Source organism: Pseudophryne corroboree, chromosome 1, assembly GCF_028390025.1.
Source record: "Pseudophryne corroboree isolate aPseCor3 chromosome 1, aPseCor3.hap2, whole genome shotgun sequence".
In the NCBI taxonomy this organism is placed as follows: domain Eukaryota; kingdom Metazoa; phylum Chordata; class Amphibia; order Anura; family Myobatrachidae; genus Pseudophryne; species Pseudophryne corroboree.
The window spans coordinates 375193160-375337338 of NC_086444.1; the positions used below are offsets into that span (position 1 = coordinate 375193160).

The 144179-nt window shown below is 46.8% G+C and overlaps 1 long non-coding RNA gene across 1 annotated transcript; it reads left to right on the top strand.

Annotated features, from left to right (window-relative positions):
• Positions 1-19498: 19498 nt before the first annotated feature.
• Positions 19499-119178, top strand: LOC134885989 (uncharacterized). Its single transcript, XR_010170094.1, has 3 exons — positions 19499-19710; positions 34651-34738; positions 117333-119178. It is a non-coding gene; the product is annotated as an uncharacterized LOC134885989 (long non-coding RNA).
• The last annotated feature ends 25001 nt before the right edge of the window (positions 119179-144179 follow it).

The window sequence follows — 144179 nt, forward strand, 5'->3', positions numbered from 1 at the left end:
ATCTTTCCAACACCCAGGGCCAAGGGTGCATATATTGTGTCCCTGTTGTCTGGCTCCGCCTTGAACTGGGTCTCCCTGCTGTGGGAGCGAGCAGAAGCTCTCCTGAATAATTATACTGATTTTGTTGCAGCATTCCGACGCATCTTTGATGAACCATGGCGTACAACCTCCGCTTCCTCAGACCTTCTTCAGAACCGCCAGGGAACACGTACTATGGGACAATATGTTATCCAGTTCCAGATATTGGCATCAGAGGTAAAGTTGAATAATCAGGCGTTGGTTGCCGCCTTTTGGCATGGTCTATCCGACTGTATGAAGGATGAGTTAGTTACCCGAGATCTCCCGGAGCAACTGGAAGCCCTAATTTCCTTATGTATCAAATTGGATTTACGTTTACGCGAGCGGACCAGTGTACATTCTCGAGGTGATCTTCGCAAGCATCGAGTTATGCCTCCAGTACAGCCTTTACCCGTTATTCCTGATGAACCCATGCAGGTGAATAGATCATGTTTAACGCCTGAAGAGCGGTCAAGAAGGTTAAGGGAAAGACTGTGTTTCTATTGTGCTGCTGCTGGTCATCTGATTGATTCCTGTCCTGCCTGTAATGGAGGAGTCAAGTTAGGGATCTCAATTAAAGCTCCTTCTTCTCAAGATCTCACTCTGCTTGTTACCTTGGAAACATAGAATGGTCTTCAGTCTTTATCTGCCTTAGTGGATTGCGGTGCTGCTGGGAACTTTATCACACAAGCCGCAGTGGACAGAATCCATCTTCCTGTCTCAAAGCTGTCTCGTCCTGTCTACCTCACTGCCGTGGACGGAAGTCGAATTGCTGGGGGTTCCATCTTTCAGCAAACCAAGCCAGTGGTCCTGAGAGTGGGCTTTCTTCATTCTGAGCTCATTGAATTCCTGGTCATTCCAAAAGCCACCTATGAGATTGTACTAGGTATGCCCTGGCTTCAATTACACAATCCACAATTTGACTGGTCCACATTACAGCTTTCTGCATGGATTCCTTCCTGCTTCCATTCGTGTTTAGCTCAAGTGCATCTACTGAGATCATCAGGTGTAAAACTTCAGTCTGATCTTCTAGATGCCTATCAAGAATTTGCTGACATCTTCAGCGAAAAGGCCGCTGATGTTTGCCTCCCCACCGAGAATGGGATTGCCCCATTGATTTGGTTCCGGGGAGTAAGCCACCAAGAGGGCGCACCTACCCTCTCTCTGTTCCTGAGACTCAAGCTATGAGTGAGTACATAAAGGAGAATCTTCAAAATCCGTCAATCTTCATCTCCAGCTGGTGCGGGGTTCTTCTTCGTCAAGAAAAAAGATGGAGGATTACGCCCCTGCATCGATTATCGAGGTTTGAATGACATTACTATTAAAAACAGCTATCCTTTGCCACTTATTACTATACTGTTTGACAGAGTCAGGGGTGCTCGTATTTTCACTAAGCTAGATCTTTGCAGGACTTACAATCTCATCAGGATCCGAAGTGGCGACGAGTGGAAAACTGCCTTCAATATCCGCGATGGCCACTACGAATATCTAGTGATGCCCTTTGGGTTGAGCAATGCCCTGGCAGTATTTCAGAACTTTGTCAACGAGGTGTTCAGAGATCGTTTGTATAAATGTGTGGTGGTTTACCTCGATGACATCTTGATTTTCTCCCGTGACTTAGTTTCCCATCGCCAGTAAGGGAAAGAGGTTCTTCGACGTCTTCGCTAGAGATGAGCGCCTGAAATTTTTCGGGTTTTGTGTTTTGGTTTTGGGTTCGGTTCCGCGGCCGTGTTTTGGGTTCGAACGCGTTTTGGCAAAACCTCACCGAATTATTTTTGTCGGATTCGGGTGTGTTTTGGATTCGGGTGTTTTTTTCCAAAAACACTAAAAAACAGCTTAAATCATAGAATTTGGGGGTCATTTTGATCCCAAAGTATTATTAACCTCAAAAACCATAATTTACACTCATTTTCAGTCTATTCTGAATACCTCACACCTCACAATATTATTTTTAGTCCTAAAATTTGCACCGAGGTCGCTGTGTGAGTAAGATAAGCGACCCTAGTGGCCGACACAAACACCGGGCCCATCTAGGAGTGGCACTGCAGTGTCACGCAGGATGTCCCTTCCAAAAAACCCTCCCCAAACAGCACATGACGCAAAGAAAAAAAGAGGCGCAATGAGGTAGCTGTGTGAGTAAGATTAGCGACCCTAGTGGCCGACACAAACACCGGGCCCATCTAGGAGTGGCACTGCAGTGTCACGCAGGATGGCCCTTCCAAAAAACCCTCCCCAAACAGCACATGACGCAAAGAAAAAAAGAGGCGCAATGAGGTAGCTGACTGTGTGAGTAAGATTAGCGACCCTAGTGGCCGACACAAACACCGGGCCCATCTAGGAGTGGCACTGCAGTATGTATGTATAAAGAAAGAAAAAAAAACCACGGTTAGGTGGTATATACAATTATGGACGGGCTGCCGAGTGCCGACACAGAGGTAGCCACAGCCGTGAACTACCGCACTGTACTGTGTCTGCTGCTAATATATAGACTGGTTGATAAAGAGATAGTATACTCGTAACTAGTATGTATGTATAAAGAAAGAAAAAAAAACCACGGTTAGGTCACTGGTATATACAATTATGGACGGGCTGCCGAGTGCCGACACAGAGGTAGCCACAGCCGTGAACTACCGCACTGTACACTGGTTGATAAAGAGATAGTAGTATACTCGTAACAACTAGTATGACGACGGTATAAAGAATGAAAAAAAAACCACGGTTAGGTGGTATATAATACAATTATGGTTGGACGGACTGCCTGCCGAGTGCCGACACAGAGGTAGCCACAGCCGTGAACTACCGCACTGTACACTGGTTGATAAAGAGATAGTAGTATACTCGTAACAACTAGTATGACGACGGTATAAAGAATGAAAAAAAAACCACGGTTAGGTGGTATATAATACAATTATGGTTGGACGGACTGCCTGCCGAGTGCCGACACAGAGGTAGCCACAGCCGTGAACTACCACACTGTACACTGGTTGATAAAGAGATAGTAGTATACTCGTAACAACTAGTATGACGACGGTATAAAGAACGAAAAAAAAACCACGGTTAGGTGGTATATATTATAATACAATTATGGATGGACGGACTGCCTGCCGAGTTCCGACACAGAGGTAGCCACAGCCGTGAACTACCGCACTGTACACTGGTTGATAAAGAGATAGTAGTATACTCGTAACAACTAGTATGACGACGGTATAAAGAACGAAAAAAAAACCACGGTTAGGTGGTATATATTATAATACAATTATGGATGGACGGACTGCCTGCCGAGTTCCGACACAGAGGTAGCCACAGCCGTGAACTACCGCACTGTACACTGGTTGATAAAGAGATAGTAGTATACTCGTAACAACTAGTATGACTGACTATGACGGTATAAAGAATGAAAAAAAAACCACGGTTAGGTGGTATATATTATAATAATACAATTATGGATGGACGGACTGCCTGCCGAGTTCCGACACAGAGGTAGCCACAGCCGTGAACTACCGCACTGTACACTGGTTGATAAAGAGATAGTAGTATACTCGTAACAACTAGTATGACTGACTATGACGGTATAAAGAATGAAAAAAAAACCACGGTTAGGTGGTATATATTATAATACAATTATGGATGGACGGACTGCCTGCCGACTGCCGACACAGAGGTAGCCACAGCCGTGAACTACCGCACTGTACACTGGTTGATAAAGAGATAGTAGTATACTCGTAACAACTAGTATGACACTATGACGGTATAAAGAATGAAAAAAAAACCACGGTTAGGTGGTATATATTATAATACAATTATGGATGGACGGACTGCCTGCCGACTGCCGACACAGAGGTAGCCACAGCCGTGAACTACCGCACTGTACACTGGTTGATAAAGAGATAGTAGTATACTCGTAACAACTAGTATGACTGACTATGACGGTATAAAGAATGAAAAAAAAACCACGGTTAGGTGGTATATATTATAATAATACAATTATGGATGGACGGACTGCCTGCCGAGTTCCGACACAGAGGTAGCCACAGCCGTGAACTACCGCACTGTACACTGGTTGATAAAGAGATAGTAGTATACTCGTAACAACTAGTATGACTATGACGACGGTATAAAGAAAGAAAAAAAAATACCACGGTTAGGTGGTATATAATTATACAATTATGGATGGACGGACTGCCTGCCGAGTGCCGACTGCCGACACAGAGGTAGCCACAGCCGTGAACTACCGCACTGTACTGTGTCTGCTGCTAATATAGACTGGTTGATAAAGAGATAGTATACAACAATATACTACTATACTGGTGGTCAGGCACTGGTCACCACTAGTCACACTGGCAGTGGCACTCCTGCAGCAAAAGTGTGCACTGTTTAATTTTAAATTAATATAATATTATGTACTCCTGGCTCCTGCTATAACAACCTGCAGTGCTCCCCAGTCTCCCCCACAATTATTATAAGCTTTTATACATTGATGTGCAGCACACTGGGCTGAGCTGAGTGCACACAGACTGAGTCACACTGTGTGACTGCTGTGTATCGTTTTTTTCAGGCAGAGAACGGATATAGCAGAGAACGGATATATTAAATAAAAGTTAACTTAACAACAACTGCACTGGTCACTGTGGTAAACTCTGTCTGCACAATCTCTCTCTCTCTCTCTCTCTTCTAATCTATTCTAATGGAGAGGACGCCAGCCACGTCCTCTCCCTATCAATCTCAATGCACGTGTGAAAATGGCGGCGACGCGCGGCTCCTTATATAGAATCCGAGTCTCGCGAGAATCCGACAGCGTCATGATGACGTTCGGGCGCGCTCGGGTTAACCGAGCAAGGCGGGAAGATCCGAGTCGCTCGGACCCGTGAAAAAAAAAGTGAAGTTCGTGCGGGTTCGGATTCAAAGAAACCGAACCCACTCTTCGCCAGAATCATCTTTATGGAAAATGATCTAAGTGCACGTTTGAAGCTTCTTCAATGCCTTTTTTGGGATACATTATCTCTGGTACCGACCTTCAAATGGATTCAACTAAATTAGAGGCTATAGAGAACTGGTCTCTTCCTACGACACTCAAGTCAGTTCAATGTTTCATTGGCTTCGCCAATTACTACAGAAAGTTCAGTAAAGGGTTCTCTGCGTTGATAGCTCCTATTACTTGCCTCACACGGAAGGGGGCAAATCCTTCCCAATGGTCTGAAGAAGCACTATCTGCCTTTAATAAAATTAAACAAGCTTTTATTTCAGCTCCTGTGATACAACAGCCAGATGTCAACAAGGCCTTCATTCTAGAAGTGGACACCTCAACAGTTGGTGTGGGCGCAGCCTTGTCCCAAGTCGGCACTGATGGTAAGACGAACCCTTGTGGGTTTTTCTCTCGTAGATTCTTGCCCGCAGAGATGAACTACGCCATCGGTGATCAGGAACTTCTAGCAATTAAACTGGCCCTTGAGGAATGGAGGTATCTGTTGGAGGGTGCAAGATTTCCCATTACCATCTACACGGATCATAAGAATCTTCTTTATTTGAAGGCAGTGCAGTGTTTAAACCCTCGACAAGCAAGGTGGGCTTTATTTTTCTTTTGTTTTGACTTTAAGTTGCTGTTTAGACCTGGCTCTCAAAATGACAAAGCAGATTCATTATCTCGCTCTATGAGCTCCAATGAGGAATCTTCTGAACAAGTTTCTCGGCCAGTACTGAATCCTCTTGTGTTTGCTGCTACTAATGTATCCTTAGTTCCACCTCCGGGTAAGATGTTTGTTTCTCCTGATCTTCATCCCAATCTTCTGTCTTGGGCTCATACGTCCAAGTTTACAGGTCACCCTGGAATTCTAAAGACTTTTACGTTTTTGTCTCAAACCTATTGGTGGCCTCACATGAAAGCAGATATTCAAAAATGTATAGCTTCATGTCCCAAGTGTGCTCAACACAAAGTTCCTTGTCAGGCCCCTGCCGGGCCAACTGTTGCCAAATTCTATTCCAAGTCGTCCCTGTCTCATCTGTCGATGGATTTTATTTCTGACCTTCCTCCTTCAAAAGGGTATGATACCATCTGGGTAGTGGTCGACAGATTCTCAAAAAGGGCTCATTTCGTTCCACTCATGGGCTTGCCCTCTGCTCCAAAATTAGCGCAGTTATTCCTTCATTAAATTTTTAGGTTGCATGGACTTCCAAATGAAATAATATCTGATCGGGGAGTACAGTTTGCGGCAAAATTCTGGAGGTCTCTGTGTTCTGCGCTACAAATCAAACTTAAATTCTCCACTGCCTATCGACCTCAAACAAATGGTCAGACAGAGAGGGTAAACCAAGGGCTTGAGACCTTCCTGAGACTTTATATTTCTTCTTCGCAGGGTGACTGGGTAGATTTATTGCCTTGGGTGGAGTTTTCTCATAATTTCCGTTACCATACATCCACAGATACCACTCCGTTCTTTGCAGTTTATGGTCAACATCCCAGAGTTCCGGATTTTCTAGATTTACCCATCATAGATGTGCCCGCAGCTTCTTCAGTTCTTCAACAGTTTTCACAGATCTGGAAAAAGATTCATTTATCTCTCAAAAAAGTATCTCTTCAATGCAAAGTTTTTTGCTGACCGAAAAAGACGAGCAGTTCCTAGTTTAAAGCCAGGAGACAAAGTCTGGCTGTCTACCCGAAATTTCCGTCTTAGAGTTCCTTCATTGAAGTTCGCTCCACGATTCATTGGTCCATTTCCAATAGAACGTGTCATCAATCCAGTGGCTTATAAATTGAAATTACCTTCTTTTCTGAAAGTTCCCAACTCATTTCATGTTTCTCTCCTTAGACCATTATTTCTTAACCATTTCCAGAGAGTTCTTCCGGCGGCTCCAAAAGTCCAGACTCATCGGGGTGTGGAATATGAGGTGGAGAAGATCCTGGACTCTCGACATCGCTATGGTCATCTACAATATCTGATTGACTGGTCCGGATATGGTCCTGAGGAGAGGAGTTGGATTAATGCCACTGACGTTCATGCTCCACGGTTAGTCCAAGCTTTCCATAGACTGTTTCCTCTCAAGCCACGGGGGTGTTCGGTGCCCACCCATAAAGGAGGGGGTACTGTCAGGAATCAGCAATCTGCAGCATCTCACTTACCAGCGCGCTGGTGTGCAGGCCTCCGGAGGTCATGGCCCCAGTCGCGGCTGCATGAGTGCACTGCCCGCAAGCACCATAACTGATGTCGCTGAGTACCCCTGAACTGCATCCAGTGTGTGCCCCGCTGTGTGCCAGTGTCTGTCCGGTATGGGCGCCGCCATGACACCTGCGTTCAGCTGATCCGGACACCCAATCCAGCGGGTTGTGTTCCCACAGAGATTCAACATCCAATCATCACAGAGCAAGGGGTATAAACTCCAGTTCCTGGCTCATTCTCATTGCCTTGGACGAGTCACACTCGGTGTACTAGTGCTCCTGGTTCCCGTGTTCCTGTCTCCAAGTGGATCCCCTGTTGTACCTTTCATTGTTCAAGTCTTAAGTTCTCATTCTTCCAGCCTGCTTCAAACTCCAGCCACAGATCACTACTTCCATCTGCAGTAAGAGACTTTCCTCAGGTGTTACTCTTTGCAAAACTTGTGCACCTAATTAACAGCATTCCATCCTGTGCATTGTGTCCAGCATTTAACACTCTTGCTGAGTAGGACTGTCTCCTGTATGGGCCGTGCTAGGCCAAAGAACTTTCATGCTATAGAGACTGTGTGCTTTTTACAAACCACCGGAGTTCTGTTTTCTTCAGCTATAATTACAGTATCGTTTTGCATCCAGTTTTTCAAGTTATCATTATTACCTATTTCTGTTGTCAGTGACTTTTGCGTTTCTGTTATTATTGGCTTCCAAGTTATCATTCATTGCATTTCATCTCATCCGTTATTCAATTACTCTGTGACCTCTGTGACATAATAAACATCAGCGCATATGCGCAGGACTTTTTTCAGCCTCCTCGTTTTATATACCATACCAGCACTGACCCACTAGTGCCCCCTCCGGGGACAGACAAAACCAGAGACCTGACAGTATGTATACTCAGAGAGGGGTGGTTAGTGGACCCAGGTCAAACCAGCAAGCCAGGGTCCGGGTAATTAGGAGCCGCCACCCCTCTTGGCACCAGTGTATATACTTGATGCACAATCTCATTTAATATGGAGTTGGTCCCTATGGTCCCTCTATTCTATTGGAAAGGTTTTCCACTAGATTCTGGAATATGGCTGCGAGGATTTACATCCATTCAGCACACATTAGCAATAGTGAGGTTGGGCACTGGTGTTGGGTGGTAATGCTTGGCTTGCAGTTAGCTTTCCAATTCATCCCAAAGGTGTTCTATGCAGTTGAGGTCAGGGATTTGTGTAGGCCAGTCAAGTTTTTTCACACCACAGGCAGAAAACTATTTTATGATTGTCTTGCTTTGTGTATGGGGCTTTGTGTTGTTGAAACAGGATAGGCCCAAACATTGGCATTCATGCTGTAGTGTAAAGAATTCCCTTCCCTGGAACTAAGAGGTCCAGGCCAAGCCATAAAAATACAATCCCTAGACCATTACACCTCTTTCACCAAACTTGGCAGTTGGCAGTAAACATTCAGGCAGGAAGCATTCTCATGGCAGCTACAAAATCCATATTAATACTTTAGACTACCAGTTGGTGACATTTCGGCATAATTCAGACTGGATCGCTGCACTGGCAGTGATTGCAGTTTGAAGCCCTTTGCGGAGTGCTAACAGCATCTCATAGCTGCAATCGCCTCTACCTGATTGACAGGCAGAGGCGGTCGCGGGGCGGGAGGGGACGTGCCAATGGCATTAGAATGCTGCTGGCGAGGTGCAGTCCAGACAATGCAGCCATGTCCAGGCCATTGCGGGGGCAGGCCGCGGCGGCTGCGTGACGTCACATGCAGCCACTGTGACCCAGGACGGGGCAGGTAGCCGCCTGCCAGCGCACAGGAGCTGCGCAGGCAGTGAGCTACTCGCCAGGTGCAAAAGCATGAATTACTCCATTGATTCATTACTCCAGTGATCATGTTTACACTGTTCTAGAGTTCAGTGATAGTGTTGAACTTCACACCACTCCAGACAATGTCTCCTTTTAAATTTAGTATTTTTCATTAATATTTCCAAAAACAAAACATATATACTGCTCAAAAAATTAAAGGGAACACTTAAACAACACAATGTAACTCCAAGTCAACCACACTTCTGTGAAATCAAACTGTCCACTTAGGAAGCAACACTGATTGACAATCAATTTCACATGCTGTTGTGCAAATGGAATAGACAACAGGTGGAAATTATAGGCAATTAGCAAGACACCCCCAATAAAGGAGTTGTTCTGCAGGTGGTAACCAAAGACCACTTCTCAGCTCCTATGCTTTCTGGCTGATGTTTTGGTCACTTTTGAAAGCTGGCGGTGCTTTCACTCTACTGGTAGCATGAGACGGAGTCTACAACCCACACAAGTGGCTCAGGTAGTGCAGCTCATCCAGGATGGCACATCAATGCGAGCTGTGGCAAGAAGGTTTGCTGTGTCTGTCAGCGTAGTGTCCAGAGCATGGAGGCGCTACCAGGAGACAGGCCGGTACATCAGGAGACGTGGAGGAGGCCGTAGGAGGGCAACAACCCAGCAGCAGGACCGCTACCTCCGCCTTTGTGCACAGAGGAACAGGAGGAGCACTGCCAGAGCCCTGCAAAATGACCTCCAGCAAGCCACAAATGTGCATGTGTCTACTCAAACGATCAGAAACAGACTCCAGGAGGGTGGTATGATGGCCCGATGTCCACTGGTGGGGGTTGTGCTTACAGCCCAACACCGTGCAGGACGTTTGGCATTTGCCAGAGAACACCAAGATTGGCAAATTCGCCACTGGCGCCCTGTGCTCTTCACAGATGAAAGCAGGTTCTCACTGAGCACATGTGACAGACGTGACAGAGTCTGGAGACGCCAAGGAGAACGTTCTGCTGCCTGTAACATCCTCCAGCATGACCGGTTTGGCAGTGGGTCAATAATGGTGTGGGGTGGCATTTCTTTGGGGGTCTGCACAGCCCTCCATGTGCTCGCCAGAGGTAGCCTGACTGCCATTAGGTACCGAGATGTTATCCTCAGACCCCTTGTGAGACCATATGCTGGTGCGGTTGGCCCTGGGTTCCTCCTAATGCAAGACAATGCTAGACCTCATGTGGCTGGAGTGTGTCAGCAGTTCCTGCAAGACGAAGGCATTGATGCTATGGACTGGCCCGCCCGTTCCCCAGACCTGAATCCAATTGAGCACATCTGGGACATCATGTCTCGCTCCATCCACCAACGCCACGTTGCACCACAGACTGTCCAGGAGTTGGTGGATGCTTTAGTCCAGGTCTGGGAGGAGATCCCTCAGGAGACCATCCGCCACCTCATCAGGAGCATGCCCAGGCGTTGAAGGGAGGTCATACAGGCACGTGGAGGCCATACACACTACTGAGCCTCATTTTGACTTGTTTTAAGGACATTACATCAAAGTTGGATCAGCCTGTAGTGTGTTTTTCCACTTTAATTTTGAGTGTGACTCCAAATCCAGACCTCCATGCGTTCATAAATTTGATTTCCATTGATAATTTTTGTGTGATTTTGTTGTCAGCACATTCAACTATGTAAAGAACAAAGTATCTAATAAGAATATTTCATTCATTCAGATCTAGGATGTGTTATTTTAGTGTTCCTTTTATTTTTTTTGAGCAGTGTATATTAAAATAAAACACAATTCCCAAGTGCACTATATTCGTTTAATGTTTATTCATAAATTCTTCCAAGATGGACCCAATAGGTATAGACTGCAAATTGGAGAATTCTTAAAGATAATGTTTCCCGGGTCCTGAAACAGATATCCCTTCACCAGAGAATCACCCAAACAAGAGGCCCAAGGCCAATTAGTACCAATTAATGGTTTATTTACACAGGTTTTAAACATACACTTTAAAAAAGTTGTACAAAGATAAAATTTGTGTATCAGTGAGAAATGTCCAGAATATGATGATGGCAAGTTAGATCCTCCCTCTCCCTAGCAAGGTATGAGCTCAAAAGGGAGAACCTTCACAAACTGGACCAATAACTCATGGTTGAAACACCCTACGCATTTCGTCTTATTGACTTCAACAGGGGTAATTCAATAATACAGGCAGGACCAAAATTGAAATTGGAGTTGAAATTGTATATACCAATGGTCATGCAGCAATCTTAATATGTCTTTTTAAAAAAACAATTAAGGTTTTTAATCCCAATAGCTTTGGTGCAGCTCATCTATTACTCGGTGATGTACATATATAGGTGTCCTTGAAAGCACCTGAATATGCTAAAAAGTTTTACATCCAAATCGCTTTGGTGGAACTTGCAAAAATTAATGTATAAAAATTCATCATAATAGTACAACAGGAGCTAAAAAAAAAAAATTGGCAATGGAAACCTCCACAGTAAGATTTACAAATGGATCAGAATTGCTTGTGCAGCAAACAAATGTGTGAAGTTTTCATATCCGCTTCCTAGATATGGAGCTACATCAGTGGCCATCTTTGAAAAGGTGCAATGCCTCATGGGATTTGTAGTTTATCTTTTACTGATCAGAGTCTGAGCAGCAAAAAATGAACTACAAATTCCATGCAACTCCTCTTCTTTATCTGGCTGGCCGAAGATGTATGTGTCCAGCGTGGCAAGGTCCTGTCTCCCTCCCTAATCTGGCACCTAGTTACGTGCCTTCTTAGTCTCCACCTAGTTGCGGCCCTGTTGGAAGCCACAAGCACTGGTTTTGCCTTTTACACTGATCATGAATAATTTGAATTGTACCTGGACCACCAATTCAAGGAACCCCTGCAAGTGCATTGAGGCTCCCCAGGGTTTGACAACAGCTGACATAGGGGTAAATGTATTGACAATTGTGTTTGACTTCTATTTGAAATCAGTATATATAGCTTGCGACATGGGCGTAACTATAGTGGGTGCAAGGGGTGCCATTGCTATGGTGCCCAGAGGCTTAGGGGGGCCTGGATCCAGGTTATAAAGTTGCATACCAATTTCTCAGATTTGCCTGCTAAGCAATTGGGTCTGATCCATTGCCCAGCCTAAATTGTGTGACATTACATTTTCAGTGAGAGGAGTGTGCAGTGGATGCAGGGACAATAAATAATATGAATTGGGGCACTGTAACTTGTGCAAAATGTAAACTGAAGGGCACTCTAATGTGGCACAGTATGAACAAGAACCCTGTCATGGGCATAATATGAACTGGGGACACTGTATGTGTGACTTGGGGATACTTCATGTATAGTGACAGCCCTACAATGTGACATCATGTAAACAAAGGAACTATGATGGTTCATAAAATAAACTAGGGCATTAATATGGGGCATAGGGGGTCATTTCGAGTTGTTCGCTCGTTGCCGATTTTCGCAACGGAGCGATTAAGGCAAAAATGCGCATGCGCATGGTACGCAGTGCGCATGCGCTAAGTATTCTAGCTCAAAACTTAGTAGATTTACTCACGTCCGAACAAAGAATTTTCATCGTTGAAGTGATAGGAGTGTTATTGACAGGAAGTAGGTGTTTCTGGGCGGAAACTGACCGTTTTCAGGGAGTGTGCGGAAAAACGCAGGCGTGCCAGGATAAAACGCGGGAGTGTCTGGAGAAACGGGGGAGTGGCTGGCCGAACGCAGGGCGTGTTTGTGACGTCAAACCAGGAACGAAACGGGCTGAGCTGATCGCAGTGTAGGAGTAAGTCTCGAGCTACTCAGAAACTGCTAAGAAATTTCTATTCGCAATTCTGCTACTCTTTCGTTCGCAATTCTGCTAAGCTGAGATACACTCCCAGAGGGCGGCGGCCTAGCGTGTGCAATGCTGCTAAAATCTGCTAGCGAGCGAACAACTCAGAATGACCCCCCATAGTACTAACTAGGACACTACTATGATTCAGAAAATTAACTAGAGCACTATTATGGGGCATAAAATTAATAACAGTTGAGGAGAGGTTTATCTCAAGAAGCATTGGGACAGGGGCACTTTTAATATGTTGCTATAGGGCCCACAAAGTTCTGGTTACGCCCCTGGCTTGTGATTTGCAGTTTATAAATATAGGATTTACCAATCATCGGATTTGAGCTTCAGTAGAACTCCAATGGTGAGATCCAGCATATTTTTTTTATGACTAACCCCTTAGTGTAGAACTCCTTTCTGATAGCATCCACCCTCAGTCATCAGCTTGAAAGTACTGCCCAAATCACTGTGACCTGTTCAGGCTTTGTTATCTTTAAAAGTGAATAAAAGGTTACTTAAATGATTACCCACAACCACCACCACCTTCACCACCACCGTAATTAATAACTAACTCTGAACCTCTCAGTCTGGGCTGGCATTGGAAACAGGGGGGGAAAAACAGCATAGAGTACCCCCACAATGTTTTTCCCCCTTTGGATGTTCCCAACTTTCAGCTCCTTCCTGATCCCAGTGGCCCCGACACTCTCTGTGACGTCATGATGTCACATGTTTTGGTGTAGGCTCCCATACCTCTGCGACTAATTGTCGCAATTATCAAATCCTCTGATGCCAGGTCAGGGAATCAAAGATATTCAACATGTTGAAAAATCTCGATTCCTTGATCCTTACCAGAAAATGGAATGGATAAGCAAATTGGAGATTTTTAACATAAAGAATTTCCCTGCTTCTCCGACAGATTGGTTATCATCTATGGCCACCAATCATCGTTTCTGTTCAGCAGGTCAGAGTTTCCGGACACATCAAGGAAACATCTGCCTGCTGTATAGGGCCCTTAAGTCTTATAAGTAAATATTTTTGTTTCTAATGCATTTAATATCGGGGAGATTTTAATTAATCTCTCTGGTGGCTTATTTACTTAAAAAATAACACAATGTATTCTTGCCTTTTGCGCTATACAGCTGGTTAGTCAGTAGCTTCCCAATGGATGTCCAAGTGCCTCCTTCTACAGTTCAGTAAAAATTTTTTTACAAATTTTAATAAGCTTTGGTATTGCTATCAGGCAACAAAATGTAATTAAGATATGTTGAACATTATTTTACAGTTATATTATCAGTGTAACTAATTTCCTGTAGGATATAAGATGGACATATTTTCCATACTAGTAGTCTAAGGTCCTAATGCTTCAATTTCTATATTCAAGGCTACAGAGAGTAGCAGTGGGTCCAACCAGGGCCAGATTAACAATGGGGCAGAGGGAGCGCCAGCTCCAGGCCTCCACATAAAAATAGGCCCATCATCATGGCAGCATGATCACTAGCCACCTGCTGGTCACATGGCCAGTCATAAATCATAACAGTTAAGATTGCTTTTCTATTCTTCTCAAAAAATTATGCAATTTTTTATATAATTTTTTCATATTTAGGGAGACATTGGAGCTGATAGTGTAGGGTTGTAGACGTCCACATGGCTCTGGCCACACCCATATTCCACTAATCACACCTCCCCCATTTCTCACAATAGGCCCTTGAATATTTTCAGCTCCAGGCCCATGTGGCCCTTAATCCGGCCCTGGGTCCAACCTTCTTACTATGGGGATGCCCGGGCTTCATTTGCAGAGAAACGGCGGCGGCTAGGGCTGCATCTGCTCCAGCCCTTAGCAGGCAAAAAAAACTTGCAGTAATAAATGCACAAGTGACTTCTCATTCGAAGAGTCCCCTTTTGTTGTCTTTATTTACCCATGATTGCATTCCCCAGGGTAATACAAATTCTATCATCAAGTTTGCTGATGACACCACTGTTGTGGAGCTCATCTCGGACGGTGTTGAGGCCTTAGTCAAGTGAAGCAACAGCAATGACTTGGTTTTGAATTTGAAAAAAACTAAAGAGATTATGGATTTCAGACGCCAGGGGAGATCTGAGCTGATTCCTTTAACTATCGAGAACTTAACGGTTGAGTGACTTAGAGATTTTAAGCTCTTGGGCACTGTTATTTCAGATGATTTGTCATGGGCTACTAATATTGCATGTTTTGGAAAGAAATCCCAGCAGCGCCCATTTTTCCTTAGGAAATTGCGCGCTTTAAACCTATCCAGGGCAAATTTAGTTAGGTTTTATCGCTGTGTACCTGAAAGCATGTTGACGTACTGTATTATGTGCAGAGGGAGCATTTCTGAGGTCACAACCGATGGGCTGATGGGTCCTAGTGTCCAGCGGCTATTACCAGACAGTAATCTATCAGAGGATGCTGGCGGGTGTGTGTCTTTTCTTATACTGAACACCCTATAGCAGGAGTTCTCAATTTAAGTCCTCAAATACCACCAACAAGTCATGTTTTGTGTATTTATTTAAAATAAGGTGAGTTAACTTGTTTTGCTGCGTATGTAATTGTCCCACCTGCTTCCTCAGAGAGAAATCCTCAAAGCATAACCTGTTGGGAAACTTGAGGGTTGAGGTTGCTCTATAAGAATTTGACTTAATACTCTGGCACTGAATGCAAAGAGTGGTATCTAAATAGCAAAATGATTCTAATCTAAAATGACATCAGAATTCAGCAGATTATCACTTTACGGTATCCAGACTCCAGGTCGACACCAAAAAGGTCGACACACATTATGTCAACACCATTTTGTCAATACACCTTAGGTCGACATGAACAAGGTCGACATGGAAAAAGGTCAACATGAGGTTTTCACATTTTTTTATTTTTACTTTTTCATACTTTACGTTCCACGTGGACTACAATTGGGAACGGTAACCTGTGCCGAGCGCAGCAGTAGCGGAGCAAGGCACCTTGCCTGAAGCATGGCGAGTGAAGCGAGCCATCCAAGAGGACGCGGTGCACTAATTGGGGTTCACAGTCACTCTATGAAGAAAACGACACCAAAAAAACTTTAAAAAACTCAAGTCGACCTTTTTCCATGTCAACCTTGTCCATGTCGACCTTTTGTCCATGTCGACCTAAGGTGTGTTGATCAATTGGCGTCGACCTAAGGTGTGTCAACCTTTTTGGTGTCGACCTGGAGTCCCAGACCCGTACTTTACGTGTATACTTTACATGTACATATTACAATTTGTGTGCAACTCAGAATCAGGCCCTGTATCACATTATATTATTGCAAGAGTGTTTATATTATAATTGCCTGCACTATAAGACAGTCGCCAGTCTATATATAGCCAGACCTAAGATTGTGGAACTAATGTTAAATGCTTAATAATGTGATTGTGGAGAGATCTTGAAGATGGATAATGTCCTTTTTATAGGTCTCATATTATATGAGTGAGCCATCACCCCAGTCTTTGATTTAAAAAACAAAACAAAACATTTACAGGGTTTATTGTTCAAATATAATGAAAAGAAAATGAAGTTGTACAAAAGAACAATATTAAAATATGATTCATAATTAATCCATTAATAGTTGGCAGTTGACAATAGATTTGCACAGACATTGGATTGCTTGACAGCCAACTGTGCAGACTAAGGGCGTAATTCAGTAAGGATAGCAAATTTTGCTAATTAGCAGAATTAGCTATCCTTTGGAGTGCGTGCTGGGGGCCGCCCATCGCTGGGCAAGGCCACCCAGCATGCTGATCTCCCCCCCTTCAACAAGCAGAAATTGTGATTACAGGGGAGAGCCGCGCTACAGCACAGCGCTGCAGGAGGATGTGGCACAGCCGCTGCTCACAGCAGCGTCCACCCGGCTCCAGCTAGTGAGGTCACGCTTGCTGGAGCCGGGTAGACGCTGTTGTGAGGTCTGGCGGCTGTGCCACATCCTCCTGCAGCGCTGCTGTCCCCCGTCTGCTCACGGCTGTCCCCCGTCTCCCCGCTGGTCTCCCCCCTCTCCTCACTCATCTCAATTCGACTTTTTTAAAGTCGAATTGAGATGGGCATTGAATAGTCCTTGTCGGTTCCATTCCGACAAATGCATGTCGGAATGGATCCGACCTCAGTTGTATATACCCCTAAATCTTTACTGCGGCTATGAGGATAGGATTGCTTGGAAATTGCCAGTTTATGTCTACTAGAAGTGCTGGTAAGTCCTGAGCTGTGTTATCAGTGTGCATGCAGAACCACAGACAGTTGCCATGAGATAATGGCTTTCAACCCCCCCCCCCCCCCCATTCTTTCCCCAAAAATGGAAAAGAGTTTCCCTGTTTACATAATGGCCATATGTAGTCTGGGATCCAAAACATAATATGATGAACAATTGGCTGACGTGTCATGTCGCTTTTATCTTGCAGGTCTTGGCTTTCATCCCAGGTACCTTTTATATAATGTGTACACCAAAGAATGGTTGCAAGAGTATGTAAGCTATAACCTTGTATACTTACCTTCCTTTGTACTGTAGTTTGCCCATTTAAGTGTTTGAGGTATACTTTTCAGATAAGCTTTACCACTGTACTTTCTCTATTTGCACTGATTTAATGTAAATATTGGCGAATTGCTTTTGACATATCGCCTATGTGTATGTTATGACTTTGTGACTAGGGCCTTTTGTACAGCTATGCTTATGTTCCTTTGTATTGGTATATTTTATTGGAAATTCAAATAAAGACATTTGACAATATATATATATATATATATATATATATATATATATATAAAGGCTTCCAATCAGGTAGCTAGACATGTCCTGGAATCCGAAGTGTGTCGGGGACACCGGTATACTGCACAGATTGAGCGGCGACGCGCTTGCTACCAGCAGAGGACGCATCCTGGCAGTTGCACCTGTTGGTACATTTCCAGAGGACCCAGTGGCATCATACCAGAGGACCCTCGGGAGAGTTCTTCAGCATAACTGCCATCAGTATTCCACTAGTGATCATTGCAGCCTGGTGATCCAGGTAAATTACTGACTGTGGAAGTCTTCCCCCAGTTAGGTCACCGCACAGGACATATATTTAAACTGTGCATAGGATTCTGGAAGTCTGCTCCCAGTTAGTTCACCGCACAGGACATATATTTAAATTTTGCACAGGCTCAATTAACGGCCACTTGGAATTATCATTTATTTCTGGATATACGCCTTAACCAAGGCAATTACTTAACTAAAGTCTACTGATATTTGGAGGTCGCTATTTCCAGGACAGGGGCAAATGTATTTATAACAATTATTCTACCCAAAGGTACAATCGGGCTTTGATTCATTTGTTTCTCTATAGATCGGAGGCTCAATGGATACTATGTAGAACAATGTAGCTAATCAGAAAATAACAATTGATACTGTGTTGTTTAAGGGCACAAAACTGTTGTAAATAATTGTTTTAATATGTTTGTTAATAAGACCAAAATATTTTTCTTTTAATAACCATCAGAGTATTTTTATATAATCCTACAATTTTATTGTTTTTTTCTCCTATATATTCTAGCTAGACAGTGGTGTATCTATAATGGGTGCAGTGTCTGTGTGATACACACAGGCTTCTGGGTCCAGGGGGGGCAGGGGGGGGGCACTAACCATTTTATTTAATACTTACCTGTCCAGAGTCTTAGAAAAAGTAGCTTCCCCCTTGTACTCTGAATCTCTGACTGTGAGGTCATGAGTAAGGAAAAAGAGACATGCCCAGAGACAAGAGAGATGAAAGAAACCTGAGGACATGAAAATCATGGAGAGTTGAAGTCAGTCTAGGGGTTACAGCTCCTGCTCGACTGCTAAGGACTATCTTTAGAAGCATTGAGTGCCCTCCAAAAGCTAGAGGACACTTGAGCAGAGCCACTGCCTTGACATCAGTAGGAGGAAAGTCTTGTTCCATAGGATTGTGGCCAAGTTTAAGGAGACTGAAGAATGTAATGTATCATTTCCCTTTATATTATATTCCACTGTGATTGTTAACCCTGATTGTTTTAAGTGTGATCGCTGTCAGTGAATGTGTTGATAATACACATATATATATATTCCTTATTCAGTTCTTTGCCCAGGTGGTAAAAATACTTCTCCACAGCCACAGCACAGGAGTTGTCCCAATAATGGGTCAATGCAATTACCCGTGTAGAGTGCGAGTTGCCATTGACATGATGTTGTAGCGCCAGCAATGGCACCCGAACTTGCAACAATCGCGGACTCCTATGGAGCTGCGAACAAAAATCTGTTAGTCGGCAATACCATAAGTGCAAAGTGCAGCATACAGCTGCCCGTCTTCCAGGGTAATTGGATTGACCCCTAAGTGTTAACATGGGGTAAATGTAATAGACGCTGCTGGTTAACTCCAGATACACCCCTGCAGTTGCTGACAGTAGAAAGCCTGTTGGTTTTCCTATTATTAATTTAAGCCATAAATAAGAGTAAAATGAGCAGCATATTAAGAGATAAATATATATATATTTTAATGAGAAGGGGTGATTTAAAAGAAACAGGAAGCTGGATGTTACATTTTTGCACAGCTTGTCAAAGTCAGAAAAATATCACGATGCACACTACCATATTTGCACCTCATACAGGTCCGCGCTGCGCATGCGTGCGCTCTCCCGTGCGTGCGCATACTCGCTGTTGCGTGCACCTGCAGGCAGGGCCGGCGCCACCATTAGGCAGCTTTAGGCAGCTGCCTATGGGCGCCGGCCACTAGAGGGCGGCAACTCATGCTGGTGATACAAGAATGCTTACTTTATTATTATTATAGCTGAGCTCCTTAAGAGATGAGGAGCAGGGACGGCAGGCCAACTGTTATCAGCCAGCCGGAAGCACAGCCACAGACAGTGTAAGTGTGTGTAACCTATCGGCTCTTATGTGCGCTGTCTGCTCCCTCCCTCCTCCGCAATCATCCTCCTCACCTCTCCTCTCCCCTTCTGCGCGCCCATAGCATCCGGCATACACCCTCGTATATGCAGACAGAGTGCAGTCTCCCACATGGTACCCCGTGCTGTCAGCCGCCGCCGCCCGCCCGCCCCCCCCCCGCGATCGCTTACCCGCATATATTCTTCCTCCCTACCCTTCATGCATGGGGTCTCAGGAGTCTAGCACAGGGAGGGATTAAAAAAAGGGGGAGGGGGAGGGGGGGAGCAGCAGCGGGGCTCTGGGGGTATGTAACAGATAGGGTACCCCTTTGTTACCAATGAAATTTGAATTTTTGCCTATATACATATATATATATATATATATATATATGTGTATGTATGGCTATATATATATATATATATATATATATACTAGTCTCAAGTGTTAATCATTGGAGTGCCGCACCATCTCTGCTGCTTATATATATATATATAGATATATATATATATAGATATATAGATATATATTGGAAGTAGTTGGCGGCACTCTCAGGCAATAATGGAATCCAAAACTGTATGACTTGAAGTCATACTGTTTTGGATTCCATTATTGCCTGTGCGCCACAAACTACTTCCAATATATACAAACAGTGGTAGTCCTGTATGTATACGTATCAGTGTGGTCAGTCCTGTATGTATACGTATCAGTGTGGTCAGTCCTGTATGTATACGTATCATTGTGGTCAGTCCTGTATGTATACTTATCAGTGTGGTCAGTCCTGTATGTATACGTATCAGTGTGGTCAGTCCTGTATGTATACGTATCAGTGTGGCCGGTCCTCTCTGTATGTGTATCAGTGTTCCCGGTCCTGTGTGTACTGTATATGTGTCAGTGTGGCCGGTCTTGTGTGTATGTGTGTCAGTGTGGCTAGTCCTTTCTAAATGTGTATCAGTGTTCCTGGTCCTGTGTGTATATGTGTCAGTGTGGCCGTTCCTGTCTGTATATGTGTCAGTGTGGCTGGTCCTTTCTGTGTGCATTTCAGTGTGCCTGGTCCTGTGTGTATATGTGTCAGTGTGGCCGGTCCTGTGTGTATATGTGTCAGAGTGCCCGGTCCTGTGTGTATGTGTGTCAGTGTGGCCGGTCCTTTGTGTATAGGTGTCAGTGTGGCCGGTCCTTTGTGTATATGTGTCAGTGTGCCCAGTCCTGTGTGTATGTGTGTTAGTGTGACTGGTCCTGTGTGTATATGTGTTAGTGTGCCAAGTCCTGTGTATATATGTTAGTGTGGCTGGTCCTGTCTCTGTATATGTGTCAGTGTGACTGGTCCTGTGTGTATATGTGTAAGTGTGGCCATCCTGTCTCTGTATATCTGTCAGTGTGGCCGTCCCACTTCTGTATATCTGTCTGTGTGGCCAGTCCCACTTCTGTAAATCTGTCTGTATGGCCAGTCCCGTCTCTGTATATGTGTCAGTGTGGCCGGTTCCATGTCTGTAAATCTTCTGTGTGGCCAGTCCTGTGTCTGTAAGCCCGATCCTGTATTTAAATCTGAAAAGCCAGGGCCACTTGGTTGCATTTGTTGAAAGTTGCCACCCTGCCCCTGGTCATCACCATGTTATATATTTTCACTAATGGCATAAAGGGCATTACCCCTCCTGTCACAATCCAGGGATGTTTTTTAGATTACATCTCACTCTGGGAATGGAAAAATGTGATAAAACCCTGTTTTTTCAGGGTTTTACAGCATTTACCGTATGTACTAAGACCTGGCCTCCAGGCTTCCGATAGCGAGGTTAAAGCCAGCAAAACCTGACATCACCCTATAGAAGCCTATGGGATTCTTTCCTCATTGGTGCTCTCAGAGGGATCCATCAAAGAAGTGCAGTCCCAATAGATAGTGGTATTATATTGCTGGATTATTGGCAGGAATAATACAGGTTGAGTATCCCATATCCAAATATTCCGAGATACGGAATTTTTTGAGTGAGAGTGAGATAGTGAAACCTTTGTTTTCTGATGGCTCAATGTACATAAACTTTGTTTAATACACAAAGTTATTAAAAATGTTGTATAAAATGACCTTCAGGCTGTGTGTATAAGGTGTATATGTAACATAAATGCATTCTGTGCTTAGACTTGGGTCCCATCGCCATGATATCTCATTATGTTATGCAATTATTCCAAAATACGGACAAATCCAATATCCAAAATACCTCTGGTCCCAAGCATTTTGGATAAGGGAGACTCAAACTGTATTTGTTATATTTTTCTCTTAGTCTTCAAAGTGTTGGTGTAATCTTGATGTTATGCATTTTTTTTTACGGTAGTTGGTATCCAAATTAATATTTTATGAGCTGTCCTATAGTGGTTCTTGTTGTGCAGTGGTGTGAACATGTATGATACCAAAAAGCAGTGTTGCTATTATGAATGTATATTGGACTTTTCTGGACCCTGAATGCTGTGTGGAGAGGTTAGGAGCAGTCCCGGTGCGCACTCTGGGAGCTGTTTACCCTTGTGCCACCCATCAGTGGTGCTCCACCCCTGTGACGTCACACATCGATGCGCAGGGAAGGCTTGTGTTTAAGAAGAATTCTCTGCACATCGGCCCGCGATTGAGGCAGGGGCGGGCCGCCATCTCTGTCCAGGTCTCCACTCCCAGCAGTCCCCACCTGATGGCGGCCTTGTGCGTGTGTGTGTGTGTGTGTGTGTGTGTGTGTGTGTGTGTATGTATATATAAAAATAGAGAGAGTGTTAATCAGCTAAGCAATTTTTTGGTGAGAGTAACAACTCCTGCATGACAACCCTGATTTTGATGGTTTGTGTGTTGTTTGATAGTGTGTTATGTAGATTTGCAATAAGTCCAGTGAATGTTAACAAATGGTCAGGTTGTTGAGAAATAATGCATGCTCAATTATGAGCAACTGTTGACTAGTGAGTCTATCTATCTATCTATCTATCGCTATCTACAGTGTATATACACACACACACACACACACACACACACACACAGTCAAGTCACAGTATTATGACTTTTAGCCAGAGTAACCGCTGTGCGCAGCATCATGGACAGCAGCTAGATGGAGCTGAGCTGTTGTTTTAGCCCCATATTCATTATGACGGTGAGCTGCTCCACTGTAGCGTGTCGGTCGTCCCTCACGCATCTTCGTAGCCAACATTCACCTCTCACACCAGTGGCACGTGGTGCTCCGCAGTTTCCACGTCAATTATTTGCAATGTTGCCATTTGTCCAGTCACAGTACACCTGCAGCAGCACACGGACAGTTCACGCACTCCGCTGTTTCAGAAATACTGCCGCCCTTGGCCCAAAAGCTGATAATCATCCCTTTTTGCAACTCTGATGAATCGCCTCTTTTACCCATGACAGCGAGGAGTGATATGTGTGCAAACGGCCTATCACACACCTTATACCCACCAAGCCAGCACACGACATGTGGCGTACTTCATGGTCTACGCGCTGCCAACATCACATGTAGGAGGTGGTCATAATCATGTGACTCCGACGTGTATAATTATTCCAAAGGCAAGTGCAAGCTTGCCTTTGGGGTAATTCAAGCCGTTTTACTGACATATGCAGAAGGGTTTTTTTACTTGGAAAAAATATATAAATTGTGCCAAGGTTATTGCTGTTACTGATACGGTGTTATTTATTGTGGCTATAATTTATGTTGTCAATCTAAAAATAAATCTAATACTAATTTAAAAAGTCAAGTGTGTACAGCTGCGGGGAGGGTATAGGTGAAGGCAGGGGCACTATTGTGCAGCTTTGCCTAGGGCACCTAGAAACCTTGCACCGGCCCTGCCCGCAGGCGCACGGTATGCGCATTTACGGTAGAGTTTCTGTGTGCCCAGCGTGCGACTCAATCGTTACATATTTTAACTATATAATGTATTTTGTAGATCATGGTCCCTTTGATAGAATCTGAAAGTTTAGTTAATGTAGCATGTTCACAGACAGAGAGATCCCTCTTTGTTTGATACGAAGGGTCAGACAAGGGTTATACAGTGGTGTTTAGTATCCATCGGAAGAGTATTTAATTAGCAATATTCCGGTGTTGGTTTGAAGCAGATTAATCGCTCGTGCGAATAGTTATGGACATAAGAAGTTTATGTCCATTTACTATTATTTGCACTCACTTATCCATGCGGCGGGAAACCTAGTTTCCCACCCACCTGAGCAGTTGGAAATGGTCTCAGCCCACCTGTATGAATCAACCTATGACCTTTTGTTATAATGCGAAGACGAAATCCTGGATCCAATGAACAATGAGATTGTAGGGACCATTGAATTGTATTGTGTGTGGGGCATAAATAGACAAGCCGATCTGACCCAGCTCACTCTCTTCAACGGTTCTCATCACTGATAATCGGGAGCTGGATATTCAGAAAGGCGCATGCGATCGTTCCCTTTGTGCGTAAGTTTTCTCCGCAATCATATTGTCTTTGTTGTTATTGTGAGCCATATCTCTCTCTCTCCCTCCTCTCCTCTTTCTCTCTCATTTTTCCCTTAAACGTAATTGTATTGTATTGTATTTCATGTGTAGTTATCTGGTTAGTTAGTCTATGTTATATTGGTAGTGTATGACTTGTACTGTATTATTCTTTTGCAAGTATAACATTCATATAAGGCGTTAGACCCTAAGCCCGGTATCTGTGTATTTCTTATATTTCTAAGTATTCTCAGAGCGCCGGAGAAGCTCGAACAGCTTTTAAGTTAATAAGTTTACACTGTGTTACATTTACACTCTATCACTACACCAAGGTTTACTGCATAATACACTGTTTTATGGTATAGTTATAAAGGTTTAACATTGTGAGCGTCAGCACCGCTGGTGATCTCCTCGTGGTCCCGAGCGTCCGCTGCGCTAATAGCGTATCATTACTTTAGTCGGCAGCCAATAGCGTGCCTGCCTGTGATCTCTTGGCCGTGAGCGAACGTGACGCTTGAGCGTCTCGACTACGGCTAAGCGATCGCTACGCAACGTGCGTACCCTTACGGTACTCCATACGTCAATAGCGTACAGTGTTCTTAGACCTCTTAAAGGGTTTTAAGTAAGATAAATATTTAGCTTTATCAATTGGCGGCTCGTCCGTCCTTCACATATCTGCACTAGCTAATTTCAGCAGACATTATCCATCAGCAAAGGGCGGGAGATCATATTCCTCGTGGTGCTGCCTGGATAAGCGTCTGCTTCGCTTAGCAAAGGGTGCTGAAGGAATCCGGAACCGGAGGTAAGAACAAAACGCTAGTGTCTTTTAAAAACTGTTTATTTCTGTCTTGCGTACACACACACGCATATATCTGCATTTCTTTTTCATTCGTGTATTTTCATATCACTCTCCTGTTTGCCATTTTATAATTGATAAACGTGCTAAAAGAGATTTGTCGCTATTTAATAGTTAAAGAGTAAAAGTAATACATTAAGGAATAAATTGCAAAGCACGCACACAGCTCTGCCTAAGGATACAAGGAGAGACCGGTGTGGTGCTCGGTAGATGATCGAGGATCATCTACATTGATAAACGTGTAAATTGTGTTACGGTGGATATTTGCTTTGCGTACACATGTCTCTAACAAAGGGCTGAGACTCGCGTACGCAACCCAAAGGCCGACGCACGCAGCGTATATGACGCAACGGAGCGTCTGGGTACGCCCACGTAACTCAAATCACACGATAGTGTTATTTTTAACAGGCGAAAAGGTGGCAACGCGATAAATAGCGCAAATCAATTTTAGTGTCCGAAATTTAGACTAATAGATCCTTCTCCAAATTTACAACACATCTGGTCTAAAGGAAAGAAATTTCTGTGCAGAAATAGAAATAGAAACAAAAGTGTACATGTGGTGAGTGAGTGTTTTGCATATATAAGTTTATACAACTTTGAGGTTGAACCACAAGAAGTCGAGTTCTCGCAGGGTACATGCATGTAAGTGACGTACATGGTGGCTAGGGAGGCATCCCTTGTTAAACATAAATCTGAGCATTACAGTATAGCAGACCAGGAGGTCATACTGTAGTACAGACCAGGAGGTCCAGAACAGACCAGGAGGTCCAGGTACAGCAGACTAAGAAGTCCGCTATAGAGACAAGTAGCACAACACCAGGAAGGGTTGGTGCGGAACCCATATAGGCCATAAAGCTCATGCTGAAGGAATTCGCAGCCGTAATTTTTGATTCCGCTGGTCGCTCCGTACATAAGATTAGTTGCTTATGTACTGAACGATTGTACCGCACGTAATTGTGTGCATTAGTTAGTAATCTGACCCAGTGCCATTTGTGTACAAAAGGGGTCATAAACGCTATTTGTACATTCTAACGTGATTTGTGTAATTTTTTTTTATTTTAAGGGAGGTTCGCCAGTCACTTGGGAACTATCCAGCAACCAATAGTTACTGGAAAGAGTAAGTGCTCTGCGGATCACCCTCACATGTTCCAGTAAATAGCGGTTCAGGTCGCAGGGGCCCTGGGTCGAGTACGCCAGCACTAGGGCAGTGTGTAGGTCGTATTGGTCGGCGTGGGCGAGTGAGTGGGGTACTCGGTAAACCGCCACCGTCAGCCTATCTTGAACATTTTGGTTTTTGCAAGGGTTCGCTGAAGGCCCTGATTAAGGTCAGAGGTAGTGAAAGCAACACCTGCAGGTATGGGGGCCAATTGTTCAGGTAGGGGGCGATCAACCTCGGTTCGGGTTGATTCAGTAAACCGACCAATCGGGTCGGCAAGGTGTGTAATGTGTGAAAAATACGGTTCACACACAGAGGTTTTATGTGATGAATGGGAGAGAATGATGGTACATGACGGGGAGAAGTTCCCAAGAGTAGGCAGCTTTAGCCCAGAAGTGTTACAGAATCTAAGGAGGAGGATATGTCTCATCAAGTCAGCAAAGAGACGGATCAAACATTATGATTATTTGCAGTTATGGCAACAGGAGGGTGAAATACAGAGAGGATTGGCTCAGGCGGCGGGATCTAACCCTATCAGGAAACTGATAGCCACGGCACCGCCGCCACCATATATATCAGGAGAGAAATTGGTTGCGGAGAATGACGCACTAGGGTGTAACAAACAAACACTTAGCAACTGTATAAATGTTAAAGATAATGTTAATAAGTTAACCAATGCAAGTATTAACCCGTGCAAGTTGTACCCCGTTTTAAACTTTCCCCAGGAGTGTGATCAAGAGGACGAAGCATCAACAATATCAGCGCTCTCTCTAGCAGCCACCATATCAGAGACAACAGTAGGCACGGCCCAACCCTTAAGATTAGTATCAAAGGCCCCTAGCGGAGGGACAGGTGAGGTCGTATCAACGGGTAAGTATGGCACCTTACACTATGCTGAAACCATTTCACCACAGGCTGTAGAATCTAATCAGAATGATGTTATTAGACTTAATCCCGTTAGGGTAATAGCTGTGCCAAATGGGAAAACTGACACTACAGGAGTCACTCCTATCAGAAACATTGCCATGTACAGCCCATTTTCCCGAATGGAATTAAGAACCATAGTGTCTGAATTCCCTGATCCTAGAAAAGATCTAGCTGCTAGCCAGAAATACATCAGAGACCTAGGAAACACTGTAGAGCCAAATAACAAGGACTGGCAGATATTGCTGAGGGCATGTTTACCCTCCAATGTCGACTCAGCTCAATTTTTAGCTGACTGTGGATTGAATCAGGATGTACCCCTTACAGATGTGTACAACCACAACAGGCAGACAACTTTGTGGACAGGCACAAAGGGTGGAGGATGAGAGTGGTGGGGAAGGAGGATTTAATACAAAGGAGGACACACATGATTGTATGGAATATTTGACCGAAAATTTCACGGCAAGGCCTGACATCAGTGACAACCCACTGGAAGAGGTAGATCTTACTTTCTACACGGACGGTAGTTGTCACAGACAGTCAGACTCGGGAGACTTGTGTACTGGATACGCAGTCTTAGATGACCAAGGCACCATAGAAGCAGAACCGCTAGGCCCACCTCACTCAGCCCAGGTTGCTGAACTGGTCGCCCTAACCAGAGCATGTGAATTGGCTAAGGGCAAGTCAGCCAATATCTACACCGACTCTAGATACGCCTTCGGGGTAGTCCATGATTTCGGAGCCCTATGGCGCCTCAGAAATTTCATGACGGCAGCTGGTACACCGGTAGCGCATGCAGCCCACATCAAAAGGCTTCTAACAGCGATACAGGAACCCGACAGAGTGGCTGTTATCAAGTGTAAAGCACACACATATAGCCAAGACCCAGTATCACTTGGTAACAGCCGAGCAGACGAAGCTGCTAAGTTAGCAGCTGGTACCCCCAGACAGACAGACACCACACAACTGATGGTATTTAATACCATCAACACACAGAAGTTGTGTGAAATGCAAAATTTGTGTTCCACACAGGAAAAGGCAGTCTGGAAGGCAAAAGGATATGGCCAGGAGTCCTCAGGACTCTGGACGGATGGACAAGGTAAACCAGTGGCCCCCAGAGCATACCTTCCATGTTTAGCAGAGGCAGCACACGGGCTGACTCATCTGGGCAAGGAGGGAATGTGTAAGTTGGTAAGAGCATATTGGTGCGCCCCAGAATTTTCATCTCATGCAGGTAAAAGAGCAATGTCATGCCTTACCTGCTTGAGAAAGAATATCGGAAAGGCAATACCAACAGAACCATCTCATATCCCACCTACAGGTGGCCCTTTTCAGGTAATACAGATTGACTTTATACAATTACCCCCTTGTCGAAATTTGAAATATGTACTTGTTTGTATAGATGTATTCTCAAATTGGGTCGAAGCATTTCCTGCGGCCACAAATACCGCTATGTTTACTGCTAAGAAAATTGTGCAGGAATTTGTATGTAGATACGGTATCCCTAGAATAATTGAAAGTGATAGAGGTACCCATTTTACAGGTGATGTCTTTCAAGGAATGTGTAAGTTGATGGGAATTGATAGCAAGCTGCACACTCCGTACCGCCCCCAGGCGAGTGCAAAGGTGGAAAGAGTGAACAGCACTATTAAAAATAAATTGAGCAAAGTTATGGCAGAGACAGGATTGACATGGCCAGAAGCTTTACCCATTGTACTATACAGCATCAGAACCACTCCCAGGTCCCCTCTTAATCTGTCTCCTTTTGAAATCTTGTTTGGTCGACAACCGCATGTTATGATTAACCCTCAGGATGATTTGAAGTGTAACAATGAAGTGACTGTAAAATACTTGGTTAACATGAGTAAACAGCTAAGGAATCAAAATGATAATTTGAAGTTGGTGATTCCTGATTTACCAGACAGTAATTGTCATGACATTGAACCTGGGGATTATGTAATGATACGGAATTTTCTACGCTCAGGTTGCCTTATTGACAGATGGGAAGGACCATACCAAGTCTTATTGACTAGCACTACAGCATTGAAGGTTGCCGAGAGAGAGACTTGGGTTCATTCGTCCCACTGTAAGAAGGTTGCTGATCCAGAGAGGTCCCGTGATAAGGAACAGACGGTAGAGGAAGTTGTATCACTGGAGTGTCTGTTCCAGGAGGACTGAGGCGGCACCTGAGCATTGAAGATCATAAGATCAAAAGCAGTTGTCGATTCCCTGTTCCCTTTTATTGTTTTTCTCCACTTCCCATCCCCTCTCCCTCAACTATTTTTTTCCCCTTCTCATTCTTCTCCGTTTCCTCCTATAAGATGGACTTGCCCCAAGAGACTGTGATCCGGATTTTCCTGTTGACCATGATGTTGACCAGAGCAGTCTGTTCCGGCGAGAGTACCATGGAGGTCGAGAGAGGTTCTGGAATGGGTTCTGATGACAAAGATGGAGGCGTAGTTTTCCAAGAACAACTTAACCAACAAGTAAAGGCGAGTATCAGAAAACGATCCGATAGCATTGACAATAGAAGGAACTGTGAAGGATTGTTAGCTGAAGAAAACTGTATCTGTAGGCTCTGTGACAATGTAGTTGAGGATGGGTGCATCAAGAAATGCCAATCCAGTTTTAATATCCACATGGACCGGCATCCATTGAGTGACTATCACTCCTTAGTGGGTAGTGTGTTAAATCAAACAGATTGTTGGGTATGCTCTCAACTACCTCAAGGTCACAGCAAATCAGGGCTAGTACCATTTCCTTTAACGGTAGGGGAGGTACTTGAGCTAAAGGGTGGAAGACCGGTGGACAGGAGGTTTAATATCTCCAGCCCTCCTAGTTTGAAGCTCCACCAATATCATGTGGATAAGTCCCTAATATGTTTTAACATTTCCAATCCCCGAAAGCCGGGAAATTGGGAAGTGTCATGGAGTAACCAAACCATGACCTTTTCATATAGAGCAGATAGAATGCCTACAGATACAGAGCTTATACGCCACATAGCCAGTAGAGAAAAATCTTTCCGATATAGGTATACCCTAGGAAGTAGGATTACGAGAGTTGGAGAGGTATCACCAGGATACTGTGCACATATCGTACAAACTGATACGTGTACTAGACAGATGGGAGAATTAGGGTTAGGAGATTTCACATGGAAGATGTGTAATATGGTTATGTCCTACTCCGTCCCATATGTTCTCCCCGATGATGCATATTTCATATGCGGGAGGAAGGCGTATAAGTGGCTTGCCCCTAACTCTGAAGGATTGTGTTATATTGGAAAAGTACTGCCTGAAGTAATGACTGTATCACATGCCAAAATGAAAGATATACACCGTGGTGCCCAAGCTCCTTATACTCACACCCATTACGAGCACATAGTTAAAAGGCAACTGACAGAAAGGACAGAGCATTCGGCCTCTGACATGATCCATGAATCCACCGGGATTCAGGTTCTACTTGCGTTAGATTTCACTCGCACCGCTAGAGGAGTGCTGAACTATAGATACATATCTGCGCTTGCAAATTTATTAGACAATATCACAGAAATGTATGACGACACTTTTAGGTATACTGGAAGGGAGCTTCAAGCTTATAAAACAGAACTGGTTCAGCATAGGATGGTTCTTAATTATCTCACAGCAGTGACAGGTGGATATTGTGTCACCCTGGCAACGCAGTACGGCGTGAAATGCTGCACATATATTACGAATAGTACCGAGGACCCGGTCGAGGTCATAGACCAAAAGATGGATGACATTCTCCAATTAAAGTGGGAATTTCGCAGGAGACACAATCTCACCCTTGCTGCTGTGGGTAATGAGCTGACTGGTTGGGTGTCATGGTTGAACCCGCGAAATTGGTTCTCTGGTTTAGGAGAATGGGCTCAAGGAGTCATAATGAATGTAGGGAAGTTTCTTCTATGTATCTTGGGTGTTGTCATATCGATTGGCTTGATATTTAGATGCGGTCAGGCTTTAATGAAGTGCAAACGTAGTACCAGGGTAATGAGTCTAAGGAGTGAGGAAACTGTAATTCCAATGGATTTGATTTATGACCCAACGATAGAAACAATCATGTGATGAAAATGCGATTATAGGGTCCGTTTCTTTCACCTGTTTTTCCGTTTTCTCTAAGGTAAAAAAAGACCCACTTGGACGAGGAATTTGACAAGCCTGTATACAGACAACTGATGGATTAAAGAAGAAGTTTTGACAACCTTATACACAGATATTTGATGAACTATGCCATAGACCCCCAGTTTCCCTAGAAATTTTAAATTTACGCTAGCCCAACACTTTTGTAAGTCTATGGACATTGACAAAGCTTTTTGCCCACACTTTTTGGCAAAAGCCCAAAGAAGACTGCATTCAACAGACACCGAACAAGACTTCAACCGACAAATGTTCATTAACCTGACATAGAATACCACTGCATTTACCATAATTGTGTCTTATCTTCATCTCTACAACCTTCAGGTAATAACACACATAGTCGATAGGGAATACAGGCACAGATATCAGCAATCACATATTCCCCCATTCATGTATCATCAACTAAAATGTGCTCCCCCATTTTGTTGCAACCAAAAGCCGAAAAGAGCTCGGTAAAGTTTGACAGCCCATCCACAGACCCGCACCACGGGATAAGAAGGAATTCAAATGTATACTTCGCAATACCTCGAAGCTTGATTTACAACACGTACGGCACGATGATACATGACCCCCCAAACATGGATTCATACACACATGCTTCTGCTATCTCACTAGGTCATACCCTTTTCACACCTTCTTCTCTCCTCCCCTACCCAACCATGGAAATGTATTTACACTTGACATATATTTTTCTCTTTTTGAAATGTTTTAGGAAGTGGCAGTTATTGGTGACTGCCAAAGGGTGGACTGTCAACGTCAGAAAAATATCACGATGCACACTACCATATTTGCACCTCATACAGGTCCGCGCTGCGCATGCGTGCGCTCTCCCGTGCGTGCGCATACTCGCTGTTGCGTGCACCCGCAGGCGCACGGTATGCGCATTTACGGTAGAGTTTCTGTGTGCCCAGCGTGCGACTCAATCGTTACATATTTTAACTATATAATGTATTTTGTAGATCATGGTCCCTTTGATAGAATCTGAAAGTTTAGTTAATGTAGCATGTTCACAGACAGAGAGATCCCTCTTTGTTTGATACGAAGGGTCAGACAAGGGTTATACAGTGGTGTTTAGTATCCATCGGAAGAGTATTTAATTAGCAATATTCCGGTGTTGGTTTGAAGCAGATTAATCGCTCGTGCGAATAGTTATGGACATAAGAAGTTTATGTCCATTTACTATTATTTGCACTCACTTATACATGCGGCGGAAAACCTAGTTTCCCACCCACCTGAGCAGTTGGAAATGGTCTCAGCCCACCTGTATGAATCAACCTATGACCTTTTGTTATAATGCGAAGACGAAATCCTGTGTCCAATGAACAATGAGATTGTAGGGACCATTGAATTGTATTGTGTGTGGGGCATAAATAGACAAGCCGATCTGACCCAGCTCACTCTCTTCAACGGTTCTCATCACTGATAATCGGGAGCTGGATATTCAGAAAGGCGCATGCGATCGTTCCCTTTGTGCGTAAGTTGTCTCCGCAATCATATTGTCTTTGTTGTTATTGTGAGCCATATCTCTCTCTCTCCCTCCTCTCCTCTTTCTCTCTCATTTTTCCCTTAAACGTAATTGTATTGTATTGTATTTCATGTGTAGTTATCTGGTTAGTTAGTCTATGTTATATTGGTAGTGTATGACTTGTACTGTATTATTCTTTTGCAAGTATAACATTCATATAAGGCGTTAGACCCTAAGCCCGGTATCTGTGTATTTCTTATATTTCTAAGTATTCTCAGAGCGCCGGAGAAGCTCGAACAGCTTTTAAGTTAATAAGTTTACACTGTGTTACATTTACACTCTATCACTACACCAAGGTTTACTGCATAATACACTGTTTTATGGTATAGTTATTAGTGATGAGAAAGGTTTAACATTGTGAGCGTCAGCACCGCTGGTGATCTCCTCGTGGTCCCGAGCGTCCGCTGCGCTAATAGCGTATCATTACTTTAGTCGGCAGCCAATAGCGTGCCTGCCTGTGATCTCTTGGCCGTGAGCGAACGTGACGCTTGAGCGTCTCGACTACGGCTAAGCGATCGCTACGCAACGTGCGTACCCTTACGGTACTCCATACGTCAATAGCGTACAGTGTTCTTAGACCTCTTAAAGGGTTTTAAGTAAGATAAATATTTAGCTTTATCAAGCTCTTCAGATTTTTTTAACCTCCCTGTTTGGGGCGATTTTTGTTTGCAGAAAGAAGCATGTTCCGAGAGCAGAGAGTATACTACACCAGTGGTTCCCAAGCTGGGTGCCGTGGCACCCCAGGATGCCATGGGGCACTTCCAGGGGTACTCTGAGTTTTTGGTCTTGTTCCAATTTAAATTATTTATGAACAATGTAATAGGCAAAACCAGTCCTTGTGGCTTCAATTATAAAATATGTGGACAAACAGAAGTGAATCCTGCCCCTCGCCACATAAATGAACCTAAGGATGACATACAGTATAAACTTAACTTATTCAATTTACATTTTTTTTTCAGAATTTCTCTGTAACAAAACATTGCTGCAATAAAAAAAAAAATTCTGATAGGGGTGTAGTGATTCAAAAAAGTTTGGGAACCACTGTGCTACCCCTTTAACTGCACTGGGTAGAACATCTAGGAAAACTGATGCAAAGCCAAGTGGTACATCCCGTACACTTTGTAAATGAGGTCACTGACTGTCACTAAGAACTTCAGCAAGCAGACAGGGTCATTTTGCACATGCTAGATGGAACCAACAAATAATCCCTTTCGTACCTCCAAGAACTCTTATCTTATAACGACAGTTGTGCACATTGTAGGCTAGATGCATCATCGCTTGGAAAGTGATAAAATGGAGAGTGAAAAAGCACCAGCCAATCAGCTCCTAACTACCATGTCACAGGCGGTGTTTGAAAAATGTCAGTTAGGAGCTGATTGGCTGGTGCTTTTTCACTCTCCATTTTATCACTTTCCAAGCGATGATGCATCTGGCCCTGTGACTGATACTGCTTCACTGAGGGCTTTGAAAATCAATGAAAGCCTTAAGATCTAGATGAGCTCTGCATTGTGCTCCTGGACACATGTTTAAAAACGTGAAAATATGGGGCAGATGTATTAACCTGGAGAAGGCATAAGGAAGTGATAAACCAGTGATATGTGCAAGGTGATAAAGGCACCAGCCAATCAGCTCCAATATGTAAATTAACAGTTAAGATCTGATTGGCTGGTGCCTTATCACCTTGCACATATCACTGGTTTATCACTTCCTTATGCCTTCTCCAGGTTAAACATCTGCCCCAATTGTTTGAAATGACACAGAACATTTTTTTATTAGTAGCGCCCAGCTAGCAGAACTGTGGGTCCTTTGTAGTTTTGGAGCAGTCGTCATCTGCTCACACTGTATGTTTTTTTTTTACAAATGCAGGTGTCAGCTGGACAGAGCAAAATATAATTAACATTGGAACTTGCCATCATCTGCTGTCGACACAGAAGGAAGACCCAGTATAGCACAGGTATGGGGTGAGCACTCCCAATTGCGGCATACTTGGCATGGGAACTCCATAATGATGATAGTTTTTATTTACAAAAGGTGAACATTGTAGATGAACTTATCCTTCATAGGTCCACATAAACACTGTTTCATCAGTTTGCACTAGCTTTTTCAGGATTAAAGGTCCATCTGGAAATGCACATGGTAGCAACAGTAAAAACATCATTAAAGGTACACAGGACCACCCCCTGTAGTTTTCATCTGCTTAATATTGTCTCTCCCAACATCATTTATATTAGAAATCAATTCTTAGCATATGGTGACATGAGGATGGACACTTTTGTATAAGTTGTTTTATTACATTGGTATTTTATACTAGAGATGAGCGCCGGAAATTTTTCGGGTTTTGTGTTTTGGTTTTGGGTTCGGTTCCGCGGCCGTGTTTTGGGTTCGACCGCGTTTTGGCAAAACCTAACCGAATTTTTTTTGTCGGATTCGGGTGTGTTTTGGATTCGGGTGTTTTTTTCCAAAAAACCTAAAAAACAGCTTAAATCATAGAATTTGGGGGTCATTTTGATCCCAAAGTATTATTAACCTTTAAAAACCATAATTTCCACTCATTTTCAGTCTATTCTGAATACCTCACACCTCACAATATTATTTTTAGTCCTAAAATTTGCACCGAGGTCGCTGGATGACTAAGCTAAGCGACCCTAGTGGCCGACACAAACACCTGGCCCATCTAGGAGTGGCACTGCAGTGTCACGCAGGATGTCCCTTCCAAAAAACCCTCCCCAAACAGCACATGACGCAAAGAAAAAAAGAGGCGCAATGAGGTAGCTGTGTGAGTAAGATAAGCGACCCTAGTGGCCGACACAAACACCGGGCCCATCTAGGAGTGGCACTGCAGTGTCACGCAGGATGTCCCTTCCAAAAAACCCTCCCCAAACAGCACATGACGCAAAGAAAAAAAGAGGCGCAATGAGGTAGCTGTGTGAGTAAGATAAGCGACCCTAGTAGCCGACACAAACACCGGGCCCATCTAGGAGTGTCACTGCAGTGTCACGCAGGATGTCCCTTCCAAAAAACCCTCCCCAAACAGCACATGACGCAAAGAAAAAAAGAGGCGCAATGAGGTAGCTGTGTGAGTAAGATAAGCGACCCTAGTGGCCGACACAAACACCGGGCCCATCTAGGAGTGGCACTGCAGTGTCACGCAGGATGTCCCTTCCAAAAAACCCTCCCCAAACAGCACATGACGCAAAGAAAAAAAGAGGCGCAATGAGGTAGCTGTGTGAGTAAGATAAGCGACCCTAGTGGCCGACACAAACACCGGGCCCATCTAGGAGTGTCACTGCAGTGTCACGCAGGATGTCCCTTCCAAAAAACCCTCCCCAAACAGCACATGACGCAAAGAAAAAAAGAGGCGCAATGAGGTAGCTGTGTGAGTAAGATAAGCGACCCTAGTGGCCGACACAAACACCGGGCCCATCTAGGAGTGTCACTGCAGTGTCACGCAGGATGTCCCTTCCAAAAAACCCTCCCCAAACAGCACATGACGCAAAGAAAAAAAGAGGCGCAATGAGGTAGCTGTGTGAGTAAGATAAGCGACCCTAGTGGCCGACACAAACACCGTGCCCATCTAGGAGTGGCACTGCAGTGTCACGCAGGATGTCCCTTCCAAAAAACCCTCCCCAAACAGCACATGACGCAAAGAAAAAAAGAGGCGCAATGAGGTAGCTGTGTGAGTAAGATAAGCGACCCTAGTGGCCGACACAAACACCGGGCCCATCTAGGAGTGTCACTGCAGTGTCACGCAGGATGTCCCTTCCAAAAAACCCTCCCCAAACAGCACATGACGCAAAGAAAAAAATAGGCGCAATGAGGTAGCTGTGTGAGTAAGATAAGCGACCCTAGTGGCCGACACAAACACCGTGCCCATCTAGGAGTGGCACTGCAGTGTCACGCAGGATGTCCCTTCCAAAAAACCCTCCCCAAACAGCACATGACGCAAAGAAAAAAAGAGGCGCAATGAGGTAGCTGTGTGAGTAAGATAAGCGACCCTAGTGGCCGACACAAACACCGGGCCCATCTAGGAGTGTCACTGCAGTGTCACGCAGGATGTCCCTTCCAAAAAACCCTCCCCAAACAGCACATGACGCAAAGAAAAAAAGAGGCGCAATGAGGTAGCTGTGTGAGTAAGATAAGCGACCCTAGAGGCCGACACAAACACCGGGCCCATCTAGGAGTGGCACTGCAGTGTCACGCATGATGTCCCTTCCAAAAAACCCTCCCCAAACAGCACATGACGCAAAGAAAAAAAGAGGCGCAATGAGGTAGCTGTGTGAGTAAGATAAGCGACCCTAGTGGCCGACACAAACACCGGGCCCATCTAGGAGTGTCACTGCAGTGTCACGCAGGATGTCCCTTCCAAAAAACCCTCCCCAAACAGCACATGACGCAAAGAAAAAAAGAGGCGCAATGAGGTAGCTGTGTGAGTAAGATTAGCGACCCTAGTGGCCGACACAAACACCGGGCCCATCTAGGAGTGTCACTGCAGTGTCACGCAGGATGTCCCTTCCAAAAAACCCTCCCCAAACAGCACATGACGCAAAGAAAAATTAAAGAAAAAAGAGGTGCAAGATGGAATTGTCCTTGGGCCCTCCCAACCACCCTTATGTTGTATAAACAGGACATGCACACTTTAACCAACCCATCATTTCAGTGACAGGGTCTGCCACACGACTGTGACTGATATGACGGGTTGGTTTGGACCCCCACCAAAAAAGAAGCAATTAATCTCTCCTTGCACAAACTGGCTCTACAGAGGCAAGATGTCCACCTCATCATCATCCTCCGATATATCACCGTGTACATCCCCCTCCTCACAGATTATCAATTCGTCCCCACTGGAATCCACCATCTCAGCTCCCTGTGTACTTTGTGGAGGCAATTGCTGCTGGTCAATGTCTCCGCGGAGGAATTGATTATAATTCATTTTAATGAACATCATCTTCTCCACATTTTCTGGATGTAACCCCGTACGCCGATTGCTGACAAGGTGAGCGGCGGCACTAAACACTCTTTCGGAGTACACACTTGTGGGAGGGCAACTTAGGTAGAATAAAGCCAGTTTGTGCAAGGGCCTCCAAATTGCCTCTTTTTCCTGCCAGTATAAGTACGGACTGTGTGACGTGCCTACTTGGATGCGGTCACTCATATAATCCTCCACCATTCTTTCAATGTTGAGAGAATCATATGCAGTGACAGTAGACGACATGTCCGTAATCGTTGTCAGGTCCTTCAGTCCGGACCAGATGTCAGCATCAGCAGTCGCTCCAGACTGCCCTGCATCACCGCCAGCGGGTGGGCTCGGAATTCTGAGCCTTTTCCTCGCACCCCCAGTTGCGGGAGAATGTGAAGGAGGAGATGTTGACAGGTCGCGTTCCGCTTGACTTGACAATTTTCTCACCAGCAGGTCTTTCAACCCCAGCAGACTTGTGTCTGCCGGAAAGAGAGATCCAAGGTAGGCTTTAAATCTAGGATCGAGCACGGTGGCCAAAATGTAGTGCTCTGATTTCAACAGATTGACCACCCGTGAATCCTTGTTAAGCGAATTAAGGGCTCCATCCACAAGTCCCACATGCCTAGCGGAATCGCTCCGTGTTAGCTCCTCCTTCAATGTCTCCAGCTTCTTCTGCAAAAGCCTGATGAGGGGAATGACCTGACTCAGGCTGGCAGTGTCTGAACTGACTTCACGTGTGGCAAGTTCAAAGGGCATCAGAACCTTGCACAACGTTGAAATCATTCTCCACTGCGCTTGAGACAGGTGCATTCCACCTCCTATATCGTGCTCAATTGTATAGGCTTGAATGGCCTTTTGCTGCTCCTCCAACCTCTGAAGCATATAGAGGGTTGAATTCCACCTCGTTACCACTTCTTGCTTCAGATGATGGCAGGGCAGGTTCAGTAGTTTTTGGTGGTGCTCCAGTCTTCTGTACGTGGTGCCTGTACGCCGAAAGTGTCACGCAATTCTTCTGGCCACCGACAGCATCTCTTGCACGCCCCTGTCGTTTTTAAAAAAATTCTGCACCACCAAATTCAAGGTATGTGCAAAACATGGGACGTGCTGGAATTTGCCCATATTTAATGCACACACAATATTGCTGGCGTTGTCCGATGCCACAAATCCACAGGAGAGTCCAATTGGGGTAAGCCATTCCGCGATGATCTTCCTCAGTTGCCGTAAGAGGTTTTCAGCTGTGTGCGTATTCTGGAAAGCGGTGATACAAAGCGTAGCCTGCCTAGGAAAGAGTTGGCGTTTGCGAGATGCTGCTACTGGTGCCGCCGCTGCTGTTCTTGCGGCGGGAGTCCATACATCTACCCAGTGGGCTGTCACAGTCATATAGTCCTGACCCTGCCCTGCTCCACTTGTCCACATGTCCGTGGTTAAGTGGACATTGGGTACAACTGCATTTTTTAGGACACTGGTGAGTCTTTTTCTGACGTCCGTGTACATTCTCGGTATCGCCTGCCTAGAGAAGTGGAACCTAGATGGTATTTGGTAACGGGGGCACACTGCCTCAATAAATTGTCTAGTTCCCTGTGAACTAACGGCGGATACCGGACGCACGTCTAACACCAACATAGTTGTCAAGGCCTCAGTTATCCGCTTTGCAGCAGGATGACTGCTGTGATATTTCATCTTCCTCGCAAAGGACTGTTGAACAGTCAATTGCTTACTGGAAGTAGTACAAGTGGGCTTACGACTTCCCCTCTGGGATGACCATCGACTCCCAGCAGCAACAACAGCAGCGCCAGCAGCAGTAGGCGTTACACGCAAGGATGCATCGGAGGAATCCCAGGCAGGAGAGGACTCGTCAGAATTGCCAGTGACATGGCCTGCAGGACTATTGGCATTCCTGGGGAAGGAGAAAATTGACACTGAGGGAGTTGGTGGGGTGGTTTGCGTGAGCTTGGTTACAAGAGGAAGGGATTTACTGGTCAGTGGACTGCTTCCGCTGTCGCCCAAAGTTTTTGAACTTGTCACTGACTTATTATGAATGCGCTGCAGGTGACGTATAAGGGAGGATGTTCCGAGGTGGTTAACGTCCTTACCCCTACTTATTACAGCTTGACAAAGGCAACACACGGCTTGACACCTGTTGTCCGCTTTTCTGTTGAAATACCCCCACACTGAAGAGCTGATTTTTTTGGTATTTTCACCAGGCATGTCAACGGCCATATTCCTCCCACGGACAACAGGTGTCTCCCCAGGTGCCTGACTTAAACAAACCACCTCACCATCAGAATCCTCCTGGTCAATTTCCTCCCCAGTGCCAGCAACACCCATATCCTCCTCATCCTGGTGTACTTCAACACTGACATCTTCAATCTGACTATCAGGAACTGGACTGCGGGTGCTCCTTCCAGCACTTGCAGGGGGCGTGCAAATGGTGGAAGGCGCATGCTCTTCACGTCCAGTGTTGGGAAGGTCAGGCATCGCAACCGACACAATTGGACTCTCCTTGTGGATTTGGGATTTCGAAGAACGCACAGTTCTTTGCGGTGCTTTTGCCAGCTTGAGTCTTTTCAGTTTTCTAGCGAGAGGCTGAGTGCTTCCATCCTCATGTGAAGCTGAACCACTAGCCATGAACATAGGCCAGGGCCTCAGCCGTTCCTTGCCACTCCGTGTGGTAAATGGCATATTGGCAAGTTTACGCTTCTCCTCCGACAATTTTATTTTAGGTTTTGGAGTCCTTTTTTTACTGATATTTGGTGTTTTGGATTTGACATGCTCTGTACTATGACATTGGGCATCGGCCTTGGCAGACGACGTTGCTGGCATTTCATCGTCTCGGCCATGACTAGTGGCAGCAGCTTCAGCACGAGGTGGAAGTGGATCTTGATCTTTCCCTAATTTTGGAACCTCAACATTTTTGTTCTCCATATTTTAATAGGCACAACTAAAAGGCACCTCAGGTAAACAATGGAGATGGATGGATACTAGTATACAATTATGGATGGACTGCCGAGTGCCGACACAGAGGTAGCTACAGCCGTGGACTACCGTACTGTACTGTGTCTGCTGCTAATATAGACTGGTTGATAATGAGATGTAGTATGTATAAAGAAGAAAGAAAAAAAAAACCACGGGTAGGTGGTATACAATTATGGATGGACTGCCGAGTGCCGACACAGAGATAGCTACAGCCGTGGACTACCGTACTGTACTGTGTCTGCTGCTAATATAGACTGGATGATAATGAGATGTAGTATGTATAAAGAAGAAAGAAAAAAAAACCACGGGTAGGTGGTATACAATTATGGATGGACTGCCGAGTGCCGACACAGAGGTAGCTACAGCCGTGGACTACCGTACTGTACTGTGTCTGCTGCTAATATAGACTGGATGATAATGAGATGTAGTATGTATAAAGAAGAAAGAAAAAAAAAACACGGGTAGGTGGTATACAATTATGGATGGACTGCCGAGTGCCGACACAGAGGTAGCTACAGCCGTGGACTACCGTACTGTACTGTGTCTGCTGCTAATATAGACTGGTTGATAATGAGATGTAGTATGTATAAAGAAGAAAGAAAAAAAACCACGGGTAGGTGGTATACAATTATGGATGGACTGCCGAGTGCCGAGTGCCGACACAGAGGTAGCTACAGCCGTGGACTACCGTACTGTACTGTGTCTGCTGCTAATATAGACTGGATGATAATGAGATGTAGTATGTATAAAGAAGAAAGGAGAAAAAAAACACGGGTAGGTGGTACAATTATGGATGGACTGCCGAGTGCCGACACAGAGGTAGCTACAGGCATGGACTACCGTACTGTACTGTGTCTGCTGCTAATATAGACTGGTTGATAATGAGATGTAGTATGTATAAAGAAGAAAGAAAAAAAAAACCACGGGTAGGTGGTATACAATTATGGATGGACTGCCGAGTGCCGAGTGCCGACACAGAGGTAGCTACAGCCATGGACTACCGTACTGTACTGTGTCTGCTGCTAATATAGACTGGATGATAATGAGATGTAGTATGTATAAAGAAGAAAGAAAAAAAAAACCACGGGTAGGTGGTATACAATTATGGATGGACTGCCGAGTGCCGACACAGAGGTAGCTACAGCCGTGGACTACCGTACTGTACTGTGTCTGCTGCTAATATAGACTGGATGATAATGAGATGTAGTATGTATGTATAAAGAAGAAAGAAAACAAAAACCACGGGTAGGTGGTATACAATTATGGATGGACTGCCGAGTGCCGACACAGAGGTAGCTACAGCCGTGAACTACCGTACTGCGTCTGCTGCTAATATAGACTGGTTGATAATGAGATGTAGTATGTATAAAGAAGAAAGAAAAAAAAAAACCACGGGTAGGTGGTATACAATTATGGATGGACTGCCGAGTGCCGACACAGAGGTAGCTACAGCCGTGGACTACCATACTGTACTGTGTCTGCTGCTAATATAGACTGGATGATAATGAGATGTAGTATGTATAAAGAAGAAAGAAAAAAAAAAACACGGGTAGGTGGTATACAATTATGGATGGACTGCCGAGTGCCGACACAGAGGTAGCTACAGCCGTGAACTACCGTACTGTGTCTGCTGCTAGTATAGACTGGATGATAAATAATGATATAAAAAATATATATATATCACTACTGCAGCCGGACAGGTATATATTATATAATGACGGACCTGCTGGACACTGTCTGTCAGCAGAATGAGTTTTTTAATTTTTATAGAATAAAAAAACACCACACAAGTCACACGACGAGTGTACTTTTTCAGGCAGACATTCAATCACAATATACTATACTGGTGGTCAGTGTGGTCAGGTCACTGGTCACAGTGGTCAGTGGTCAGTCACACTGGCAGTGGCACTCTGGCAGCAAAAGTGTGCACTGTTTAATATGTACTCCTGGCTCCTGCTATAACCTATAACTGCTCCCCAGTCTCCCCCACTATTAAGCTGTGTGAGCACAGTCAGATATTATACATAGATGATGCAGCACACTGGGCTGAGCACAGATATGGTATGTGAGTGTGACTGAGTCACTGTGTATCGTTTTTTTCAGGCAGAGAACAAGAACAGAACGGATTATTAAATAATAATAAATTATAAAACTGCACTGGTGGTCAGGTCACTGGTCATCAGTCACTAGTATAACTCCTCCTAAGCTCCAGTAAGTAAATGAAGTGTCTCACTCTCACTCTCCTATCTATTTTAATTTCTAAACGGAGAGGACGCCAGCCACGTCCTCTCCCTATCAATCTCAATGCACGTGTGAAAATGGCCGCGACGCGCGGCTCCTTATATAGAATCCGAGTCTCGCGATAGAATCCAAGCCTCGCGAGAATCCGACAGCGTGATGATGACGTTCGGGCGCGCTCGGGTTAACCGAGCAAGGCGGGAAGATCCGAGTCGCTCGGACCCGTGTAAAAAAACATGAAGTTCGGGCGGGTTCGGATTCAGAGAAACCGAACCCGCTCATCTCTATTTTATACCTGTATGCAGGGTTACCAAGATTTTGGCGGGTCCAGGTGCTGGTAGAGGGTGGGTCCGGAGTAGGGGTAGGACAAGGAGCATAGCTATGTCTACCTTGCACTCCTGGGCCTCTACGAAGGCCTGGCCCAGTTAATATGTTACCCCCTGTCACCCCCTTTGAGCCTTTGTGAATGTACCCACATGAAGGAATTATATAACATGACACTAGATTACAAGAACCTCCTGAACAATAGGGGAGAGAAACTGTGTGTGTGGCATCACGCATGCCAGAGAATGCCATATAAATGGGACCTCTCCAGTAGAGATGAGCGGGTTCGGTTTCTCTGAATCCGAACCCGCCCGAACTTCATGTTTTTTTTCACGGGTCCGAGCGACTCGGATCTTCCCGCCTTGCTCGGTTAACCCGAGCGCGCCCCGAACGTCATCATGACGCTGTCGGATTCTCGCGAGGCTCGGATTCTATCGCGAGACTCGGATTCTATATAAGGAGCCGCGCGTCGCCGCCATTTTCACACGTGCATTGAGATTGATAGGGAGAGGACGTGGCTGGCGTCCTCTCCATTTAGATTAGGGTTGAGAGAGAGAGAGAGAGATTGACCTGAGGCTGTGATACTGTAGAAGAGAGTGCAGAGTTTAGTGACTGACGACCACAGTGACCACCAGACAGTGCAGTTGTTTGTTTTATTTAATACAGGTTGAGTATCCCATATCCGAATATTCCGAAATACGGAATATTCCGAAATACAGACTTTTTTGAGTGAGAGTGAGATAGTGAAACCTTTGTTTTTTGATGGCTCAATGTACACAATCTTTGTTTAATACACAAAGTTATTAAAAATATTGTATTAAATGATCTTTAGGCTGGTGTATAAGGTGTATATGAAACATAAATGAATTGTGTGAATGTACACACGCTTTTGTTAATGCACAAAGTTATAAAAAATATTGTCTAAAATTACCTTCAGGCTGTGTGTATAAGGTGTATATGAAACATAAATGCGTTCTGTGCTTATATTTAGGTCCCATCACCATGATATCTCATTATGATATGCAATTATTCCAAAATACGGAAAAATCCCATATCCAAAATTCCTCTGGTCCCAAGCATTTTGGATAAGGGATACTCAACCTGTATATCCGTTCTCTGCCTGAAAAAAACGATACACACAGTGACTCAGTCACATACCATATCTGTGTGCACTGCTCAGCCCAGTGTGCTGCATCAATGTATATATATATCTGACTGTGCTCAGCTCACACAGCTTATAATTGTGGGGGAGACTGGGGAGCACTGCAGTGCCAGTTATAGGTTATAGCAGGAGCCAGGAGTACATAATATTATATTAAAATTAAACAGTGCACACTTTTGCTGCAGGAGTGCCACTGCCAGTGTGACTAGTGACCAGTGACCTGACCACCAGTATATATAATATTAGTAGTATACTATCTCTTTATCAACCAGTCTATATTAGCAGCAGACACAGTACAGTGCGGTAGTTCACGGCTGTGGCTACCTCTGTGTCGGCACTCGGCAGCCCGTCCATAATTGTATATACCACCTAACCGTGGTTTTTTTTTCTTTCTTTATACATACATACTAGTTACGAGTATACTATCTCTTTATCAACCAGTCTATATATTAGCAGCAGACACAGTACAGTGCGGTAGTTCACGGCTGTGGCTACCTCTGTGTCGGCACTCGGCAGCCCGTCCATAATTGTATATACCACCTAACCGTGGTTTTTTTTTCTTTCTTTATACATACATACTAGTTACGAGTATACTATCTCTTTATCAACCAGTCTATATTAGCAGCAGACACAGTACAGTGCGGTAGTTCACGGCTGTGGCTACCTCTGTGTCGGCACTCGGCAGCCCGTCCATAATTGTATATACCACCTAACCGTGGTTTTTTTTTCTTTCTTTATACATACATACTAGTTACGAGTATACTATCTCTTTATCAACCAGTCTATATATTAGCAGCAGACACAGTACAGTGCGGTAGTTCACGGCTGTGGCTACCTCTGTGTCGGCACTCGGCAGCCCGTCCATAATTGTATATACCACCTAACCGTGGTTTTTTTTTCTTTCTTTATACATACATACTAGTTACGAGTATACTATCTCTTTATCAACCAGTCTATATATTAGCAGCAGACACAGTACAGTGCGGTAGTTCACGGCTGTGGCTACCTCTGTGTCGGCACTCGGCAGCCCGTCCATAATTGTATATACCACCTAACCGTGGTTTTTTTTTCTTTCTTTATACATACATACTAGTTACGAGTATACTATCTCTTTATCAACCAGTCTATATTAGCAGCAGACACAGTACAGTGCGGTAGTTCACGGCTGTGGCTACCTCTGTGTCGGCACTCGGCAGCCCGTCCATAATTGTATATACCACCTAACCGTGGTTTTTTTTTCTTTCTTTATACATACATACTAGTTACGAGTATACTATCTCTTTATCAACCAGTCTATATATTAGCAGCAGACACAGTACAGTGCGGTAGTTCACGGCTGTGGCTACCTCTGTGTCGGCACTCGGCAGCCCGTCCATAATTGTATGTACCACCTAACCGTGGTTTTTTTTTCTTTCTTTATACATACATACTAGTTACGAGTATACTATCTCTTTATCAACCAGTCTATATATTAGCAGCAGACACAGTACAGTGCGGTAGTTCACGGCTGTGGCTACCTCTGTGTCGGCACTCGGCAGCCCGTCCATAATTGTATATACCACCTAACCGTGGTTTTTTTTTCTTTCTTTATACATACATACTAGTTACGAGTATACTATCTCTTTATCAACCAGTCTATATATTAGCAGCAGACACAGTACAGTGCGGTAGTTCACGGCTGTGGCTACCTCTGTGTCGGCACTCGGCAGCCCGTCCATAATTGTATATACCACCTAACCGTGGTTTTTTTTTCTTTCTTTATAGTCATACTAGTTACGAGTATACTATCTCTTTATCAACCAGTCTATATTAGCAGCAGACACAGTACAGTGCGGTAGTTCACGGCTGTGGCTACCTCTGTGTCGGCACTCGGCAGCCCGTCCATAATTGTATATACCACCTAACCGTGGTTTTTTTTTCTTTCTTTATACATACATACTAGTTACGAGTATACTATCTCTTTATCAACCAGTCTATATATTAGCAGCAGACACAGTACAGTGCGGTAGTTCACGGCTGTGGCTACCTCTGTGTCGGCACTCGGCAGCCCGTCCATAATTGTATATACCACCTAACCGTGTTTTTTTTTTCTTTCTTTATACATACATACTAGTTACGAGTATACTATCTCTTTATCAACCAGTCTATATATTAGCAGCAGACACAGTACAGTGCGGTAGTTCACGGCTGTGGCTACCTCTGTGTCGGCACTCGGCAGCCCGTCCATAATTGTATATACCACCTAACCGTGGTTTTTTTTTCTTTCTTTATAGTCATACTAGTTACGAGTATACTATCTCTTTATCAACCAGTCTATATTAGCAGCAGACACAGTACAGTGCGGTAGTTCACGGCTGTGGCTACCTCTGTGTCGGCACTCGGCAGCCCGTCCATAATTGTATATACCACCTAACCGTGGTTTTTTTTTCTTTCTTTATACATACATACTAGTTACGAGTATACTATCTCTTTATCAACCAGTCTATATATTAGCAGCAGACACAGTACAGTGCGGTAGTTCACGGCTGTGGCTACCTCTGTGTCGGCACTCGGCAGCCCGTCCATAATTGTATATACCACCTAACCGTGGTTTTTTTTTCTTTCTTTATACATACATACTAGTTACGAGTATACTATCTCTTTATCAACCAGTCTATATATTAGCAGCAGACACAGTACAGTGCGGTAGTTCACGGCTGTGGCTACCTCTGTGTCGGCACTCGGCAGCCCGTCCATAATTGTATATACCACCTAACCGTGGTTTTTTTTTCTTTCTTTATAGTCATACTAGTTACGAGTATACTATCTCTTTATCAACCAGTCTATATTAGCAGCAGACACAGTACAGTGCGGTAGTTCACGGCTGTGGCTACCTCTGTGTCGGCACTCGGCAGCCCGTCCATAATTGTATATACCACCTAACCGTGGTTTTTTTTTCTTTCTTTATACATACATACTAGTTACGAGTATACTATCTCTTTATCAACCAGTCTATATATTAGCAGCAGACACAGTACAGTGCGGTAGTTCACGGCTGTGGCTACCTCTGTGTCGGCACTCGGCAGGCAGTCCGTCCATAATTGTATACCACCTAACCGTGGTTTTTTTTTTCTTTCTTCTTTATACATACATAGTTACATAGACATCTCTTTATCAACCAGTCTATATTAGCAGCAGACACAGTACAGTACGGTAGTTCACGGCTGTGGCTACCTCTGTGTCTGCACTCGGCAGGCAGTCCATAATTGTATACTAGTATCCATCTCCATTGTTTACCTGAGGTGCCTTTTAGTTGTGCCTATTAAAATATGGAGAACAAAAATGTTGAGGTTCCAAAATTAGGGAAAGATCAAGATCCACTTCCACCTCGTTCTGAAGCTGCTGCCACTAGTCATGGCCGAGACGATGAAATGCCAGCAACGTCGTCTGCCAAGGCCGATGCCCAATGTCATAGTACAGAGCATGTCAAATCCAAAACACCAAATATCAGAAAAAAAAGGACTCCAAAACCTAAAATAAAATTGACGGAGGAGAAGCGTAAACTTGCCAATATGCCATTTACGACACGGAGTGGCAAGGAACGGCTGAGGCCCTGGCCTATGTTCATGGCTAGTGGTTCAGCTTCACATGAGGATGGAAGCACTCAGCCTCTCGCTGGAAAAATGAAAAGACTCAAGCTGGCAAAAGCAGCACAGCAAAGAACTGTGCATTCTTCGAAATCCCAAATCCACAAGGAGAGTCCAATTGTGTCGGTTGCGATGCCTGACCTTCCCAACACTGGACGTGAAGAGCATGCGCCTTCCACCATTTGCACGCCCCCTGCAAGTGCTGGAAGGAGCACCCGCAGTCCAGTTCCTGATAGTCAGATTGAAGATGTCAGTGTTGAAGTACACCAGGATGAGGAGGATATGGGTGTTGCTGGCGCTGGGGAGGAAATTGACCAGGAGGATTCTGATGGTGAGGTGGTTTGTTTAAGTCAGGCACCCGGGGAGACACCTGTTGTCCGTGGGAGGAATATGGCCGTTGACATGCCAGGTGAAAATACCAAAAAAATCAGCTCTTCGGTGTGGAGGTATTTCACCAGAAATGCGGACAACAGGTGTCAAGCCGTGTGTTCCCTTTGTCAAGCTGTAATAAGTAGGGGTAAGGACGTTAACCACCTCGGAACATCCTCCCTTATACGTCACCTGCAGCGCATTCATAATAAGTCAGTGACAAGTTCAAAAACTTTGGGTGACAGCGGAAGCAGTCCACTGACCAGTAAATCCCTTCCTCTTGTAACCAAGCTCACGCAAACCACCCCACCAACTCCCTCAGTGTCAATTTCCTCCTTCCCCAGGAATGCCAATAGTCCTGCAGGCCATGTCACTGGCAATTCTGACGAGTCCTCTCCTGCCTGGGATTCCTCCGATGCATCCTTGCGTGTAACGCCTACTGCTGCTGGCGCTGCTGTTGTTGCCGCTGGGAGTCGATGGTCATCCCAGAGGGGAAGTCGTAAGCCCACTTGTACTACTTCCAGTAAGCAATTGACTGTTCAACAGTCCTTTGCGAGGAAGATGAAATATCACAGCAGTCATCCTACTGCAAAGCGGATAACTGAGGCCTTGACAACTATGTTGGTGTTAGACGTGCGTCCGGTATCCGCCGTTAGTTCACAGGGAACTAGACAATTTATTGAGGCAGTGTGCCCCCGTTACCAAATACCATCTAGGTTCCACTTCTCTAGGCAGGCGATACCGAGAATGTACACGGACGTCAGAAAAAGACTCACCAGTGTCCTAAAAAATGCAGTTGTACCCAATGTCCACTTAACCACGGACATGTGGACAAGTGGAGCAGGGCAGGGTCAGGACTATATGACTGTGACAGCCCACTGGGTAGATGTATGGACTCCCGCCGCAAGAACAGCAGCGGCGGCACCAGTAGCAGCATCTCGCAAACGCCAACTCTTTCCTAGGCAGGCTACGCTTTGTATCACCGCTTTCCAGAATACGCACACAGCTGAAAACCTCTTACGGCAACTGAGGAAGATCATCGCGGAATGGCTTACCCCAATTGGACTCTCCTGTGGATTTGTGGCATCGGACAACGCCAGCAATATTGTGTGTGCATTAAATATGGGCAAATTCCAGCACGTCCCATGTTTTGCACATACCTTGAATTTGGTGGTGCAGAATTTTTTAAAAAACGACAGGGGCGTGCAAGAGATGCTGTCGGTGGCCAGAAGAATTGCGGGACACTTTCGGCGTACAGGCACCACGTACAGAAGACTGGAGCACCACCAAAAACTACTGAACCTGCCCTGCCATCATCTGAAGCAAGAAGTGGTAACGAGGTGGAATTCAACCCTCTATATGCTTCAGAGGTTGGAGGAGCAGCAAAAGGCCATTCAAGCCTATACAATTGAGCACGATATAGTAGGTGGAATGCACCTGTCTCAAGCGCAGTGGAGAATGATTTCAACGTTGTGCAAGGTTCTGATGCCCTTTGAACTTGCCACACGTGAAGTCAGTTCAGACACTGCCAGCCTGAGTCAGGTCATTCCCCTCATCAGGCTTTTGCAGAAGAAGCTGGAGACATTGAAGGAGGAGCTAACATGGAGCGATTCCGCTAGGCATGTGGGACTTGTGGATGGAGCCCTTAATTCGCTTAACAAGGATTCACGGGTGGTCAATCTGTTGAAATCAGAGCACTACATTTTGGCCACCGTGCTCGATCCTAGATTTAAAGCCTACCTTGGATCTCTCTTTCCGGCAGACACAAGTCTGCTGGGGTTGAAAGACCTGCTGGTGACAAAATTGTCAAGTCAAGCGGAACGCGACCTGTCAACATCTCCTCCTTCACATTCTCCCGCAACTGGGGGTGCGAGGAAAAGGCTCAGAATTCCGAGCCCACCCGCTGGCGGTGATGCAGGGCAGTCTAGAGCGACTGCTGATGCTGACATCTGGTCCGGACTGAAGGACCTGACAACGATTACGGACATGTCGTCTACTGTCACTGCATATGATTCTCTCAACATTGATAGAATGGTGGAGGATTATATGAGTGACCGCATCCAAGTAGGCACGTCACACAGTCCGTACTTATACTGGCAGGAAAAAGAGGCAATTTGGAGGCCCTTGCACAAACTGGCTTTATTCTACCTAAGTTGCCCTCCCACAAGTGTGTACTCCGAAAGAGTGTTTAGTGCCGCCGCTCACCTTGTCAGCAATCGGCGTACGAGGTTACATCCAGAAAATGTGGAGAAGATGATGTTCATTAAAATGAATTATAATCAATTCCTCCGCGGAGACATTGACCAGCAGCAATTGCCTCCACAAAGTACACAGGGAGCTGAGATGGTGGATTCCAGTGGGGACGAATTGATAATCTGTGAGGAGGGGGATGTACACGGTGATATATCGGAGGGTGATGATGAGGTGGACATCTTGCCTCTGTAGAGCCAGTTTGTGCAAGGAGAGATTAATTGCTTCTTTTTTGGGGGGGGTCCAAACCAACCCGTCATATCAGTCACAGTCGTGTGGCAGACCCTGTCACTGAAATGATGGGTTGGTTAAAGTGTGCATGTCCTGTTTTGTTTATACAACATAAGGGTGGGTGGGAGGGCCCAAGGACAATTCCATCTTGCACCTCTTTTTTCTTTTCTTTTTCTTTGCATCATGTGCTGATTGGGGAGGGTTTTTTGGAAGGGACATCCTGCGTGACACTGCAGTGCCACTCCTAAATGGGCCCGGTGTTTGTGTCGGCCACTAGGGTCGCTAATCTTACTCACACAGTCAGCTACCTCATTGCGCCTCTTTTTTTCTTTGCGTCATGTGCTGTTTGGGGAGGGTTTTTTGGAAGGGACATCCTGCGTGACACTGCAGTGCCACTCCTAGATGGGCCCGGTGTTTGTGTCGGCCACTAGGGTCGCTAATCTTACTCACACAGCTACCTCATTGCGCCTCTTTTTTTCTTTGCGTCATGTGCTGTTTGGGGAGGGTTTTTTGGAAGGGACATCCTGCGTGACACTGCAGTGCCACTCCTAGATGGGCCCGGTGTTTGTGTCGGCCACTAGGGTCGCTAATCTTACTCACACAGCTACCTCATTGCGCCTCTTTTTTTCGTTGCGTCATGTGCTGTTTGGGGAGGGTTTTTTGGAAGGGCCATCCTGCGTGACACTGCAGTGCCACTCCTAGATGGGCCCGGTGTTTGTGTCGGCCACTAGGGTCGCTAATCTTACTCACACAGCTACCTCATTGCGCCTCTTTTTTTCTTTGCGTCATGTGCTGTTTGGGGAGGGTTTTTTGGAAGGGACATCCTGCGTGACATTGCAGTGCCACTCCTAGATGGGCCCGGTGTTTGTGTCGGCCACTAGGGTCGCTTATCTTACTCACACAGCGACCTCGGTGCAAATTTTAGGACTAAAAATAATATTGTGAGGTGTGAGGTATTCAGAATAGACTGAAAATGAGTGTAAATTATGGTTTTTGAGGTTAATAATACTTTGGGATCAAAATGACCCCCAAATTCTATGATTTAAGCTGTTTTTTAGTGTTTTTTTAAAAAAACACCCGAATCCAAAACACACCCGAATCCGACAAAAAAAATTCGGTGAGGTTTTCACGGCCGCGGAACCGAACCCAAAACCAAAACACAAAACCCGAAAAATTTCAGGCGCTCATCTCTACTCTCCAGCCCTGTAATCTCATAATTGTTTTACAAATAAATTAAATAAATCTTGATTCTGCACTTTGATGAGCAGATATAGGTATATAAATAGAAAACACACGGTACATACAGGGGCAGTTTAAGAGAGTAAGGAACCCGTGTGCAGACTCCGTACAGACCTCCTTCTCTCTGCTGTGCAGTAGACTCTGGCATAGTGCAGGTCTCCCAGGGCATGGTACTCACCGTCTTTCCAGAGATAAATCTCTACTGGCATGTGAAAATCACTGGGAAAATGGCCGCAATGTAATTTTCCAGATGTGTTCTGCTGCTGCTGCTGCTGCTGCTGCTGCAGCACTGCTGCGAGACTCTGGAGAGGTAAGTAATCAAATATAGGTGCAGGGTAGGGATGGACCATGGAAGTCCACCATCAAATGATGACTGAGCTTCTGCAATCAAAACTTTTGATGCAATGGTAACCAACCAATTTAATAAATAATTAAATATGATTTTCACATGCGCATAAAACATGTCTGTGCATGCACAATACTGCCGCAGCGTGGCCAGCTGGGGGCAGGGCTCAGGGTGGAATCGGGGGTGAGACTGGAGTAACCATCGGAACACTATTGAACAATTACCATTTGATGGCGGCAAACATGGAACAACGCCGTCAAATAGTAAAAACACTACCAACAAATAAAAATAAAAACAATGATGGTTTAAAACCATTGCATGGCAATATCCATCCCTAGTGCAGGTTGTGCGGTGTGTGGGCCTCAGTGGATCGAGGGGTCTGTGTGCGCCGCACACCCTGCCCCCATTATAGAAATGCCACAGGTTACACAGGCAGTGTGTTCTGTATTCTACATACTCATGGGGGCGGATTGGCCACAGGGCACACAGTTAATACCCCAGTGGGCCTATACGCACGTGGGGGCCTATTTTGTTTCTTGACATGTGAGAGGTGGTGCTGCCACCATGGTTACAAGGTATACCGCTGGTGCTGCCCATGTGAGGCCACTTCTACAAATTTCTCCAGTGCCACTTTCAGTTCCTAATCCGCCCCTGTACATACTCCACTTAAGTAGATATGAAATTATAGAGGCCAGAAATTAAGAACAGATAGTAAGAATTGAATCTATTCAATGCAGATAGTTTGGAATTATACTGGGTACTTAATCATTATTGAACAACTAGGACATTCTTAAAACCTAGGACTGTCTCTGTAATGTAGTAGATAGTAACCATGTTACTGTATATTTAATGGGTTGCAATTATAATGTCATCAGCTTCATAATCTACAGTATAGGAGTCTAACCTTACTAGACCTTCCTAGAGGTGATCAACTTTGTAACACTGCATCTGCAATGTACTGTATGAGATGTCACACTCACTAGTGTATGGGGATGAGTACAGGAATGGGTGTAATTCCATTATTCCTTAATAGTTACACTTAAATCCAAATACAATAGTGCAGACAGGTGGGACACAGAGCATATAGGGAGTCATATGTCCAAAACAATGGTGTCAGTGAAGTGTCATCAGTGTACTGTAGATTGTTACTATAGATTGTTTTTCAGTCATAGGAAACTGATCTTACCCAGTAATAGGTTACTAAATACTTTTGAATGTTGTTTTACCTTCTACCTCACCATATAGATGCTCAAGTGGATATAAAATGACTGTTGTGTTGGTGATTTGTGTCTATCAAATGCAGTGTGACTGCTAAGTGAACTCTGTGTTGAGTTACTAGTAAGAAGACACAGAAACCAATATCTGGCCAGGTGGTACAGGGAAGAGTACAAATCTGTACAACAAATGATGTTAACAAATGTATAAATAAGAATTTACTCACCGGTAATTCTATTTCTCATAGTCCGTAGTGGATGCTGGGAACTCCGTAAGGACCATGGGGAATAGCGGGCTCCGAAGGAGGCTGGGCACTCTAGAAAGATTTATGACTACCTGGTGTGCACTGGCTCCTCCCACTATGACCCTCCTCCAAGCCTCAGTTAGGACACTGTGCCCGGACGAGCTGACATAATAAGGAAGGATTTAGAATCCCGGGTAAGACTCTTACCAGCCACACCAATCACACCGTACAACTCGTGATACTATATCCAGTTTGACAGTATGAAAACAACTGAGCCTCTCAACAGATGGCTCAACAATAACCCTTTAGTTAACAATAACTATTTACAAGTATTGCAGACAATCCGCACTTGGGATGGGCGCCCAGCATCCACTACGGACTACGAGAAATAGAATTACCGGTGAGTAAATTCTTATTTTCTCTGACGTCCTAGTGGATGCTGGGAACTCCGTAAGGACCATGGGGATTATACCAAAGCTCCCAAACGGGCGGGAGAGTGCGGATGACTCAGCATGAGAGAACTCCAGGTCCTCCTCAGCCAGGGTATCAAATTTGTAGAATTTTGCAAACGTGTTTGCCCCTGACCAAGTAGCTGCTCGGCAAAGTTGTAAAGCCGAGACCCCTCGGGCAGCCGCCCAAGATGAGCCCACTTTCCTTGTGGAATGGGCATTTACAGATTTTGGCTGTGGCAGGCCTGCCACAGAATGTGCAAGCTGAATTGTACTACAAATCCAGCGAGCAATAGACTGCTTAGAAGCAGGAGCACCCAGCTTGTTGGGTGCAGACAGGATAAACAGCGAGTCAGATTTTCTGACTCCAGCCGTCCTGGAAACATATATTTTCAGGGCCCTGACAACGTCTAGCAACTTGGAGTCCTCCAAATCCCTAGTAGCCGCAGGCACCACAATAGGCTGGTTCAGGTGAAACGCTGACACCACCTTAGGGAGAAATTGGGGACGAGTCCTCAATTCTGCCCTATCCATATGGAAAATCAGATAAGGGCTTTTACATGATAAAGCCGCCAATTCTGACACTCGCCTGGCTGAAGCCAAGGCCAATAACATGACCACTTTCCACGTGAGATATTTCAGATCCACGGTTTTTAGTGGCTCAAACCAATGTGATTTTAAGAAACTCAACACCACGTTGAGATCCCAAGGTGCCACAGGAGGCACAAACGGGGGCTGAATATGCAGCACTCCTTTCACAAATGTCTGAACATCAGGTACTGAAGCTAGTTCTTTTTGAAAGAAAATCGACAGAGCCGAGATCTGTACTTTAATGGAGCCTAGTTTTAGGCCCATATTCACTCCTGCTTGCAGGAAATGCAGAAATCGACCTAGTTGAAATTCCTCTGTTGGGGCCTTTTTGGCCTCGCACCATGCAACATATTTCCGCCATATGCGGTGATAATGCTTTGCCGTAACATCTTTCCTGGCCTTAATAAGCGTAGGAATGACTTCTTCCGGAATACCCTTTTCCTTTAGGATCCGGTGTTCAACCGCCATGCCGTCAAACGCAGCCGCGGTAAGTCTTGGAACAGACAGGGCCCCTGCTGTAGCAGGTCCTGTCTGAGCGGTAGAGGCCACGGGTCCTCTGAGAGCATCTCTTGAAGTTCCGGGTACCACGCTCGTCTTGGCCAATCCGGAACCACGAGAATTGTGTTTACTCCTCGCTTTCTTATTATTCTCAATACCTTTGGCATGAGAGGCAGAGGAGGGAACACATAAACCGACTGGTACACCCACGGTGTCACTAGAGCGTCCACAGCTACCGCCTGAGGGTCCCTTGACCTGGCGCAATATCTTTTTAACTTTTTGTTGAGGCGGGACGCCATCATGTCCACCTGTGGTTTTTCCCAACGGTTTACCAGCATCTGGAAGACTTCTGGATGAAGTCCCCACTCTCCCGGGTGGAGGTCGTGTCTGCTGAGGAAGTCTGCTTCCCAGTTGTCCACTCCCGGAATGAACACTGCTGACAGTGCTAGTACATGATTCTCCGCCCATCGGAGGATTCTTGTGGCTTCTGCCATCGCCATCCTGCTTCTTGTGCCGCCCTGTCGATTTACATGGGCGACTGCCGTGATGTTGTCTGACTGGATCAGCACCAGCTGGTGTAGGAGCAGGGATTTTGTTTGACTTAGGGCATTGTAGATGGCCCTTAGTTCCAGAATGTCACAACTGAGGGCCTGAGCTGACGGGAGGCAGCCTCAGTTGTAGGGGCTGAGATGTACCGGAACCTGGGAGGTTGTATCAGACCCCTGGACATGTAAGTAACATGAATAATAACTGCCCGAAGGCGTGACCACGACAACTTGGATAAAAGTCAATGATGTTTATTATGACAACTCCGCAACACAGCAGCAGTAAAAGAAAACGTAAAAGTCAGCAAATAATAAATACAGTTCCTGGGTACTACAGGATGGCAGGAGCCACAGGGCACTGGTAGTGTGAGATAGTTCTTATGATCTTCTAGATGGAAAGTCCTTACCAGGCCCGACTGTAGCAATGGAGATAACCCAGGATTGTGCCAGCTGGTGTTCCAGGAAAAGCTGGGTTGCTGAAGGTAAAACAGCTGCTGTGGATACTGGCTGGAACCAGACTGTTGTTAGCACGGAGTGGATACTGGCTGGAACCAGTTAAATAATAAATGAACTTGGGAGCGATGAAATATGAACTGAAATGTAGAACTTGAGAGCGGAGAAATAATAATACCGGTGGAGAGTGGTAAAGTGTAGAAAGGACACCGGCCCTTTAAGGGAAGCTGTACTCTGCTGAAAGCTGAGCTGGAAGCAGGTAATGTTGTAGCTGGAAACAGATGAATCCACAATGGATTGGAGAGTCAGGCTACACCGCAGGTGGAATGCTGGTGCGGGTCTCTATGGTGGAAGTCTTGAGACAGGAGCTGGAACCTGGAAGACAATCACAGGAGAGAGACAAACAGGAACTAGGTTTGACAACCAAAGCACTGACGCCTTCCTTGCTCAGGCACAGTGTATTTATACCTGCAGCAAGGAAGGGATTGGCTTGGCAATTATGCAGATTAAAAATACTGACAACAGATTGGTGGAAATGATCAGCTGACAGAATCCAAGATGGCTGCGCCCATGCAGACACTTGGAGGGAAGTTTGGTTTGTAATCCATGTGGTAATGAAAACAGTAATGGCGGCGCCGGCCACCGGAGACAGGAGGCGCCAGGCTGACAGATGCACATCCAACCACGCGGACACAGCGGAGGCCGCGGCTGACGTAATCGCCACTCAGACACTCTGCATGCAGAAGTTCAGGGACGGCGGCGGAGGCCGCGGGAGACGCCATGCCAGGTGTAATATGGCGTTTACTGTGACAGCGTCCCAGAGTGACAGGAGAGGATACAGGAATGTACACATCAGGATAACAGATGGGATCCGGTCCTGGAGCGCTGAGCCAGCCTTAGGAGGCATCTGATGGGTAAGAAATGGCGTCCAGATACCCGGATCGTGACAGCACCCCCCCCTTTAGGAGTGGCCCCAGGACACTTCTTTGGCTTTTGAGGAAACTTGGAATGGAATCTCCGGACCAAGGCAGGAGCATGGACATCAGAAGCATTGGTCCATGAACGTTCCTCAGGACCATAACCCTTCCAGTCAATAAGATATTGTAGTTGACCGTAACGGTGACGTGAGTCCAGGATCTTGGCCACTTCATACTCAACGCCTCGTTGAGTTTGGACTTTCGGAGTTGGAGGAAGTGAGGAATGAAACCGATTCAAGATCAGCGGTTTCAACAGGGAAACATGGAATGTCCTGGGTATTTTTAAGAAGGGAGGCAACTGGAGTCTGTAAGCAACAGGATTGATGACTTGTTCAATCTTGAAAGGACCGATATAGCGAGGTGCAAACTTCATACTGGGAACTCTTAACCTCAAATTCTTCGTGGATAACCATACCCGATCACCCACCTTGAGAGCAGGAACTGCTCGACGCTTCTTATCCGCAAACTTCTTGTACCTGAACGATGCCTTGAGCAGAGCTGATCGTACGCTCTTCCAGATATTGGCAAACTGATGCAAGGTGATATCCACTGCGGGAACAGAAGTTGCTGGAAGCGGTTGGAACTCAGGGACTTTAGGGTGGAATCCAAAGTTAGTGAAGAATGGTGTTGAAGCAGATGAAGAATGATACTGGTTGTTATGACAGAACTCGGCCCAGGGAAGTAATTGAACCCAGTCATCTTGAGAGGAGGACACATAGATGCGGAGGAAGGCCTCCAAGTCCTGATTCACCCTCTCGGTTTGACCATTGGTCTGAGGATGGTAAGCCGTGGAAAACTTTAGCTTGACTTGGAGGACTTGACATAAACTTCGCCAGAATTTGGCTGTGAATTGAACTCCTCGATCTGAGATAATTTCTTCAGGAAGACCGTGGAGTCGGAAGATCTCTTGTATGAATACTTGAGCCAACTTGGAAGCTGACGGAAGACCGGTGAGAGGAATGAAGTGTGCCATCTTGGTGAACCGGTCAACTACCACCCAGATGGTATTGAACTTGTTGCACATGGGTAAGTCTGTAATGAAATCCATCGACAAGTGGGTCCATGGTCGACGGGGAACGGATAGTGGAACCAGTTGCCCCGCAGGCGACTGGCGGGATACTTTATCGTGGGCACACTTTGGGCAAGATGCAATAAACTCCAAGACGTCTTTTTTCAGAGTTGGCCACCAATAGGACCTAGAGATAAACTCCAGGGTTTTTTGGATACCTGTATGTCCGGCAAAACGGGAAGCATGGGCCCAATGCATGAGCTTCTTCCTTAGCATCGGCTTCACAAAACTTTTCCCTGATGGGGGCGTAGAGTCCATCCCTACCGTGGAGAATGCCCACGGATTTATAATAGGATGCTTGTCTGAAGACTCCGACTCATTTTCTTGCTCCCATGAGCGGGAAAGGGCATCGGCCTTGCGATTCTGAGAGCCCGGACAGAACTGGAGTTTAAAGTCGAACCTGGAAAAGAAAAGTGCCCATCTGGCCTGACGAGGGTTGAGACATTGTGCGCCCTTCAGGTATAAAAGGTTCTTGTGGTCTGTAAGTATGGTGATTAAATGAGAAGCTCCCTCCAACAGATACCTCCACTCTTCTAGAGCGAGCTTGATGGCTAGCAACTCCTGGTCGCCAATGGCATAGTTGCGCTCAGCTGGGGAGAACTTCCGGGAGAAGAAACTGCAAGGATGTAAATGGCCATCTTTAGCCCTCTGAGATAACACCGCTCCTACTCCAACGGAGGAGGCATCCACCTCTAGGATGAAAGGAGAGTCGATGTCAGGCTGTTTCAGGTCAGGCGCAGAGATGAACCTCTGTTTTAAAAGATGAAAAGCTTGCATGGCTTCTTCAGACCACTTGGACGGGTTAGCACCCTTCTTGGTGAAAGCAGTAATAGGCGCCACAATGGTGGAAAAGTCTCGTATAAACTTTCGGTAATAATTGGCGAACCCTAAGAACCTCTGGACCCCTTTGAGGGTTAAGGGTACCGGCCAATTCTGAATTGCTTGTAGTTTCTCAGGATCCATCTCTAGTCCGGAACCGGACACAATGTACCCTAGAAACGGAATGGACTTGACTTCAAAGACGCATTTTTCTAATTTGCAATAGAGATGATTGACACGGAGACGGGACAGAACCTCTTTAACCCAAAAACGATGTTCCTCTAAATCGTTGGCAAAAATGAGGATATATTCTAGATAGACCACGACATGACGGTATAGAATGTCTCTGAAGATCTCATTGACAAAATGCTGGAAGACAGCTGGAGCATTGCTCAATCCGAAGGGCATGACGAGGTACTCATAATGTCCGTCACGGGTGTTAAAGGCGGTCTTCCACTCGTCACCCTCACGGATCCGGATGAGATTGTATGCACCTCGCAAGTCCAGCTTTGTAAAGATGGTAGCTCCGCTAACTCTGTCAAAGAGCTCAGTAATCAGGGGTAAAGGATAACGGTTCTTGATGGTAATGTCGTTCAAACCTCTGTAGTCGATGCACGGCCGCAGACCACCATCTTTCTTTTTTACAAAAAAGAAGCCTGCGCCGGCTGGGGAAGAAGAAGGTCGAATGAACCCCTTTGCTAGGTTCTCTTTAATGTATTCCTCCATAGAATGCGTCTCAGGCAGAGACAACGGATAAGTTCGGCCTCGAGGTGGAACCTTCCCTGGAACGAGATCAATCGGGCAGTCCCATTCTCTATGAGGAGGAAGGATATCAGCAGAAGCTTTACTGAACACATCCGTGAAATCTTGATATGGAGGAGGTGGAACATCAGACGACCTGGGGGAGGAAGAACAAACAGGCAATACTTTAAACAAACATGTCTCTGCACAGGAGGAACCCCATGCCAGGATTTGCGTAGTCGTCCAATCAATTGTAGGATTGTGAAGACGGAGCCATGGAAGGCCCAGGACCACAGGATGTGTGGCTCTTGGAATCACTAAAAGTGAAATAAGTTCGGAATGAAGAACTCCCACTCTCAGACGAACTGGTAGAGTCCTTAGAGCAATAACAGTATCAAAAATTTTACTGCCATCCACGGCAGTTAAGGAAAAGGAGGAAGGAAGTCTCTCGGTGGGTAGGGACCACCGTTTAACATAGGCTTCAGTAATAAAGTTCCCAGCTGCTCCGGAATCAAGGAGAGCAATGACGTTCCGATAACGTTGAGCAACTTGAAGCGAGACTGGGAGATTACAATCATGAGGAGATGGAGAGGAGATCATTACTCCTAGCCGGCCCTCTCCTGGGCGAGCTAGGGTTTGGAGTTTTCCCGGACGTTCGGGACAGGCATTGATGGTGTGAGACGGAGCTGCACAGTAAAGACAAAGAGACTCAGAGAGACGTCTTCGGCGCTCAGCAGGAGTTAAACGGGAACGGCCAATTTGCATGGGCTCATCTTTAGATGGTGACAGTTGACGAGGAGGAGGAGCAGAAGATTTTGGAGCAGATGATCTTCCACGCTCAGTTGCTCTCTCTCTGAAACGTAAATCAACTTTCATGCAGAGTGAGATTAGCTCATCTAACTTAGAAGGTAAGTCTCTGGTAGCTAACTCATCTTTAATAAGCTCAGATAAGCCATGCCAGAATGCAGCATACAGGGCCTCGTCGTTCCATGCCAGTTCGGATGCCAGGATCTGGAACTGTATCAGATATTGTCCTACAGTACGTGACCCCTGGCGTAAACGGAGAATCTCGGATGAAGCTGAGGTTACCCGGCCTGGCTCGTCGAAGATGCGCCTGAATGTTGACACGAATGCAGTGTAAGAAGATAGCAGGGTGTCGGACCTCTCCCATAACGGTGATGCCCAGTCAAGGGCGGAGCCACTGAGAAGAGAGATGATGTAGGCAATTTTTGTACGGTCACTGGAAAAATTGCCAGGTTGTAGCTCAAACTGAATCTCACACTGGTTAAGAAATCCCCTGCAGAATCTTGGAGATCCGTCAAATTTTGCTGGCGTTGGAAGATGAAGACGTGGAGCAGAAATGGGTAAGGTGGGTGGGGTTATAGCTGGAGTCACTGTGGTTGACGCACCAGATGCGCCTGATCCACGGAGAGTTGTCTGAATCCCATCCAGCCGAGTAGAGAGATCCTGGAGACAGCGGATGATGTGGCCCTGTGCAGCCTCCTGATGTTCTAGTCGGGCTGCCAGTTGTTGCATCGGCCTGGCCGCTTGATCCTGGTCTCCGGCTGGATTCATTAGGTCAGTGCTTACTGTCACAACTGAGGGCCTGAGCTGACGGGAGGCAGCCTCAGTTGTAGGGGCTGAGATGTACCGGAACCTGGGAGGTTGTATCAGACCCCTGGACATGTAAGTAACATGAATAATAACTGCCCGAAGGCGTGACCACGACAACTTGGATAAAAGTCAATGATGTTTATTATGACAACTCTGCAACACAGCAGCAGTAAAAGAAAACGTAAAAGTCAGCAAATAATAAATACAGTTCCTGGGTACTACAGGATGGCAGGAGCCACAGGGCACTGGTAGTGTGAGATAGTTCTTATGATCTTCTAGATGGAAAGTCCTTACCAGGCCCGACTGTAGCAATGGAGATAACCCAGGATTGTGCCAGCTGGTGTTCCAGGAAAAGCTGGGTTGCTGAAGGTAAAACAGCTGCTGTGGATACTGGCTGGAACCAGACTGTTGTTAGCACGGAGTGGATACTGGCTGGAACCAGTTAAATAATAAATGAACTTGGGAGCGATGAAATATGAACTGAAATGTAGAACTTGAGAGCGGAGAAATAATAATACCGGTGGAGAGTGGTAAAGTGTAGAAAGGACACCGGCCCTTTAAGGGAAGCTGTACTCTGCTGAAAGCTGAGCTGGAAGCAGGTAATGTTGTAGCTGGAAACAGATGAATCCACAATGGATTGGAGAGTCAGGCTACACCGCAGGTGGAATGCTGGTGCGGGTCTCTATGGTGGAAGTCTTGAGACAGGAGCTGGAACCTGGAAGACAATCACAGGAGAGAGACAAACAGGAACTAGGTTTGACAACCAAAGCACTGACGCCTTCCTTGCTCAGGCACAGTGTATTTATACCTGCAGCAAGGAAGGGATTGGCTTGGCAATTATGCAGATTAAAAATACTGACAACAGATTGGTGGAAATGATCAGCTGACAGAATCCAAGATGGCTGCGCCCATGCAGACACTAGGAGGGAAGTTTGGTTTGTAATCCATGTGGTAATGAAAACAGTAATGGCGGCGCCGGCCACCGGAGACAGGAGGCGCCAGGCTGACAGATGCACATCCAACCACGCGGACACAGCGGAGGCCGCGGCTGACGTAATCGCCACTCAGACACTCTGCATGCAGAAGTTCAGGGACGGCGGCGGAGGCCGCGGGAGACGCCATGCCAGGTGTAATATGGCGTTTACTGTGACAGCGTCCCAGAGTGACAGGAGAGGATACAGGAATGTACACATCAGGATAACAGATGGGATCCGGTCCTGGAGCGCTGAGCCAGCCTTAGGAGGCATCTGATGGGTAAGAAATGGCGTCCAGATACCCGGATCGTGACACAGAATATTTATGTGAAGGGAAGTCTCCTGACTCGACCATAGTCCTTGGAAGTTTCTTCCCTGTGTGACTGCCCCCCAGCCTCGAAGGCTGGCATTCGTGGTCACCAGGACCCAGTCCTGTATGCCGAACCTGCGGCCCTCTAGAAGATGGGCACTCTGCAGCCACCACAGTAGAGACACCCTGGTTCTTGGAGACAGGGTTATTAAGCGATGCATCTGAAGATGCGATCCGGACCACTGGTCCAACAGGTCCCACTGAAAGATTCTGGCATGGAACCTGCCGAAGGGAATTGCTTCGTAAGAAGCCACCATCTTTCCCAGGACCCGCGTGCAGCGATGCACTGATACCGGTTTTGGTTTCAGGAGGTCTCTGACTAGAGATGACAACTCCCTGGCTTTCTCCTCCGGGAGAAACACTTTTTTCTGGACTGTATCCAGAATCATACCCAGGAACAGTAGCCGTGTCGTCGGAACCAGCTGTGACTTCGGGATATTCAGAATCCAGCCGTGCTGGTGCAGCACCTCCTGAGATAGTGCTACTCCCACCAACAACTGTTCCTTGGACCTCGCTTTTATTAGGAGATCGTCCAAGTACGGGATAATTAAAACTCCCTTTTTTCGAAGGAGTATCATCATTTCCGCCATAACCTTGGTAAAATAACCTCGGTGCCGTGGACAGTCCAAACGGCAGCGTCTGGAATTGGTAATGGCAATCCTGTACCACAAATCTGAGGTACTCCTGGTGAGGATGGTAAATGGGGACATGCAAGTAAGCATCCTTGATGTCCAGGGATACCATGTAATCCCCCTCGTCCAGGCTTGCAATAACCGCCCTGAGCTATTCCATCTTGAACTTGAATTTTTTTATGTATGTGTTCAAGGATTTCAAATTTAAAATGGGTCTCACCGAACCGTCCGGTTTCGGTACCACAAATAGTGTGGAATAGTAACCCCGGCCTTGTTGAAGTAGGGGTACCTTGATTATCACCTGCTGGGAATACAGCTTGTGAATTGCCGCTAGCACCGCCTCCCTGTCTGAGGGAGCAATCGGCAAGGCAGATTTTAGGAACCGGTGGGGTGGAGACGCCTCGAATTCCAGTTTGTACCCCTGAGATACTATTTGAAGGATCCAGGGATCCACCTGTGAGCGAGCCCACTGATCGCTGAAATTCTTGAGGCGGCCCCCCACCGTACCTGGCTCCGCCTGTGGAGCCCCACCGTCATGCGGCGGACTTGGCAGAAGAAGCGGGGGCGGACTTTTGCTCCTGGGAACCTGCTGTTTGTTGCAGCCTTTTTCCCCTACCTCTGCCTCTGGATAGAAAAGACCCGCCTTTTCCACGCCTGTTTTTCTGGGTCCGAAAGGACTGAACCTGATAAAACGGCGCCTTCTTAGGCTGTGAGGGGACATGGGGTAAAAATGCTGACTTCCCAGACGTTGCTGTGGAAACTAGGTCCGAGAGACCATCCCCAAATAATTCCTCACCCTTATATGGCAACACTTCCATGTGCCTTTTAGAATCTGCATCTCCTGTCCACTGGCGAGTCCATAAGCCTCTCCTAGCAGAAATGGACAATGCACTAACTTTAGACGCCAGTCGGCAGATTTCCCTCTGTGCATCTCTCATATATAAGACTGAGTCTTTTATATGGTCTATGGTTAACAGGATCGTGTCTCTGTCTAATGTGTCAATATTTTCTGACAGTTTATCTGACCACGCAGCGGCAGCACTGCACATCCATGCTGACGCAATAGCTGGCCTAAGTATAATGCCTGAGTGTGTATATACAGACTTCAGGATCGCCTCCTGCTTTCTATCAGCAGGTTCCTTGAGGGCGGCCGTATCCGGAGACGGTAGTGCCACCTTTTTAGACAAACATGTGAGCGCTTTATCCACCCTAGGAGGTGTTTCCCAACGTGACCTATCCTCTGGCGGGAAAGGGAACGCCATTAGTACCTTCTTAGGAATTACCAATTTTTTATCAGGGAAAGCCCACGCTTCTTCACACACTTCATTTAATTCATCTGATGGGGGAAAAACTACGGGTAGTGTTTTCTCCCCAAACATAATACCCTTTTTAGTGGTACCTGTATTTATATCGGAAATGTGTAACACCTCTTTCATTGCCTCAATCATGCAGTGAATGGCCTTAGTGGGCATCAGGTTAGACTCATCGTCGTCGACACTGGTGTCAGTATCAGTGTCGACATCTGGGTCTGCGGTCTGAGGTAGCGGGCGTTTTAGAGCCCCTGATGACCTGTGCGACGCCTGGACAGGCACGAGCTGAGAAGTCGGCTGTCCCACATTTGGCATGTCGTCAAATTTCTTATGTAAGGAGTCTATACGTGCACTCATTTCTTTCCATAAGCTCAACCACTCAGGTGTCTGCCCCGCAGGGGGTGACATCCCTTCTAAAGGCATCTGCTCCGTCTCCACATCATTATCCTCATCAAACATGTCGACACAGCCGTACCGACACACCGCACACACACAAGGAATGCTCCAACAGAGGACAGGACCCACGAAAGCCCTTTGGGGGGACAGAGTGAGAGTATGCCAGCACACACCAGAGCGCCACATAATGCAGGGACTAACTGAGTTATGTCCCCTATAGCTGCTTTTTCTATATAATTTATACAGCGCCTAAATTTAGTGCCCCCCCTCTCTTTTTTTTACCCTTTTCTGTAGTGTAGACTGCAGGGGAGAGCCAGGGAGCTTCCTTCCAGCGGATCTGTGAAGGAGAAATGGCGCCAGTGTGCTGCAGGAGATAGCTCCGCCCCTTTTCCGCTGACTATTCTCCCGCTTTTTTCTGGATTCTGGCAGGGGTATTTTCCACATATATAGCCTCTGGGGCTATATATTGTGGTATTTTTGCCAGCCAAGGTGTTATAATTGCTTCTCAGGGCGCCCCCCCCCCCCCCCCCCCCCAGCGCCCTGCACCCTCAGTGACCGGAGTGTGAAGTGTGTGTGAGGAGCAATGGCGCACAGCTGCAGTGCTGTGCGCTACCTTGGTGAAGACTGATGTCTTCTGCCGCCGATTTTCCGGACCTCTTCTTGCTTCTGGCTCTGTAAGGGGGACGGCGGCGCGGCTCCGGGACCGAACACCAAGGACTGGGCCTGCGGTCGATCCCTCTGGAGCTAATGGTGTCCAGTAGCCTAAGAAGCCCAATCCGGCTGCAAGCAGGCGAGTTCGCTTCTTCTCCCCTTAGTCCCTCGCTGCAGTGAGCCTGTTGCCAGCAGGTCTCACTGAAAATAAAAAACCTAAATCTATACTTTCTTTCTAAGGGCTCAGGAGAGCCCCTAGTGTGCATCCAACCTCGGCCGGGCACAAAATCTAACTGAGGCTTGGAGGAGGGTCATAGTGGGAGGGGAGAGTGCACAGCAGGTAGTCATAAATCTTTCTAGAGTGCCCAGCCTCCTTCGGAGACCGCTATTCCCCATGGTCCTTACAGAGTTCCCAGCATCCACTAGGACGTCAGAGAAATATGCATACCTCTCAACTGTCCCGCATTCAGCGGGACAGTCCTGTTTTCCTGGGACTGTCCCGCTGTCCCACTCGTGGCTGACAGTGTCCCGCAGTCCCGATGTCCTGCCCCTTTCCCTGGGGCTCGACTTGCCGAATAAGAGAGCTACAAAGTTGTAAGGTATGAATATGCAACAATGTACATTATTATTATTATTATTACATTTTATTTATAGGGCGCCCCAAGTGTTTCGCAGCGCCGTACAAAGGACAGTACAGGGAGACAAAACTTAGCATAACAGTAAATAAATAACAAAAATAGAGTGCCAGTAACAAAGAGCGCCACAATTCTCAAAACATAATACTGCTTAGATCAGGCATGCCCAAACTGCGGCCCACCAGCTGTTGTGAAACTACATATCCCAGCATGCTCTGACACAGTTTTGCTGTCAGAGGATGCTAAAGCTGTGTCAGGGCATGCTGGGATGTGTAGTTTCTCAACAGCTGGAGGGCCGCAGTTTGGACATGCCTGGCTTAGATGTAAGTAGCAAGGGAGTAATCATTGTACTACTTGGGTCTGGCGGCCATAGAGAGAGAGGAGCCTTTACCAGTAGGAGAAAAAGCAGGTAAAGATGGTCGCTGAGTGAAATGTGTCGAGAAGAGGGCTTAGACAACAAGAGGAAAGAGGGCCCTGCTCTGAAGAGCTAACAATCTAGTGGGGAGGGACAACAGACAGATGACATGAGGTGCAAGCAAGCAGGAGGAGGTCTGATGGCGGTATGCAAGCAAAGCAGAGATGTTCAAGGCATAGGGCAGGGGGATGGAGGAGCAGCCTAAGGATTAGGTTATGCATTGGAGGGGTATGCTTTGATAAATAGGTGGGTTTTCAGTTCCCGTTTGAAGCTTTGCAAGGTTGGGGAGAGTCTAATGGCGCGGGGGAGCGCGTTCCACTGAAGGGGTGCAGCACGGGCAAAATCCTGAACTCATGCATGGGAAGTAGTGACCAAGACAGAGGAGAGGCGACGGTCATCAGCCGACCGCAGTGGGCGGGAGGTAGTATGAAGGGAGAGGAGGTTGGAGATGTAGGGAGCAGTGGAATTAGAGATAGCCTTGTATGTGAGGGTGAGGAGTTTGAAGAGGATTCTGTAGGGGAATGGGAGCCAGTGTAGATTATGTCGAAGGGGAGTGGCAAAAGTGGAGCGGCGAGAGAGGAAGATGAGCCTAGCTGCGGAGTTGAGGACAGATTGGAGGGGAGCGAGGTGGGAGCAAGTGAGGCCAGTGAGGAGAACATTGCAGTAGTCGAGTCGTGAGATGACCAGTGAGTGGATGATAAGTTTAGTTGCACTCTGGGAGAGAAATGGCCTGATGCGAGCAATGTTGCATAGCTGGAACCGACAAGACTGCGCCAGAGCATGGATGTAGGGTGCAAAGGAGAGGGAGGAGTCAAGAGTGACGCCCAGGCAGCGGAGTTGGGGACGGGGGAGATGATAGTGTATTCAACAGTGATAGAAATATTTGTAGGGGGTGTTGCTCTGGCTGGGGGAAAGATAATGAGTTCAGTTTTGTCCATGTTGAGCTTCAGAGAGCGCTCAGACATCCAGGAAGAGATTGCAGAGAGGCAGCTGGAGACCTGAGAGAGGACAGAGGGGGACAGATCAGGAGATGAGAGGTAGAGTTGTGTGTCATCAGCATAGAGGTGGTATTGAAGGCCAAAGGAGTTAATGAGAGCACCCGGGAAGAGGTATACAGGGAGAACAGAAGGGGGCCTAGGACAGAACCCTGGGGGACACCAACAGGAAGGATGGAAGGGTGTGAGGTGGTTCCGGAGGCAGACACAGAGAAGGAGCGGTTAGTGAGGTATGAGGTAAACCAGTCAAGTACGGTGCTAGAGAGGCCAACATTTTGGAGTGTGCACTTGAGTGTACATTAACTATTGACTTTTATATAAATAAAACTTGTCCACACAGGATATAATGGAGAGATGAATAAACATCAGTTTACGGTACCTATATTGGCAGTGTCAGACTGGGGCACGAAAGGCCCACTGGGGAAATGCAGTATTAGGTGCCCATGCTTAGGGGTGTGGTCAGCCATCCCAGAGGTTTTGGCTAGCCATTAGAGAATGCATGGGCCCCTTGATGAATACTAAATACTGCTAGTGCATGCATGATAATAACGGCAGCAATACACCATAGCCCTATGCAGTATAGACATATGTATAACTCAAGTGCATAGTCTAGAACTTGATCCCTAGAGGAGAATGAGGGCCCACAGGCAGTGTGGCCCACCGGAGATTTTCCCTGGGCTCCTGTGGGCCAGTCGGACCCTGTATATTGGTGAATCCACTCTGTGCCTGCTTCATGGATAACTAGACACAAGTATGAAAGCTGTAGAGTTATATTCGTTTCACTTGCATCTACATTTACGTCCAAAGAGGCAAAACTGGGTTGTAATGGGGCGTTCTTATAATCGGCAAAGTTTAGAGGGGGTGTGTTCACATAAATAGGAGCTGTGCAGAGGTGAACGTAAGAAAACACTGATGATGATGATGACTAGCAGAAAACCAGGCGTACACATAGAGGCGGTCGTATCGCCTTTTTCTTTGGAGAAACATAAACCCAATTTTATTCCAAATCTGTATAAGGCCAATAGTGTATTCTGATGTCCGTGTATGAGATCTGTACAACGTTGTGATTGGGAGCCAGCACTGTGGGTGGTTCCTATCTATGGGGTAGATGTATAAAGCTGTGAAAACAGTGAAGAAGTGAGCCAGTAAAGAAATTGCAAATGGCAGCCAATCAGCTTTGAGGTAACATTATCAACTGCATTCTAATAAATTATCTGGAGCAGCTGATTGGTTGCCATGGGCAACTTCTCCACTGGCTTACTTCTTCACTCTTTTCACTGCTTCAAACATCTACCTCTATTTGCCTAGGGTAGCATCAACTCAGAAAACAATTTTGGGTCTACATATTTTATCCTAAATAGGTACGGTAATGCTAATTTGGGATAACATCAACCTTGAAGGTTCACAAAATATTTTATTTCCTGTGGAATACTGGAAGAAATGTTTGTTTCTTTCTTTGTTCATTGCTTAGTGCAAGATCTTAGCAAATGGTTCAGATACGTTCAGATTTCCTATTCTAAACAAGCATGTTTCATAAGCAAAAAGAATGCTGGTCACATAATGGCCAGTATCATAATGTCCCGCCTTTCCATTTCTCCGCACATGTGTGATATATGTAATAAAAGGCATTCACCTGGGGTGGTGTCAGACTCCTACACTGCCAGATTCCAGGCCTGGGACTGGAGGGCAGGATAGGTGCACCGAATGATAGGTGCAGCCCTCATTCGGTAGGGTTCTTGTTTACTGTGGTCCAGAGACTGGCAGCAGAGGAAGTTTCTTGTAAAAATCTGCAAATCTTGTTTCCTAGGAGTATAGAACAAAAAGTGCAGTGGTCTCCAGCCAGGCTCAGACTTGCCCACAGGGGTACAGGGGAAACCATCGGTAGGCCCCACTGCCTGGGGGCCCCTCCTCCTCTAGGGATCAGGTTCTAGACTGTGCACTTGAATTATATATTATACATATGTTAGCTTATACTGCACAGGATTATGATGTATTCTCTACAGTACATTGCTGTCATTAATCTGGCACATTATCATGTATTCACTAGCATTAATTACTATATAATTACTATATAAATTATCAAGGAGTCCAGACCAGGTACTCTATAATGGCTAGCCAAACCTCTGTGGTGACTGATCACACCCCCTTTGAAGGCTGGCCATACCTCTAATCATGGGCCCCTACAACTGCATAACCCTGGTGGGCCCTTCATGCTCCAGTCCGACGCTGTCTCCAGCTGCTGGTGACCCTTGGCTACGAACCTCATAGAGCCAAAACTGAAAGTGGCACTAGACCCTGGTAACAAAACTTGCTTTGGTTCCTTGTGGTAGCATATCAACTCTAGTAATCCTATCCATTACCACATTAGTGGTCATCAAACCAGTTAAATAGTACAGTAAATACTCATAGAATTTCAGCACAAAGAATTCTGAAATGTACAGTATACATCGCTGTCAGCGTCATAACTGGGCAGCAATGCACGTTGTGCTGGCCCACCCACTAAACCCGTGAAGTCATGATGCCACCGACTCTGGGAAGTTGAGCTCTTCCAGGAGCATCCTAAGGACATCCATTCTTAGGACACTCTGAGCAGCTCTACAGTAGCATTACTACATGCATGTGCCATGGTGCGTGACAGTGCCTCCCCCAGTGCCCAGCACCCTGTGCAATGGCATCACTCGCATGCCCCTAGTTACAGCTTTGATCACTGATTTACTAATAGACAAAACAACATATTCATTGTATTGGATAATACATTACCACCAACAAATATTATCTCTGTGTCACTAGGGCTGAATACATTATATAATAACAGGAAGAAAGTATGTCCTTTTAGAAATGTATTTTTGTATTTAATACATATGCAACAAAAACGAGTTTTATGGTAAGAACTTACCTTTGTTAAAACTCTTTCTGCGAGGTACACTGGGCTCCACAAGGATTGGACAATGGGGTGTAGAGTAGGATCTTGATCCGAGGCACCAACAGGCTCAAAGCTTTGACTGTTCCCAGAATGCACAGTGCCGCCTCCTATATCACCCCGCCTCCCAGCACAGGAGCTCAGTTTTTAGTTAACCAGCCCAATGCAGTAGCAGGAAAAGAGACGACAACGGTTAGTAGCCACATACACCACACTCTCATGACAGGAGAAGTGTCAGCGGCTAATGCCATACCAACCCAAAGAAGCTAAGTGCGTCAGGGTGGGCGCCTTGTGGAGCCCAGTGTACCTCGCAGAAAGAGTTTTAACAAAGGTAAGTTCTTACCATAAAACTCGTTTTCTGCTGCGGGGTACACTGGGCTCCACAAGGATTGGACAATGGGGATGTCCTAAAGCAGTTCCTTATGGGAGGGGACGCACTGTAGCGGGCACAAGAACCCGGCATCCAAAGGAAGCATCCTGGGAAGCGGCAGTATCGAAGGCATAGAACCTTATGAACGTGTTCCCTGAGGACCACGTAGCCGCCTTGCACAATTGATCAAGGGTCGCACCACGTTGGGCCGCCCAAGAAGGTCCAACAGACCGAGTAGAATGGGCCGTAATGTGAGCAGGAGCTGACAGACCAGCCCTCACATAAGGATGTGCAATCACCATTCTAATCCATCTGGCCAGGGTCTGCTTGTGGGCAGGCCAGCCACGTTTGTGAAATCCAAACAAAACAAAGAGAGAATCAGTTTTTCGAATAGAAGCAGTTCTCTTCACATAGATACGGAGAGCCCGTACCACATCCAAAGACCGCTCTTTGGGAGACAAATCAGGAGAGACAAAGGCCGGAACCACAATCTCCTGATTAAGGTGGAACGAAGAAACCACCTCAGATAAATATCCGGGACGAGTACTAAGAACCGCCCGGTCACGGTGAAAAATCAGATATGTGGAACTACAAGACAAGGCACCCAGATCCGACACTCTTCTAGCAGAGGCAATAGCCAGCAAGAACACCACCTTAAGGGAAAGCCACTTAAGGTCAGATGAACCAAGAGGTTCATATGGAGGCTCCTGCAACGCCTCCAAAACCACCGACAAGTCCCAAGGAGCCACAGGCGGGACATAGGGAGGTTGGATACGCAACACACACTGAGTGAAATTATGAACATCAGGTAAAGTCGCAATTTTTCTCTGAAACCACACCGACAAGGCAGAAATATGAACCTTGAGGGAGGCCAGACGCAGGCCTAAATCTAGGCCTTGCTGCAAAAAAGCCAAAAGTTTGGCTGTACTAAACTTGGAAGCGTCATAATTGTTAGATGTGCACCAAACAAAGTAGGAATGCCAGACCCCATGATAAATCGGGTTCACTATGGTATGCCGGCGGTCGGGCTCCCGGCGTCCAGCATACCGGCGCCGGGAGCCCGACCGCCGGCTTACCGACAGTGTGGTGAGCGCAAATGAGCCCCTTGCGGGCTCGCTGCGCTCGCCACGCTATTTTATTCTCCCTCCAGGGGGGTTGTGGACCCCCACAAGGGAGAATAAGTGTCGGTATGCCGGCTGTCGGGATCCCGGCGCCGGTATACTGTGCGCCGGGATCCCGTCAGTCGGCATACTGAAGACCACCCGATAAATCTGAGCAGAAGCCAGTTTCCGGGCCCGCAACATAGTTTTAATGACCTCTTCAGAAAAACCCTTAGCCCTCAAGACGGAAGCTTCAAGAGCCACGCCGTCAAAGATAGCCGGGCTAGGTCCTGATAGACACAGGGGCCCTGAACGAGGAGGTCTGGGCGTTGTGGAAGTAGAAGTGGACGGTACGACGATAGGCCTTGCAGGTCTGAGAACCAGTGCCGTCTGGGCCACGCCGGAGCTATGAGAAGCAGATTTCCTTTTTCTTGCTTGAACTTCCGAATTACCCTGGGCAGGAGTGACACCGGAGGGAACACGTACGGCAGCCGAAACCTCCACGGCACCGCCAGAGCATCCACGAATGCTGCTTGAGGATCCCTTGTCCTTGCTCCGAAGACCGAAACCTTGTGATTGTGTCGAGACGCCATCAGATCTACATCTGGAAGACCCCACTTTTCCACTAGGAGTTGAAACACTTCTGGATGGAGGCCCCACTCGCCGGCATGTACGTCCTGACGACTGAGAAAGTCCACTTCCCAATTCAGGACTACCGGAATGAATATTGCCGATATGGCTGGTAGATGGCGTTCCGCCCAACGCAGAATCCGTGAGACTTCCTTCATTGCCAAACGCCTTGATGATTTATGTAAGCCACTGTGGTGGCGTTGTCCGACTGTACTTGAACAGGACGGTTCTGAATTAAATGCTGGGCCAGGTTCAATGAGTTGAAGACCGCCCGCAATTCCAGAATGTTGATCGAGAGGAGAGATTCCTCCTTGGTCCACCGACCCTGAAGGGAGTGCTGCTCCAGCACCGCACCCCAACCTCTTAGATTGGCATCTGTCGTCAACAGGACCCAGTTGGATATCCAGAAGGGACGACCCCTGCACAATTGTTGGTCCCGGAGCCACCAAAGCAGCGACAGATGGACCTCCGGAGTCAATAAGATCATTTGAGATCTGATCCGGTGAGGCAGGCCGTCCCACTTGGCTAGAATCAGCCTCTGGAGGGGGCGAGAATGGAATTGAGCATACTCCACCATGTCGAATGCTGATACCATGAGGCCCAGCACCTGCATTGCTGAATGTATCGACACTTGCGGACGAGAAAGGAAGCAACGAATCATGTCCTGAAGCTTCAGGACTTTCTCCTGAGACAAGAGCAACCTCTGGTTGTGAGTGTCCAACAGCGCTCCCAGGTGCACCATGCTCTGAGCAGGGACCAGGGAGGATTTCTTCCAGTTGATGAGCCACCCGTGGGCTTGTAGAAACCGGACCGTCATATCCAGATGACGCAGGAGAAGATCAGGGGAATTTGGCAGGATTAACAAGTCGTCCAGATACGGCAGTATCCCGACCCCTTGACGGCGGAGTACCACCGTCATCACCGCCATAACTTTGGTGAAGACTCGCAGAGCCGTTGTTAAACCAAAAGGTAATGCCCGAAACTGGTAATAGATGTTGCCAATAGCAAACCTCAGGTATTGTTGATGTGACACTGCTATAGGAATGTGCAGGTAAGCATCCTGTATGTCCAGGGAGACCATGTAGTCCCCAGGTTCCAAGGCCAGAACTATAGAGCGAAGGGTTTCCATACGGAACTTGGAAATCTTCACAAATCTGTTCAATGCCTTGAGGTTGAGAAACAGCGGAGAATAGTACCCCCGGCCCCTCTGAGCAAGAGGCACCTGTACTACGACTCCTGTATCCAGGAGGGTCTGTACCACCGAGTGTAGAGTTTTTGCCTTTGTCTGGTCCAAAGGGACATCTGTCTGGCAAAATCGATGAGGGGGTCGCATTTAGAAGGCTATGGCATAACCTCAAGTGATGACTTCCCGTACCCAGGCATCTGAAGTGGTCTTCAACCATTCCTGGGTATACTCTAGAAGCCGGCCCCCCACCCTGGGATCCCCCAGGGGGAGGCCCGCCCCGTCATGCGGCAGGCTTATCGGCCTTGGAAGCTGGCTGACGGGCCGCCCAGGCTCTTTTTGGCTTTGGCTTACCAGGTTTGGAAGTGCGGGCCTGCTTGTTGTACCCTGACCTTTTGCTTTACCTGAAGGACGAAAGGGGCGAAAGGACGTACCTTTAGCCTTCGACACAGAAGGAGCGGTATTAGGAAGACAGGCAGTTTTGGAAGTAGCCAAGTCAGCCACTATCTTATTTAAGTTCTCCCCAAACAGAATATCTCCCTTGAAAGGGAGTACCTCCAGGGTTTTTCTAGAGTCCAGATCCACAGACCAGGAGCTCAGCCACAATATCCGGCGAGCCAGGACTGACGTAGTAGAGGCCTTGGCTGCTAGGATACCGGCATCAGAAGCCGCCTCTTTAATATATCGAGAAGCTGTGACAATATATGACAAGCATTGTCTAGCATGGTCAGAGGAGATTTCAGCTTCTAACTCCAAGGCCCATGCTTCAATAGCCTCTGCAGCCCATGTAGCTGCAATAGTGGGCCTTTGTGCAGCACCCGTGAGGGTGTAAATCGCTTTCAGACAGCCCTCCACACGTTTATCCATAGGCTCTTTTAGAGACGTGACGGTAGTGACAGGTAGAGCTGAGGAAACCACCATCCTAGCCACATGTGAGTCCACTGTAGGAGGCGTTTCCCAATTCTTAGACAGCTCTGGCGCGAGGGGATAGCGAGCCAACATCTTCTTTTGAGGCACAAACTTCGTACCCGGGTTTTCCCAGGGTTCCTGACGTATATCCACTAGGTGATGAGAGTGAGGTAAAACTTGTTTAACCACCTTCTGACGCTTGAACCTATCTGGTTTCTTAGGAGGGACGGATGGCTCAAGCTCATCCGTAATCTACAGAATTAACTTAATAGCCTCCAAAAGATCAGGAACATCCACATGTGAACTACCCTCCCCATGAGCCGTATCTGAATCAGAACCTGTGGGGTCAGTATATGTGCCGTCTTCATCAGACGAGGTGTCAGTGACAGCAGTGGATTGTGAGGAGACAAGCGCTCGCTTAAAGGACCTCTTGGACCTAGGCGAGCATTGGTCAGACTTTTTAGTAGTCAAGGACTGGTTCAACTTCTTTAATTGAGCAGATAAATCGTCCGCCTACGGCGGGTTAGCTGCAGGGACCACATACGGTTGTACCAGCATAGGGGGTCCCATAGGGGGTGTTAGTTTATGAACTAGCGTATGCAGAAGTGTGGAAAAAGCGGCCCACGGTGGGTCAGTATGTGCCCCCGTTGCCACCGTCCCACTGGGGGGCAAGAAGCCCCCAGAACCAGAGCCCACAGCTGCTATATTCTCCTCATATATGTCTGTGGCTTCAGCAACACCAGCAGTGTGTTCCGCCCATGAACCGTTACCCTCAGAAGCAGACATGATATAACACAGTACAATTATCAGCAGCACTATACCTCTAAACCCAAACCCCTGCGCAGTGTAGTCAGCACTAGCAGAGATAAAGGAGAGATATGGTGACTAAATTACAGAGAAAAATACGTAATACAGTATATCTTTGTGAAAATCCTATATTAGATAACACCTGACGCACGAAGCCCCCTCAGGTTATGGAATATAGGGATAGCAAGTTGAGTGAAAGACACAAAATGGACACCACTCAGCTATCAAATGCACACACAGAAAGTCTCAGTTTGTACAATGCAGAGGTTATTACTGACAATAATACTGCACTGGACTAGCTTATATTGCTAAATAAAATAGTCAATAGATATAACACTACACAGTAAGAACTGGATGTATATCACAGGGTAATTGTACTATAAAACTCTGCCTAAGGGGGTAATTCCAAGTTGATCGCAGCAGGAAATTTTTTAGCAGTTGGGCAAAACCATGTGCACTGCAGGGGGGGCAGATATAACATGTGCAGAGAGAGTTAGATTTGGGTGTGGTGAGTTCAATCTGCAATCTAAATTGCAGTGTAAAAATAAAGCAGCCAGTATTTACCCTGCACAGAAACAAAATAACCCATCCAAATCTAACTCTCTCTGCACATGTTATATCTGCCCCCCCCCCCTGCAGTGCACATGGTTTTGCCCAACTGCTAAAAAATTTCCTGCTGCGATCAACTTGGAATTACCCCCTAAATGCACTCTTTCTTAACTATCACTGTCTAAAAAGGCAGGTAGAATACTTAATACCCCTTTTCCACTAGCTCAAAAAACACGGGTAAATGCACGGGGGCGCGCATTTACCCGTGTTTTTGGCAAGTGGAAAAGGGTAAACCCGGATCAAGTGACCCGTGAATCCTACCCGGCTATTTACCTGGGTAGGACACGGGAATGATCCGGGTAGGGTGTAGTGTAAACGGGAGCCGTGTCGATGCGACACGGCTCCCGTTTACACTGTATGGATGGGCGGCGCTGGGAGATCATGTGATCTCCCTGCGCCGCCCCTGCCGTGTAGCTAGAAGCGTCACCAACCCGGCATATGCCGGGTTGTGACTGCTAATGGGAAAGGGACCGAGCACGGGTCGCAGCAGGGGGCAGCTCCCGTGTCAGGCTCCCGGCTGCGACCCGTGCTCGTAGGTGTAAAAGGGGTATAAGTGTCATGTAAAGGCACAGCGCTGACAACCAGGCGGCTTTACATAGGAGGATTTGCCCAAGCAGTCCCAGGAACAGTGAGCTGAGGAATAATGGCGCCGCAGACACTGACAGGGAGTGAGGAAAAGACAGAAATGCAGCTCCAGGGCGGGAACACTTGCTAGAAATGGCGCCCTGGGGCTGGGGGAGGGGCTTCAGGTCTAAGCCTTATCCCCTCTGCTGGCAAAACCACCGGGTACTGTGGGCGATATAAAAAAAAAACGGTTTAAAGAGAAAACCTGACCTGCGCCCATGCCCTGGTGATCTAGTGGGATCGCCTGTACTGCCACAGTGTCCACCGCCAGCACATGCGGCCCGCCTCCCACTGACCGCGCCGGATCGCGATAAAGACCGCTTACCACCTCCCGAAGCGCGGCCACGCGATCCAGGAGAGCCCCAGCCGTGTGTGTCTAACGTGAAGAAAACCGGAGCCTCCACTGTAGGTACCCGGCAACCAGGGCTCGGGAGTGTACAGCGCCGCTGGGGAGAACTGGAGCTGCAGCAGTGAATGTCACAAGACATTTACAACCGCTGCTGCCCTGAAGTCTTCACTTTTTCTTCATAAAAAGCTTTTCTCAGGGCTGCCTGGAGCAGCCCCTCTGTTAAGTGCCTGCTTAATGCAGCACCAACTGACAAACTGAGCTCCTGTGCTGGGAGGCGGGGTGATATAGGAGGCGGCGCTGTGCATTCTGGGAACAGTCAAAGCTTTGAGCCTGTTGGTGCCTCGGATCAAGATCCTACTCTACACCCCATTGTCCAATCCTTGTGGATCCCAGTGTACCCCGCAGCAGAAATAGAGGTTGTATGTCTGCTCTGTCATAGGTTAATTCTAAAATACTCAGGTGGTGAAATAAATAATAAAAGCTGTAAAATATTAAGGAGCATAAAATAGGCAGAAATAGAAGGTCTGCAACATAGATCCTGAGGATTATTTGGATGAGAATGTCTGTGCGCCCCCCAGGCTACAATTAGGCAGCCATCTGATACAGAATTGCTCACCTCTTTCATGCATTGGTACAAATTTAACAGCAAACGTGTCAGACTCGGGCCACTGCTGCCCTTTGCGGATGATGTCATTTCTCTTCAGCCTACAATGCAGCAAATAGGTCTTTAGGCTTACATTCCTTCTGCATGACCTCAAATATGTGGAAGATACAATAAGACTGAGATACACAATGCAGCTTTGGATTTGTGAAACACATAGTGCTGCTGGACTTTTGTTCATTCATATAGGGAAATATATATGTAATTTTGAAAAATTAAAAAACAGAGGACCATACGTATTCGTCCATGGTTTTCTTTTGCCTATCTTCTTCAAGCAGTACAAAAAGCATAGATATTTGATGAGAGCTCGGTGTGGAATACATATGATATCCCGGCAGACGGGATGCGGCTGTCACTATACCGACAGCGGCATCCTGTCTGCTGGAATCCCAGCAGCGAGGCAGGGTGTGCCCTTGCGGGTTCGCTGCGCTCGCCACGCTTCGGGCCCGGTGGCTCGTTTCGCTTGCAACAGATTATATTCCCACTTGGTTGGTTGGTGTGGACCCACCAACCAAGTAGGAACACCAAACGCTTGTCGGGATTCCGGCTGCCAGCATTACACCAGCTGTTGGGGTTCCGGTGTCAGTCTCTGAGGGTTACTCAGCCTGTAGTCAGGGCTGGACTGGGACCAAAAATAGGCCCTGGCATTTTTGAAGCATACAGGCCCACCTCGGTGTCAGCATCTGACTCCTCCCCTTACTATTCCCGACTCCTCCTACTTCTTAGTCTATGCTCTTACAAATATAATTCATATTATAACAACATACAAGTGTACATCATTCTATATTAAAATACACACAATTGGTTGAAGTGGAAATGTTGAAGTTGGGGTATGGAAAAATAAAGGTTGTAACTAAGCGCGTGCGCTCCAGAAAAGGGGCGTGGACACGCACGCGCCCCATTCACTAGAATGAGAGCGTCTGTGTGCACTCCCGGCGGAGCTAAGCGACGACCAATCAGACAGAGAGTGTCCCATAGAGGTACTGTGTGCGCGCGCCAAAGGCCTGCCCGCCCAAAAAATGGGTGTGGCCAATTAAAATGGGACGTGATACACAGACATATGCCCCCAATAGTGCATTGCGAGATCCACAATTGCCCCCACAGTGCCAGGTAAACAATTGCCCCCACAGTGCCAGGTATACAAATGCCCCCACAGTGCCAGGTATACAAATGCCCCCACAGTACCAGGTAAACAAATGCCCCCACAGTGCCAGCCAATTGCCCACATAGTGCCAGGTATACAAATGCCCCCACAATGCCAGGTATACAAATGCCCCCACAGTGCCAGGTAAACAATTGCCCCCACAGTGCCAGGTATACAAATGCCCCACATTGCCAGCCAATTGCCCCCACAGTGCCAGGTATACAATTGCCCCCACAGCAGTGCTGCAGCTGCTTACCGCTGCTGTGCTGCTGCTGCTCCACCGGCTGTGATGTGAGGGTGTCAAGACTCTGCGGGCACGCGGCTATACCTGGCGCCGGCGTGTAGGACTTCAAACTAGCCGCCGGTTCGTGAGCCAATCAGAGCTCGCGGACCGGCAGCGGCGGCTCCAGATTGGCTGCCAGTCTGCGAACTCTGATTGGCTCACTGACCGACGGCTGGTTTGAAGTCCGCTACACGCCGCCAGACATAGCCGCGCTGGTGCGCTCTCCTCTCCTGAAGGCTGAGACACGCTGCCGCCGGACTGAGCGGCAGCGTGTCTCAGTGACACAAGTGTGGGGGGGGGGGGGGGGGGGGGGCAATTGTTTAAATCTGCAGTCGGCTCGGAAGCAAACTGCTGCTCGGCTGGACCGGCCCACGTGGCCATCGGCCCTTCTGAGGATGGGAGAAGGGTGGTTGGGAGGGTCTTACTTGGCAAGATCCATGTTAATATGTGTTTTATAACCTTGGGTTAAACAAAACAAAACAAAGCAAAAAAAAACAATTATATTCCTACAGCTGAACAACAATAATGTATTATTTTTTTGTCAGGACTCTACTTCTCTGAAAGCTAATAAACCAGGTTTTGTATATTCCATATAAAAATGCCTTTATTGCAGTTTTAGAGAACTGTATTTTATTTAGTTTGGCTTTTTGACGTTATATAATTTAAACTGGACTGCACGACATGGCCTACTTAACCTATAAGATATGGAAATGTCCCTGTGTAACTTGAGGAATGCCTTGGAATAGGATTCCTCGAGTAATGACTATATTGGTAACTTTCTCAGCGCCTTGCTTTATTGCTTTTAACGCCAGCGAAAGCTTCTTCTGTTCTCATTAAAAATGGAAGTGGAAATAGGGGATCAGATCTTGGGCGGTGCAGAGAGCTGGCAGGAAAACCACATAGCTCTGCAAGGTGATCTCAGCCATAAATGTTTTATAAAACTGTAATGAGAGGACACTCTGAGGTCAGGAAACTAAGGACATCTAAAGACTCTGGATTTACTAAAAAAAGAAATAGCTGGCTCTCAATACAACTGCTATGTAGGACTTTTTAAACATGGTAAAAAAAAAAAAAAAAACATATTAATGGAACTTTCTAAAGAACTGAAATGACAACTGAGCCAAGGACTACATCTGCCTGCAGTGAGATTCCTTTACAACTAGGCCAACCAGCGTGATGGAGCATGTACATTATGGGTTTAGAGGCATATTAAAATACATTTAATTTTTTTTTACATCCATAGGAACAGGGGCTCTGAAGGAGTATCCATTAGCAATCCTCCACTACATTACTACATATTTGGGCACCATATACACAACTGCACATGTAGGGGCGGATTGGCCCACCAGGACACCATGACAGATTCCGATGGACTGGTCCCATATACCCCTCAGCCAGGCTGATTCACACGCAGGCTGGGCTGGCTCACACTGCTTCCAGTACTTGTGGTTCATTGGAATGCAATCCGGAAGTTAGGCTAGCGGGCACTTCCAGGTGCCGCTAGCCGTGAAAAGTGGTGATGCTGTTCTACCAATGGGGGACCTTGAGAAAGTTAACCAGCCCAGCAGCATCCTCTCCCTGGCCCCGGCTAAAGGTCTCTTCAACAAGCCCAGCCCAGGAGCAGCAGCAAAGCGATGGTCGGAGCCGGGTTCACTACATCCGCTGCCACCCCAGCTCCCGCACTCTCACTGAACTGGCCAGAGCGGCGACTGAGCACTGAAGGGGACTCGGCAGGGAGGTTATTTTTATTTACATTATTTGCATTATCATGATGGTGTAAGGGTTAGGGCGTCCCCGGGCACAGTGTATGGTTTGGGGACTGGACAGGAGCAGGATGTACTTTGTTCTCAGGATGCCAGCTGACCAGGCAGCACTCACAGCCAGCCCTGGGACAATCTCTAATGCAACGTTATTCAGCCCTATAGCTGCCCAATGTCTGTCCATGATGATGGGCCTATTTATGCGGTGTCTACATATGTAATGCTGTGGCTACGTATGTAATGTGGTGCTAGTCGTATAATGCGGTGCTATACGTGTAGTGCAGTGCTATACCTGTAATGTATACCTGTACTTCGTGTTATGTGGTGCTATTTGTGTAATGCAGTGCTATACTTGTAGTGCTATACATGTAATGCGCTGCTATACGTGTAACGTGGTGCTATACGTGTAATGCAGTGCTATTTGTATAATGTGGTGCTATTCATGTAATAATGTGGTGGCTATGTAGGTAATATGGTGGCTATGTCTGTGTTTCACTACTTGTGTGTGCTCCCTCCAGTGGTGCAAGTAGAAAAAATGTCTTACGGGTACTGTGTGCGCGCAAAAAAATGGGTGTGGCCAAATGCCACATGGGGCGTGGCCAATGAAAATGGGGGCGTGATACACATATGGGGGAGGGGCAGATACACGTATGACCCCAATAGTGCCAGATACACGTTGCCCCACAGTGCCAGATATACATTGCCCCACAGTGCCAGATACACATTGCCCCACAGTGCCAGATACACATTGCCCCACAGTGCCAGATATAGAAATGCCCCCAGAGTGCCAGATATACATTGCCTCGCAGTGTCAGATACACGTTGCCCCACAGTGCCAGATATACATTGCCCCACAGTGCCAGATACACATTGCCCCACAGTGCCAGATACACAAATGCTCCCACTGTGTCAGATATACATTGCCCCCCGTGCCAGATACAGAAATGCCCCTACAGTGCCAGATATGCCCCCAGTGCCAGATATCCCCCAGTGCCAGGTATACATGCCCCCCCAGTGCCAGATATCCCCCAGTGCCAGGTATACATGCCCCCCTGTGCCAGATATCCCCCAGTGCCAGGTATATATGCCCCCCAGTGCCAGATATCCCCCAGTGCCAGGTATATATGCCCCCCAGTGCCAGATATCCCCCAGTGCCAGATAGAAATGCCCCCCCCAGTACCAGATATCCCCCAGTGCCAGATAGAAATGCCCCCCCAGTGCCAGGTATAACATGCCCCCCCCCCCTTCCCTGCTCACCGCTGCCGCTGCTGTCCTGTGTGAGGGAAGGAGAGCGCAGCCTGTGCCTCTCCTTCCCCTCAGTCTCCGGCGGGTGTCTCACAGTTTAATTCAGCGCCGAGCCGTGAGCCAATCAGAGCTCGCACCGCGAGCTCTGATTGGCTCACGGATCGGCGCTGAATTAAACTATGACACCCGCCGGAGACTGAGGGGAAGGAGAGGCACAGGCTGCGCTCTCCTTCCCTCACATCAGCGGCGGTGCGAGGAGCGGCGGCCCGTCGGTGTGGGTACGGCGTACCCACGGCTAAATTCTTACGGGTACGCCGTACCCACCCGTACCCGCCCACTTGCACCACTGGCTCCCTCCCTGTACTGTGCTGTGTGTAGTGTGTGCTCCTCCTCCCTGTACTTTGAAACATATAGGGTTAAAAAAGGGGTTTGTAGAATAAAAAATCAATAAAATCAGAAGTAGATTAAAGGCATGACTGCAGTGTCAGTAGACACTTAAAGTGGGCATAGCAGTCCTTGTATATTCAGACGTACAGATCAGGGAAGGGTATTGTAGCAGCATATGCATAAAGCGGGTCATTCCGAGTTGATCGCTCGCTGCCGATTTTCACAGTGCTGCGATCAGGTAAAAAAATTACATAACTGCGTATGAGTATGCGCCGCAATGCGCTCGCACGTCGTACGGGTACAAAGAGCATCGTTGTTGTGCAATGCTTTTAGCGACGAGTCCATTCGCACAGCCAATCGCAAGGAGATTGACAGGAAGAGGGCGTTTGTGGGTGGCAACTGACCGTTTTCTGGGAGTGTTTCGGAAAACGCAGGTGTGTCCAGGCGTTTGCAGGGCGGGTATCTGACGTCAATTCCGGGACCTCCATTGCTAGAATCATCGCACAGGATAATTAACTACAGGGCTGGTCTTGTTTTGCACAAAATGTGTTTGTGTCGCTCGGCTGCACATATGACCGCAAACTTGCAAAGCGAAAATACACTCCCCCATGGGTGGCGACTAGAGATGAGCGGGTTCGGTTTCTCTGAATCCGAACCCGCACGAACTTCATGTTTTTTTCACGGGTCCGAGCAGACTCGGATCCTCCCGCCTTGCTCGGTTAACCCGAGCGCGCCCAAACGTCATCATGACGCTGTCGGATTCTCGCGAGACTCGGATTCTATATAAGGAGCCGCGCGTCGCCGCCATTTTCACACGTGCATTGAGATTGATAGGGAGAGGACGTGGCTGGCGTCCTCTCCATTTAGATTAGGGTTGAGAGAGAGAGAGAGAGATTGACCTGAGGCTGTGATACTGTAGAAGAGAGTGCAGAGTTTAGTGACTGACGACCACAGTGACCACCAGACAGTGCAGTTGTTTGTTTTATTTAATATATCCGTTCTCTGCCTGAAAAAAACGATACACACAGTGACTCAGTCACATACCATATCTGTGTGCACTGCTCAGCCCAGTGTGCTGCATCAATGTATATATATATCTGACTGTGCTCAGCTCACACAGCTTATAATTGTGGGGGAGACTGGGGAGCACTGCAGTGCCAGTTATAGGTTATAGCAGGAGCCAGGAGTACATAATATTATATTAAAATTAAACAGTGCACACTTTTGCTGCAGGAGTGCCACTGCCAGTGTGACTAGTGACCAGTGACCTGACCACCAGTATATATAATATTAGTAGTATACTATCTCTTTATCAACCAGTCTATATTAGCAGCAGACACAGTACAGTGCGGTAGTTCATGGCTGTGGCTACCTCTGTGTCGGCACTCGGCAGCCCGTCCATAATTGTATATACCACCTAACCGTGGTTTTTTTTTCTTTCTTTATAGTCATACTAGTTACGAGTATACTATCTCTTTATCAACCAGTCTATATTAGCAGCAGACACAGTACAGTGCGGTAGTTCACGGCTGTGGCTACCTCTGTGTCGGCACTCGGCAGCCCGTCCATAATTGTATATACCACCTAACCGTGGTTTTTTTTTCTTTCTTTATACATACATACTAGTTACGAGTATACTATCTCTTTATCAACCAGTCTATATTAGCAGCAGACACAGTACAGTGCGGTAGTTCACGGCTGTGGCTACCTCTGTGTCGGCACTCGGCAGCCCGTCCATAATTGTATATACCACCTAACCGTGGTTTTTTTTTCTTTCTTTATACATACATACTAGTTACGAGTATACTATCTCTTTATCAACCAGTCTATATATTAGCAGCAGACACAGTACAGTGCGGTAGTTCACGGCTGTGGCTACCTCTGTGTCGGCACTCGGCAGCCCGTCCATAATTGTATATACCACCTAACCGTGGTTTTTCTTTCTTTCTTTATACATACATACTAGTTACGAGTATACTATCTCTTTATCAACCAGTCTATATATTAGCAGCAGACACAGTACAGTGCGGTAGTTCACGGCTGTGGCTACCTCTGTGTCGGCACTCGGCAGCCCGTCCATAATTGTATATACCACCTAACCGTGGTTTTTCTTTCTTTCTTTATACATACATACTAGTTACGAGTATACTATCTCTTTATCAACCAGTCTATATATTAGCAGCAGACACAGTACAGTGCGGTAGTTCACGGCTGTGGCTACCTCTGTGTCGGCACTCGGCAGCCCGTCCATAATTGTATATACCACCTAACCGTGGTTTTTTTTTCTTTCTTTATACATACATACTAGTTACGAGTATACTATCTCTTTATCAACCAGTCTATATATTAGCAGCAGACACAGTACAGTGCGGTAGTTCACGGCTGTGGCTACCTCTGTGTCGGCACTCGGCAGCCCGTCCATAATTGTATATACCACCTAACCGTGGTTTTTTTTTCTTTCTTTATACATACATACTAGTTACGAGTATACTATCTCTTTATCAACCAGTCTATATTAGCAGCAGACACAGTACAGTGCGGTAGTTCACGGCTGTGGCTACCTCTGTGTCGGCACTCGGCAGCCCGTCCATAATTGTATATACCACCTAACCGTGGTTTTTTTTTCTTTCTTTATACATACATACTAGTTACGAGTATACTATCTCTTTATCAACCAGTCTATATATTAGCAGCAGACACAGTACAGTGCGGTAGTTCACGGCTGTGGCTACCTCTGTGTCGGCACTCGGCAGCCCGTCCATAATTGTATATACCACCTAACCGTGGTTTTTTTTTCTTTCTTTATAGTCATACTAGTTACGAGTATACTATCTCTTTATCAACCAGTCTATATTAGCAGCAGACACAGTACAGTGCGGTAGTTCACGGCTGTGGCTACCTCTGTGTCGGCACTCGGCAGCCCGTCCATAATTGTATATACCACCTAACCGTGGTTTTTTTTTCTTTCTTTATACATACATACTAGTTACGAGTATACTATCTCTTTATCAACCAGTCTATATTAGCAGCAGACACAGTACAGTGCGGTAGTTCACGGCTGTGGCTACCTCTGTGTCGGCACTCGGCAGCCCGTCCATAATTGTATATACCACCTAACCGTGGTTTTTTTTTCTTTCTTTATACATACATACTAGTTACGAGTATACTATCTCTTTATCAACCAGTCTATATATTAGCAGCAGACACAGTACAGTGCGGTAGTTCACGGCTGTGGCTACCTCTGTGTCGGCACTCGGCAGCCCGTCCATAATTGTATATACCACCTAACCGTGGTTTTTTTTTCTTTCTTTATACATACATACTAGTTACGAGTATACTATCTCTTTATCAACCAGTCTATATATTAGCAGCAGACACAGTATAGTGCGGTAGTTCACGGCTGTGGCTACCTCTGTGTCGGCACTCGGCAGCCCGTCCATAATTGTATATACCACCTAACCGTGGTTTTTTTTTTCTTTCTTTATACATACATACTAGTTACGAGTATACTATCTCTTTATCAACCAGTCTATATTAGCAGCAGACACAGTACAGTGCGGTAGTTCACGGCTGTGGCTACCTCTGTGTCGGCACTCGGCAGCCCGTCCATAATTGTATATACCACCTAACCGTGGTTTTTTTTTCTTTCTTTATACATACATACTAGTTACGAGTATACTATCTCTTTATCAACCAGTCTATATATTAGCAGCAGACACAGTACAGTGCGGTAGTTCACGGCTGTGGCTACCTCTGTGTCGGCACTCGGCAGCCCGTCCATAATTGTATATACCACCTAACCGTGGTTTTTTTTTCTTTCTTTATAGTCATACTAGTTACGAGTATACTATCTCTTTATCAACCAGTCTATATTAGCAGCAGACACAGTACAGTGCGGTAGTTCACGGCTGTGGCTACCTCTGTGTCGGCACTCGGCAGCCCGTCCATAATTGTATATACCACCTAACCGTGGTTTTTTTTTCTTTCTTTATACATACATACTAGTTACGAGTATACTATCTCTTTATCAACCAGTCTATATTAGCAGCAGACACAGTACAGTGCGGTAGTTCACGGCTGTGGCTACCTCTGTGTCAGCACTCGGCAGCCCGTCCATAATTGTATATACCACCTAACCGTGGTTTTTTTTTCTTTCTTTATACATACATACTAGTTACGAGTATACTATCTCTTTATCAACCAGTCTATATATTAGCAGCAGACACAGTACAGTGCGGTAGTTCACGGCTGTGGCTACCTCTGTGTCGGCACTCGGCAGCCCGTCCATAATTGTATATACCACCTAACCGTGGTTTTTTTTTCTTTCTTTATACATACATACTAGTTACGAGTATACTATCTCTTTATCAACCAGTCTATATTAGCAGCAGACACAGTACAGTGCGGTAGTTCACGGCTGTGGCTACCTCTGTGTCGGCACTCGGCAGCCCGTCCATAATTGTATATACCACCTAACCGTGGTTTTTTTTTCTTTCTTTATACATACATACTAGTTACGAGTATACTATCTCTTTATCAACCAGTCTATATATTAGCAGCAGACACAGTACAGTGCGGTAGTTCACGGCTGTGGCTACCTCTGTGTCGGCACTCGGCAGCCCGTCCATAATTGTATATACCACCTAACCGTGGTTTTTCTTTCTTTCTTTATACATACATACTAGTTACGAGTATACTATCTCTTTATCAACCAGTCTATATTAGCAGCAGACACAGTACAGTACGGTAGTTCACGGCTGTGGCTACCTCTGTGTCTGCACTCGGCAGGCAGTCCATAATTGTATACTAGTATCCATCTCCATTGTTTACCTGAGGTGCCTTTTAGTTGTGCCTATTAAAATATGGAGAACAAAAATGTTGAGGTTCCAAAATTAGGGAAAGATCAAGATCCACTTCCACCTCGTGCTGAAGCTGCTGCCACTAGTCATGGCCGAGACGATGAAATGCCAGCAACGTCGTCTGCCAAGGCCGATGCCCAATGTCATAGTACAGAGCATGTCAAATCCAAAACACCAAATATCAGAAAAAAAAGGACTCCAAAACCTAAAATAAAATTGTCGGAGGAGAAGCGTAAACTTGCCAATATGCCATTTACGACACGGAGTGGCAAGGAACGGCTGAGGCCCTGGCCTATGTTCATGGCTAGTGGTTCAGCTTCACATGAGGATGGAAGCACTCAGCCTCTCGCTAGAAAAATGAAAAGACTCAAGCTGGCAAAAGCAGCACAGCAAAGAACTGTGCATTCTTCGAAATCCCAAATCCACAAGGAGAGTCCAATTGTGTCGGTTGCGATGCCTGACCTTCCCAACACTGGACGTGAAGAGCATGCGCCTTCCACCATTTGCACGCCCCCTGCAAGTGCTGGAAGGAGCACCCGCAGTCCAGTTCCTGATAGTCAGATTGAAGATGTCAGTGTTGAAGTACACCAGGATGAGGAGGATATGGGTGTTGCTGGCGCTGGGGAGGAAATTGACCAGGAGGATTCTGATGGTGAGGTGGTTTGTTTAAGTCAGGCACCCGGGGAGACACCTGTTGTCCGTGGGAGGAATATGGCCGTTGACATGCCAGGTGAAAATACCAAAAAAATCAGCTCTTCGGTGTGGAGGTATTTCACCAGAAATGCGGACAACAGGTGTCAAGCCGTGTGTTCCCTTTGTCAAGCTGTAATAAGTAGGGGTAAGGACGTTAACCACCTCGGAACATCCTCCCTTATACGTCACCTGCAGCGCATTCATAATAAGTCAGTGACAAGTTCAAAAACTTTGGGTGACAGCGGAAGCAGTCCACTGACCAGTAAATCCCTTCCTCTTGTAACCAAGCTCACGCAAACCACCCCACCAACTCCCTCAGTGTCAATTTCCTCCTTCCCCAGGAATGCCAATAGTCCTGCAGGCCATGTCACTGGCAATTCTGACGAGTCCTCTCCTGCCTGGGATTCCTCCGATGCATCCTTGCGTGTAACGCCTACTGCTGCTGGCGCTGCTGTTGTTGCCGCTGGGAGTCGATGGTCATCCCAGAGGGGAAGTCGTAAGCCCACTTGTACTACTTCCAGTAAGCAATTGACTGTTCAACAGTCCTTTGCGAGGAAGATGAAATATCACAGCAGTCATCCTACTGCAAAGCGGATAACTGAGGCCTTGACAACTATGTTGGTGTTAGACGTGCGTCCGGTATCCGCCGTTAGTTCACAGGGAACTAGACAATTTATTGAGGCAGTGTGCCCCCGTTACCAAATACCATCTAGGTTCCACTTCTCTAGGCAGGCGATACCGAGAATGTACACGGACGTCAGAAAAAGACTCACCAGTGTCCTAAAAAATGCAGTTGTACCCAATGTCCACTTAACCACGGACATGTGGACAAGTGGAGCAGGGCAGGGTCAGGACTATATGACTGTGACAGCCCACTGGGTAGATGTATGGACTCCCGCCGCAAGAACAGCAGCGGCGGCACCAGTAGCAGCATCTCGCAAACGCCAACTCTTTCCTAGGCAGGCTACGCTTTGTATCACCGCTTTCCAGAATACGCACACAGCTGAAAACCTCTTACGGCAACTGAGGAAGATCATCGCGGAATGGCTTACCCCAATTGGACTCTCCTGTGGATTTGTGGCATCGGACAACGCCAGCAATATTGTGTGTGCATTAAATATGGGCAAATTCCAGCACGTCCCATGTTTTGCACATACCTTGAATTTGGTGGTGCAGAATTTTTTAAAAAACGACAGGGGCGTGCAAGAGATGCTGTCGGTGGCCAGAAGAATTGCGGGACACTTTCGGCGTACAGGCACCACGTACAGAAGACTGGAGCACCACCAAAAACTACTGAACCTGCCCTGCCATCATCTGAAGCAAGAAGTGGTAACGAGGTGGAATTCAACCCTCTATATGCTTCAGAGGTTGGAGGAGCAGCAAAAGGCCATTCAAGCCTATACAATTGAGCACGATATAGTAGGTGGAATGCACCTGTCTCAAGCGCAGTGGAGAATGATTTCAACGTTGTGCAAGGTTCTGATGCCCTTTGAACTTGCCACACGTGAAGTCAGTTCAGACACTGCCAGCCTGAGTCAGGTCATTCCCCTCATCAGGCTTTTGCAGAAGAAGCTGGAGACATTGAAGGAGGAGCTAACACAGAGCGATTCCGCTAGGCATGTGGGACTTGTGGATGGAGCCCTTAATTCGCTTAACAAGGATTCACGGGTGGTCAATCTGTTGAAATCAGAGCACTACATTTTGGCCACCGTGCTCGATCCTAGATTTAAAGCCTACCTTGGATCTCTCTTTCCGGCAGACACAAGTCTGCTGGGGTTGAAAGACCTGCTGGTGACAAAATTGTCAAGTCAAGCGGAACGCGACCTGTCAACATCTCCTCCTTCACATTCTCCCGCAACTGGGGGTGCGAGGAAAAGGCTCAGAATTCCGAGCCCACCCGCTGGCGGTGATGCAGGGCAGTCTGGAGCGACTGCTGATGCTGACATCTGGTCCGGACTGAAGGACCTGACAATGATTACGGACATGTCGTCTACTGTCACTGCATATGATTCTCTCAACATTGATAGAATGGTGGAGGATTATATGAGTGACCGCATCCAAGTAGGCACGTCACACAGTCCGTACTTATACTGGCAGGAAAAAGAGGCAATTTGGAGGCCCTTGCACAAACTGGCTTTATTCTACCTAAGTTGCCCTCCCACAAGTGTGTACTCCGAAAGAGTGTTTAGAGCCGCCGCTCACCTTGTCAGCAATCGGCGTACGAGGTTACATCCAGAAAATGTGGAGAAGATGATGTTCATTAAAATGAATTATAATCAATTCCTCCGCGGAGACATTGACCAGCAGCAATTGCCTCCACAAAGTACACAGGGAGCTGAGATGGTGGATTCCAGTGGGGACGAATTGATAATCTGTGAGGAGGGGGATGTACACGGTGATATATCGGAGGGTGATGATGAGGTGGACATCTTGCCTCTGTAGAGCCAGTTTGTGCAAGGAGAGATTAATTGCTTCTTTTTTGGGGGGGTCCAAACCAACCCGTCATATCAGTCACAGTCGTGTGGCAGACCCTGTCACTGAAATGATGGGTTGGTTAAAGTGTGCATGTCCTGTTTTGTTTATACAACATAAGGGTGGGTGGGAGGGCCCAAGGACAATTCCATCTTGCACCTCTTTTTTCTTTTCTTTTTCTTTGCATCATGTGCTGATTGGGGAGGGTTTTTTGGAAGGGACATCCTGCGTGACACTGCAGTGCCACTCCTAAATGGGCCCGGTGTTTGTGTCGGCCACTAGGGTCGCTAATCTTACTCACACAGTCAGCTACCTCATTGCGCCTCTTTTTTTCTTTGCGTCATGTGCTGTTTGGGGAGGGTTTTTTGGAAGGGACATCCTGCGTGACACTGCAGTGCCACTCCTAGATGGGCCCGGTGTTTGTGTCGGCCACTAGGGTCGCTAATCTTACTCACACAGCTACCTCATTGCGCCTCTTTTTTTCTTTGCGTCATGTGCTGTTTGGGGAGGGTTTTTTGGAAGGGACATCCTGCGTGACACTGCAGTGCCACTCCTAGATGGGCCCGGTGTTTGTGTCGGCCACTAGGGTCGCTAATCTTACTCACACAGCTACCTCATTGCGCCTCTTTTTTTCTTTGCGTCATGTGCTGTTTGGGGAGGGTTTTTTGGAAGGGCCATCCTGCGTGACACTGCAGTGCCACTCCTAGATGGGCCCGGTGTTTGTGTCGGCCACTAGGGTCGCTAATCTTACTCACACAGCTACCTCATTGCGCCTCTTTTTTTCTTTGCGTCATGTGCTGTTTGGGGAGGGTTTTTTGGAAGGGACATCCTGCGTGACACTGCAGTGCCACTCCTAGATGGGCCCGGTGTTTGTGTCGGCCACTAGGGTCGCTTATCTTACTCACACAGCGACCTCGGTGCAAATTTTAGGACTAAAAATAATATTGTGAGGTGTGAGGTATTCAGAATAGACTGAAAATGAGTGTAAATTATGGTTTTTGAGGTTAATAATACTTTGGGATCAAAATGACCCCCAAATTCTATGATTTAAGCTGTTTTTTAGTGTTTTTTGAAAAAAACACCCGAATCCAAAACACACCCGAATCCGACAAAAAAAATTCGGTGAGGTTTTGCCAAAACGCGTTCGAACCCAAAACACAGCCGCGGAACCGAACCCAAAACCAAAACACAAAACCCGAAAAATTTCAGGCGCTCATCTCTAGTGGCGACAGGGGCGTATCTACCCATTGGCCAGGATGGCACTCGCCAGGGGCGCCAGCAAAGGAGGGGCGCTGCCTGGTGGTGCCACCCGTGGCCAGGAGGTACACTTTAGAGGCAGTACATTTGTGTGCCTCCGCCCCGCAGTGACACCTTGCAACATGCAGAGCTGGCAGCAGCCACAGTTCCTGGTGGCGGTGTCTGGTGTCCGCACTGAAATCAATAAATGCTACATTAAAAACAGCTCCCAGCAGCCCTTGAGAGCTTGGGAGCTCCCGGCAGCAAGGGCTGCTGGGAGCTGTAGTTTATGTAGATTTTCTAGATTTTAATGCGGTACTGTGCCGAACACCTGTGGCTGCTACCAGTTCTACATATGGCTGGGCGACCCTGCAAGTGAGGCACTGCCTGGGGGGCCATCTGATTTGCCCCCCGCTGTCCGCACTGCACCACACACCTCAAGCCTCCCAGTCCTTGCGTGGTACTGTCCACCTCCTGCTCGGCGCTGTCCTGTTAGTGACTTTGTCCTGGTGAGTAACAACAGACAGACACACACACTCAGACAAAAACACACACACACTCACTCTCTTTCCTAAAAGGCTCTATTTGGCGCAGTGTGTATAAGGGGCTACCTGGTACCGTGTGTAAAAGTGTCTACCTGGCACCGTGTGTATAAAGGGCTACCTGGCGCAGTGTGTTTAATGAGCTACCTGGTGCAGTGTGTATAAGGGGCTACCTGGCACAATGTGTATATGGGGCTACCTGGTGCAATGTGTATAAGGGGCTATGTTGCACAGTGTCTATAATGGGCTACCTGGCACAGTGTGTATAAGGGGCTACCTAGTGCAGTGTGTATAATGGACTACATGGCGCAGTGTGTATAAGGGGTTACCTGGCACCGTGTGTATAAGTGGTTACCTGGCACTATGTGTATAAGGGGCTACCTGGTGCAGTGTGTATAATGGGCTACCTGGCACAGTGTGTATAAGGGGTTACCTTGCGTAGTATTGGTAAGGGGCTCTACCTGGCACAATGTGTAGAAGGGTCTCTACCTGGCACAGTGTGTATAAGGGGTTACCTTGCAGGGTGTGTATAATGGGCTCTACCTGGCACAATGTGTATAAGAAGCTACCTGGCGCAGTGTGTATAAGGGTCTCTTCCTGGTGCAATGTGTATAAAGGTCTCTACCTGGCACAATGTGTATAAGGGTCTCTACCTGGTGCAGTGTGCATAAGGGTCTCTACCTAGCACAGTGTGTATAAGGGGCTCTACCTATCGCAGTGTGTATAAGGGTCTCTACCTGGTGCAATGTGTATAAAGGTCTCTACCTGGTGCAATGTGTATAAGGGTCTCTACGTGGTGCAGTGTGCATAAGGGTCTCTACCTGGCGCAGTGTGTATAAGGGGCTCTACCTGATGCAATGTGTTTAAGGGGTCTGCTGTACTTTTTGTGAAATGCATGTAATGGGCTCTAACGTGGCATAATGTTTATAAGGGTTACTACTGTGTAACGTAATGTTAATAAGGGGCTCTAGCATGTGGCATAATGTATATAAGGAGTACTACTGTGTAGTATAATGTGAATAATGGACATTACTGTGTGGTGTAATGTGAGCAAGGGACACTACTGTGTGGTGTAATTTAAATTGGGGTTACTATTGTGTGACCATGCCCCTTTTTAGCACACGTGCCTTTCCTATTTCAAGTGTGTGTGTGTGTGTGTGTGTGTGTGTGTGGGGGGGGGGGGGGGGGGAAGGGGGGCGTCAGTCCTTTATTTTGCCAGGGGTGCTGGATCACCTAGATACACCCCTGGGTGGCGACAATGCGTTTGCACGGCTGCTAAAAGTAGCTAGCGAGCGATCAACTCAGAATGACGGTGTCACGATCCGGGTATCTGGACGCCATTTCTTACCCATCAGATGCCTCCTAAGGCTGGCTCAGCGCTCCAGGACCGGATCCCATCTGTTATCCTAATGTTCACATCCCTGCATCCTCTCCTGTCTCTCTGAGACGCTGTCACAGTAACGCCTTATTACATCTGGCATGGCGTCTCCCGCGGCCTCCGCCGCCGTCCCTGAGCTTCTGCATGCAGAGTGTCAGAGTGGCGATTACGTCAGCCGCGGCCTCCGCTGTGTCCGCGTGGTTGGATGTGCACTTGTCAGCCTGGCGTCTCCTGTCTCCAGTGGCCGGCGCCGCCATTACTGTTTTCATTACCACATGGATTACAAACCAAACTTCCCTCCAAGTGTCTGCATGGGCGCAGCCATCTTGGATTCTGTCAGCTGATCATTTCCTCCAATCTGTTGTCAGTATTGTTAATCAGCATAATTGCCTAGCCAATCCCTTCCTTGCTGCAGGTATAAATACACTGTGCCTGAGCAAGGAAGGCGTCAGTGCTTTGGTTGTCAAACCTAGTTCCTGTTTGTCTCTCTCCTGTGATTGTCTTCCAGGTTCCAGCTCCTGTCTCAAGACTTCCACCATAGAGACCCGCACCAGCATTCCACCTGCGGTGTAGCCTGACTCTCCAATCCATTGTGGATTCATCTGTTTCCAGCTACAACATTACCTGCTTCCAGCTCAGCTTCCAGCAGAGTACAGCTTCCCTTAAAGGGCCGGTGTCCTTTCTACACTTTACCACTCTCCACCGGTATTATTATTTCTCCGCTCTCAAGTTCTACATTTCAGTTCATATTTCATCGCTCCCAAGTTCATTTATTATTTAACTGGTTCCAGCCAGTATCCACTCCGTGCTAACAACAGTCTGGTTCCAGCCAGTATCCACAGCAGCTGTTTTACCTTCAGCAACCCAGCTTTTCCTGGAACACCAGCTGGCACAATCCTGGGTTATCTCCATTGCTACAGTCGGGCCTGGTAAGGACTTTCCATCTAGAAGATCATAAGAACTATCTCACACTACCAGTGCCCTGTGGCTCCTGCCATCCTGTAGTACCCAGGAACTGTATTTATTATTTGCTGACTTTTACGTTTTCTTTTACTGCTGCTGTGTTGCGGAGTTGTCATAATAAACATCATTGACTTTTATCTAAGTTGTCGTGGTCACGCCTTCGGGCAGTTATTATTCATGTTACTTACATGTCCAGGGGTCTGATACAACCTCCCAGGTTCCGGTACATCTCAGCCCCTACAACTGAGGCTGCCTCCCGTCAGCTCAGGCCCTCAGTTGTGACAGTAAGCACTGACCTAATGAATCCAGCCGGAGACCAGGATCAAGCGGCCAGGCCGATGCAAGAACTGGCAGCCCGACTAGAACATCAGGAGGCTGCACAGGGCCACATCATCCGCTGTCTCCAGGATCTCTCTACTCGGCTGGATGGGATTCAGACAACTCTCCGTGGATCAGGCGCATCTGGTGCGTCAACCACAGTGACTCCAGCTATAACCCCACCCACCTTACCCATTTCTGCTCCACGTCTTCATCTTCCAACGCCAGCAAAATTTGACGGATCTCCAAGATTCTGCAGGGGATTTCTCAACCAGTGTGAGATTCAGTTTGAGCTACAACCTGGCAATTTTCCCAGTGACCGTACAAAAATTGCCTACATCATCTCTCTTCTCAGTGGATCCGCCCTTGACTGGGCATCACCGTTATGGGAGAGGTCCGACACCCTGCTATCTTCTTACACTGCATTCGTGTCAACATTCAGGCGCATCTTCGACGAGCCAGGCCGGGTAACCTCAGCTTCATCCGAGATTCTCCGTTTACGCCAGGGGTCACGTACTGTAGGACAATATCTGATACAGTTCCAGATCCTGGCATCCGAACTGGCATGGAACGACGAGGCCCTGTATGCTGCATTCTGGCATGGCTTATCTGAGCTTATTAAAGATGAGTTAGCTACCAGAGACTTACCTTCTAAGTTAGATGAGCTAATCTCACTCTGCACGAAAGTTGATTTACGTTTCAGAGAGAGAGCAACTGAGCGTGGAAGATCATCTGCTCCAAAATCTTCTGCTCCTCCTCCTCGTCAACTGTCACCATCTAAAGATGAGCCCATGCAAATTGGCCGTTCCCGTTTAACTCCTGCTGAGCGCCGAAGACGTCTCTCTGAGTCTCTTTGTCTTTACTGTGCAGCTCCGTCTCACACCATCAATGCCTGTCCCGAACGTCCGGGAAAACTCCAAACCCTAGCTCGCCCAGGAGAGGGCCGGCTAGGAGTAATGATCTCCTCTCCATCTCCTCATGATTGTAATCTCCCAGTCTCGCTTCAAGTTGCTCAACGTTATCGGAACGTCATTGCTCTCCTTGATTCCGGAGCAGCTGGGAACTTTATTACTGAAGCCTATGTTAAACGGTGGTCCCTACCCACCGAGAGACTTCCTTCCTCCTTTTCCTTAACTGCCGTGGATGGCAGTAAAATTTTTGATACTGTTATTGCTCTAAGGACTCTACCAGTTCGTCTGAGAGTGGGAGTTCTTCATTCCGAACTTATTTCACTTTTAGTGATTCCAAGAGCCACACATCCTGTGGTCCTGGGCCTTCCATGGCTCCGTCTTCACAATCCTACAATTGATTGGACGACTACGCAAATCCTGGCATGGGGTTCCTCCTGTGCAGAGACATGTTTGTTTAAAGTATTGCCTGTCTGTTCTTCCTCCCCCAGGTCGTCTGATGTTCCACCTCCTCCATATCAAGATTTCACGGATGTGTTCAGTAAAGCTTCTGCTGATATCCTTCCTCCTCATAGAGAATGGGACTGCCCGATTGATCTCGTTCCAGGGAAGGTTCCACCTCGAGGCCGAACTTATCCGTTGTCTCTGCCTGAGACGCATTCTATGGAGGAATACATTAAAGAGAACCTAGCAAAGGGGTTCATTCGACCTTCTTCTTCCCCAGCCGGCGCAGGCTTCTTTTTTGTAAAAAAGAAAGATGGTGGTCTGCGGCCGTGCATCGACTACAGAGGTTTGAACGACATTACCATCAAGAACCGTTATCCTTTACCCCTGATTACTGAGCTCTTTGACAGAGTTAGCGGAGCTACCATCTTTACAAAGCTGGACTTGCGAGGTGCATACAATCTCATCCGGATCCGTGAGGGTGACGAGTGGAAGACCGCCTTTAACACCCGTGACGGACATTATGAGTACCTCGTCATGCCCTTCGGATTGAGCAATGCTCCAGCTGTCTTCCAGCATTTTGTCAATGAGATTTTCAGAGACATTCTATACCGTCATGTCGTGGTCTATCTAGACGATATCCTCATTTTTGCCAACGATTTAGAGGAACATCGTTTTTGGGTTAAAGAGGTTCTGTCCCGTCTCCGTGTCAATCATCTCTATTGCAAATTAGAAAAATGCGTCTTTGAAGTCAAGTCCATTCCGTTTCTAGGGTACATTGTGTCCGGTTCCGGACTAGAGATGGATCCTGAGAAACTACAAGCAATTCAGAATTGGCCGGTACCCTTAACCCTCAAAGGGGTCCAGAGGTTCTTAGGGTTCGCCAATTATTACCGAAAGTTTATACGAGACTTTTCCACCATTGTGGCGCCTATTACTGCTTTCACCAAGAAGGGTGCTAACCCGTCCAAGTGGTCTGAAGAAGCCATGCAAGCTTTTCATCTTTTAAAACAGAGGTTCATCTCTGCGCCTGTCCTGAAACAGCCTGACATCGACTCTCCTTTCATCTTAGAGGTGGATGCCTCCTCCGTTGGAGTAGGAGCGGTGTTATCTCAGAGGGCTAAAGATGGCCATTTACATCCTTGCAGTTTCTTCTCCCGGAAGTTCTCCCCAGCTGAGCGCAACTATGCCATTGGCGACCAGGAGTTGCTAGCCATCAAGCTCGCTCTAGAAGAGTGGAGGTATCTGTTGGAGGGAGCTTCTCATTTAATCACCATACTTACAGACCACAAGAACCTTTTATACCTGAAGGGCGCACAATGTCTCAACCCTCGTCAGGCCAGATGGGCACTTTTCTTTTCCAGGTTCGACTTTAAACTCCAGTTCTGTCCGGGCTCTCAGAATCGCAAGGCCGATGCCCTTTCCTGCTCATGGGAGCAAGAAAATGAGTCAGAGTCTTCAGACAAGCATCCTATTATAAATCCGTTGGCATTCTCCTCGGTAGGGATGGACTCTACGCCCCCATCAGGGAAAAGTTTTGTGAAGCCGATGCTAAGGAAGAAGCTCATGCATTGGGCCCATGCTTCCCGTTTTGCCGGACATACAGGTATCCAAAAAACCCTGGAGTTTATCTCTAGGTCCTATTGGTGGCCAACTCTGAAAAAGGACGTCTTGGAGTTTATTGCATCTTGCCCAAAGTGTGCCCAACATAAAGTATCCCGCCAGTCGCCTGCGGGGCAACTGGTTCCACTATCCGTTCCCCGTCGACCATGGACCCACTTGTCGATGGATTTCATTACAGACTTACCCATGTGCAACAAGTTCAATACCATCTGGGTGGTAGTTGACCGGTTCACCAAGATGGCACACTTCATTCCTCTCACCGGTCTTCCGTCAGCTTCCAAGTTGGCTCAAGTATTCATACAAGAGATCTTCCGACTCCACGGTCTTCCTGAAGAAATTATCTCAGATCGAGGAGTTCAATTCACAGCCAAATTCTGGCGAAGTTTATGTCAAGTCCTCCAAGTCAAGCTAAAGTTTTCCACGGCTTACCATCCTCAGACCAATGGTCAAACCGAGAGGGTGAATCAGGACTTGGAGGCCTTCCTCCGCATCTATGTGTCCTCCTCTCAAGATGACTGGGTTCAATTACTTCCCTGGGCCGAGTTCTGTCATAACAACCAGTATCATTCTTCATCTGCTTCAACACCATTCTTCACTAACTTTGGATTCCACCCTAAAGTTCCTGAGTTCCAACCGCTTCCAGCAACTTCTGTTCCCGCAGTGGATATCACCTTGCATCAGTTTGCCAATATCTGGAAGAGCGTACGATCAGCTCTGCTCAAGGCATCGTTCAGGTACAAGAAGTTTGCGGATAAGAAGCGTCGAGCAGTTCCTGCTCTCAAGGTGGGTGATCGGGTATGGTTATCCACGAAGAATTTGAGGTTAAGAGTTCCCAGTATGAAGTTTGCACCTCGCTATATCGGTCCTTTCAAGATTGAACAAGTCATCAATCCTGTTGCTTACAGACTCCAGTTGCCTCCCTTCTTAAAAATACCCAGGACATTCCATGTTTCCCTGTTGAAACCGCTGATCTTGAATCGGTTTCATTCCTCACTTCCTCCAACTCCGAAAGTCCAAACTCAACGAGGCGTTGAGTATGAAGTGGCCAAGATCCTGGACTCACGTCACCGTTACGGTCAACTACAATATCTTATTGACTGGAAGGGTTATGGTCCTGAGGAACGTTCATGGACCAATGCTTCTGATGTCCATGCTCCTGCCTTTGTCCGGAGATTCCATTCCAAGTTTCCTCAAAAGCCAAAGAAGTGTCCTGGGGCCACTCCTAAAGGGGGGGGTGCTGTCACGATCCGGGTATCTGGACGCCATTTCTTACCCATCAGATGCCTCCTAAGGCTGGCTCAGCGCTCCAGGACCGGATCCCATCTGTTATCCTAATGTTCACATCCCTGCATCCTCTCCTGTCTCTCTGAGACGCTGTCACAGTAACGCCTTATTACATCTGGCATGGCGTCTCCCGCGGCCTCCGCCGCCGTCCCTGAGCTTCTGCATGCAGAGTGTCAGAGTGGCGATTACGTCAGCCGCGGCCTCCGCTGTGTCCGCGTGGTTGGATGTGCACTTGTCAGCCTGGCGTCTCCTGTCTCCAGTGGCCGGCTCCGCCATTACTGTTTTCATTACCACATGGATTACAAACCAAACTTCCCTCCAAGTGTCTGCATGGGCGCAGCCATCTTGGATTCTGTCAGCTGATCATTTCCTCCAATCTGTTGTCAGTATTGTTAATCTGCATAATTGCCTAGCCAATCCCTTCCTTGCTGCAGGTATAAATACACTGTGCCTGAGCAAGGAAGGCGTCAGTGCTTTGGTTGTCAAACCTAGTTCCTGTTTGTCTCTCTCCTGTGATTGTCTTCCAGGTTCCAGCTCCTGTCTCAAGACTTCCACCATAGAGACCCGCACCAGCATTCCACCTGCGGTGTAGCCTGACTCTCCAATCCATTGTGGATTCATCTGTTTCCAGCTACAACATTACCTGCTTCCAGCTCAGCTTCCAGCAGAGTACAGCTTCCCTTAAAGGGCCGGTGTCCTTTCTACACTTTACCACTCTCCACCGGTATTATTATTTCTCCGCTCTCAAGTTCTACATTTCAGTTCATATTTCATCGCTCCCAAGTTCATTTATTATTTAACTGGTTCCAGCCAGTATCCACTCCGTGCTAACAACAGTCTGGTTCCAGCCAGTATCCACAGCAGCTGTTTTACCTTCAGCAACCCAGCTTTTCCTGGAACACCAGCTGGCACAATCCTGGGTTATCTCCATTGCTACAGTCGGGCCTGGTAAGGACTTTCCATCTAGAAGATCATAAGAACTATCTCACACTACCAGTGCCCTGTGGCTCCTGCCATCCTGTAGTACCCAGGAACTGTATTTATTATTTGCTGACTTTTACGTTTTCTTTTACTGCTGCTGTGTTGCGGAGTTGTCATAATAAACATCATTGACTTTTATCTAAGTTGTCGTGGTCACGCCTTCGGGCAGTTATTATTCATGTTACTTACATGTCCAGGGGTCTGATACAACCTCCCAGGTTCCGGTACATCTCAGCCCCTACAACTGAGGCTGCCTCCCGTCAGCTCAGGCCCTCAGTTGTGACAGACGGCCATTGTCACAGGTAAACATTAGCATAACGTAAAGCAAAGGAGGCCCGACTGTGTCTATCTCAGAATCAGGACCTCTGAGGAGTGACCCAGCCCTCTTGGCAGGCCCCTCCCCCCCCCCAACAGACTCCGCCCCAATTAGGGCTGCTTCCATACATTTCCCGGGCTGGTGTTCGATCCCAATCTGCCCCTAACAGCTACTATGGGGCCCAGAGCTGAGAGAGGCCACCTTCCCTGTCACAGTTACATGTGTTATATATAGGGGTGTAGCTACCATAGGTACTGTGACTGCCTACCAGTGCAATGCCTCACCTACTGGTGTGATCTCCACCTCCCGTGACACGATCCTTCTGCTGTGACTGTCTACCAGTGTAATTCCTCCCCTACTGGTGTGATCTCCACCTCCTTTGACACGATCCTCCTGCTGGTGCTGTGACTGCCTACCAGTGCAATGCCTCACCTACTGGTGTGATCTCCACCATCTGTGACACGATCCTTCTGCTGTGACTGTCTACCAGTGTAATTCCTCCCCTACTGGTGTGATCTCCACCTCCCGTGACACGATCCTTCTGCTGTGACTGTCTACCAATGTAATTCCTCCCCTACTGGTGTGATCTCCACCTCCTTTGACACGATCCTCCTGTTGGTGCTGTGACTGCCTACCAGTGCAATGCCTCACCTACTGCTGTGATCTTCACCTCCTGAGACACGATCCTCCTGTTGGTGCTGTGACTGCCTACCAGTGTAATGCCTCACCTACTGCTGTGATCTCCACCTCCTCTGACATGATCCTCCTGCTGGTGCTGTGACTGCCTACCAGTGTAATGCCTCACCTACTGGTGTGATCTCCACCTCCTCTGACAAGATCCTACTGCTGGTGCTGTGACTGCCTACCAGTGCAATGCCCCACCTACTGGTGTGATCTCCACCTCCTGTGACACGATCCTCCTGATGGTGCTGTGACTGCCTACCAGTACAATGCCTCACCTACTGGTGTGATCTCCACCTCCTGTGACACGATCCTCCTACTCTACTGTGACTGCCTACCAGTGCAATACCTCACCTACTGGTGTGATCGCCACCTCTTTTGACACGATTCTTCTGATGGTGCTGTGACTGCCTATCGGTACAATTCCTCATCTATTGGTGTGATCTCCACCTCCTGTGACATGATTCTCATGCTGGTGCTGTGACTGCCTACCAGTACAATGCCTCACCTACTGGTGTGATCTACACCTCCTGTGATGATTCTCCTGCAGGTGATGTGACTGCCTATCAGTGCAATGCCTCGCCCACCGGTGTGATCTCCACCTCCTGTGACACGATCCTACTGCTGGTGCTGTGACTGCCTACCATGCTGCATTAGCCTTGCTTACTACCACTGTGGGTAATGCTAACAATTTGCTTAAGCCCAATTTGTGTTGGGCCCCGCTTATAGCTGACTTACTCCAACCTACATGAGGCCACTTCTCATATATTTCCAGGGCCACTTTACGTTCCCAATCCGCCCCTGTCTGGCATGGAAGAAATGTGAATGATAAATCAATGTAAATGTACCAGGAGGTATTGACAAGCCTTTATAACATTATCTTATACTGTGAATTTCTTACCCTGTTTCCAAGACAAATAATTAATGTAACTTGTTAATTAAATGAAAGGAAGACATGATATTTTCTGGGAGATGTATCAAGCCGTGGAGAGAGACAAAGTGGAGTATTTGCCCTAATCAAATGAAGCCTCTAACTACAGGTATCCGTTCATGTACTGTACTAGATAAGTGACAGATGATGATTGGGTGGTTTGTACATCTGCACTTTATCTCTCTCCAAGGCTTGATACATCTCCCCAAGAGTGCTGTATATAAAATATATGTCTGGCTGCTATACAGCAGGCCAGGAGCACCAGCAGGACAGTAGAGTAACAGTCATATCAGTAACAATTTGCGGGACCCTGTGAAATTAGCATTCAGTAAAGACGGGAGACTCAGTCAATGAATACATAAAACATTTTTTAGTTTATGTCAAAATATAAAAAGTTTATTAAGTGGAATATTGAATAAATAATATTTGCGAGACATCTCCAAAAACAGTCGGTTTTGGGGCTGCCCACAAATATTATCCAGCCCCTGAATGTATGTATTGGGGACTGCAATGGATATTTGAGATATCTATTGCGTTCCCCCTATTTTGAACACAAAAGCAGCCACCAAAAGTTTATACGTCAGATGGTAAACTGTGAAACTCACCAAGCTCCAGAATGCAAAGCATTTCTGAGCTTGGCCCGGCAGCTATTGCCATTTCTAAATGGCTTTTGTAGCCTGTGGGCTACATTATGCAATGATTCCCAGAAGGATCCTTGGGATCCCTCTGCATTACTGTCTGCTCTCACATACGCAGTCTGACGATTGCACATGTGAACTAGCGCAGCCGGGGTCTAAACCCAGAAGTAAAGTGATCGCATTAGCAATTATTTTACCTCTAATACATTGCAGGGACGGGCATGAGATTGGTACTCATTATGGCATAAAAGCTACACCTCTGGACTCACGAAGAGTCATCCTTCAGCACTCAGGAGAGGAAAACCCCCTTGGGGGGAAACCTCTGGGGAACCATGGCCTCAGGATCGCCCTTCCCTCTGGGCATTAAGAGGTGTACTAATAGAGGGGTCAGTATGATATCCCAGCGCATGGGATCCCGGTGGTTGTCATACCGATGCCGGGATCCCAGTACAGAAAAGACCAACAGGGGTGAGTAAGGGGTGTTCTCCCCTCTCCCCACCCCCCTAACCCTGCCTGTCCGCAATCTTACCCTAACCACCCCCCTTTGTGCCTAACCATCCCGCGGAGGTGCCTAACCCTAATCTCTGACCCTGCTGCCTAAACCTAACCCTCCCTTCCCCGCAGCCTAACCACTCCTGGGGGTGCCTAACCCACCCTACCCACAGCCTAACCCTAACTTCCCACCACCCGCAGCCTAACCCTATCCTCCCCCACCCACAAGCTAATCCTAACCCCAGCTGATACCTAAACCTAACCCCCCGCCTGATGCCTAAACCTAACCCTCCCTTCCCCACAGCCTAACCACCCCCAGGGGTGCCTAACCCTAACCCACCCTACCCGAAGCCTAATGCTAACCTCTCCCCCACACACAGCCTAAACCTAACCCAGCAACTGATGCCTAAACCAAACCCGCGCCTGATGCCTAAACCTAACCCTCCCCCGCAGCCTAACCACCCCCAGGGGTGCCTAACCATAACCCACCCACAGCCTAACCCTAACCTCCCCCCACCCACAGCCTAAACTTTACCCCCCACCTGACTCCTAAACCTAATCCCCCTGCCTAAATCTAACCCTCCCCACCCACAGCCTAAACTTAAACCCCCTGCCTAACGCCTAAACCTAACCCTCCCGCCTGATGCCTATACCTAACCCTCCCTCCCACGCAGCCTAACCACCCCCTGGAGTGCCTAACCCACCCTATCCACAGCCTAACCCTAACTTCCCCCCACCTGCAGCCTAACCCTAACTCCCCGCCTGACGCCTAAACCTAACCACCCCGCCTGACGCCTAAACCTAACCCTCCCTCCCCTGAAGCCTAACCACCCCCCTCCCCCCATGCCTGATGCCTAAACCTAACCCCCCTTGCCCAGCCCTAAACCTATGATCATGGGGATATGGGCGTCTGTATCCTTGCCCATTCGGAGTTCCAACGTCGGGATTCTAAAGAGTGTCGGGATCCCAGTGTCAGTATTCTGACTGCCATAAACCCGACAGCCGGCATCTTTACCGCATCTCCTAATAGGTAATGCATATGTCCCAACATTTGGAGCATGTGTCCGCAGCTCTCCTCCAAGGGCAGCTATTCAGGGATCACCCACTGCGTGTAGACGAAGAGGAAGAGATGAAAAATCATTGTTAGTGGATGAACAAGCAGAGAGACAAACTGCAAACAGTGGTGTGGTTGTGTAGAGAGAAATCTCTCTATGTAAATATGTTACTCTAACTACTGAGGACATGGAAAATGCCTAAAATAAGGACAATTATCCTAAAGGGACAATTGTTTTTATACAATACACACATTGGGGGGATAAGTTCTCTCTTATAGTAATTAGTGGGTACCTTCAGAAAATAAATTTGACCAGTAAATAATAAAAGCTATAAATTGCTAACATTTAGGGGTCAATCCAATTAGGTACGAGTTACCATTGCTGCGACGTTTCAACAGCATACAAACTCACACCCTTCGTGGCCAGATTCAGACTATGGGGCTACCGGAAAGTGCGGCTGTTGTAAGACAAACTCGCATCTAATTAAACTGACCCCTTAGTTGATAAATGTGATAAAATATTAAAATATAATGGTGTAATTGTGGGCCTGATTCAGTTGTGGTTGTTGAAGCGATCGCTGCTGCAATCTTGCCGTTCACAATTGCATCGTGAGTCTGAGCAGTCGTAGGCTGAGCAAGTCTCCTAGACACTGGCGGCTCTCCAGCAGCAACACAGGTCGCAATGGGTAATTTATGCACGCACATGGAACGGCGTTTGAACGGACCTGACGCCTGTATACAGTTAGCCACCCCCGTTACCACCTCAAACGCTGACTTCCCGTCAATCACTTTGCGATGGGATCCTCTATGTGAGCTTGATTTTATTTTGTGCGCAGTGCAGCTTACACGCATGCACAGTGAAAAAGCATTGGGCCACTTGGTGCAACAGCAGCTCTGCGTCCGCATCTGAATCAGGCCCCCTGAGCGGTACGGAGAAGGACTCTAGGGAAAGGACTATGTCACCTTAATTATATGTAAAGATAGGGAAAGTCACTTGTTACAGCTCCAATTCACATCATTTATACCATTCTGTACCATTTCATCATTTGGCTATTCTATGGGGGAGATGTATTAAGCCCTGCAGAGTGATACAGTGGAGAGAGGTAAAGTACCAGTCAATCAGCTCCTAACTGCCATGTTACAGGCTGTGTTTGAAAAATGACAACTAGGAGCTGATTAGTTGTTAGTTTATCTCTCTCCACTTTATCACTCTCCCAGGCTTTGTACACCTGCCCCCAGTTCATTGATATACTGTAAATGTCAGCCATTTCACTGTCTCCCCCGATCTGTATTGTTCTTCCCCCGATCTGTATGTTCTGTATCATGCTCTCCCCACCCTTCCTGTTTTTCTGTATTACAGTATGTTCTGCATCTCACAACCTCCAAAAGTGTATGTCCTTCCTCTATATGTCCTAAAGAGTACGCCACAATATGATTTTGTAATGTGCCCCCACACCATCTGTATGTGCTATACCAAGTTGCCGCCTTCTGCATGTTTTGTATTGTCCGCTCTCCCCCACCATAGACCCTATGTTTTGTACTGTGCTCTCAATACCCCACACCACACACACAATTACACAAGTATGGTAACTTACCTCCTGGATGCTATTCTCCAGTCACCAATTCCTCTGCGACCCCTCCCGTCATCTTCAACTGACACTTTGCAGATCTCTTTGCCGGTCACCCGACACTCTGCAAATCTCTTTACCAGAACTTTGCCAAATGATGATCTAAATAACCAGAATTTCCTGGTCAGACATACTATATGTACTATCCCAAGTTCATGGGATAGTGCTTGTTCTCCAATCTATGTACTTCTACAATTGTAATGGAGCCGGACATAGAAGATGCAGAGTACTGACCATTAGCAATCAGCGCTTCTAATGGTATGGATTCGGACTCCTAAAACATGGCCGCTGCATACACTGAGCTTTGTGGACAAGAAAATGGCCGCCGGTGAACAAGCACTATCCCATGAACTTGGTACCCACACTGAGGAGAAATGACAGAGATCTAAACATCCGCGCCACACGGAGCCGGCGCATGCGCATCTGGTCTACGAGGATACCGGATGTGGGGCGGATATGACGTCACGGACTGTCCGGACAGGAAATTCGTGACTCTGTGTTTCTTTTAGAAATTTACGGACTTTGTACTGCTAATTCTAGCCTCATCTCACTATATTTGACTCCCCTATCCACACACTTATGATAAATGTGCAGGTACTTTTATTTTGAATGTTTAAACCACTCCAGTCACTTAATTACAGGAAGTGATGCACACATCACTTCCTGTACAGGTTAAGTATATATATATATGGTCTGTCCTTAGCATTAGATCACCCCTTGATGAAGTCCAGATAGGACGAAACGCGTTGGGTGCTGCCTTGATCCTACCTCACTTACCATAAGTTAAGATATTTATACTCCTCTTTTACACTTGGTCCTCTAAAAAATATATATTTTTTAAAAACAAAAACATTTTAAAAAATATTTTTATATATATATATATATATATATATATATATATATTTTGTTTTCCTTTATTTTTATTTTTATCTTGGCATATTTTATGTCCTGTATCCTTCTGAAAAATATTTTTTCCTCTATGTGTGCACTTTTTAGGAATATTATTATTTTTTTATGTTTTATTTGCATATACTCCTTTTTGCCTAGTTTTATCTAAGCTGTTTAGTGCTGTATAATTTAATAAATTTGTGAAATATTTTTTATAACTGCCTTGTCCCACTACAAATTCTTTTAAGCACCATTGGTCGCTCTAAATACCTCACCCCTTCTTTACAAACTTTATCTGTAGGTGCTTATACCAGCACCTTAATATACCTGAGGTAAACAACTGACGCCCTGCGAACCCACAGGGAGTGCGTTTTAGGCAGGTTTTTAGTTACTTTTAAAACATCTTTTTACGATTGTCCATGCACTAGTGTTTTTATTTTGGATACTGCATCTGTGGCGCTGCTAGCTCTCCCGGTACACATTTTATTTTTATTCATTTGCAACAGTGGCGGATACAGGGGGGGCACCAAGGCACGTGCCCCCCCTGTCGTTTAGAGATTTTTATTTATTTATTGCGGACAGCTTCATTATTCTAGGCTGCTGTCAGCCCTCCACTTTCAGCAGCTCTGCCTCCAGCATTCTGCTTGCTGGGCCCGGAGAAGGTGGGCCCAGTGCTGCTGAGGGACAGCGCAACGCCACTGCAGGGTGGTAACCATGGAGAGTGCAGCGCGGTCAGGCTCGGGTGAGTAGAGAACGGCCCCTCCTCTTAGTTGGTAGTTATTGGGGAACCAAAACCGCCCACTTCTTCATCTCTGCCATGCTCCCTCCCATCCACACTGCCAGGCCAGCCCCCTTCAACCCTCCCCTTCTTCCCCTCTGTACCTGCTCTCTCCCGACCCGTCCATATCATGACCTAGTCAGCACCCTTCAGTCCTGGGCGGGGTCTACTCTCTCCCTTCCATAGGACTAAGCCACGTGCACTTCTTTCCCTCTGCCTATCCCTGCTTCCCCTCCACCCTGCTCTGGCCAGCGGAGGACCAAGCCCCGCCCCCTGTTCCCCCTTATCCAGCCCAGTCTCTGCTTTCCTTCTACCCCACTCTGTCTGCCCTAAAGGACCACGCTAGACCCCCTTCTTTCCCTAAGACAGCCCACTCCCCGCTATCCTTCTACCCCGCTCTGTCCAGCCCGGAGGACCAAACCTCACCCTCTTCTTACCGTCAACCAATACCCACTTTCCCTGTCCCGGCCGGGAGGGGACACGGTGGCATAAGCCACGCCCCTTACTCCATTCAGCCCCGCCCCCTTGTTCCCCTCAGCAAGTCCCAACGTTCCCTCAACCATAGCTGTCCCGGCCAGAGGACCAAGCCCCGCCTCCTTATTTCATTCAGCTGAGCTCGCCACCACCTCTTCTGCTCTACCTAGCTCTCTCACAGGACCCTGCCAGGCATGCACGGTGCCTCCACCTTCCACTCTACCAAGTCGCAGTGTCACCTACTCTGAAGCTGCAGTGGACACTTAGATGACTTCATCATGGTAAGTTCATGTGGAGGGTGGCACAAGGATATGTTATTGTTATTGAGCATAATATAGCAGAGTGCAGTCATGTAGTTCAGTGTAAAGGGGGTATTTAGTGTATTGATTTAGTGTAACATATAAGGGGGTGTAGTGCACTGTATAGGGGGTATTTAATGTAGGTATGTTCTGCGGCGTATAGAGGGATGTAGTGTAGTGATTTACGGCCTAATTCAGCATGATTTGTAGTTGTGCGAAAATTCGCACAACTACAACTCATTCCACCAACATCCGGGGGGGGCATCCAGCACAGGGCTAGTCCGCTCCGCATGTCAGTGCCGGCGATGCCTTTGTATCGGTGGAGTAACTCCCGGCCAGCGCAGCTCCTGCGGCTGGCCGGGAGTTGTGAGACGTCACGCAGCCGCCGCGCCACGCCCCCCAATGATCCGGCCATGCCTGTGTTGGCCGGACCACGCCTACTAAACGGCGGCTTAACACCACCGTAGAGCCCCCTCCTGCCCAGCGACTGCCTCTGTCTCAGAGGTACCGACGACTGCCATGCGCCGGTGCACTGCATACCGACGCCAGGATCTCGGCGAGGGGGGGCGAGTGCAGCAAGCCCCTTGCGGGCTCGGTGGCGACCTGCGGTCGCAACAGGTTCTATTCCCACTCTATGGGTGTCGTGGACACCCACGAGTGGAAATAGTCCCTGTTGGTCGGCATGCCGACCATCGGGATAGTGAGGGGTCGGGATGGTGGAGGAGGTCATGTGACTGTCTGTCTCCCGACCGCCAGTCACATGAATACCACCCCATGCACAGTTCCGACCCGATCGCTGCGCTGCGACAAACTGCAGCGAGCGATCGGGTCGGAATGACCTCCTTTGTATCTTATTACAATGGCTCTCCTGCAGGGTGGGTGGGATGAGCTGTAAATCAGTGAATATGGGCTATAAATATACTTTGTATTACCAGCTGATCAACATACTCGCAGCACCAGTTAGTCGCCGCTCTGTCCGTATGGAGCCCCAGTTGGAATTGCCGCTTGTTTCGCTTGTGTGTTCGGTCACCACTTGGCCCTCACACGGAATGGGCTACCTTAATTAGGTCAGAGACTCCCCCTGCAGTGAGCGGTGTCTTGATGTTGTGCACAGTTCTGAGAGCCAGGCGTCCCCGGCTGTCTCAACTACCGCTATCCTTACTGCTCAGGCCACGGGAATTGTCGGCAGTCTCTCTCTGTCACCCACTATCTCCCTGTCACCATCAGTATCTCTCTGTCACCCTCAGTCTCTGTCACCCACTATCTCCCTGTCACTCACGGTCTCTCCTTGTCACTCCCTACCCTCACCCACTGCCTCTCACTGTCACCCTCTGCCTCTCTCTGTCTCCTACTCCCTTTCCCCATCCCCCTTTACTGCCACTCACTGCCTCTCCCCCTCACCTACTGCTTCTCCATTTCTCACTATCTTTCCCTGTCACCCACTGCCTCTCACCATCATCCTCTACATCACCCACTGATTCCCCCTGGCATCACCCACTTCCTCCCCTTGTCACCCATTCCCTGGCTTTACCCACTGCCTCTTACTATCACCCACTGCATTTCCATCTCCCACTATCTATCCCCATCATACACTGCCTCTCCCCTGCGTCACTATCTCCCAATCACTCTCTCTGTCCTATCATCCTCTGCCTCTTCAAGGCATCGCACTCTTCCCCATTATATGGATACTGCATTCCCTTTGAGGCCACACCCTATGTTGAGAGGTTATACCCTTGTTGCAAGGCCAGGACCACTTTCCCAGGGGCGTTCTTACTTTCTGTGCGGAAAAAATAATACCCACACTTTTTCATTTGTCATGGTGCCCCCCCTGTCATTTTGTCCTGGATCCGCCCCTGATTTGCAATGTATCTATTTTATTGACTTTTTATCCAAAACCCAAGATCCTTTCTCATAGAAACCCAAGTTATCTGCTCCAGGTCTTCCTTAGTGCTAAGACCATGTTAGTATCATACACTGGGCCTAATTCAGACCTGATCGCAGCAGCAAATTTGTTCTCTAATGGACAAAACCATGGGGGTAATTCCAAGTTGATCGCAGCAGGAAATTTTTTAGCAGTTGGGCAAAACCATGGCCCTCATTCCGAGTTGTTCGCTCGCTAGCTGCTTTTAGCAGCATTGCACACGCTAAGCCGCCGCCCTCTGGGAGTGTATCTAAGCTTAGCAGAATTGCGAACGAAAGATTAGCAGAATTGCGAATAGAAATTTCTTAGCAGTTTCTGAGTAGCACCAGACTTACTCCTACAATGCGATCAGTTCAGTCAGTTTCGTTCCTGGTTTGACGTCACAAACACACCCAGCGTTCAGCCAGACACTCCCCCGTTTCTTCAGACACGCCCGCGTTTTTCTGCACACTCCCAGAAAACGGCCAGTTTCCGCCCAGAAACACCCACTTCCTGTCAATCACACTACGATCAACAGAACGATGAAAAAACTTTGTTACGCCGTGAGTAAAATACCTAACTTTTGTGCTAATTTACTTGGCGCAGGCGCACTGCAAACATTTGCGCATGCGCAGTTTGCGACTAATCGCTCCGTAGCTAAAAAAAATAACGAACGAACAACTCGGAATGACCCCCCATGTGCACTGCAGGGTGAGCAGATATAACATGTGCAGAGAGAGTTAGATTTGGGTGGGTTATTTTGTTTCTGTGCAGGGTAAATACTGGCTGCTTTATTTTTACACTGAAATTTAGATTGCAGATTGAACTCACCACACCCAAATCTAACTCTCTCTGCACATGTTATATCTGCCCCCCCCCCCCCCTGCAGTGCACATGGTTTTGCCCAACTGCTAAAAAAATTTCCTGCTGCGATCAACTTGGAATTACCCTACATGTGCACTGCAGGTGGGGCAGATGTAACATGTGCAAAGAGAGTATGGTAACTTACCTCCTGCATGTTATACTCCAGTCGTTGCTACCTCTGCGACCCCTCCCGTCATCTTCAACTGACACTTTGCAGATCTCTTTGCCGGTCACCCGACACTCTGCAAATCTCTTTGCCAGATGATCTAAAAACACAAAAGACTATCATTAAGCATAGTACTAGTTTAAGTAATAAAATAACCATGAGTCAACCAGTTTCCCAAACAAGATACTTTCACAGTTATCAATATCCCATTTATCTATTTTATTAACTTTTTCATCCCAAAGCCACGATGCTGCCTCATAGAGACCCAGGTTATCTGCATCCCCTGTATGTGTGCTTATCCACCATACTGCCCTCTTTATTCCTGTAATGCTACATTTTTATTCCTAAATATGTCGTTCCTTCCTGCGCTTCTCCAATTTGTGTCCTTGTACCTGTATTCCCTGTTCTGTCTATCTTGTCTTGCCTTTCAGCTGACTATACTGCACTCTGTCTTCCTTACCCCCCTCCATCATACCCTGCTATGTAGAACTCACCTCCTCCTACCTGTCTTCCTGCATGGAAACTGGAAACGTCAGCAGCTCTAGATAGAATGTTACAGGAAGATGCATTGTGATGTCACGGGCTAGTGATGTCATAGGCTAGGTGTGATGTCACAGTAACCAGCAGCAAAGCTACAGAGTTACAGCTATCTTACATATACATTTTCTACATTTATTACAACTGGATATACATGAGTTTCACTTGCTGCTTCCCCCCTTTTTGAAGCCCAGCATCTCCTGAACGCCCCTGTCTCCTACCCCCACCACTTCTGTCACAACATTCATGAACTCCACTAAAGATTTCTTCTGAGTAGGGTGTTTGATTAGAATTCAACAGGTTATAGGTTTGAATCCTGGGTGGGGCAGTATATTGAAATATGTCATGTAATAAAGGGTATTGTAACTGAATAACAACAAGCTCTCAAGTAAAGTGCATGGATGTGGTATAAAGAGGATTTGTGTCCAAATCCATTTTCTTATAGCGGTCTATAAATGTGTGTGTATTATAATATACAAATATAAAAATGTGGGAAGGTGTATCATAGCATGGGCTTTCTCTTCTGGGATCAATCTTGTCATGCCCCTTACCCATGAGGCATGCATCTTATGTCCCTATTGGAAAAATGGGGAGCGGGGCACCAATTCTCTATCTGGCACAGGGCACCAAAAAGTCTAGTTATGGCTCTGGCTGGGGGCCATAGACTGCACCCACATTGGGATTCGGGCACCACACGTGAGGGGGTATGTCTTTGTCAATCGATGTGGGCAGCACTCCCTCAATGTGCAGGTGCTGAGTGACGCTGACCTTAGAATTCTCAGTGTGGTTGCAGGTGAAGGGTTAGCTCTTCTGTCTTTGTAAATATTACTTTTTATATGATCAATTTCCTTATAATAAGTATAGTGTAAAAGTGAATATTTCTACCTCCCTAATGAAGGGTTAAACATGCTATATGAATTGTTATGTGTTTGAATAGACACGTACGCACTCTCTACAAGATGCCTTTGTCTGTTCATATAATATAAGGCTTGTGTGTGTCTTATCTTCAAGGACAATTACATACCAGATCAAAACTGTTACTTCTGTGTGTTACTAAAATATCCTGCATGTAATGTCGTATGCTACTTCTATTTATCCAATCATATGCTTGCACATATTGTATACACCCATGTTTCTTTTCTATATAGTACTCTGTAATTTATTAAATAAACAGTGTGAATTCTTACTGCTTGTGTTGTGCATGTACCTTGTGGCTAAGAGTTTACACTCCAGACGTCTAAGAGGCCATCACATCGAGGGTTAAGGTATAAGGGCAAATCCTTTCAGCTGGGGGCTACGTCCGCGATTCAGTGATCGTCCCTGAATGGTAAAAATAGAGAATTTATTGTCTGTCTTTGCCATACAGGATTGCGGTCATACACTGAAGCTGAATCCGTGTCAGTGTTCCGGGAACACGTGACAAGGTAATATTTAAGTCCGGGACTTAATATTACGAAGTTTTATGTAAAAGCATAAAACAGGTATCAGGGATACCATAGAATCTTTAATGTCTGGGACTTAAAGAATACGTCTGAGAAAGGACCCGGGGTCCAAGCGCAATTCTCCAAAGACGTCAGTATCTGGGATACTTAAAAAAAAACATAGACCTGGGGTCTATACGTAACGTAGAGAATACCCCGATTTGATCGCCTATATATTTTTGTATGTTGTAGTGAGATAAGTTCTTATATTTGGTCCAGACGGCTGGTAAGTTTTCGTCTGCCAGATATCTTCACTCAAACACTTTTCTTGCTTCCTGTTTAAAACGCTGTATTTTTCTGACATCTTGTACGAAGGTAAGCGTACCCGTCAAAAGATTTCATGTTCTCACTATACAGATAATATTGTGATATTGTCAATGACTAATTAACTGGTTAAGCTGATGCATGTATAGTAAGTAGAGTGTTGTATATTTTAGATAATTTTCTTTTAAAAGTTGTATTGTTGATTTATATTACTGTCTGACAATGGGCTCTAGTCAGAGTAAAAAACTGCATATCCCCCGCCCCTCCCTGGTGAGACATGCAGGATGTATGTTGCCCGTAACTCTACCTCAGAGTATTATTTAGTTAACCCATGGGTGGATAATTTAGCGGGATGGACAGAGAAAGCAGGACAGGACCCATTCCTACGGGAAGGCAGTAATTACCTTTTCTATATGGAGATTTAAGAAAAAATGTCAGTTCCCAACAGCACAGAAGCGAGGCTGCAAAAAAAACCCTCTCCCTCCCCCCTTTGCATTCCAATGTATCCTGCGCTCAGAGACACAAATCTCTTGGCAGCAGTAACCCTTTCACACTAAATGGGATTGCCTCCAGCTCCACTGCTGGAGGGTGCGTCCACTAGCTCTATCCCTAGCACCAATAACCCAGAGTTTAGATAATAGTAAAACACTGTCCCAAGCCCACTATTACCCTCGATGGCTGTATATCTTATTTGCGCAAAGCTTGCAAAGGACGCAGCTATACACATATGAAGGAAGTTTTTTTTGCCTGTGTTTTTTTGCCTGTCGCTGTAGCTTGTAAACAGAAACCTTCATAGTCTGTTACTGCGTTTTGAAAAAGGTTTAAGGACTGCTGGACAGATGACGCTGGCTTACCTTTGCTTAACTCAGAAAGCTTACTCACTTCCCCACTCACTCATAACTATCAGAACCCCAGACGCTTTGACAGACAGAACCAACCCCGCAGTCAGGGAAGATTCCAAAGACCCCGTGCACTGACGGGGCCCGGAGGAGGGTATCCCAGCCTTTATTCAACTCACCCGTCATAGTAAAGATTCACCTCTGCTGCCACTTATTATAAATGGAAGTAAAATTCCCTTTTTAGTGGACAGCGGTGCAACAACCAGTGTTTTGTGTTCTGACTTATGCAGTATCCCCTCTCACCAGAAAAGATAGAAGGTCTCCGCCCCGTGATACAGCAATTCTTACAACAGGGTATTCTCAGACATATTGTATCACCATACTGTACTCCTGTGAACCCTGTTGCCAAAGCTGATGGTAGTATAAGATTTGTACAGAATCTCAGAGCGATCAATCAGCCAATTGTCCCGATTGCACCAATTGTTCCAGATGTAAACTCACTCATTTCTGCAATCCCTGCAGATGCTGCGTTCTCTGTAATTGATTTGAAGAATGCTTTTTTTTTCAGCATACCTGTAGATTCACAGACACAATTACTTTTGCCTTTTCTTTTGAGGGTAAACAACTTACCTGGTGCAGATTATTGACGCACCTGTTGTCTCCAGGCCACATTGGGGCCCTGGCAACCTCACCATGGTTCAGTCCTGCTACAGTATGCAGATGATCTGCTGCTCTGTAGTAAAACTGAGGAGGCCTGCCGAGAGGATGGTGTTTCATTACTAAACTGGCTTTGTGAATGTGGACACAAGGTGTCCAAAATAAAAATGCAATGGTGTAAAAAGCATGTTGATTACTTAGGTTTTGTGCTCACTCAGGGAGAGAGGAAAGTCAGTCCACAACGCATACAGTCTGTATTGGGCCTGGTCACCCCAACTACCCAGAGGGAACTACTGTCCTTCCTGGGTATGGTAAATTACTGCAGACAGTGGATATCTGATTGCTCTTATTGTGATAACATTTTGAGACAAGCCACACTGAAGGACAAACCTAAAACTGTACAATGGTCACAAGAAATGTTAACTGCATATGAAAGTTTAAAATGTATGTTGATGAAAAGTCCGGCACTTGGCCTCCCCAATTATGTACTACCTTTCCATCTATATGCAAGGGACAATTGTAAAACCATGGCGGGGGTGCTCACACAGTTTCATGGAGGGAAGTTGCGCCCCGTGGCATTTTTTTCCCAAAGTCATGCCAGTGTCTGTGCAAGGTATGCCTGCCTGCCTCAAGGCTTTGGCAGCCTGTGCAATGGTTGCAGAAATGGCCACTACCCTCACTTTAGGCCACATCACAGTACTCCACACCACACATGATATCCTGGCAATACTTAAAGGCTTACACACACAGCACATGTCAGCACAACGCCTTAGTGGATATGAAGTACTCCTTTTGAGTAACCCTACCCTTACCATCAAGTACACTGCTAGTTCTTCTGGCCCTGCACCCATTCTCAATACCCTTTTAGGCTTGAAAGGTCCCGAGGATGAACCACCCGACCTACATGACTGTGCTGCTTCTATTGAAGCTGAAACTTCTCCCAGACTTGACATGTCTCCCGTTCCCATACCAGGCGCAGACGTAGTTTTTGTTGACGGCTCATGTAGTAGGCCCAATGACAATACATACCAGGCTGGCTATGCCATTGTCACCCTCCCTGATACTGTGTTGGAAACCCTACCAATACCTTATCAGTCCGCGCAAGCTGCAGAACTCGTTGCACTCACTAGAGCATGTCCCTCCCTTTACAACGTCCATCTGCTCACTCAACTTCAAGCTGCTGCGACTAATACTGATCTCTCCGACTGGACTTACCCAATTCTGCAGAAAAAATCCTAAATCAGGATTAATCTGCAAAGAGGGGAAACCCTGTATGCCCCAGTCCAGTGCCCCTTTGCTCGTTGCCCAGTGCCGTGGTGTTGGTCACCGTGGTGAAGCCACAACACTCCTCCTACTAACCAATGATTTTTATGTTACTAATGCCAAATCACTTGTGGACCAGTATGTTAGCAGATGCATCACTTGCCTCAGGAACAACCCTAATAAAGCTAAACACCAGCATCTTGAATACCCCACAGAAAACTCTAGGTTACTCACCCTTTGAAATACTAATGGGTAGACCCTTTTCCTACACCCTGGGCTAAGAAACCACTAGTAATACAGGAAGGAGATCTAGAACTCATCAGAGAAGAGTATGTCAGGTCCCTGATAACAAAACTGAATGAAATTGAACATGAGGTTGTTTGTAAAAACCCTTTGAATCCACAGGAACCTACACACCCCTTTAAAGTCGGAGACAGAGTCGTGGTGAAGGTGCTCCCCAGGAACAAGAGCCCAGGAGACTTCACCTATGGTCCAGAGACAGAGGTCGTAGCAGTTACCCGGACAGCAGTCCTGACAGAGGAAAATCCTGCCTGGATCCATGCATCCCGAGTAAAAAAGGTTCCTAGACCAGACCTAGAGAGGGAAGCAAGTGATTCCAGTGAGGTACGAACCGGGGCAGACAGCCCTGACCTCCCACCTAGCGAAGAAAGAAGAACAGAAGAAGATGAGGAACCTGTCCCCTATCTTTATCCTGGGGACTATCTCGATAGCCCTACTGGCCCTCATTCACCTCACACTATGTGAAGTCGACATCACACAAACAGATGGGGTCCCCACCTTGTGGTACAATTCCTCCAATACACACGTAGCCACATATATCCTTGACTATTTTATGTTCCCTAAACTTGCTGACAACAAACATTTCATACAGCAGAAAAGGAAATCAGGAATGTCTGAGACAGTATATATTTGTGTTACTGACGAATGGTACTATGACATTAGATATTATGGATCTAATTGTAATTCCTGGGAAGCTGTGGGGTGGAATACAGGAGCAGATTGGAAATATGGCCCATCATTTGCAAAAAATAGATATAGCAAATATCCCCAAAACAAACCTTTAAAGCCCCATATTGCCACTTCTAAAGATATGGTGGCTATTACTAACCCTACCTTTGAAGACACCCTAGCTATTGAAACTGGTTTCCCTGACATTAATTTTGGTTGGAATGGATGAAGTATAGTGCTAACAAACACAATAAAAGCAACTGTTATGTCTGTGGCAAATCTAGGCCCCACCTAGGTACAGTGCCCCTTAATATACCCCTAGAACAAGAAAAAAAATTTTTTCAGCCTTTTTAATGATCACCGATGACCCCACTCCTCCCTCTAATACTCCTGTTAATCGAAAGAAAAGAGCACTCCCAGGAGGTAGCTTTGACCCCCACGTATACATTGATGCTATAGGGGTCCCAAGAGGTGTTCCAAATGAGTTCAAAGCTAGAGATGAGGTGGCTGCGGGTTTTGAGTCATTGTTCCCTATAGTAACTGTAAATAAAAACGTAGCCTGGATTAATTATATATATTATAATCAACAAAGATTTGTTAATGATACCAAAGATGCTCTTAAAGGTATAGCTGAACAGCTAGAAGCCACTTCCCAAATGACATTTCAAAATAGAATGGCCCTTGACATGATCCTAGCAGAAAAAGGCGGTACATGTGTTTACATTAGTAAGGTGGAAGGCTGTTGTACATATATTCCTGACAACACTGGTCCCAATGGTAAGGTTACTTTAGCCATAAACGAGTTAGAAACCTTATCCATAGAACTTAAGAAAAATTCAGGTATTGATAACCCATGGAGCCAATATTTTGGGTGGTTTGAAAATTGGAAACAGGCTCTTGTGCAAATAAGCATATTTATACTCATAACTTTAATTCTTTTAGGCATTATAGTTTATTGTGTAATCCCCTGTGGAAAGAAACTTACCTCCAAAGGCATTGATAAGGCCCTGATGTACTATGATATAACCACCAGTCCTGTCACCTCCTCTGATAGTAAGGGACCCGACGATTATGTCCAATATCTCAAGAACTGGAGGAACAAGAAAGGAGCCTCACTCAAGAATCATGTCATATAATAATCATGATTCTAAGAGGGGATTGAAGGGTTAGCTCTTCTGTCTTTGTAAATATTACTTTTTATATGATCAATTTCCTTATAATAAGTATAGTGTAAAAGTGAATATTTCTACCTCCCTAATGAAGGGTTAAACATGCTATATGAATTGTTATGTGTTTGAATAGACACGTACGCACTCTCTACAAGATGCCTTTGTCTGTTCATATAATATAAGGCTTGTGTGTGTCTTATCTTCAAGGACAATTACATACCAGATCAAAACTGTTACTTCTGTGTGTTACTAAAATATCCTGCATGTAATGTCGTATGCTACTTCTATTTATCCAATCATATGCTTGCACATATTGTATACACCCATGTTTCTTTTCTATATAGTACTCTGTAATTTATTAAATAAACAGTGTGAATTCTTACTGCTTGTGTTGTGCATGTACCTTGTGGCTAAGAGTTTACACTCCAGACGTCTAAGAGGCCATCACATCGAGGGTTAAGGTATAAGGGCAAATCCTTTCAGCAGGTTACCCACGTTCTTGCCATGATGTCTATATCCTGCGTCACTCGTCCCTTTGGGATCGCTTCCAGCAGCACACCATGCCTGAGGGATGGCTACTTGGTAGGTACATTCAAGTTATCTTTTAATGTGTCCTTTAAAAAGTACTGTTTTAATGCCTAACAATGCAGCATGACCCTGAACCATAATGGTGTGCTTATTTGGTCAGTAACACACTAACCGCATTAACTGCATCTGTAATGTTCAGCCACATTATGCACTTACACACCATATTAGTGTGGTGGTTATCCTTCCCCAGAAACCGATTAAAAACTGGCACCATTGCCCTGACTAGGGCACAGTTTTCCTCATAGGAAAAAGGCACATGGCGACCACTGGGAGTATGCCCTGGCATAGGGCCTTCCTCACCCTCCTCTGTGGTCTCCTCATCCAACTGGCCCCCATCACCCTCCTCCTCCTGCAAGTCAACGTCACTAAGGAGAGGCTCCTCCAGCTCTTCCTCCTGCTCCCTCTCAAAATCCTCCTCCTCCTCTGTCAGTTTGCCTGCTTGCAGCACCAGCCTCCTCCTGCTCCTTATGCTGAGCCTGCTCCTCCAGGCTCCTCCCAGCTACTGCCCTCCTTGCCACCATGCTGCCTCTCTCCATGCTGCTCTCTCTGCCTCTCTTGGACACTCTCCTCTCCATCTTACACTCCTCCTAGCCTAACAAAGGGCAAAATGGCGCCGGAGCCCTTTATATAGGGTGTGTGATGCAGATTCCAGGGAACTTAGCTCAGCCAATAGGTGGGGTTCTATGCTTGTGTGTAATGGTGGTGTTGTAAATCGCATTCTGGTTGGTCAGAAAAGCGCACATTACCGGGTCACAATATTGCGTCAAATTGCATTAAATGTTTTAGTCCCAAATTCGCATCCTATTACATTTGCGATTTTGACAAAAAATTAACAATTTCAAAACATGCGATAAGTGGCGTTTTCAGAATCTTACTAAAAATCTCATCCTATTGTGTGAGTGAGTGTATGTGAGTGTGAGTATGCGAGTGCCCGCCGACCTGCCTGCGCAAAGGGGGGGTTCTTTGACCGCAATTTTTAGTGGTGGTGCCCCCACACGTTCGTTGCCCTGGGCCCCCACCAGCCTTAATCCAGCCCTGATATAACTCACACAAATCGAACTCTGCAAATGTTATATCTGCCACACCTGCAGTACACATGGGTTATCATTCCGAGTTGATCGCTTGCTAGCAGTTTTTAGCAGCCGTGCAAACGCTATGCTTCCTCCCACTGGGCGTGTATGTTAGCTTAGCAGAAGTGCGAACGAAAGGATCGCAGAGCGGCTACAAAATAATTTTGTGCAGTTTTAGTAGCTTAAGACCTACTCAGCGCTTGCGATGACTTCAGACTATTCAGTTCCTGTTTTGACGTCACGAACACTCCCTGCGTTCATCCAGCCACGCCTGTGTTTTTCCTGGCACGCCTGCATTTTTCCGAACACTCCCTGAAAACGGTCAGTTCACACCCAGAAACGCCCACTTCATGTCAATCACTCTGCGGCCAGCAGTGCGACTGAAAAGCTTCGCTAGACCCTGTGTGAAACTATATCGTTCATTGTAATAGTACGTCGCACTTGCGCATTGCGCTGCGTACGCATGCGCAGAAGTGCCTTTTTTTGCCTCATCGCTGCACAGCGAATGAAAGCAGCTAGCGATCAACTCAGAATGACCCCCATGGTTTTGCTCAACTGCTAACAAAGTTGCTGCTACGATCAGGTCTGAATTACCCCCAAATATGCCACAATTTGGAACATGTTTTTTTATGATTAATAAAATGCAAATATAAATAAGTAATAAAATGGTTCCGTGGTCTCGAAGTCGGAAAATATTGCAATACACATACCACATGCAAACACCACACAGATGGCATCCATATATGTACTTAGTCTGGCGTGCGTGCAGCATACTCGCAAATTGCGTACAATCGCCTCCCACGGGAGTGCGCGTACGGGCGTGGTATGAGCAATTACAGAAAGATTCTTACTTGCAATGGAAATTAATGCAGTACATGCCACAGTCTGTGTCGAGTCACTGTTCACACACACACTAATCTAACCAAACATGCACATCCATCCAACACAATGTCTTGGTATTCCAATGTTTGAACAGACCCCATGGTCTGTGAAGAAAGATACACACAAACCAAACTGTCATTGTTTAATGGAAACCAGAACAATGGGAGACAAATATCCCAAATAGATACACACAAGCTTGTGGTTACAAATTATTAACTACAGGCAGCCTGCAGTAACACTTGTATATATATATATATATATATATATATATATAAAAATATATATATATATTTATTTTTGTGTGTATCTTGAGAATGGTTGGTCATTTCATGTGTAGGATCATGTTGCTTGGAGATAGCATGACAGGGTAACATAATGAACGTGGAAATATCTGTCACACATTGCATGTTTCCCAAACTTGGTGCACACATTACACATAGTCTGCCCTTTCCCCTCATGCAACTTTTACTTATTTGCAAGGCACAACAAGGGAATTATACACCTTTACAGTATACGAGGGGACAGTAACTGATCAGAGCATCATGCATGGTATCTACGTGTTCGGATAATTATGAGTAATAATCCGGTGTTGGTTTGGAGAAGATCGCATATCGTTGCGAATAGTTATTCGCAAAGGCAGATTAAAGGTATATTTGTGTTTATTATGTACTTGGTATGCGGCTGGAATCCAGAGCTACACACCCCTGGATCAAGGCATCGCCCATCTCTTCAAACCGACCAATGACCTCTCCTGTACTGTAAACGACCATCCCTCCAACCAATCAGTGGAGAGCATACAACCCCATTGTATTGTATTTTGGGCAAGGGTATATAAACCTTGCACCTGGGCCGGTCGCTCTCTCTCTCTGCTTTTTAAAAGACTCATAGGTCATCTTGCCAGATCGACTAGAGGACCGGATCCGGGTTGCACAGGCGAACAAAGCGTACGTATCATTGGGTGTGACTCTCTCTCTGTGATTGAATTGTATTGTGTTGTACCATTATATTTTAACTTATTGTAAACCTCTTTTACAAATATATTATTACTTGTTGCTGCTTTGGACCACAACATACAATCAAATACTGGTGTTGCATTCAGTTTCTGTTGAGCGTTTGTATAGTATAATTGCCACACCTAGAGCTGCCTCGTGCTCTCAGCGTGTCGGTCTGTGTGTATGCACTGAGTGTAAGCTGCACGGCTATTCCGGCGTGTGTACGCTAACTGGGGACAGAGTATTTATTACAGCAGCCGCAGCGGCTTCAGTTACAGTGTGCAATAGGGGTTAGTGGCTGTTTTTCCAAGAAGTCTATCGAACTTCTCAGTGGTATCTATAACAGGTAATTAAATTAGAAACTTTTTAAAAGTATGTACTTCCTAACATAAGGCCTTATTCAGCTTCAGTTGCAAAATTTGCGAATTGGGCAATTATCAGCAGTCCCAACCAAGAACACTTACAACCAGGTAAGCAGGAACACGAAGCACTGAGGCGGGCGCCCAGTATCCACTACGGACTACGAGAAAAGGAATTACCAGTAGGTATTAAATTCCTATTTTCTCTAACGTCCTAGTGGATACTGGGATTGACATTAGTACCATGGGGAAGTGCCAAAGCTCCCAGAACGGCTGGGAGAGTGCTGAGACCCCCGCAAAACCACCTGACCAAACTGAAGGTCATCTCTGGCCAAGGTGTCGAACCTGTAGAACTTTACAAACGTGTTCGAACCAGACCAAGTAGCTGCACGGCCCAGGAAGAACCCACCAACCTTGTGGAGTGGGCCTGTATAGAACTCGGCAGCGACAATGCTGCTTGAAGAATAGGCTTGTTGAATGATCAACCTGAGCCACCGAGCAATGGACTGCTTAGAAGCAGGATGACCAATTTTTGGTAGCGTCATAAAGGACAAAAAGGGAGTCAGATTTCCTGTGACAAGCAGTCCTCTTGACGTAAATGCTCAAAGCCCTCACCATGTCCAAGGACTTTGTAGCAATCGATGTGTCAGCCAGCACTGGAACCACTATCGGTTGATTTACATGAAAGGCCGAACTGCAGGTGAGTCCTGAGCTCTGCCCTATCCTTGTGAAACATCAAATATGAGCTCTTACAGGATAAGGCCCCCAATTCTCACACATGTCTTGCAGAGGCTAATGCCAGCACCATGACAGATTTTCAAGTTAGATATTTCAATTCCACCCTTTGCAAGGGTTCAAACCAGTCTGACTGGAGAAAGGTCAAGACCACATTGAGATCCTACGGAGCAGTGGGAGGGACGAAGGTTGGTTGAATGTGATGAACACCCTTCAGGAATGCCTGTACTTCCGGTATTACCGCAAGTTGTTTCTGGAAGAAGACGGAGAGAGACGAAATCTGGACTTTGATGGTGCCTAACCTTAGGCCCATGTCCACGCCTGCTTGCAGGAAGAGTAGAAAACGGCCAAGTTGAAACTCCACAGGAGAATATTTTCTACCCTCACACCAAGAAACCTATGTCTTCCAGATACGGTGGAAATGTTTTGATGTGACCACCTTACGGGCCTGGACCATAGTGGAACTAACCTTGGATGGGAGACCTTTTCTGCTAGAATCTCCCTCTCAACTTCCAAGCTGGTAAACGTAGCCGCAGTAAGACGAACGGTCCTTGTTGAAGAAGATCCTTGAGAAGCGGCAAAGGCCAGGGTTCCTCCAGAGACATGGTCAGGAGGTCTGCATACCAGGCCTGCCGAGGCCAATCCGTGGCAATTAGAATTTCCTGAATGCTTTCCCTTTTGAGTCTTTGTAGAACTCTGGGAATGAGAGGGATTGGAGGCAACAGGTATACAAACTGTTAAGTCTACGGCGCCGTCAGAGCGTCCCCTGCTGCGTATCCTGTTTTGGAACAGTAACGATGGAGCTTCTTGTCAAGATGAGAAGCCATCAGGTCCATCTGCGGACAGCCCCACCATTTGTTGAAACACCTGAGGGTGAAGGCCCCATTCCCCCGGATGGAGGTCGTGCCTGCTGAGGAAGTACGCTTCACAATTGTCCACGCCTGGAATGAATATGGCTGAGATGGCTCTTGTGTTGGCTTTCGCCCAGAGTAGTATCCTTGACACCTCTCACATTGCGGCCCTGCTTCTTGTTCCTCCCTGTCGGTTTATGTACGCCACTGCTGTGTAACGGAGGAGGTACATGTCTTGCAAGGTAACCCTGTAGTGTAACGGAGGAGGTACATGTCTTTCAAGGTAACCCTTGCTACGGATGAAGCTGGTAAGCTTGAGTTGAAGAACCTGAGAGGAGGTAGTGCTTGAAATTCCAGCCGGTACCCATGAGATATGAGATCCCTCACCCAAGGGTCCCGGCAGGATTTCTTCCACACATGGGTGAAGTGTTGAAGGCGAGCACCTACCTGAAAGTCGCCTTGCTCCTGGGGCCAACTGTCACGTGGAGGGCTTTGCGGAAGAGGATCCAGAGATCCAGCAGCTGCTGGTTTATGGGACTTACTGTGATTTCCTCTAGTAGCATTTGAGGCACCTCTGGCTCTGCCTCTGAATCTGGCCACACAAAAGGACTGCAGAGAGGGCCCAGGGTAGGGATGTCTAGCAGAAGGTGCAGCAGACGGCAGATAGGTAGACCAACCTGCCTTCGCCGGATAGATTCACTTGTTCAGTTCTTCCCCAAACAAGGCATCCATTGTAAAAAGATTCTCCACCCTTTTTGGAATCAGCTTCCGCTGATCATTGACGCAGCCACAAAGCTCTGCGAGCCGAGACCACCATAGCTGTGGTACGGCCGTTGATGAGACATAATTCTTTAACGGCCTCACTTATATAATTTGCAGTATACTGGATATGCTGCAGTAGTGTAATGATCTTCTCCTGATGCAGGGAGTCAAACCCCCTTATTATATTATCCAACCAATTTATTATGGCCCGTGAAATCCAGCCGCAAGCTATAGTGGGCCTTTGGGCTACGCCCACTGCAGTATAAATTGATTTGAGTGTAGTCTCAGTTTTGCGGCCAGCTGGGTCTTTGCAAGAGATAGCCTCAGGTACAGGCAGTACAATGTTACATGACAGCCTGGACGCTGAAGTATCCACAGATTTACCCAAACATTCCTATCCTTAGCATGAAAAGGAAAATAATTCAGTAACCGTTTAGGGGTAACACATTTCTTGTCAGGATTGACCCATGCTTCTTTAGAAAAGGAGTTTAATTCCTTAGATATAGGGAAGGTGGCAGAGGATTTTGTTTTCACATTTAAAAAAAAAAACAAATCCTCTTCTTGCTCTGTCTCCTTATCTGGTATGTTGAGGTCTTCCCTAATAGCCTAAATCAGGGCCTCAACCCCCAGGGGCAGAGAATTTTCATCTTTCACCTCCAGCTCTCCCTCATCCAGCTCCTGCATGTCAGTATCAGAGTCTGACTGGAGCACCTGTGAGAGCGTGCATTTATGACAGACCACCTGAGGGGGCTGGGGAGCCTGTCTGTGGTCTGCAGCCTTAGCCAAGAAATTTTTCACAGATTGTTTCAGAGTCTGCCTATGTAGTAGCTAACTCTGTATTAATATTACTAATCATTGTTTTGAATGATTCTAACCACTCAGGTTCCTTTATGCTGCGACCCTGTGAAGGCAGAGAACACTTAGTGTTACATGAGGTACACACAGACCTTTTTTTCCCAGACATTGTTACTGCAGAAAACACAGAGTTAATTAATAACACAGTGCACTGACAACACAGTTAGTGAAACAGCACATCAACCCCAGACCACCCTGAATGGAGTGACACGGAGAGGATTGGGGCCAGCACACAACTTTACCTCAGGTCAAAGCAGTGCTCTGCTTGGTATAGCTACATATTTTTATAACACCACAGCAGTGTTACCACTGTGAATATACTCCCCCCTCACTATAAAACCCCCTGGTACCAGTACTATTAGTAATACTGAAAGAGTCAGATCTATTTCTAATAATTATCTAAAATGCCAGCGTTAATATATGCAGCGGACGCCAGGTGCATCTTATTACCATATACGATAAAAGTGCGCTGTACATCGCAAACACTACATCCCTTAAGAGAAAACAAGTACACGCACACGTTTGTCTGAGTTCCAAAGCTCATTGATGTATATATCTGTTATTAAAAGGGTATGCATACAATATAACACATGTACAATATATATATATATATATATATATATATATATATACAGTTACAGAGTATAATTACATATAAAGCAAGAATCCATACAATTACAGCCAGCATACAATTACCATCTCCCTCAATGCACTTTATGCACACTTCGCTCCATTTCCTCCATCTTTAGCTCTCCCTCAATGCCCACAGCAGCAGAGTATCAGCAAAACACCATCTCGATCAGCACCCAGCAAAACAACAGGAAACCTTGTCTCTGGGATCAGCTATACACTGTGTATATTGAGGGTGTACAGGTCTGGGACTGGGTCTTCTGTTATTGGTACAGGGGAGGGAACTTTCTCATTCATGATGAGTCATTGGTCAGTTCATAGGCAAGCCTTGAAGAAGACATCAAAAGGGTTGGCCTCTGGTTTTCGCCCACACATGCTTCAAATGGAATGTTCTTTTGTTCCAGTAAGAGTGACTTCATATTCCTACATTTAATCATATCTACTCATTGCAATGTGCTACAATCTAACCACCGGTATCAAATCAATCCACTCATTAATCTGATTACTTTGACACCAAGCACGACATGTCCATCTTGCTCCGCTCCAACAATACACATACATGACATTATACTCCATTATATAATTTAAAACCTTATAATGTCTAGTGCTTGATATGTTTAATTTATGTGCTGTATGAAATATGTGTTGAATATATCTTTGTGGCATGTCTGTGTAAATGCATATGTTACTATATATTGCTGTGCTCGCTGCGCATATTCGCAAGCATAGCGACTCATCAGTGTGGAGTTTACATGTGCTGTGTATGTAATATATTTGACTTTAACAGTACAGTTGGGTCTGTGGAGGAGCAAGCTCCAACATGCAGCCTTTCAGTCAGCGCAGCAGCAGGAACTGGCGCCTTTTCAGCCTCTGGTCCCGCTCTCTGGGAAGCCCACCCCTTCAATGGCGCGCGGTCCCTCACAAGATTATACTGGCTTCATGCATATACAATGGAGTTTAATAACCCCCTTATTTAGCGCCAGTTTGGGGTCCACAGAGGGCACCGCAGCTTGCAGCCGTGACCTCTGCGCCCTTCACTGTGTAGAAAGGAAATTTAATAACCCCCTTATTTAGCTCCAGTTTGGGGTCCACAGCGGGCACCGCAGCTTGCAGCCTGTGACCGCCGCGCCCTTAATGTCGCCAGTTGTCAATGGGGACCCACTAACCGGTGTGATCACTCACTGCACCTGTGTCTACTTCAGCATCTGTTAGGGGTGGCGGCATGCTGACGGCGTGTGCACACACAGTGTGGTATGTGAAACAGCTCCTCAGGAGGTTAAATGTCCTGTCAGCGGGGATTACGAACCATTGGTTCGGACCCCCCTAAGTCCCACGACGTTGGTAGACTGGCTGCCAACCAGTACTACCTGAAAATAACAAACTAACTCAAAGTTTTGAAGAAAACTCTCTGGAGCTCCAGAAGAATGCACCCGACTCCTTGGGCACATTTTTTTTAAACTGAGTCTGTGGGAGGGGTATAGAGGGGAGGAGCCAGCATACACTAATAATTTCTTAAAGTGCCAGGCAGTGGCGTAACTAGAAATTTTTCTCCCCCAAGCCAAAAAATTCTTCGGCGCCCCCCCCCCCCCATAATTGGCACTAGGAAAGGGATAATCATGTGCGCGCCGAAGGCGCGCGGCGCCAAAAAGGGGCGTGGTTTTGTTTAAATGGGCGCGGCTTTGCATAAAGAGGCGTGGCATTGCAGGAATAGACTACCTTATACCCCAGTTTTGCAACCAGTTTTGCCCAGACGTTAGCCACCACAGGAAAGAAAAATAATCCTGATTCATGCCCCTTCCATTATTTGTCATTTTTCCTCCTTATAGTAATGCCCAGTATACATTATGCCACATACTGCAAAGGCCCTCAGACATTATGCCACACACAATAATGCACATGACACAATATGCACACACCGTAATGCCCCCGACACATTATGCCACACACCGTAATGTCTGTGACACATTATGACAGGAATCGCAATGCCCGTTATACATTATGCTACACACTGCAATGCCCCTGATACATTATAGCACATACCACAATGCCCATGATATAGTATACCACACACCGCAATGTCCGTGATACATTATGACACACACCGCAATGTCCGTGATACATTATGACACACACTGCAATGAACCTGAGACATTATACCACATACCACAATGCCCATGATATAGTATACCACACACCGCAATGTCCGTAATACATTATGACACACACCGCAATGCCCATTATACATTATGCCACACACTGCAATGACCCTGAGACATTATACCACATACCACAATGCCCGTGATCTAGTATACCATACACCGTAATGCCTGTGACACATACCGCAATGCCCGTTATACCCTATGCCACACTGCAATGCCCCTGAGACATTATACCACAATGCCCGTGATATAGTTTGCCACACACCGTAATGCCTGTGACACATTCTGACACACACCGCAATGTCCGTGATACATTATGCCACACACCGTAATGCCCATTACACATTAAGTCCTACATTAAGGCTTCTAATTACTTTTAAATTACCTGCTCGTTGCCAGGGGTTTCATGCTCTTGGTTCCATGCACGGTGCCAGGGGTTTTCATGCTCAGGGTGTCATGCTCGTTGCCAGGTGTTTCATGCACTCGGTGTCATGCTCGTTGCCAGGGGTTTCATGCACTGGGTGTCATGCTCATTGCTAGGGGGTAGTGCTTGTTGCTAGGGCTGTGCTCCCAGTGCCACATATGTCCTCAGTGCCAGATATTCCCCCACGGTGCCAGGTACTCACATGCCCCCAGTGCCAAATATAGCCTCTCCCCCCAGTGCCACATATGCCCCCAGTGCCAGATATTCCCCCACAATGCCAGGTGCTCACGTGCCCCCAGTGCCAAATATAGCCCCCCATGTGCCAGGTACACATACAGTGCCATATATGCCCCCTCAGTGCCCCCCCAGTGCCATATATGCCCCCTCAGTGCCTCCCCAGTGCCATATATGCCCCCTCAGTGCCCCCCAGTGCCATATATGCCCCCTCAGTACCCCCCAGTGCCATATATGCCCCCTCAGTGCCCCCCCAGTGCCATATATGCCCCCTCAGTGCCCCCCAGTGCCATCTATGCCCCCTCAGTGCCCCCCAGTGCCATATATGCCCTCAGTGCCCCTCAGTGCCATATATGCCCCCTCAGTGCCCCCCGCAGTGCCATATATGCCCCCTCAGTGCCATATATGACCCCTCTGTGCCCCCCCAGTGCCATATATGCCCCCTCAGTGCCCCCCAGTGCCATATATGCCCCCTCAGTGCCCCCCAGTGCCATATATGCCCCCTCAGTACCCCCCAGTGCCATATATGCCCCATCAGTGCCCCCCAGTGCCATATATGCCCCCTCAGTGCCCCACCAGTGCCATATATGCCCCCTCAGTGCCATATATGCCCCCTCAGTGCCTCCCCAGTGCCATATATGCCCCCTCAGTGCCATCTATGCCCCCTCAGTGCCCCCCAGTGCCATATATGCCCTCAGTGCCCCCCAGTGCCATATATGCCCCCTCAGTGCCATATATGCCCCCTCAGTGCCCCCCGCAGTGCCATATATGACCCCTCTGTGCCCCCCCAGTGCCATATATGCCCCCTCAGTGCCATATATGCCCCTCAGTGCCACCCCAGTGCCATATATGCCCCCTCAGGCCATATATGCCCCCTCAGTGCCCCCCCCCCCTGTTCCATATATGCCCCCTCAGTGCCCCCCCAGTGCCATATATGCATACCTCCCGCAGTGTCCCGCGATGGGGGGGGGCAGTTGGGAGGCTCCTACAGTCACTACTCTGCATAGCAGAGCAGTAATGAATAGACGCTGTGCGCATGCGCACAGCGTCTATTCAGCGCAGACAGTGGGAGAGAGGGCATGCCAGCAGCTCACAGAGCGCTGGGCATGCCCCCTCAGTGACGAAACGGGGGCGTGGCCCGCGATCGCGGGTCCTCCGCGAAGCCACGCCCCCTTTTCATATGACACGCCCCCCCGACACGCCGGAGACTCAGAGGGACACAGGAGAGGCGCACGCTGTGCCCTCCGTGTCCCTACTTCACAGCGGGGGGCTAGTGACAACAGATTGACAAGCGGACGTTCGTCCGCATGTCAATCTGCTCTAAATCAGTGGCGGCGCCCCCGCAGCCCCTCGCCCCCAAGCCACCGCGAGGGCTGCGGGGGCAGTAGTTACGCCACTGGTGCCAGGCTCCAGTGGACCCGATCTATACCCCATGGTACTAATATCAATCCCAGTGTCCACTAGGACGTTACAGAAAACGCAGGTGGATCATGGCCATTTTTGGGGTGTGTATCTGATGTCAGTTACAATTGCGCAACCGCCGGTGCAACTGCATTCTCATTATTCTGAGTAGTCCTGGGTCAATTGACAATGGTACTCAATTTCTGCATATGCATCGCAATTTTGCGATTGCATCGGTGGGTGTTTTTTTACCTCTCTGGGCAGCTCTTTACATGCGATTTTTAGCAGAAGCAGGATTGAGAAAATCACAATTTCTGTCTTAATAGCATCCAAGCTGAATTAGGCCCATACTACTGAAATGATTGGTAACAATTAGAGATGAGTGGGTTCGGTTCTCAGAGAACCGAACCCTACCGGACTTCACTACCCGAGCCCGGATCCGAGTTTGGCTCGGGTTTTCCCGCCTGACTTGGAAACCAGAACGAGGCAAAACGTCATCATCCCGCTGTCGGATTCTCGCTGGGTTTGGATTCCATATAAGGAGCCGCGCGTTGCCGTCATTGGAGAGTGTAGAGAGAGGACGTGTCTCCGTTCTTAGTGTCCGTGTCTTGTGCTGCATCTGTCCAGTCACAGTGGTGGTGTCCTCTGCTGCAATATGTCTAGTGCTGCTGTATAAGTCCAGTACATTGCAGTGGTGCTGTGTGTGGTGGTGTACCTGTGCTGCCGTATATGTCCAGTGGTACTGCCGTATATGTCCAGTGATCCTGCCGTATATGTCCAGCGGCACTGCCGTTTATGTCCAGCGACACTGCCGTATAAATCCAGTGATCCTGCCGTATAATTCCAGTGATCCTGCCGTATAATTCCAGTGATCCTGCCGTATAATTACAGTGATCCTGCCGTATAATTACAGTGGTACTGGCGTATAAGTTCAGTCCAGTGATACTGCCGTATATGTCCAGTGATCCTGCCGTATATGTCCAGCGGCACTGCCGTTTATGTCCAGCGACACTGCCGTATAAATCCAGTGATCCTGCCGTATAATTCCAGTGATCCTGCCGTATAATTACAGTGATCCTGCCGTATAATTACAGTGGTACTGGCGTATAAGTTCAGTCCAGTGATACTGCCGTATATGTCCAGTGGTACTGCCGTATATGTCCAGTGGTACTGCCGTATATGTCCAGTGGTACTGCCGTATATGTCCAGTGGTACTGCCGTATAATTCCAATGATACTGGCGTATAATTGCAGTGATCCTGCCGTATAATTGCAGTGATCCTGCCGTATAATTCCAGTGGTACTGGCGTATAAGTCCAGTGATCCTGCCGTATAATTCCAGTGATCCTGCCGTATAATTATAGTGGTACTGGCGTATAAATCCAGTCCAGTGATACTGCCGTATATGTCCACTGATATTGCCGCATATGTCTAGCGGTACTGCCGTATCTGTCCAGTGATCCTGCAGTATAAGTCCAGTGGTACTGCCATATAATTCCAGTGATACTGCCGTGTATATCTATCTATCTATCTATCTATATATATATATATATATATATATATGTATGTATATATACCCTGTTGTAAAGCTGATTACTGAGGCCATAAAAACTATGCTGGTGTTAGACGTGCGTCCGGTATCTGCCATTAGAGCAGTGGGACTGCAGTGCCGCTCCTAGATGGGCCTGGTGTTTGTGCCGCACAGACAGCTACCTCATTGCACCTCTTTTACATCTTTGCATGATGTGCTGTTTGGGGCCTAGTTTTTTTAAGTGCCATCCTGTCTGCAACTGCAGTGCCACTCCTAGATGGGCCAGGTGTTTGTGCCGCACACTTGTGTCACTTTGCTTAGACATACAGCCACCTCGGTGCAGCCTTTTGGTCTAAAAATAATATTGTGAGGTGTTCAGAATAGACTGGAAATGAGTGGAAATGAATGTTATTGAGGTTAATAATACCAAAGGATCAAAATTACCCCCAGATTCTGTGATTTTAGCCGTTTTTATGGGGGGGTTTTCAAAAATCATCCAGATCCAAAACCAAAACCAAAACATGAAAGGGTGGTTTTGGCAAAACCAATCCAAAACCAAAACACGAGCGGGAAATTAGGACCAAAACCAAAACACGAAAAGTGCCCGCCGCACATCTCTAGTAACAATACATTTTGGCCCTCATTCCGAGTTGTTCGCTCGCTAGCTGCTTTTAGCAGCAGTGCAAACGCTAAGCCGCCGCCCTCTGGGAGTGTATCTTAGCTTAGAAGTGTGAACGAAAGGATCGCAGCGCTTCTACTAAAAAAGAATTGTGCAGTTTCAGAGTAGCTGCAGACCTACTCCTACCTTGCGATGACTTCAGATTGCTGAGTTCCTGTTTTGACGTCACAAACACGCCCTGCGTTCGGCCAGCCACTCCCCCGTTTCCCCAGCCACTCCTGCGTTTTTATCTGGCACGCCTGCATTTTTACACACAATCCCCGAAAACGGTCAGTTACCACCCAGAAACACCCACTTCCTGTCAATCACTCAACGATCAGCAGTGCGACTGAAAAGCATCGCTAGACCTTGAGTAAAACTGCATCGCCTTTTGTGAAAGTACGTCGCGCGTGGGCACTGCGCATCATACGCATGTGCATAAGTTCCATTTTTTAAGCAGCTAGCGATCAACTCGGAATGACCCCCTATGTGTAGAACTTACAAGTGTCTAGAACTCTATAGTGACACCCAGTGGCTTGTTATTACATTTACCAGGTGAAAGCGTCCTGTGGAGGAATTCCAGTTGCCTTTCTGCTTGAAAGCAATATGAATCCAGCTTATATACTATGTGAGAATATTTATTTATTAACAGTTTCTTATATAGCGCAGCATATTCCGTTGCGCTTTCCAATTAGAACAACAGTAATAGAACAAAACTGGGTAAAAACAGACAGACAGAGGTAGGAAGGCCCTGCTCGCAAGCTTACAATAGGGTAAGAGGAGTCACATTCTCTATATCTATAAGCACTGACTTATATTTGCGTAATTAATGTAAAGATGCAATGTATGCATTGCATCTTTGCTCTGATTAGGATTCCTATTCCTATGTGCATTTCACTTGTGTGTGAGCACCATATTTGTTTTGTCCATGTTCAAACTTATTTGAAGAAGGCACGTTAGAACATTGACAATGTAAATGTGCAGATACATCATAGCAACCTCCCTATTCAAACTACCATGATTAGCGCTTAGTTTTCTTCCTGGATTAAGTAGAGTTCTGCAAATTGTGTTCTAACATGAAGTAATTACATTTCCCAATCATGGGGGCCATTCCGAGTTGTTCGCTAGCTGTTTTCGGTCGCAGCGCAGCGTTCAGGCAAAAAAGCGGCACTTCTGCGCATGCGTATGCGGCGCAATGTGCACACGCGACGTTCTTTCACAACGGCCGATGCAGTTTCACACAAGGTCTTGCGAAGCATTTTAGTCGCACTGCTGGCTGCAGAGTGATTGACATGAAGTGGGCGTTTCTGGGTGTCAACTGACAGTTTTCAGGGAGTGTTTGAAAAAACGCAGGCGTGCCAGGAAAAACGCAGGCGTGACTGGGTGAACGCAGGGCGTGTTCGTGACCTCAAAACAGGAACTAAATAGTCTGAAGTGATCGCAAGCGCTGAGTAGGTCTGGAGCTGCTCTGAAACTGCACATTTTTTTGTAGCCGCTCTGTGATCCTTTCGTTTGCACTTCTGCTAAGCTAAAATACACTCCCAGAGGGCGGCAGCTTAGCGTTTGTACGACTGCTACAAACTGCTAGGGAGCGAACAACTCGGAATGACCACCAATATGAGAATAGCTACTGACAATGCAACCTATTCAGCATCAGTTGCAGTTTTGCTAAATTAGCAATTGTTTGCAATCGCATGCAGGGGGCCATCCAGTACACTAATGGCGGGCAGTGATGCGATCGCAATTCCACTGAATCGCTGAATAAGGGAAGCCCCCTGCTTGCGCAGTCTGGCTGTGAAGGAAGTCAGGCCGCCGACATTTCCGCGTCGCATCGGCCATGTGTGATGCCACACGGCCGCCCCGAACCCGTTTTTACCGCCACGCCCCTGCAACACCACACTGCCGCCCATGACCGCCCCGTAAATGCCTCTGCCTATCAATCAGGCAGAGGGGTTCACATCAATGTGATGCAATCGCACTGGCTGGCCCACACATGCACAGAACGGGACCTGCACGTGCGCACTGACTCTGTTTTCAGTATAATGCGTTCGCATTAACAAACAATGCTGAATAAGCCCCAGTAACAGCATTTATTTGAGAAGATTGTAGGCCAGTACATTTGCTCTGGAAACAGTGCATGCAACTAAGGGTAACACAGTGCTACACAATCCATAAGCATTACCACTTGTGGCTGAAGAGGCGTTACTGGGATGGAACCAGGGCCATAGCAGGATGAAAATGTATCCTGTGCCCTTCCCTCCCCGAACCATGTTACATCATAAGAGTAGTAGCACAAGAGTAGCTGAGTGTCCAGAGAATCCAAAGGGCCTTCCAGCTTTCTAGGCTAAGGGGTACCATCTCAAGCACCCTGCATGCAAAATACAGGCAGCGCCAGTGCCACCTGATAGAATCTGTGTCCTGGGCAGCTGCACCACTTGTCCACCCTTAGTTAGAGCTGTGGCTGTAACAGGGAATTCAGAGACACCGTGTTGATGAAATTGGCGACTGCAGAGTATAGTTATGCCTGTTTTCTGATGGATCCTTTGCACTAGGGATAGGTCTGGTGAAAATGCACTGATAATGATGACAGCTATGAAAGCAAGCATACAAATAGGAGTGGACTGGCTGCAGACAAGTGCACAATTCAGCATATGTGTTACCCGCGTTATAACTAGAGATGAGCGGGTTCGGTTTCTTTGAATCCGAACCCGCACGAACTTCACTTTTTTTTCCACGGGTCCGAGCGACTCGGATCTTCCCGCCTTGCTCGGTTAACCCGAGCGCGCCCGAACGTCATCATGACGCTGTCGGATTCTCGCGAGGCTCGGATTCTATCGCGAGACTCGGATTCTATATAAGGAGCCGCGCGTCGCCGCCATTTTCACTCGTGCATTGAGATTGATAGGGAGAGGACGTGTCTGGCGTCCTCTCCATTAGAATAGAGATAGATAGATTAGATAGAGAGAGATTGTGCAGAGTCGCAGACAGAGTTAGTTTACCACAGTCAGTGACCAGTGCAGTTGCTAGTTAACTTTTATTTAATATAATATATCCGTTCACTTCTCTCTGCTATATCCGTTCTCTGCCTGAAAAAAAAAACGATACACAGCACAGTCAGTCACACAGTGTGACTCAGTCTGTGTGCACTCAGCTCAGCCCAGTGTGCTGCACAGTCATCAATGTATAAATTAAAAGCTTATAATTAATTGTGGGGGAGACTGGGGAGCACTGCAGGTTGTTAGCAGGAGCCAGGAGTACAATTATATTAATTAACAGTGCACACTTTTGCTGCAGGAGTGGTGACCAGTGCCTGACCACCAGTATAGTATTGTTGTATACTACTAATATCTCTTTAAATATCAACCAGTCTATATTAGCAGCAGACACAGTACAGTGCGGTAGTTCACGGCTGTGGCTACCTCTGTGTCGGCACACGGCAGGCAGTCCGTCCGACCAGAATTGTATTATTTATTATTATATACCTACCACCTAACCGTGGTTTTTTTTTCATTCTTTATACCGTCATAGTGTCATCCTAATTGTTACGAGTATACTACTATCTCTTTATCAACCAGTGTACAGTGCGGTAGTTCACGGCTGTGGCTACCTCTGTGTCGGCACACGGCAGGCAGTCCGTCCGACCAGAATTGTATTATTTATTATTATATACCTACCACCTAACCGTGGTTTTTTTTTCATTCTTTATACCGTCATAGTGTCATCCTAATTGTTACGAGTATACTACTATCTCTTTATCAACCAGTGTACAGTGCGGTAGTTCACGGCTGTGGCTACCTCTGTGTCGGCACACGGCAGGCAGTCCGTCCGACCAGAATTGTATTATTTATTATTATATACCTACCACCTAACCGTGGTTTTTTTTTCATTCTTTATACCGTCATAGTGTCATCCTAATTGTTACGAGTATACTACTATCTCTTTATCAACCAGTGTACAGTGCGGTAGTTCACGGCTGTGGCTACCTCTGTGTCGGCACACGGCAGGCAGTCCGTCCGACCAGAATTGTATTATTTATTATTATATACCTACCACCTAACCGTGGTTTTTTTTTCATTCTTTATACCGTCATAGTGTCATCCTAATTGTTACGAGTATACTACTATCTCTTTATCAACCAGTGTACAGTGCGGTAGTTCACGGCTGTGGCTACCTCTGTGTCGGCACACGGCAGGCAGTCCGTCCGACCAGAATTGTATTATTTATTATTATATACCTACCACCTAACCGTGGTTTTTTTTTCATTCTTTATACCGTCATAGTGTCATCCTAATTGTTACGAGTATACTACTATCTCTTTATCAACCAGTGTACAGTGCGGTAGTTCACGGCTGTGGCTACCTCTGTGTCGGCACACGGCAGGCAGTCCGTCCGACCAGAATTGTATTATTTATTATTATATACCTACCACCTAACCGTGGTTTTTTTTTCATTCTTTATACCGTCATAGTGTCATCCTAATTGTTACGAGTATACTACTATCTCTTTATCAACCAGTGTACAGTGCGGTAGTTCACGGCTGTGGCTACCTCTGTGTCGGCACACGGCAGGCAGTCCGTCCGACCAGAATTGTATTATTTATTATTATATACCTACCACCTAACCGTGGTTTTTTTTTCATTCTTTATACCGTCATAGTGTCATCCTAATTGTTACGAGTATACTACTATCTCTTTATCAACCAGTGTACAGTGCGGTAGTTCACGGCTGTGGCTACCTCTGTGTCGGCAGTCGGCAGGCAGTCCGTCCATCCATAATTGTATTATTATTATAATATATACCACCTAACCGTGGTTTTTTTTTCATTCTTTATACCGTCATAGTGTCATACTAGTTGTTACGAGTATACTACTATCTCTTTATCAACCAGTGTACAGTGCGGTTGTTCACGGCTGTGGCTACCTCTGTGTCGGCAGTCGGCAGGCAGTCCGTCCATCCATAATTGTATTATTATTATAATATATACCACCTAACTGTGGTTTTTTTTGCATTCTTTATACCGTCGTCATAGTGTCATACTAGTTGTTACGAGTATACTACTATCTCTTTATCAACCAGTGTACAGTGCGGTAGTTCACGGCTGTGGCTACCTCTGTGTCGGCAGTCGGCAGGCAGTCCGTCCATCCATAATTGTATTATTATTATAATATATACCACCTAACCGTGGTTTTTTTTTCATTCTTTATACCGTCGTCATAGTGTCATACTAGTTGTTACGAGTATACTACTATCTCTTTATCAACCAGTGTACAGTGCGGTAGTTCACGGCTGTGGCTACCTCTGTGTCGGCAGTCGGCAGGCAGTCCGTCCATCCATAATTGTATTATTATTATAATATATACCACCTAACCGTGGTTTTTTTTTCATTCTTTATACCGTCGTCATAGTGTCATACTAGTTGTTACGAGTATACTACTATCTCTTTATCAACCAGTGTACAGTGCGGTAGTTCACGGCTGTGGCTACCTCTGTGTCGGCAGTCGGCAGGCAGTCCGTCCATCCATAATTGTATTATTATTATAATATATACCACCTAACCGTGGTTTTTTTTTCATTCTTTATACCGTCGTCATAGTGTCATACTAGTTGTTACGAGTATACTACTATCTCTTTATCAACCAGTGTACAGTGCGGTAGTTCACGGCTGTGGCTACCTCTGTGTCGGCAGTCGGCAGGCAGTCCGTCCATCCATAATTGTATTATTATTATAATATATACCACCTAACCGTGGTTTTTTTTTCATTCTTTATACCGTCGTCATAGTGTCATACTAGTTGTTACGAGTATACTACTATCTCTTTATCAACCAGTGTACAGTGCGGTAGTTCACGGCTGTGGCTACCTCTGTGTCGGCAGTCGGCAGGCAGTCCGTCCATCCATAATTGTATTATTATTATAATATATACCACCTAACCGTGGTTTTTTTTTCATTCTTTATACCGTCGTCATAGTGTCATACTAGTTGTTACGAGTATACTACTATCTCTTTATCAACCAGTGTACAGTGCGGTAGTTCACGGCTGTGGCTACCTCTGTGTCGGCAGTCGGCAGGCAGTCCGTCCATCCATAATTGTATTATTATTATAATATATACCACCTAACCGTGGTTTTTTTATACCACCTAACCGTGGCAGTCCGTCCATAATTGTATACTAGTATCCAATCCATCCATCTCCATTGTTTACCTGAGGTGCCTTTTAGTTCTGCCTATAAAATATGGAGAACAAAAAAGTTGAGGTTCCAAAATTAGGGAAAGATCAAGATCCACTTCCACCTCGTGCTGAAGCTGCTGCCACTAGTCATGGCCGAGACGATGAAATGCCAGCAACGTCGTCTGCCAAGGCCGATGCCCAATGTCATAGTACAGAGCATGTCAAATCCAAAACACCAAATATCAGAAAAAAAAGGACTCCAAAACCTAAAATAAAATTGTCGGAGGAGAAGCGTAAACTTGCCAATATGCCATTTACCACACGGAGTGGCAAGGAACGGCTGAGGCCCTGGCCTATGTTCATGGCTAGTGGTTCAGCTTCACATGAGGATGGAAGCACTCAGCCTCTCGCTAGAAAACTGAAAAGACTCAAGCTGGCAAAAGCACCGCAAAGAACTGTGCGTTCTTTGAAATCCCAAATCCACAAGGAGAGTCCAATTGTGTCGTTTGCGATGCCTGACCTTCCCAACACTGGACGTGAAGAGCATGCGCCTTCCACTATTTGCATGCCCCCTGCAAGTGCTGGAAGGAGCACCCGCAGTCCAGTTCCTGATAGTCAGATTGAAGATGTCAGTGTTGAAGTACACCAGGATGAGGAGGATATGGGTGTTGCTGGCGCTGGGGAGGAAATTGACCAGGAGGATTCTGATGGTGAGGTGGTTTGTTTAAGTCAGGCACCCGGGGAGACACCTGTTGTCCGTGGGAGGAATATGGCCGTTGACATGCCAGGTGAAAATACCAAAAAAATCAGCTCTTCGGTGTGGAGGTATTTCACCAGAAATGCGGACAACAGGTGTCAAGCCGTGTGTTCCCTTTGTCAAGCTGTAATAAGTAGGGGTAAGGACGTTAACCACCTCGGAACATCCTCCCTTATACGTCACCTGCAGCGCATTCATAATAAGTCAGTGACAAGTTCAAAAACTTTGGGTGACAGCGGAAGCAGTCCACTGACCAGTAAATCCCTTCCTCTTGTAACCAAGCTCACGCAAACCACCCCACCAACTCCCTCAGTGTCAATTTCCTCCTTCCCCAGGAATGCCAATAGTACTGCAGGCCATGTCACTGGCAAGTCTGACGAGTCCTCTCCTGCCTGGGATTCCTCCGATGCATCCTTGCGTGTAACGCCTACTGCTGCTGGCGCTGCTGTTGTTGCCGCTGGGAGTCGATGGTCATCCCAGAGGGGAAGTCGTAAGCCCACTTGTACTACTTCCAGTAAGCAATTGACTGTTCAACAGTCCTTTGCGAGGAAGATGAAATATCACAGCAGTCATCCTACTGCAAAGCGGATAACTGAGTCCTTGACAACTATGTTGGTGTTAGACGTGCGTCCGGTATCCGCCGTTAGTTCACAGGGAACTAGACAATTTATTGAGGCAGTGTGCCCCCGTTACCAAATACCATCTAGGTTCCACTTCTCTAGGCAGGCGATACCGAGAATGTACACGGACGTCAGAAAAAGACTCACCAGTCTCCTAAAAAATGCAGTTGTACCCAATGTCCACTTAACCACGGACATGTGGACAAGTGGAGCAGGGCAGGGTCAGGACTATATGACTGTGACAGCCCACTGGGTAGATGTATGGACTCCCGCCGCAAGAACAGCAGCGGCGGCACCAGTAGCAGCATCTCGCAAACGCCAACTCTTTCCTAGGCAGGCTACGCTTTGTATCACCGCTTTCCAGAATACGCACACAGCTGAAAACCTCTTACGGCAACTGAGGAAGATCATCGCGGAATGGCTTACCCCAATTGGACTCTCCTGTGGATTTGTGGCATCGGACAACGCCAGCAATATTGTGTGTGCATTAAATATGGGCAAATTCCAGCACGTCCCATGTTTTGCACATACCTTGAATTTGGTGGTGCAGAATTTTTTAAAAAACGACAGGGGCGTGCAAGAGATGCTGTCGGTGGCCAGAAAAATTGCGGGACACTTTCGGCGTACAGGCACCACGTACAGAAGACTGGAGCACCACCAAAAACTACTGAACCTGCCCTGCCATCATCTGAAGCAAGAAGTGGTAACGAGGTGGAATTCAACCCTCTATATGCTTCAGAGGTTGGAGGAGCAGCAAAAGGCCATTCAAGCCTATACAATTGAGCACGATATAGGAGATGGAATGCACCTGTCTCAAGTGCAGTGGAGAATGATTTCAACGTTGTGCAAGGTTCTGATGCCCTTTGAACTTGCCACACGTGAAGTCAGTTCAGACACTGCCAGCCTGAGTCAGGTCATTCCCCTCATCAGGCTTTTGCAGAAGAAGCTGGAGGCATTGAAGAAGGAGCTAACACGGAGCGATTCCGCTAGGCATGTGGGACTTGTGGATGCAGCCCTTAATTCGCTTAACAAGGATTCACGGGTGGTCAATCTGTTGAAATCAGAGCACTACATTTTGGCCACCGTGCTCGATCCTAGATTTAAAGCCTACCTTGGATCTCTCTTTCCGGCAGACACAGGTCTGCTGGGGTTGAAAGACCTGCTGGTGACAAAATTGTCAAGTCAAGCGGAACGCGACCTGTCAACATCTCCTCCTTCACATTCTCCCGCAACTGGGGGTGCGAGGAAAAGGCTCAGAATTCCGAGCCCACCCGCTGGCGGTGATGCAGGGCAGTCTGGAGCGACTGCTGATGCTGACATCTGGTCCGGACTGAAGGACCTGCCAACGATTACGGACATGTCGTCTACTGTCACTGCATATGATTCTCTCAACATTGATAGAATGGTGGAGGATTATATGAGTGACCGCATCCAAGTAGGCACGTCACACAGTCCGTACTTATACTGGCAGGAAAAAGAGGCAATTTGGAGGCCCTTGCACAAACTGGCTTTATTCTACCTAAGTTGCCCTCCCACAAGTGTGTACTCCGAAAGAGTGTTTAGTGCCGCCGCTCACCTTGTCAGCAATCGGCGTACGAGGTTACATCCAGAAAATGTGGAGAAGATGATGTTCATTAAAATGAATTATAATCAATTCCTCCGCGGAGACATTGACCAGCAGCAATTGCCTCCACAAAGTACACAGGGAGCTGAGATGGTGGATTCCAGTGGGGACGAATTGATAATCTGTGAGGAGGGGGATGTACACGGTGATATATCGGAGGGTGAAGATGAGGTGGACATCTTGCCTCTGTAGAGCCAGTTTGTGCAAGGAGAGATTAATTGCTTCTTTTTTGGGGGGGGTCCAAACCAACCCGTCATATCAGTCACAGTCGTGTGGCAGACCCTGTCACTGAAATGATGGGTTGGTTAAAGTGTGCATGTCCTGTTTTGTTTATACAACATAAGGGTGGGTGGGAGGGCCCAAGGATAATTCCATCTTGCACCTCTTTTTTCTTTTCTTTTTCTTTGCATCATGTGCTGATTGGATGGGCCCGGTGTTTGTGTCGGCCACTAGGGTCGCTAATCTTACTCACACAGCTACCTCATTGCGCCTCTTTTTTTCTTTGCGTCATGTGCTGTTTGGGGAGGGTTTTTTGGAAGGGACATCCTGCGTGACACTGCAGTGCCACTCCTAGATGGGCCCGGTGTTTGTGTCGGCCACTAGGGTCGCTAATCTTACTCACACAGTCAGCTACCTCATTGCGCCTCTTTTTTTCTTTGCGTCATGTGCTGTTTGGGGAGGGTTTTTTGGAAGGGCCATCCTGCGTGACACTGCAGTGCCACTCCTAGATGGGCCCGGTGTTTGTGTCGGCCACTAGGGTCGCTAATCTTACTCACACAGCTACCTCATTGCGCCTCTTTTTTTCTTTGCGTCATGTGCTGTTTGGGGAGGGTTTTTTGGAAGGGCCATCCTGCGTGACACTGCAGTGCCACTCCTAGATGGGCCCGGTGTTTGTGTCGGCCACTAGGGTCGCTAATCTTACTCACACAGCTACCTCATTGCGCCTCTTTTTTTCTTTGCGTCATGTGCTGTTTGGGGAGGGTTTTTTGGAAGGGACATCCTGCGTGACACTGCAGTGCCACTCCTAGATGGGCCCGGTGTTTGTGTCGGCCACTAGGGTCGCTTATCTTACTCACACAGCGACCTCGGTGCAAATTTTAGGACTAAAAATAATATTGTGAGGTGTGAGGTATTCAGAATAGACTGAAAATGAGTGTAAATTATGGTTTTTGAGGTTAATAATACTTTGGGATCAAAATGACCCCCAAATTCTATGATTTAAGCTGTTTTTTAGTGTTTTTGGAAAAAAACACCCGAATCCAAAACACACCCGAATCCGACAAAAATAATTCGGTGAGGTTTTGCCAAAACGCGTTCGAACCCAAAACACGGCCGCGGAACCGAACCCAAAACCAAAACACAAAACCCGAAAAATTTCAGGCGCTCATCTCTAGTTATAACTAGGTGTGTGCAGAAGGGGCATTGCCCACAGTGCACCCCTAGTTAGAGCGCATATTTCCCCCAGAGCCGGCTGTCAGAAAAGGGCTCCCGCCACCCGCCGGAGATCGGATCTCTAACTCGATCCTCGGCACTGAAATGCGCTGCATTGCCCTTCCTTCCCCACTGACAGCCCGGACCCGCCCTCATGCTCTTTGCAGCCGCTGGCGCTGCAGAGCATGCTGAGTGACGTCTCATCCTCCCAATGGGAGGAAGTCATGCTCCAGCCTGCGGATCAGTGACTGGCTGAGCACGCAGGCTGGAAGGAGGAATTCCCTGGCAACATGTGGAGTTTGTGCTGGACGGTGCTGTTAGTAGTGACTGTGTGTGTGTGTGTGTGTGTGTGTGTGTGTGTGTGTGTGTGTGTGTGTGTGTG